This window comes from Zootoca vivipara, chromosome 7 (genome assembly GCF_963506605.1).
Source record: "Zootoca vivipara chromosome 7, rZooViv1.1, whole genome shotgun sequence".
Taxonomy (NCBI): Eukaryota; Metazoa; Chordata; class Lepidosauria; order Squamata; family Lacertidae; genus Zootoca; species Zootoca vivipara.
The window spans coordinates 82,333,110-82,477,288 of record NC_083282.1 but is presented as its reverse complement, the minus strand read 5'-3'; the positions used below and the strand labels follow the sequence as shown (position 1 = coordinate 82,477,288).

Genomic DNA, 144,179 nt, shown 5'->3' with positions numbered 1-144,179 from the left:
CCACCCCTTCTCCACATAAGCGCCTGGGGACTCCTATTTCAGTGTATCTGAAGAAGTGTGCATGCACACAAAAGCTCATACCAAAATAAAAACTTAGTTGGTCTTTAAGGTGCTACTGAAGGATTTTTTTCTATTTTGCTTCGACTCAGACCAACACGGCTACCTACCTGTAACTACACTTGGGATTATATAGCCATATCTGAAATTTTATGCATGCCAGTTAATAAATTGACCCTTCTCCACGAAAATAGCTGTTTACTTGGCCGTTTTCCTATGTCATGAAGGCTGAAATTTCAATTCAGTGGAACAGGGTCAAGATACTAACTAAATAAAAAAAGTCCTTCCAGTAGCACCTTAGAGACCAACTACGTTTGTCATAGGTATGAGCTTTCGTGTGCATGCACACTTCTTCAGATACACTGAAACAGAAGTCACCAGGCCCTTATATATAGTGAGAGAGTGGGGTAGGGTATTACTCAGAAGGGTGGTGGGAATGGGTGATTGGCTGATAGGTGTGGTAAACCTGTGGACGACTGTTAACGACTGCAATTGGTCTTACAGGGAAAAGCAAGGGGTGAGATGGCTAAAAATAGCATTATCATGTATAATGAGATAAGAATTCAATGTCTCTATTCAGACCAGGTCTCTCCATGGCATAGCTGCCAAGTTATCCCTTTTTTAAAGGGATTTTCCCTTATGCTGAATAGGCTTCCTCGCGAGAAAAGGGAAAACTTGGCAGCTATGCTCCATGGTTTTAATTTTTTTAATAAGTTGCAATTTAGCAACTTCTCTTTCCAGTCTATTTCTGAAATTCTTTTGTAATAAGACACACACTTTGAGATCTTGCATGAAATTTCAGATATAGCTATATAATCCTTAGTGTAGTAGGATAAGACCTTTGGCGCAGGCATTTTTTTTAAAAAAAAGTTTTTTATGAGCCGCCCTAGCGCTGCAACCTTCCAACAGCTTGACCTCACCCCCAAAGGTGCCCTCCATTGTCTCTCCAGACAGACGGATTCCAGCAACTGCTTCATACTGAACTAAAAGGACAAGGGGGAAGCAAAGTGGGTGCAGAGCTTGTTTGGATGATCCTTGCAAGACCTAGATTAACTTGCCACGCGGTGCAAGCCAGGCCATTGCCAACTGCAATGCTTGAGGGACATCCTGATAACACCTAGTGGTAACAAAAGCAAGCATTGGTTGAAAAATCCTCGCTCATGGTTTTGGCAGGCTTGAGTTTCTTTCTCAAGGGCAGAATCGCCTCTCCATCTCTCTGCCTGGCCTCGGGAATGTGGGAGGCCTCGGTCTGGCTAACACAATGTTCCAAACGTGAAGAAGATACAAGATTTGTTGCTCCGTGCAGCTAGCAGCACTGGCCATCTCCAGGAGTCGCCCTGCACCCCAATCAAACACATCAATCCCCTAACACAACGGAAAACCGTTTCCCCAGGCAACCTGCCCCCTGATCTGCCAGGACTGAATTTTAGTGAGGGGAACTGAGGTTGAGTGAATGAATCAGGAGACAGAAATTTTCGATGCAAATGTGGAATAAAATTAAGAAAGAGATCGCATCTCTGGGCTGGAGCTCATTTCTTCAGCAATTGGCTTAAAATCCTTTTTATTTTCTGTTTATTCCCCTATAAGGCTAAGATTTCCCTATTTTGGTTTTAAATATTTCCCTTCTACTTTTACCCAAGCTAGTTTTCAGTTTGGATCATTCTGGATCCCACGCACTGGATCCTGGATTCCTCTTTCCCAACATCTCCCCCTGAGCGCACGGGGGCCCTTTCCACAGATCTCTGCTTGGACAGGTAGCTATAATTGACCCTCCTCCTTAATCTTCAAGTTAAACTGATATGAGGCTGGAAATTTAGTCAGCTTTCAACAAGTTTGAGCCGGTGAAAGTAAAAAGAGGAAGGACTCTACATGCTCATACTGATATTTTCCATTTATATAATGTTCTTACATTCCATTTCTATGTTACGGTACTTTAATTCATATATTTCAGCTATTGCTGGATTCGTATGCTGGGTTTGTATTGTTTTTATCATTTCTCTGCTTTGATTTAATTATAACCTTTCCAAATTATTTTTCCTGTGACACCTTTTTTCTGAGCAAGCTCAGTAAAACCAGATTTAATAAACTGTTTCCCCTCAGCTAAGCAGAAATTACTGTTATCCTCCAAGTATAGTCTTGTCACTTTTATGCAGGTTATTTGGTCAAATGTCATGTTGATGTGCCTGAAATCATGTTTACTTGAACAAATCTTCTCTATCTTTACCTTGGGTTGTTCTATGTATAAACTTGCTCAGACATCGTCATGCTAGAACAGGCTTCCTCAACCTTGGCCCTCCAGATGTTTTGAGACTACAATTCCCATCATCCCTGTCCACTGGTCCTGCTAGCTAAGGATCATGGGAGTTGTAGGCCAAAAACATCTGGAGGGCCGAGGTTGAGAAAGCCCTCCCCTTTGCATTCCTTGCAGTTAGTTGCTGCAGCAGACATAAAGATGCATAGCAAATAACCCCCAAAATTGTTGACCCGATTTTTCAATTGACTTGCCTAAGATCCAGGACAAAGCTTCACCTTTCAGAAATCCCCCCCCCCCCCGAACATCAATTCCACCTTTGAAATCCTGCTAATGTCCTGGAAAATCCGGACATATGGCAGCCCTAGCATAGCATGATGTAGGGCAGGCATGTCAAACCTGCGGCCCTCCAGATGTTTTGGACTGCAATTCCCATCTTCCCCAACCACTGGTCCTGCTAGCTAGGGATCATGGGAGTTGTAGGCCAAAACATCTGGAGGGCCGCAGGTTTGACATGCCTGATGTAGGGTATCATCACATGGGGAGGACTTGCTAACAGTGGGCGATTCCAGGCTGCCGCTGTTTGCAGGGGGGTGGGTCCCGACCACATCCTGGCAAATTCAGATTGTGCAATTAAAGTTGATTTGATCTTTTGGGGGTAAGGAAAGTGATGGGGAAATGCCCTGGAAAGTGTGGGGTGACAGTTGCATCCTCCCTGCAAAAAAGATCAGGATAAATGCTTAATAATACAGGTGGAGGAGAAATTCGATTCAGTTCAGATCCTACAGTAAACGAGCCTATGTTGCCCTTTCCAAAAACAGGTTGAGAACTGAAAAACAGCCATCCTTTGAAATTCACACTTCTCTAAATTTTGCCATGTGTACAAGTATTGTGTACAAAAATGCACTTACCACTGGGCAAAAGATTCCTGTATTGCAGGGGGCTGGGCTAGATGACACTTGTGGTCCCTTCCAACTCTATGATTCCATGATTCTGTTTGTGTGAGACCAGTGATTGTAGTGGTGAATTTTGAAGTGCAGGCGTTCACCCTGTCAGCTCCCAAGGACAGTTTAAAAAAGAAGGCAGCTCTGTTGATCCAGTACATGCACACACTGTCTACAATGACTTGCTCATCAGGTACAGGTAGGTAGCCTTGTTCGTCTGACGCCTTGCTTTTTCCTGCAAGACCAATTGCAGTTGTTAACAGTCGTTAACAGTCATCAACAGGTTTACCACTCCTATCAGCCAATCACCCATTCCCATCACCCCTCCCCACCCTCTGACTATACATAAGGGTGTGGTGACTTCTGTTTCAGTGTATCTGAAGAAGTGTGCATGCACACAAAAGCTCATACCTACGGTATGACAAACTTAGTTGGTCTCTAAGGTGCTACTGGAAGGATTTTTTTATTTTTGCTCATCAGGGTTGTACAATGGGGTGTCTTTCCCCCAATCCTATCTGGAAAAACACCAGGGATCAAAACTTCGCAACTTCTATATGCAAAATTGATCCTCTACCACTGAGCTACAGCCCTTCGCCATAACGTCCACATTGCATAAAGCTGTCCAAACTTATTCTGCCCAAACTTAATGGGAAAGTGAACATTTGGTGTTAAAAACACAAAACACACACGCACGCTGCCCCCTTTCTCCTCGCCATCCCACCCGCATGCTCCTCGTAAAGCCTTTGGAATGCCGAAATCTGTCAAACAATGCCTGGTGCCAGGTTTTTTTAACAAGACACTCTCTTGATGCCCGGTGCCAAACACCCTCTTTAAACAATGCTGAATGAAGGATAGCAACTTCTCCTGTTGTGGTCGCACTGTTGTTCGCAGGCCATATATAGGCAAAAGGTAGGGAATCCCCTGGGCTGGGAGGAGAGAGCTTGCAGGACAGCAAGCGTGCGTGGCAGGCTCCCCCCCCACACACACACAGAGCATGCATGGATATGTGAGCACTCACGCGCTTGCCTCCTAATTGCTTCCATCCCCTCCTGTACACACACACACACACACACACACACACACACACACACACACATGGCAAAGGGACTTGTGAGAAGCTGACCCCAGCTGATCCTCTGCTGAGAGAGACCAGGGGGCCTGGGCCAAAGGAACCCAAATCCCCTTGGTAGCAGGAGCTGCAAACACACCAACATCCTCTTTTTCCAGGGACGGGGCATCCAACTGCAGGAGCTAACAATAGTCCCGGGAACAGCCAAATAAGGGCCTTTAATGCCTTGGCTTAATGTCAGGAGAAAAAGAAAGCATCATCACAGCCTGAATTGTGCAAAGCTTTCGTGGAGCAGTTGCTGTTTGACAAGAGACACACACACAGAGAGAATCCATTTGTGAGCCAGACTCACAGTTCCAGCGCAGAACTTTCAAGGAGTAGCAAAAAAAAAAAAAAAAAGGCTCCTTCTATTTCAGTGGCCCCTTGTGCCTGGGCTTCCCCAGTTCTTCTGTGGCTTCTCCTTCCTTTTAGAGATCCTTGAAAAGCTCCCTTCTTCCAGAGTCTGCTGCCTCTTCGGTTGTCTTATGCCAGGACTTCTCCAAGTAAAAAAACCAAAAACTCCTGTGATTTCTCCTTCCCCTTAAAAACCCCTGCTAACCTTGCTTTTTCCAGAGTCCCTTTCTTTAACTCTTTGCTTTCCTGACCACGCAGTTACCCTGCCCCTGATGTTTTGGTGGCAAGGCTGGCATAGGTAATCATTTGCACCCGAGATTTGTAGTAGGAGCACAAAACACAACAGAATCAGCTTCTCTCTGTCTGCCTACAAGGAAATGTCTATTTTTCTAGAAAAGGAGGTCCCAGAACGTACCATTCACACCTCCCTTGTTCTCTTATAATGGCAATGGCGCCCACCCGAGAGGTGCCGGAATTGAGTTCCAGTGAGTTGTGGCTGAAAAAACGTCCTGACTATATGGATGCTTCACTCCCCCTCCCTTTTTTGGGGGGGGTTTACATACACATCATTTGGGTGCCGGGTTCCCCTACTTACTCCAGGGCTGGTGAACCTCTGCCCCTCCAGATGTTGCTGAACTACAATTCCTACCTATACTCTTTGGCCATTGGCCATGCTGGTTGGGGTCGATGGGAGTTGTAGTTCAGCAACATCTGGAGAGCCAAAGGTTCCCCACCCCTGAATTAAAACCAGTCTATGGGTAGTAATCAAGTAAGTTTTACTTAGAGTAGGCCTATTGACACTAATGGAATTGTAGAGTTGGAAGGGACCCCGAGGGTCATCTAGCCCAACCCCCTGCAATGCAGGATTAGTTTGCTCAATGTGGGGCTCAACTCAATGACCCTGAGATTACGAGTCTCATGGTTTTCCAAGTGAACACATTTCCTGCAAGCAGGAGCTGCAATGACTTAGTCACAGGACAGGTCACCAGGAGGTCAGTTCCAAGTTTGATCCCATCTCTTGCTCACTGAAAACCAGAACAAATTGGTACATTTGCTAAGGCCATGCTTCAGCTGATTCCTTTTTTCTTTCTTTGAATCTTGGGAAGAGGCCACTTCTTTTCAAAAAGCGTTGCTTCTCCATGAATGCCTAAAATAGGTTTTTAGCCTAACATTTGTTAGCAGAGATGTTTGGGCTTTGCTCTGTAACTTGAGCGGTGATGTATTAGTTCATGACACTGGATTAGTCACGATACGGGGAAGGAGCCACCAGTTAATATTCTGGGGTGCGGGTGCGGATCCAGTAAAAGTCTAGGCAATTCTTTTACTGCCATTTCAATTGGTTCATTGGGAGCTAGATGTTGAAGCCATGATCCAGCACCATTTCCACAATGCTGCAATAGTCCTGCAGAGCATATTCAAGGGCATGGGCAGGTGTGAGGAACATTTGGCCCTCCAGGTACATGGGAATCTGGGATGGAAATGATGTGCATGCAGGGCTCATAAAGTGGGGAGGAGGCAGTGAAGCATTAATAATTTGGTATCTCCATATATGTGGACAGAGATAAGCTGGTTCTCTTGTGTTTTCTGCATCGAGTACGATCTGGTTGAGAAATGTTGGGTGCAGATTACCTAAATCAGCCTTTGGGCCCCTTCAGATATCCTTTTTATTATGCCCTGATGAAGAGTTGTGTTGCTGGTCAGGGCCGGCCCACTCATGAGGCAAGGTGGGCGACTGCCTCAGGTGGCAAAATCCACAGGGGCAGAAGATCCAACCTCCAAGGAATACATCGCTCATGGCTGCTGCCGGAGAAGTGGCAACAGAACACTCCTTAGAGGCTGGATCTGCCACCGTTGTATAAATAAGAGATGCTGCTGGTCTCCTCCACAAGGGTGTTGTTCCCAATATAGATCTTCACTCACCTTTTCTTCCCTGGCAAGGGAAGAGGCACAATTTTGTGGTTCGCCTCAAGGGGCAAGGGGAGAGCCACCATTTTGTGGTTTGACTCAGGTGCCAAAATGTCTTAGGCTGGCCGTGTTCATGATTATATCAGGCCAGTTCTATATATTTAACAACAACAACAACAACAACAACTTATAATTTCAACAACAACAACAACAACAACAACAACAACAACAACAACTTATAATTGATACACCGCCCATCTGTCTGGGTTTCCCCAGCTGCTCTGGGCAGCTTCCAACTAAATACTGTATTAAAAATACAATAAAGCATCAAACATTAAAAACTTCCCTATACAGGGCTGAAATCCTGATTTCAATACTGTTGGTGCTTGCAAAGGTTTCATGGAAGATACGCTGCTTCATTGCCAATCAGTGCATGCCCTCTACCGGTATCCTGTAACCTGCTGTATCACAAAAGCTCTGTTTATTTTGTCGTCTCATTTTGGTTGCCCCTACAGAGAGCAATAATGCAATTACATTGAGGAATGAACATAGAATCACTAAGAAAGTGAATGCAGTGTGGACAGTCCAGTCCAGTATAAATCCACCACTAACACACTATTGTTCCAGATTCAAGTAGGTAGCTGTGTTGGTCTGACACAGTCAAAATAAATAAATAAATTGTCCAGTAGCATCTTAGAGACCAACTAAGTATGTTCTGGGTTTAAGCTTTCGTGTGCATGCACACTTCTTCAGATACGCTGAAACAGAAGTCACCAGACCCTTATAGGGGAGGGTGGGGTGAGGTTTTTCTCAGTAGGGTAGTAGGAGATGGGTGATTGACTCAATGGGTATGGTAAATCAATCACCCATCTCCTACTACCCTACTGAGAAAAACCCCACCCCACCCTCCCACAATATATAAGGGTCTGGTGACTTCTGTTTCAGCGTATCTAAAGAAGTGTGCATGCACACAAAAGCTTATACCCAGAACATACTTAGTTGGTCTCTAAGGTGCTACTGGACAATTTCTTTTATTTATTTACACTATTGCTCCATCAGTGACATATTGCAGGATACAACTGCATCTCCCCAATAAAAAAAACAACCCAGTCTGGAGGGGTGCTCCCCAACCCAGTTCTGATGATTAGGGTTTTGGGGCGTTATAGCCCCAAAACATGTGGAAGGCACCAGATTGAGGAAAGCTGACCCAGAGCCTTCGAAATTCTTGGCTTGCATTTTCCTCAACAGCTCTGTTTCGCTTGTGATTGATTGCGCAACAGCAGCCTCCCGAAACCTAGTACATGCAAATAGCTCTCTTAACGTCTCCTCTGGCCCTGTTAACAAATGGCCGGGAGAAGCAAGCAACCGCCTGCCCACCTGGTCACAGGGAACAAAGCAGGCGGGAGCAGGAAAATAAATAGCAACCAACCCTGTAGGCTTTGTGGTGGATTTGCCAAGGAACAAGCGGGCTGGGGAAGACAATGAAAATAGCACCTGCCGTGAACGCTGGGTGAACAAAGACAGCCAGGGATTGTTTGCACAGCTACCAACATCCAGGCAGGGCGGCCAGAAAAGGCGGGATAGCTGTAGACAGAGAGCGCCAGGCCCTGCAGCTCTGCTGTCTGGTGTCATTTATGAAACAAGGGCAAGATTGGGGTCTAGGGGCACATTCATGCTCACATTTGCCCCCGGTCTACCATAGTATCATCACCTGCAGCTCACGCATTAAAATGTGCCACATCCTGTATCTCCTGTTTTCCTCTCTGCTGTCTTTATTCTGAGGAGGAAATGCATGGTTATGCCTTGCTTAAGCAATGGGGAACCTCAGGCTCTAGGGCAAAAAGCAGCTTTCCTATCTAGTGATTTTCACCAGGCCAAACACATTCTTGAACCACAACTCTCACCTGATTTGCAGTCCCTGTCAAGTTCCGCTAGGGCAGGCACGTCCAGCAGGTAGATCGTGATCTACCTGCAGATCACTGGACGTCTGTGGTAGATCACCGGTAGATCACCGCCTCCCCCCAAAGAAGCTCAACAAGTTTGGTTCCCCTAGAAAAAGCTCAACATTTTTGTCCTGCCCCCCCAAAAAAAACCGGGGCTTCCCTCCTCCCTAAAAAGAGCTCAACAAAACGGGCCTTCCCCTTTCCTTAAAAAAGTTCAACAACTTTGACCTGAACCCCCCAAAAGGAGGTAGATCACTGGCAGCCTTTAACTCTGCGGGTAGATCGCCGTCTCTTGGGAGTTGGCCACCCCTGCGCTAGGGAAACTCCTTGGGTAGAGCAGGTTTTGCTGCAATTTCCCCTTTCAAGTGGCCCCAATCCACCTCTCCAGGATCTATTACCAAGAGGTCCGGAAGGTGGCAACATAAGAACAGGCCTTTTCTACAGTGGCTCCGCTGTCTGTGGAATGCTCTCCCCAGGGAGGTTCACCTGGTGCCTTCATTATACACCTGTAGGCACCAGACAAAAACCTTCTTCTTTAACCAGGCCTCTGGCTGATTGACATCCAATGCCCTTTTAAAATGTGTTTGTGGGGATTATTGGGCTGTTCTTGCTTTTATGGTGTGTTTTGTGTTTTTATATCGTGATTTTATGTTGTTTTATGTGCTTAATACAGGATTAGAACTCAAGCTTCTTGGGCTCCTTGATCACTGCAGATGGTGACAGCAGTCACGAAATTAAAAGACGCCTGCTTCTTGGGAGAAAAGCAATGACAAACCTAGACAGCATCTTAAAAAGCAGAGACATCACCTTGCCGACAAAGGTCCGTATAGTTAAAGCTATGGTTTTCCCAGTAGTGATGTATGGAAGTGAGAGCTGGACCATAAAGAAGGCTGATCGCCGAAGAATTGATGCTTTTGAATTATGGTGCTGGAGGAGACTCTTGAGAGTTCCATGGACTGCAAGAAGATCAAACCTATCAATTCTTAAGGAAATCAGCCCTGAGTGCACCCTGGAAGGACAGATTGTGAAGCTGAGGCTCCAATACTTTGGCCACCTCATGAGAAGAGAAGAATCCTCGGAAAAGACCCTGATGTTGGGAAAGATAGAGGGCACTAGGAGAAGGGGACGACAGAGGACGAGATGGTTGGACAGTGTTCTCGAAGCTACGAACATGAGTTTGACCAAACTGCGGGAGGCAGTGCAAGACAGGAGTGCCTGGCGTGCTATGGTCCATGGGGTCACGAAGAGTCGGACACGACTAAACGACTAAACAACAACAGAACTCAAGCACACTTCTTCCTAATAAGCAAGACTGGAAGCAAAATGGAGCACTCATGAGTTTGCATTGTAACATTTTTTTCTACAAGAAGATTATACAATACAGTACATATTTCTGCTGTTATTTTGTAGAAAAATTAATATGTCAAAAGGTGTGAAAGGCTGAGCACACATCATTCTTTTAAAAGTGCATGAAAAAAATCCTGCAAATTGCATTTTGTTAACGGTGCTGGGAATTATAGTTCTGTTGCGGGGGGTTAAACTACAGTTCCCAAGAGTCTTTACACTGAATGAATGTGCCTTAAATGCACACTACGTATACAACCCCCGTCCCACTCCCAGAAGCCTCTGTGTCAGGCATCCCCAAACTGTGGCCCTCCAGATGTTTTGGCCTACAACTCCCATCATCCCTAGCTAACTGGACCAGTGGTCGGGGAAGATGGGAATTGTAGTCCAAAACATCTGGAGGGCCGAAGTTTGGGGATGCGTGCTCTATGTGGTGGTGACAACCAAAATATTTGAACTGGCCTTAAAACTGGGCATTTGGAAATATGCAACACTTTGCAAAAACTGGCCTCATCCAAGTGCAGTTAAAACTGCTGCAGCTACTCGCCGTACACTAGAGGCAACCGTTTCCAGCTGGCCGCTGATAAATTGCTCAATTCCCATTAAAGAAATGTTGACTCTGCTTCTGGGTAAATATGCTGATTGTTTCTTGACTATAAATGTCAAACGAATAGCAAACATGAAAGGGGAGGAGGGGGGAAACCACTCGACTGAGGCGGGTTATTGTAGGGGAGGCAAGCTGAGGCATGCCCACAATAGAGAGGGCTGGTGCCCCATTTGTCTCCACAAACAGTGGAGAAATAAACATGCCAGTTTCGCTGGGAAATGAACCAGCAGCGTAGATAACAAACACTTAAAAAAACGCCCCCCCCAAACCCATGGTGACATGCAGGGTGATGGATGTCTGGCATGAGATCGGGAAACTGCCGACTGATTTAACATTGGTCAGAATCGGTTCTTGTGCAGAAGGAGTTGTTTGTTGTACATTCCAACATCTGGAAATGCAGAAGGCGTAAGATACCATTGTAGGACAGGGATGAGGAGAACCTGTGGCCCTCCAGATGTTGTTGGCCAAAGGTCAGGGCAAACGGGAGTTGGAGAGCTTCAAGATGTCCATTTCCTGTTGCTGGCCCTGGTTGTGGTCCAAAACATCTGGAAAGCACCCGGTTGGGGAAGGCTGCCTTAGAAAGCACAGACTACTCTGTCTTGGGGCAGAGGCAACGTTAAAACCATAACTAAATCATTAACAAAATTGGTATGTCTATAGATATATGGTATTCCCACTCCCCCATGTTTACTCCATTTGCCTCTGCCTTTTCTCTTTCTGTTTTGCTGCTCCCCTCCACCTCTTGATCAGTTGGTTTTAGAAAACAGCAGGGGGGGGGAGACGTCCTTCACCAAAGACATCCATCCAGCTGTTTGGCTCTGCATGCAAAACAGGGAGCTGCTCTTGTTGCTAAGGAGCTGACAATAGTCCAAAAACTCACAAGGCACTGGCCATTGTGGCTACACAAACTCCCTAGGGCCAGGCCATCAAAGCAAGGATCTAAATATAGAGAGGGAAATATTTATTTCTTCCGTCAGTTGAAAAGAAGCAATGCCTGTTATGAAAAGTGGATGGATCTTCCTTTCTGTTCGGTGGGGCAATGTCGTAAAATTGTCAGGAGACTTTGGTTCCTTTGGGAGTTGTCTCGGCCTCTGCTTGAGCTGCGGAGGCTGTTACGTGAGGCTGGTTTCTCTTCAGGGCTGCCTCCAAGTTTTGTGAGTCCCAGGAAGTCTTTTGGTCCTCTTCCTGCCATTGTAGGAGCCTGTACTTTTTTTAAAAAAAAATTAAAATAAGGTTCTTTGTACAATATTATAAATGCCCCAAACCCCAATGGCCAGTTTTGGAGGCTGGCATAAAATTAAAACCATCAAAGCCAAGTTATTGGAGTGAACAGATGTTTACTGAAATCTTTCAGTTTTTGGATTAAACTCTTGCTGATGCTGGAAGAGAAGACACCCACCTTGCCTGAAGGAGCAAGTGTGTCCCCCCCCCCCCCATTGGACAGCCAGCTGCTGTCCCAAACCTTTCATCTCCCCTCCCCATACTCCCACAAGCAGCATTTAATAGCTGAATGCACTCTGCTGTGTTAGGCCACATGCACAAGCCACAAAAGCATTGTGCAATCCCAACATACCTGCCAAGTTCCTTCTTGAAAAATAAGGGACCGGACCGGAAGTAGCAGACCGGACGTAGCACTGCCGCCATTTTTGAACTGGGCGGAGCATGCTCAGAAGTGACTTTTGATGCTGCTTTGCCCAGTTCCAAAATGGCCGCCGCACAAGAAGTCGCACTGCAGCCATTTTGGAACTGGACAGAGCAGCATCAAAAGTCGCTTCTGAGCATGCTCCGCCCAGTTCCAAAATGGCCGCCGCGCCAGAATATACCGGGGGAAAACAAAAAAATCTGTTTTTTCGGCTGGGAGCAGCTGGAAAAATGGGGGTTTCCCGGGGAATACGGGAGACTTGGCAGCTATGAATGAGCCTTTGCACCGACCCTTGAGGCCTGCAGAGAGTGGGAATTTGAGCAAGGAGTTTTCGGAGGGAACGACTGTAGTGGAGTTTTGTGGGTTTTTGGTTTTTGAAATGGTTTTTTGAGGGTTTGCAAGAGTTTAAAAGGTGTTTGCAGGCTTTTCCAATCGTGTTCCCAATATACTCAATTTCACTTAAACATGCAGTGCCGTGGAACATAACCCTCACGTAAATGGGGAGTTGCCTGTATTTGAAAGCGAAAATACTCTTCCTACAAGCTTGGCCCAATCCTTGAGGCTGCTGGTGGTGGCAAGTAACATGCAGTTTCAAAACTTCCTCTTCCCCTTTATGTAGCTTCAGAATCTGTACCAAAAATATATATTTAAAAAGAGCAGGGCTGGGAGGAAGGGAGAGACCCCAATATAAATTGTTTAAACTTTCTGAAAATGATCGTCTTTCTCCCTCTCTGGCAGGCATCCACGTAACTAGGGACAGGCGGCGTTTCAAAATAGAACAATTAAACCAAGAATGCTTTGGATTGCTGAAGCGCTCTATTATTTTCCACAGCAAGAGCTCCAGAGAATGAGCCCAGGGCTGTGACTGTACCACCCATCCTGTGGGAGAATGTACAACACTGAGTATTCTTCACAAGCCAGTCTGGCACATAGGGCATGTAAGGGATGTGCTCACCAGCGCCTCCTCCTTGCTCATGGGCAGTGACCGGTGGCCAGTGTGACTGTCGATGCTACTATGATGGCCTTGAAGTCGCCGTTGCTTTGCTAAAGCTCAGAGGCTTGTTGGTAGGACAAATCTGAAGCCATTTGCAAATACTACAGAAATGGCAAGGAGAAGATGCTCCTCGGATGTCAGGGACGCTGGCTGGAGTCTGATGAGAGGGCACTAGGAGAAAGGTGGTTGGTGGACTGGCTTGGAAGAAGGGATCAGGTATCTGAGGGAGCCTGTCAGTCAGCCAGGAGACGAGAACCAGAGGCTGGAGAAGCTGAGAGATTAGAGAGTGAAGAACAGGTGCAGGGAGGAGAAAGAGATAGCTTAGGTTGGCGTAGAGCAGTGTTTCTCAACCAGTGTGCCTCCAGATGTTTTGGGACTACAACTCCCATCATTCCTGACCACTGGTCTTGCTAGCTAGGGATGATGGGAGTTGTAGTCCCAAAACATCTGGAGGCACACTGGTTGAGAAACACTGGTGTAGAGCAGGCATAGGCAACCTTGGCTCTCCAGATGTTTTGGAACTGCAACTCCCATGGTCCCTAGCTAACAGGGCCAGTGGTCAGGGATCATGGGAGTTGTAGTTCCAAAACATCTGGAGAGCCAAGGTTGCCTATGCCTGGTGTAGAGTCAAGGACTTCCACATATCCTCCTCCTGCCCCGCTGTCTCTCTAGATGAGAAGAGGATTGAAGCAGGAGGAGCAGAAGCAGGTTACATGCAGGTGGAGTCTCCATCTGCTTATATGTAGCTCAGATTGGCAGTGGCATAGCAAGGTCAGGTGGTACCTGGTGCAGGAAATTTCTTGCACACACACACACACACACACACACACACACACACACACACACACCCCACACACATTGAAATCTAGTTGGACTCCCAAGAGACTGCAATCTACTCACAGTATAAAAAGACTGCCTGTGATCTACCATTAGGGGAGGGTTGGCCCAAGTTGTTGAGCTTTTTTGGGATTCCAGGGTTTGGGTCCAGAGTTCCCTCCACCCTTCGCTTGTTTTCTCGCCTGCCTCCTTCATGTCCTCTCCCTGCATGCCTCCTCCAGCAACCCGGGAACGTGGGGGTGTCAAAACAAAGGGGGAAGGAAGGGGGTAATCTGTACCCCAGACGTATCACGGTAGGTGGGAGTGGCAGGCGGCGGGCCGAATGTCACCTGCCTCGGAGATGACACCCGGGGTGCACCACCCCCACCTTGCTCCGCCCCTGCAGATAGGGGAGGTACATAAGCCGGGGTGGGGAGTGGGGCTTCTCAGTTGTGGCAACCGCCTCATTGGCTGTACACCTAGGAGCAGCTGAGAGACATGGGAGTGGTGAACCTACCTTTTCCTAACTTGTAAGTGCACTTTGTACAATAAAGAGTTTATTCCTCACTCTGGACATCCCTTGCCCGGCAGCTCTGTGACCCCACATTCCACAAAGACCTGGGCTGTATCTCAGGCGTACAGTGCCTGCAAAAAGGTCCCACGGTTCAATCCCTGATATCTCCAGGAATATTCCCTCCCTGAAAACTCCGTAGAGCTGCTGTCAGCCAGTGTAGAAAATACTGAGCTAGATGGATCAAAGGCCTGACTCTGTATAAGCGTCCTATGTTCCTAAACTAACCTGGTCAGCAAGTGGAATCTCACTTTGACATTGACAGTGGGCCCAGACCCTCCACTTTGGCAGAGGACTGCAAGCAGACTAGTTTACAGCTCTCAGGGGAAATGGGAGCTTCCCAGTCCCTCAGTTCTGAGCCACCTAAGGCAGCTACTTCACTCTGCCCTACAGGAGGGCCAGCCCTGCAATTCGGCATCAGGCGTGATGTTGAAGCAGAAACAGCTGCCGCATGGAGTGGCTTGAAGTGCTCCCCAATCCACTTAGGGTTTATCTATGCAGTGCATATGCATATTGGCAATCTCCCAAATCTCTGAAGGCCAGAAGTTCTGTCTGGTGAGACATGGCTCAAGGTCAAAACACTAGGGCGCAATGAAAACATAGTTGCTCATCTGTCGCGCTTACTGGGGACAAGTTCTCTTGTAACAATTACAAAAAGAGACAGCCATGAATATGCATAAACAGATAATGAAAACCGGGAGATGGGCACATAAGACAAAGCAGGGCTAGAACAGCACAGCTCTTCACAATGCAAAAAGTTGCCATCTACACAGAATGATGGAGGAATAGGCAAGAAATTGCACACGGTTTGCAGAAATGTATATTCAGCCAACAAGCAAAGTAGCTACCATCCAGGAGGAGCACAGAGAAGGGTTGGTGGCTTTTGCTCCTTTGTTTTGGGGTGCTTTGGGTGCCCCCAAACACCTATGAAACCCTTCCCCACCCAATTCAGCCAGAAGTTCTCTTTGGGGAAATTTGGACCAGCGCTAAATTTGTGCACACCAACTGCTGTAAAGGGGAGGAACTAAAAACATGTCAGATATTAAAAAGGAAACTGATCATCCTTGATCGTTTCATTGGCTATTACAATGCTGCTCAGCATGTAAGAAGACATAAGGAGGAAGATAAAAATAAATAAATGTGCCCTTGGGTTCTTCAGTGGCCCCTCCCTGGCTGGCTGATCCCTGGCTGTGTTGTGAACTGGTTGGCCACTGTCAGAACAGGATGCTGGACTAGATGGGCCGCTGGCCTGATCCTGCACGGTTCTTCTTACAATCTTTCGTTGTGAGACAACTAAGCAGCCTTGGCGATTTTTGAAAGAGGTCCGTCCATGTGCAGAGCGCATGCCGAGATGGAAAATGCGAAGCGTCACCCTTTGGCTTGCTGTGTGGTAGGGAGCGCTTTCAGAGGAAAGGAGAGCAAGAGGAGAAAGAGGAAGAGATTCCCGATGCCATGAATCTAAACTCGGAAGCAAAGCCAAAGGAATGAATAAAAGCTGTTTTCCTCCCTTTATCCACATATGGCCGTTTGACTCTAAAAACAAGATGCTTATCTGTCAAAGGGGAAGTAGAGGTTAGTGCATTAAAATCGGCTTAAATGGGAAGTAGCAAACCCTTGTGCGTCACGAGTTTTTCTGTAACCTGAAAATAACGACAGGTTTGTTATCCTCCCGTATTCATACAGGCAAACTTCAGCTTCCAAACCAGTTTCAGGTATAAGTGACTCCATGTAAATCAACCATAGCATCACAGAATCGTAGAGCTGGGAGAGACCCGAGGCTCATCTAGTCCAACCCCCTGCAATGCAGGAATCTCAACACATGGTCTCCCATCCGATTTGAAACCATACTGGACCCTGCTTAGCTTTGCAAATGCACGTAGCAGTTTTATTGCTGAACCACTAAGAATTGCAGCAACCAGAGGAGGAATGACTGCTGGGAGGAGCGCAGAGAGAAAGAATGCCATGGTACAACTGGACTGTTTCATCTGCTGCACATGCAATAAAACCTCTCTCTCTCTCTCTCTCTCTCTCTCTCTCTCTCTCTCTCTCTCTCTCTCTCTCTCTCTCTCTCTCTTGTATCAGACTCTACAGCCACCAACAGTTTCACTTCACCCCTAAAGGTGCACTGCTTCCCGAGCAGACGAATGCCAGCCCAACTAAGAATGGCACTCAGAAAGTTGGCCTAGAAATATTTTAGCATAAAGAAACAAGCATGGCTACCAAGGCACCAATGATGGTAGTGAAATCCCAGGAAAGTGCATGGCTGGCAGAGTTGATATAATTGTTCCAACTGCATTGGGTTGGTCTAGATCAGTGTTTCCCAACCTTGTGCCTCCAGATGTTTTGGGACTACAACTCCCATCATCCCTAGCTAGCAAGACCAGTGGTCAGGAATGATGGGAATTGTAGTCTGAAAACATCTGGAGGCACAAGGTTGGGAAACACTGGTCTAGATGACCCATTGGGCCCCTTTAAACTCCACAAGTCTGTGATTCTGTGGTGCAGTTCCAGGAGCCAACCAAAGCCACTGAGATGTCCAACGCAACCAAGTTCACCCTCCTCCTATTCTCTGCCTTTGGTGAAAGATAGCCTGCCAGGGCACCTGAGGTTGGCTGCTTCTGAGGCCCAGAGCTGAGGCCTAGCTGAAATGGTTCCAGAAAACTCATCAGCCTCCAGAAATAGCAGGGCTTGCTCAAGCACCTCGTGCTCCATCCATCTTGCTCAGAGATGAAGAACCTGCTGCGCTCATCTGCCATCAGATCAAAGCCAACAGCTCCATGCTGAGGAAAGCCCTGCCACGTACAGCAGGTGCAGACAATGGAGAGGCGCCATTTGCCAGGACTTTGAGTTCCCCAGCACCATTTCCAGATGCCTTTCAGCTTCTCATTCCCCTTGCAGATAACAAATTTGTAACCTTGCCCAAGTCCATCTTTATCCTTTTTTCCCCAGGCTCTTGCAACCCGGTCCCGGCTTACTATCAGCACAGGAAAGAGAAAACCAGGAGTTTGTTGCTGTTTCTTTAAATTTCTCATTTTAGCCCCCTCACAAGTATGCACAATGACAGAAAGCATAAAAGTTAGACTGACTTTTCTCTCCTTTTTTAATCATCGAAAAGAAACGAGGAAAGAAAAGAGATGTCTTTTCTGAAGAACTGGGTGCAGTGGGTTTGCAATGGGTGACAGAAACAGAAAGCTTTTCTGCAATGTCACCTGCCTCCCAGTACCGATACTGATTGATGCCCACTCCAACCTGGAGCCATTCCTGGTCTGGACAAAACAAGGGAAGTGGTGTGGTTTGCACAGCATGGTAAGCCAGAAAATGGCTTACCATGAGCACATAAATATTTTGGCTTCTGCAGAGGAGATTGCAATCGCTTTACTTCTCTCTGGTTTTTCACGCGAGTCTCTCCTCCCTTTACCACAACTTGTAATCACGGGACAAAACTTGTCATAAGATAAAACTTAGTTGTTATGCTGACGAAAGAACCCAGTGCCCACGATCTCCTCCTTGGGAGCCAGCATATCCATTTGGTTTAGTGCATCATTCTGTTGAGGTCAGGGATTTGCAAAAGACGTCAGAAAAAATGGCTGTGCTTGGTAAATGGGAACCTGTTAGAGAATATTGGAGTTTTAGTGGATTGCTATAAAATACCGGTAGTGCTTCCTTCTTCAGTGGTCTTTTTATAAAGCACCATTTGGAAGTTTGCTACGGTAGTATGCGAACTTGCTTAATATGGGCTGCTGTCCACATATCTGTGTACCTAGGAATAAAGCCCATTGATTACAAATGATTAAAAAAAAAGGAGTCACACTTCTGAGTAAGCATGCAGAAACTTGCACTGTTGATTATTCAGCTCAAAATTATTTAATAGGTGGGCAGCCCTGGAAACAAATACTTTTTTAAAAAGGAAAGAAAGTTGCCCGACTGCTCTCGAGGCAGAATAGTGTATATGGGCGTTAACGTCCGGCAGGCTCCTGAGTTATATCAAAATGTGCACACCTCTAGTGCTGGGTTGTTTTTTGTATCCTGGGGATTTTATCTGCTTCCCCAAAATACATCTCAAAGCAACATGCATACCTGCAGAACAGGTTAGACCATTGATCATGGGTTGAAACGCCACCATAAGGTATGTACAGCCAACATGGAGTGCCTCTCTGGACAACAAGAGCTCATCACATCACAGAGTCAAGCCATTCTGTGGTTTAAGAATGCAGGTGCGGCATTGCATGGGCGACGGCTCCCATCAGAAATTGATTGTGACAGGCAAGGACTGGGGTCACTGGACTATAACTATCTATGTCCCCAGGGAAGCTCCCCTAGCCCCATCACTTTTTTAAAAAAAGAAATGGGCACTTTGTAAGAAGAACTTCACTGGCTTTGATCTCTGTCGTTGGATTATATTGGAGGTTCTTGCCTTTCGACTGATTGCTTCTATATTTTTTGCTGCTGCTTTTTTTTAAATAAAAAAACTTCGTTTATTTGTTTTACAGTGATGTTCTGACAGTTGCAATTTTGTTGTTTTGATTATTATGGACTGGATGCAGAGGAAGTTAGTTAATTCCAGCAGGACTAAAAAGCACAAGTAAATTCCTCTGTGTCCACCCCCCCGGCAAAATTATTATTCTTAGTCACTGTGGTTCCCTTTGAACAAAAGCAGGATAGGAGAATGTCAAAATAAAGAAATAAAACACATGTGCAGAAGCGTTTGTTTAGAATCATAGAATTGTTGAGTTGGGAGGGACCACGCAGGTCATCTAGTCCAACCCCTTGCAATGCAGGACTCTTTTGCCCAACGTGGGGCTTGAACCCAAGACCCTGGGATTAGGAGCCTCATGTGTTACTGACTGCACAGCAGGGAAGGGAGTCATGTGACTATCTGTACTCCAGTCTGAAGTGGTACCAGTGGTCCAATGGTACAATGTATGATGGGCACTTTGTCCCTAGAGCCTCACCAGCCGTTTTGCAATTCATTTATTTATAAAAGCATTTATGTACCAAATCAGTGGCGAACAGCAACTCAATACACATTCAAGAGGAATACAGAGCAATCATGCAAATGACTGGCCGCTCAAGGGACGCTTTAGACAACTGCAGAGGCCTCTCGGGATTAAGAGAGTCTTCAAGAAAAGATTGACATTCAGAAGCATGCATGCCTGCTGAATCTCAGCTGGAAGAGTGCTCCACAGAACAGGACTGGAAACAGTAGGTAGACGCCTGACTCCCAGTGGAGGCAGATTGTGCTTCTGTAACATGGGGGACGCCACCTCCTAGGTCACTTCTGGGGAATCTGTTTATTGAGCATTCATTCTATTGCAGGGAGCCTAGACAATGTGGCTTCAAGCATATGCATTTCTCAGTCACTTTCCTTATCACAAAGTGTCCCATCTTTTGTGGAAGATTTAACTGTGGAACCTGAACCCACAGGTATGTGACTGAACCCCACCCAAAAGCAGTGACAGTCTGGAAGCACCCCTAGCTTCTAAAAGCACCTGGCTGTGCACAGCTTAAGGAAAACCTAACAGGACAGCCTTAAGCACGTCTACACAAAAGTAAATCTATTAGTCTTCAGTTACAGGTAGGTAGCCGTGTTGGTCTGAGTTGAAGCAAAATAAAAAAATTCCTTCAGTAGTTATTATTTTGGTGTGAGCTTTCATGTGCATGCACACTTCTTCAGATACACTTGAAACAGAAGAGTCAGGCCCTTATGTATATACAGAGGGTGGTGTGGGGGTGGGAATGGGTGATGGGCTGATGGGAGTAGATGGCTGTTAACGACTGCTGATGACTGCAATTGGTCCTGCAGGGGGAAAGCAAGGGCTGAGGCGCTAAAGAAAGCTTGATCATGCATAATGAGATAAGAATCCAATGTCTTTGTTCATCCCAGGTGGCTCCATGGTTTTAAGCTTTTAAGCTTTTTCTGCAACATCATCTGGCTGGATGCCACTGTCATCCTAGTGTTGATGGCCACATAAGGGCTGCATGTGAGAGAGTGGGCAGGGGGCAGTGGGGGAAAGTGTGTTTTGGCTGAAGCTGGAGACACAGAGGCTTTCCTTGCTCTGTGCTGGACCTGAAACTGTGGCTTTGGTGCTTCCACGAAATCCCAATAGGGAGGCAAGATCTACTGTAGTGTTGATGCCCTGAGTCCCTCCATCCTGTGCTCAGATTGTATAAAACCACATATCCTAAAAACACCACAGTCTCCATTGACCTTCATTCCAAGGAAACAAACCCTGGGTAAGGGCTGGAACCCCTGTGGTCTCTCACTGCTCCAGGATTGGGTGCTCACAACAGGAAGTGTCCTGTAAACAGTATGCCATAGAATGAAGGTAAACTTCATTCATTACCAAAGGTAAACGAACTGTGAAAAAGCCTCTATGAATTGAAAATGGAGGTGCTATATGTACTTCCCCTTGTTTATTTGCTTTGTGTAACAAGGATTTTTTAAAAAAATAAAAACTACTTTTTTAAAAAAAACAACAGTTAGTGTATTGTACATAATTGCAGCCTGTATAACTTTGGGTTGTGATCTTTGCGCTATTTACAGCTGAGTGCAAATGGAAATGTTCAAGTGCAGCTTTCAATACAGAAAGATAGGGGCTTTGGAAAATTCCATATCCCCTTGCATTGAATATTCTTTTAAACACCCCCCACCCCCACCCCACTTTGCTTGGAGTCATGCCACCCTGGGCCACCATTGTCTATCATGGATGTCAAATGATCAATACTTCCAAGGCTGGTGTACAGTTATTGCAGTGGAGCATGGTGTCCTTTTTATTACATCGGCCTTGCAGCTTAGTCACCTGAGACAAGAAACACCGTTAGAAGCGAAAGGAATAAAAATAGCAGGGCTCAGGAAAGGGCTGCCTGTGACAAAACGCAATCTCCAAATGAAGGGGGGAGGGGGACATTGTAGGAAGTGACAGGACTTAAGTTGCTACTCTTGACCCCAGGACCATTTTAAAATACCATGTATATTACAACTTTTCTCTTGGTTGTCCTTGCAACACCACCACCACCAACAACAACACAGTTAATGGAGAGTAAGCGAATGACTGCAAGAGCTTGGGGCAAATGAAACAACCAGGGTATAACTCACGGGAAAGCGAAGACTACACAACCCCCTTTGAGCAGAATGAATGGCTCCCATTCTCAAAGTTGCCAGTGGCAAATTGTTGCGATGTTCCTGTGAGTTGGGATACTGTTCCCTGTTTTACAGAATGGATGTGAAGACTGAGAGACAGGCAGAACCTGAGGGGTGGGTGGGTGTTTTTTTTAAAAAAGGAATGAGAGATTTTGGCCAGTTCTCTGACTTAGGTCAATGACTAACAGGCCCCAATATTGTGGAGGAGGACATCCAGGCAAAGCTCCCTGGTTAAGTATTCTCTCAAATAACAGCATTTGGCATTGACCAAAGCTCAACAAATCCATCCCAGATCTTTTGAGATGTGGGAAGATAGGGCCATTTCATACATTGTGTGGGAGTGAAGAACCTTTGGCCTTTGATCATGTGCAGAGAACCTGTGACCTTCCAGATGTTGTAGGACTACAACTCCCATCATCCCTCACTGTTGGCCATGCTAGCTGGGGCTGATGTAAGCTGGAGTCCAGCAATCTATGGCATGCCACAGGCTCCCTACTCCTGAAATAGAGGATAATCTGGCTTTGCTACTTAATTGCGCCCTCAACAAAGAGCTAAAGCCACTCCTGGGAAGTTCATGTATGTGTCTGCAGATACAAAGGTCACATTAATAATAGTAATAATAATAATAATGATGATGTTTTTATTCATACCCCACCCATCTGTCTGGGATTCCAGCACATATAAAAGCATAACAAGACGTGAAACATAAAAAACTTCCCAATACAGGGCTGCCTTCAGATGTCTTCTAAAAGCTGTGTGTGTAGTTCTTTATCTCCTTGACATCTGACGGGAGGGTGTTCCACAGGGAGGGCGCCACTGCTGAGAAGGCCCTCTGCCTGGTTCCCCGTAACTTCACTTCTCACAGTTAGGGAACCACCAGAAGACCCTCGGAGCTGGACCTCAATGTCCAGGGCTGAACATTCGGAGAGTTGGTGCAGTATAGCATCTAGGAGACTGAACTGCAAATCAAAAAGTCCCCAGTTCATTTCTCTCTCTGTGCCATGAATGCACTGGGAGGTAGACCTAAGCAAGGCACTGTCACTCAGTTCCATCTGCAGTATAGCAGGTAAGCAGGCGCGCAACAAGGGAGGGACATAGGGGGCGGGCCGCCCCTAGCTCCATACTAGCTCCACTCACATGGGGGCAGCACGCAGGGGCAGCGCCCCCGCCCCCTGGCCCGCCCCTCGCCTCCTCCGCCCGAGCAGGGGGGGAAAGAGCGTGCTATGGAGCAGGTTGCTGGGTGGCGGCACCAGCAAACCGCTTCGTGGTGTGCTCTGCTTCAGAGCGCGCCGCCCGCCCGTACGGACTGCGCATGTGCGGACATGCACAGTCTGCCCTGGTACGCATGCTGCGAAGCGACGCCCCGCCCCCAGGGGGTGCCACCCCGGGCAGCCAAGCGGCACCGTTCGCCACTGCAGGTAAGTATACTGACTTACCTCCAGATGTTGTTGGACTCCATCAGATCCAGGTGGCCTGGCCAGTGATCCGTGATTCCTCCCCACACCCGCCTTATGGGATTACAACTAGATAATATGTGTGAAGCACTTTGAACACTTGAAAGTGCTACACATTTATAATTATTATCCATTATTATTATTATTATTCATGCTTTACATTTTTAGGTGCACACCTAAAACAACGCAAGTGTACTCCACAGTTAAATGGGCACAACAAAACAAGGCCCTAGTTATTAACTGCAGCTGCCTGAAAGCAAAATTGACTGTGAGACAAATTGACTGCTTCAACTTCACTGGCAACAGAAAGGTTAAATATTGTGTTGCCTGCCTACAAGCAAGCTGGCTGTGGCCTTTCAGAGAAGAGAGGCTGGATTCTTTCCTTCTGCATTCTTCTCAGTTGGCATCCAGCATCTTCTGCTTAACTGATGTGACGGGACAAATCTTGCACAATTCACCCTAGCAAACAGAAAACACGGTTGCTAAGAGAGTGTCAATATGGGCATACATAAAACAGAGGAAAGCAGGAGCGGTTTTTGCCTTTTGGAAAAACTTTTTTCTTTTATTTTCTTCAAATGCCTCTTCTTTCAGTCTTTGTTTTTGCTTCCCTCGCTGCACCCTCTGGGACCGGCTCGCTCTCTTTTCCAAATGCTTTTGTCCTGCTCCTGTGAAAGTAGCCAAATGGCATTAGGCAGTAGCCCAGAGTTCCTAGTTTCCTTTTTGCAGGTGCCAGTTTTGGTAGACCTTGGACTGCTGGGACCAAAACATTCCTCTGCATTCTGCAACATTAGTCTGGCGGTCTGGCGAGTTCAGGACGCAAAATCCTAAGCACACTTCATTGGGTGCAAGTCCACCAGGAGCTGTAGCTCAGGAGTAGAGCATCTGCTTTGCATGCAGAAGGTCCCGGGTTCAAATCCCCCCCCATCCTCAGGTATGGCTAGGGAATGTCCTTTACCTGAAACCTTGGAAAGCCACAGCTAGTCAGTGTAGACCAGCAGTTCCCAAACTTTTTGAGTCACGGAGCACTTTTCAGGAGAGAAATTGGTCATGTAGCACTATCATTGCCCTTATGCCAAAGGCATATTTTTATTTATTTTTATTTCCAATCTCTTCACAAAGCAGTTTGGGAACCACTGGTATAGGCTAGAGGGACCAATGATCTCACTTGGATATTTAGGAGCTTGTTACGTTGCATAAACTCCAATATTTTGGGAGAATAAAAGAGATACAAAGATACATTGCCACCAGGAGTGGAGACCCAATGGCCTTCTCGCCACTGCCACTGCCCCTTTCTCAGGACCAACACCTTACCAGGTCCCCTCCAAATTTGAGGGGTGCCTTTGCGAGCCCTTTCCTCTATCACGGGCTCGTGGGTGGGCTTACCTGGAGACAATGGCAGGTGGAAGTGGGTGCAGGAGCAGAAGCAACAGTGGTACCTCGGTTTATGGTGGTACCTCGGTTTATGAACAAAATTGGTTCCAGAAGTCTGTTCATAAACTGAAGCGTTCATAAACTGAAGCGAACTTTCCCATTGAAAGTAATGGAAAGTGAATTTAATCCGTTCCAGATGGGTCCGCAGTGTTCGTAAACCAAAAATTCGTAAACAGAGGTGTTTGTAAACCAAGGTTCCACTGTACTCCAAGCAGCACTGGGTGGCTGGATGTAGCTGCCATTTTTATTTCCCACAATGCCCTAGAATCATGCTACCTCTCAGCAAAAAAATAAAATGGCAGTGAGCGGCAGCCTGGTGAAAATATGGTGTGAGCTAGGAAGGCGTTAAGCTGTACGCCCTGCTGTACTTTCCCTCCAAGGCTCTCCACTTTTAAAAGCTTTCCCATCAGACATAGCATGTATTCAGCCCTCATAAACAGCGTCCGGGTGGAAATCACAGGAAGATCCGGATGTATGTCAGCCCAGGTCAGAAGTGTAGATTTTGGTGGATTTCATTAAAAATAGCGTTCTCTCTCGCGCTCGCGCTCTCTCTGATTTTGCAGGAAAAGCTCAACATTTGTGTCTGGATTTTCACTTTTTGAAATATGGTAACCCTACCTTACCAACGTGGGATGCGGGTGGCGCTGTGGGTTAAACCACAGAGCCTAGGGCTTGCCGATCAGAAGGTCGGCGGTTCGAATCCCCATGATGGGGTGAGCTCCCGTTGCTCGGTCCCAGCTCCTGCCAACCTAGTAGTTTGAAAGCACGTCAAAGTGCAAGTAGATAAATAGGTACTGCTACAGCGGGAAGGTAAACGGCGTTTCCGTGTGCTGCTCTGGTTCGCCAGAAGCGGCTTTGTCATGCTGGCCACATGACCTGGAAGCTATACGCCAGCTCTCTCGGCCAATAACACGAGATGAACGCCACAACCCCACAGGAAGAAGGAAGATTCCGCAAGCACCATGATGGCCTACATTTGTTGCACTATTTGATTCAGCAGTGGCTGGAGATGGGCTGAAATGTGTCCCATTAAAACATGCCAAACTTTTATCCATTGGTAGTTTGAGCTGCCAGGAAAGGTCAGCGTAAACGAAGGCAACATTCTTCTCAGAGTCAAGACACTCTTGCTTGACAGCTAAGGTCTGCTCTATATGTGCCTTGCCAGGGAATTGTTGCCATCTTTAGTAGCCCGGAAAATTTTTAAGGACCAAGGTGCTATTCTTAGCCTTATCTCACTAGGGTTGCAAACAAGCGCTGCTACACATCCATTTCATCAACCCCCCTTGAGAAGTAATGGGGGAAAGTGCTATTAAGATTGCACCATGGCTATTGCCTTTTTATCTCTAACAGATAGCAAGTTGCTATTCACAAATGCCGAACCACTAGAAGTTGCCAGGCCTTTTTTGGAAGTGAACACGCCAAGCTATCATACTAAATTGGTCCATGGATGCACCTAGCTCAGGGTTGTCTACGCTAGCAGAAGCTCTCCAGGGGTTTAGATTAGTGCAGCCTTGTGTCCTACTTTGGAGAGGACAGTTCTCTATTTGAAGGGGTTTCAGAGAGTGGCCCTTTCTTTGAAGGAAAGTTCTTGATGCGAATTTCAGTCCAAGTCCAGTTCAAGAACCCTAAGAGGGGGGGGGAGTGCTTTAAAGGTGCACAATGGTTAGCACCTGCACACAGGGGTGCCAACTTGAATAAAATATGGGGGGGGAAGCAGGTAAACCCCACCCTCCAAAATTGATTACACAGCCACGTTCAGCCAGTGGGCAGGGAGAGAGGCAAAGGCTCTTGCAGGGTGTTTTTTTTCCTGAGCCAAGGACTTGTTGGTGAGGTGAACAGGGAATCTTAAACCAGAGAGTTTTTAAAAAACCCAAAAGCTTCACATTAGAAAACAGAAAACAGCAGTGGATAGATTTGAAGACAATACCAAGCAGGCTCCCTTGTCATTTATCCACCTGGAAAAGGTTTTTGGAAAAATATGTCTTCAAAGTGCAGATAGTCATCATATGCTGTATCTCAATGGGCCCTCCAAGTGTCCCTATTTCCCAGGGACATCCCTGATTTAGAGAAGCCATCCCGGTTTCTAATTTGATCCCTGTGTTTTCTTTGGGGGCGGGGCGGGGGTTATTGGGTTGTTGTTTTTTATTTTGATTATGTATTTTGGCATTTTACATTTTGATTTCATTCTGTGATATAAATTCAAATAATAATAATAGATTCAAATGCACCCCTCAAATCTTTTATTGGTGGCGGACAAAGGGACATTGGCAACCTAGGAGTTTGTTCCTATGTCTGGACTGAGCAAGCACACAACTCGCCTGCTCACAGTCTTCCCAGCTAGGGTGAGATATATTTCTATTTAAATCACAGCAATTGTTTCTGAATTTGCACCTTCAACATTTAAAATAGCACCATGTAAATTTTATGCAAACGTGTCCACTTTCGCCCTCTTTAAAGTATGCATATCCCCTTTTGGGAGTGGGGGAAGGGGAGGGGATGGATGTGTGTGGCCACAGTTGTCCAGACAGGGTTCTGTCTCATCCTTACCTGGAGATAGAACCTGTGACCTTCCACATGCAAAGCAGACGTCATACTACTGAGCGGTCAACGCGCCGTCTGCCTTTTCCTCCATTGGTGGAGACAGGCGGAAGAAACCATCAGCTGCTACTCTTGCACCTACCTGTTGAGGGTCATGCAAGAGAGCAGTGCTTTCTCAGCTGCATTCAGATAATAGATTTGGGACATACAGATTCCTGAGAGGTGGCAAAAGGAGAGGAACCATTCATTTCAGCTAGAATCAGAGAAATCAAAGCTCTTTCTACGCAGACTATAAGTAGGTGTTCCAGGAATTTCCTGGTTATGCTACAAGCCTGGAGGATGGCATAAGCCTGTTGTATTGTATTTTACACAATACACAATGGCACATTTTTGACTTGGGCGAAAACAGCCGGAGGGTGATCCTAGCAGATAAAAATAAGTACAGGGCAGAGGACTGGGCAGACGTACACACAAATGCACAGTTGCTTTTAATGAGTTAAAGAAGAAGATGTAGAGAGATCCTATAATAGACCACCTGTAGCACCTGGAGCTTGGGCCTCGGATTTCCTGATACTACAGCTGACATGTACCCCCAAAACATCCCCAGCCCCATAGAACTGTGGATGTAGCCTATCTTGATTTCAGGAGGCCTTTGACAAGTTGGCCCATGATATTCTTGTAAAGAAGCTGGTAAAATGCGGGCTAGACAATGCTACCATTCAGTGGATTTGTAACTGGCTTACTGACCGAACCCAAAGAGTGCTCATCAATGGCTCCTCCTCATCCTGGAGAGTAGTGACTAGTGGGGTGCCACAGGGTTCTGTCTTGGGCCCAGTCTTATTCAACATCTTTATCAATGACTTGGATGATGGGCTTGAGGGCATCCTGAGCAAGTTTGCAGATGACACCAAATTGTGAGGGGTGGCTAATACCCCAGAGGACAGGATCACACTTCAAAATGACCTTAACAGATTAGACAACTGGGGCCAAAGCAAACAAGATGAATTTTAACAAGGAGAAATGTAAGGTACTACACTTGGGCAAAAAAAAAAATGAAAGGCACAAATACAGGATGGGTGACACCTGGCTTGAGAGCAGTAAATGTGAAAAGGATCTAGGAGACTTGGTAGACCACAAACTTGACATGAGTCAGCAGTGTGATGCCGCAGCTAAAAAAGCCAATGCAATTCTGGGCTGCATCAATAGGAGTATAGCATCTAGATCTAGGGAAGTAATAGTACCACTGTATTCTGCTCTGGTCAGACCTCACCTGGAGTACTGTGTCCAGCTCTGGGCACCACAGTTCAAGAAGGATACCGACAAGCAGGAACGTGTCCAGAAGAGGGCAACCAAAATGGTCAAAGGCCTGGAAACAATGCCTTATGAGGAGCTTAGGGAGCTAGGTATGTTTAGCCTGGAGAAGAGAAGGTTAAGGGGTGATATGATAGCCATGTTCAAATATATGAAAGGATGTCATATGGAGGAGGTAGAAAGATTGTTTTCTGCTGCTCCAGAGAAGCGGACACGGAGCAATGGATTCAAACTTCAAGAAAGAAGATTCCACCTAAACATTAGGAAGAACTTCCTGACAGTAAGAGCTGTTTGGCAGTGGAATTTGCTACCAAGGAGTGTGGTGGAGTCTCCTTCTTTGGAGGTCTTTAAGCAGAGGCTTGACGGGCATATGTCAAGAATGCTTTGATGGTGTTTCCTTCTTGGCAGGGGGTTGGACTGGATGGCCCTTGTGGTCTCTTCCAACTCTATGATTCTATGAACCCTGGCTTGACTGAGCAAAGGGCAGGGCAACAAAGGGCAGGGCAATTCTTTGGGGGGGGACAAAACACAAATCACTTTTAGAAAAAAAGAAAAAATACAAAGGCAAAAATTGCAGTGCGCCTCCAGTTTTAATTCAGAAAAGGCACCATATCAAAAGTTTGGGAAATATTACCCTGTGTGCTAGCCCTATGTAGCAACAGAGCCCATGCTTATTATCACTGCCACCCTGTCAGCTCCTGGCTTCTGAGATTAGGAAGCTGCTTCTTATCATTCTGGCAACTTGAGAGCTGCAGCCTGGCATCCTCCGTTCACTAAAAGCGACAGAGGAGCATGGAAGAAAAGCAGCTGTGATCTTTTTAAGGCCGATGTAGATTTTCTTTCCACTGCCCCTCTTTGGCTCTCTGCAGAAACGGCCTCTTTCTCATTTTCTATTGCTGGATGCACTAAGCCAGTTTAGATGATTTATTTCTTATTTTGTCTATTGAAATAATTCTTATCCCACTACTGTATTCAGTCAACCAAAAGGCAGGGGGTGGGGGTGGGGGGTCAGTGCCAAGACACTTCTTGTTCTCAGGTTTACAATCTAAAAGACAGAGAACAAAAGGAAAAGGGATCTGGAGGAAGGAGGGGGGAAAGCAAACTCAGGAACAGAGGTCTTGTAATGACCAGCTGGAATGCGAATATTTCAAGGAGAGGAGGCAAACGTTGAGTTGCGGCTCCTTCTGCTGAGTGGGTGGAGAGGCCCTAGGGTCCCACTTCTATCCCTCTCCTATAGGCTGATGGAATGGCTGATGCAGATTAATGCAGAAGTTGGCTCCCTAGCTAACCAGGAAGGAGGAGGACTGGGTGCCAGGGAGGTGGGCATGGTGCAAACGCACCAGCAACAGTACCCGATTGGTGCCGCCGGCATGTCTCTGCTATGCTGACTTCCCAGCTACCTTGCCCCTCTCAATAAACAAAAATGAACCACCTTACTAGGAAGCCAGTGCAAGCAGCTCTGCCGCAACAGAGGTGCCACATCTGGATTAATGGGGAAAGTGCAAATCTTTATCATCATATTAAAGCCCCAATAGCAACAAGTGGTGAATCCGAACACTCAGAAGAGCACACTGCCAGCTCACTGTGACGTTGCTGCATTTTTGGCATCCCAACTTTTTGATTGAGGTCTCTTTCTTATATATACTCTGACAGACCTGATTTCTGCAAAGACAGTCAGAAATATATATATATATATATATATATATATATATATATGTACGCCAATTTCCAACAGCAGAAAAAAATGCTATCAGAAATGCTAAATGTGCCATAGAAGATGAATAATATCATGGGTTGTGGACTATAGGAAACTGAAATATGAATCTTCTAAGTGATATAGGATTGGTTAATTGCTTGTAAATGTTATACTGAATTTTTTAAAGTTATCGATAGGAGACTACCTTGAAAATGGCATTTATTCTAGCGGAAACGTGGTACAGAAATGTTGCTTTCTAATAATCATTACTGTTTTTTTAAAAAAGGACCTCTGTAATTGAATGATAATTTTATACATACATACTTTATAAAAAGGATCCTTTAAAAATTATTTCATTGCAACCAATGCTCACATTTGTGGGTTTCCCCCCTTCATTTATTAAACAAAGGGAGCCATCTACTCTTGTTGCAGCATTTGATCAGGAGCAGCTCAATACAACCAGCTGGGCACTGAGGGGGTGAGATAACAGCAGAAAGCATTCTATCGCAGGGAACAGAAACTTTTCCAGGAAAACGATCTGCTTGGGCACACGTGATCCCTCCCCCTTCCTTCACAACGAGACAGTCACTTAGGCATCAGTTGATTTTGTTATTCAAACTATTTCAGTAGCTAGGGTTGTGTTGTGTGTGTTTTTTTTATGCAGTAGTGGAAGCTTTGCAGCAAGCTATTCACTTGGCTGGCAGAATTGTGCAGGGCACAAAGAGAGAGAGAGAGATATGACTTTGTTAGCATTTTCTGTTTACCAATGCAATGAATGTTAGCATAAGTTTTTCAAACCAAAGAAAAAGTATGTACGAGAATCTGCCTATTGGATTTGTATCTCACCCTGCCTCAGGAATTGCCCAGAGAGAAATACACTGGCTGATTCCCTCCGCCCGCCCCCCCGCCCCCAATTTATCCTCACAACATTCCTAAGATTTGTCTGAGAGAGAGTGGCTGGCTCAAGGTCATCCAGTAAGTGGGGATTTGAACCCTGGTCTCCCTTGTTTAAGCACTCTAACCCAGTGACAGCTAAAATGGCGGCCTAAGATGTTGCTACAACTCTCATCAGCCACAGCAATCGTAGTCAGGGATTATGGGAGCTGTGTCAGGAAGGTTTTGGGCACCACATGGCAGGGCAGAGTCTCAAACAAAGATGCGCTCTCCCAAGCCCACATTCGCCGCATGTTCACACTCCTGTCTCAGCAACTTCTATGCTGGCTTGGTCATCTCCACAGAATGGGAAATGGCAGGATCCCCAAGGACATGCGCTTTGAGGATCTGGCTTCAGGCCCCATGCCAATTGGCAGACCCACTGTGTTACAAAGATGTCTGCAAATGAGACATGAAGGCTGGCAACATCAAACCTGCCATGAGAGAATCCCTCGCAGATGACCGCAGAGCCTGGAGACGGTCAGGTTGTGTATGACCAGAGGAGGAATGACTGCTGGGAGGAGCGCAGACAGAAGAAACGTCATGGTGCACCTGAAGCAGCGAAACTGTACACCTTCATCTGCTCAGGGCAGTCTTGAGCAGGTCGGGCGCCCTGGCGCTGAGGGGTGGGGATCGCTCCGGCACCCCCGCCCTCGCAGGGCGCAGCATGGCTTCGCCACGCAGCGCCCTGCCTACCGGCCCGGCGCCCTAACACCCCGCACCACCAGGACTCTACCTAGAGCCGGCCCTGCATCTGCTCCAGCTGCAATGAAACAGGTCTCTCCCATATTGCTATCTACAGCCACAGCAGGCGCTGTAACTCTCCAACGGTTTGACTTCAACCTCGAAGGTGCACTCTTCCATTGTCTCCCAAGACAGACGGATGCCACCCATGGGAGCTGTAGTCAAATAATATCTGCAGAGTACATTGGCTAACCCTGTTCCAGGGTGGATCTACACACACGGGGGAAACCACTATAAATAAATCAGAAATTAAATCATTATAACAAAAGGGAAAAAAACGCTATGGAAAATTGCAAAGAATTTTTTTTTGCTCTCCAGCACCATCTGGTGTTGCATATTTCTAATGCATTCAAAACGCTGTTCTTTGACTAATGTTGCCGAGTCCCCAAACTAGCTCATGCACCACAACAAACCGTGCATCAGCACATGACTGGTGATTACTGGCTTGTGGTAACTTGGAGGTGGGCTTTTCCACTGGTGGCCTCAGGGTTGTAAGTGACCTCCCGGCTGCAATACAGGTGGCCATCAGTATTATCGTGTTTCTCCGAAAATGAGACACCGTCTTATATTTATTTTTCCTCAAAAAACACACACTATGTCTTATTTTCAGGGTATGGCTTATATTCCTTGAATGCTTTAAAATCCTGCTACGGCTTATTTTATGGCTACGTCTTATTTTCAGAGAAACAGGTGATAAACTACAACTGTTGTCTATTTTTCATTTTCCTCTTTCAGTTGTGGGAAGTTATAAGGGATGAGCATGGAATCAACACCACAGGAAACTATCAAGGCAACTTACCTCTGCAGCAGAAAAGAATTAAGGTCTATTTCAATCAAGCCTGTTGGAAGTACATGGGGTTGTTGGTAATTGGGTGGGGAAATTAGATTACAAGAGCCATAGCAGAGGATGCAAATAGAAAAGGCCTTGTCATCTTCCATTGCCATGAAGTCTCTGAATCGTTTATATGGATTTTTGGCTGCACTTCAGGGTTAGTTCTCAGATATGAGAAACAATCATATTAGAAATAAGTTGCAAAAGCGTTTAGGACTATAACCCTACCCTCACTCCCCCCCCCTTTTAAACAAACTTTATTAAATCTGATATAGGCTTAGATACATAAATATGATAATTACATAAAACAGCAGAATGCATAATACAATAAATGAATTGTTTTTCTTGCCACATGTGGCTATTAAAGGCGTAGAGAGCCAGGGAGGCCAACAGGATTTACTGGGTCTGTTACACTGTGTGTGGATTGGGTGTGCTGCCTCACCTTCCCCCTTGCAATCTATTGAGAAGAACTGCTGCTTATCTACATATATTAACTTAACCTAGCCAACTTCATAGGCCTGTTGCAAATATAAAGGGGTGGTGGTGGAGGAGTAAAAATATACTCAAATCCCAGATGGGAGTATCAACATTTGCTTATCAGCGGTGATCAAGTGATTTAATGTCCTTAACAAAGGAGCTGCCTGCTGAGGGCTGAAACATTAGCACTGCCTCCCACTTTTATGGTCTAACTTTCTTCAGAAATGCCCGATTGGCTTTTTTTTTTTTAATGAAGCATACAAAACACTCTGTCCAGCAGGAAATACTGCAGCCACTTCAAGTGTTTGAGCTAGATAAACTCTGTTGAGGGCACCACATCCCTTCCCCTCACCATCCCTTCCTTCGCCTTGCAGCTTATCAGCCATAGCAAACGTTTTAATGACTCGCTCGGTGGCAGCAAACTGTGTCACTGGATAACCTCTCTGACCTCAGACACAGAATACATTAGAAAACATTTGTTGAACAGAAGAGGCAATCTTCCCTAGACTGATTCTTTGGATCCAAATGCTGTTGGTGGAAAAGAGAGGAAATATTGATAATCCATGTTTGATCCTTGATTGGAAACCTTCCCTATCAAGAAAGGTTAAAGAACTCGGCTTTTCTTTAGTCTTTTTGGTTTTTTAAAAAGTGGGCTGCATAACTGAGTTTCCAAGAATTGGCAGGTTGGACAGAAAAGCATTTTTCTCCCTTGTAATATCCGACATGGGTACAGGGTGGCAGTGGGATTCACATAATTGATTGACGGTAGGTTGAGGACAGACAAAAGGAAATGCTTCTTTAGACAATTAGGAATATGGGACTTTGAAATAAGACACGTCTCCCGAGACAGACGGATACGAACAAAAGCCTGTTTTGGTGTGTTTTATGAAATAGCATTTTTATGGGTGAATGTTTATATATGTCAAAGAGATCGTTCATTATTACTTTTTCAGTATTATGTTACTGTGATATTATATGGCATCGTGGTGCTATTTTCGTAGTTGGGTTTAGATATTTAAGCACAGGTTTGTTTGTGGACAATGTGGCTTATAAATAAAATGGCAATGGCAATGATATGAGCTGGAATCCAACAGCATCTGGAAGGAATGGGTTGTCCGGAAAGATGGCAGGACCCAGCAGTCCACAGGCAAACCTTTTCCTGCCAGCTTCACTCATTTTGTTGTGCTCCAGACTGGGACATCTTGATGAAGGGAGAGAGATTGACTGATCCAAGCACCTACTTTAAAAGGCTCCATCGTGGGAAGCCTACCAAGAGTTTGCCATCTTAAGGCAGTGTTGGAGATGCAGTCTCCATGCAGCTGTTGGAAAGAAGTGACTTGGAGACTGACAAACTGCTTCTGAGTAGCTGCTCTCTCTTGCCAAGGCGAGGCAGGCTTCAGATGTTGGGCCTGCTTCTACTCAGGGTGCCCTTTTATTGCCCAATAAGCATTAGCACTGCCTCATTCCTTTCATTCTAACGCCAGCTTACCTGTTTGCCGTGAATGAGCTCTCGACAATTCCATCCGTCAAGAGGTCCCGGGCAAAGCACACTGAGAAACGTACCCCTTGACTGCTCTAGGGTGGTGAAACTCCCTTTCCTCAAGTACTCACCAAAGCCCAACAAAGCAATATATATATATATATATATATATATATATATATATATATATATATATATATATATATATATATAATGGGGTTATGCATACAGACACTTTTCTATTAATACTGTTATAGATTGAGAGGGGAGAACCCCCTATGCCCTAGAAAGTAATAAATGTTAGGATTTTGATTACCATATTTTTCTGTGTATAAGACTAGTTGTTTTTACCCCCCCCCCCAAAAGGCTTAAAATTGGGACTTGTCTAATACACGGGTAGTGCTGAGGTTTTTTTTCTTAATTTGGAGTCCCCCAAAATAGGGGACGTCTTATACATGGGGGCATCTTATACACGGAAAAATGCGGTATGTGGGATGTGAAGGGATAAATACAAGTTGCAGAGAAATTCCTGGGCTAGCCCATGCAAAACGACCTGGCCAAGCTAGGGCCATTAAGAAATGATACAAGGCCATTGAGAGCCATTGGAAATACAATAGAACTGTCCTCCCCCCTTGGCCTGGGATGTGAACAGAGGCTGTGGGTGGGGGTTGGAAGGTTGCCAGGGTAACTGGGTGTGAGGTGACATGGAAAGAGAGTTATGAGCAAGGGTTTCTAGGTAGAAGAAAGGAAAAAAAGACTGGGATCCATCTTGGGCAGGCTGGCTGCAGGCTGGCTGGAAGAGATGCCTCGGGCTGCACTGCTGTGGGGGACAAGCCCCCCTTGAGATGACCATGCTGTAAGATCTGGACTCCTTCCAGATGTTGCTGAACTACAACTTCCATCTGTCCCAGCTACCGTGACTGATGACCAAGGACGATGGGAGCTGTAGTTTAGCAACATCTGCAGGGCCAAAGGTTCTCCAAGCCTGATGTAAAGAGATTTAACACCCACCCACCATACCAAGTCCAGAATCTGAAACTACTGAAGTGAAACCACTGGCGCCTCTCACAAATTAGGAAATGGACCCAGGACTTCAAACGCCCCACAAGAGACACAATCATGCATCCTTCGAGGCAGAGCAATTTTGCCATTATCTCAGCATTTGGGCACTGTGACTCAGGGCACAGCCCATGCCCAGTTTTAGGTCAGATGAAACAGTGTGACTTGGCTTGGGAAGGCAAGGATTTAACCAGACAAAAAGAAACCAGTCATGTCATTAAAAGCCTATTGAGAATGATGGATTAGTGGAAATCCTGTGTGACGAGCCGTTGCTTGAAATAAATAGCTCTGGTTCGGTTGCTTGCCTGTCGTGGATAAAATGAAAAGAGGCGAAATGATTAAGATTGCAAAATGGAGGTGGTTAAGATGCCATCCTCCAGCAGAACTACATGCTTTGTGGAAGGTGAGGGCCCCTTCAACCTTTGATACCCCTGCCATGTGCACTTGAAGAAAAAGATGGCAGTGCAACATGGTGATGTTGGGTTGGTGTTTCCCCACGTCTACAAGAAACACCCAACGAATCAGAACAGGGGACAGGAAAATGCTAACATAATGCCTTCACGAGGGAGATGTGGGGAAAGTTGCAACCAGATGTCTGCCTGTCACTTGCAGCAGCATAGACCTCAGAAGAACACTATCCTCTGTCCATAATTTTTATATCCAAGTATAATCCTCAAATATTACACAACTGTGAGGGTTGAAAGGCAGAAGGGGACTCCGCCAACCTGGAAAGAGCATAGCCAGCTGGCCCAGCTCTAACTCATAGATGTAAGAGCCCTGCTGGAGGAAAGGTCCACGTAAACCAGGACCCTGTTTCTGAATGGCTTCAGAAAGCCCACTAAACAGGCCATGAAAGACAGCAGCTCACCCACATCCCTTGGCCTCTACGGTAGCCAGCTGGACACTGGGAAATTCCATCAGCTCTCACGTTCTTTATAGCCAACTAGTGTCGTTCAGCCTGTTAAATAAACGGGCGCTAGAACATATGTGAGCGCTGCACGGAGCACCGAATCGAGGAGCTGGTCTGCAGAGTCAGCGCCCAGCAACGCCGTGCTGGATTGAGGAGGCGATGCTCCGTGCGGCGTTGCTGGGCGCTGACTCTGCAGACCGGCTCCTCGATCCAGTGCTCTGCGCAGCGCTGATCAGCGCCAACCCGGCAGGCCGCCGGATCAAGGAAGCAGCCTGCCAGGTCGGCGCTGATCAGTGCTGCGTGGAGCACCGGATCGAGGAGCCGGTCTGTACTCAGCGCCCAGCATCGCCACATGGAGCATCGCTTCCTCAATCCAGCACCGCTGACTCTGCAGACCGGCTCCTCGATCTGGTGCTCCCGGGACCTCTCCTTCCTGTCGGCGGCAGGGGGACAGGAACGAAGGAGGAGAAAGCAGCCCTTTCTCCTCCTTCCTTCCTCTCCCCCCGCCGCCGACAGGAAGGAGACATCCCGGGGTTTGGAGAAGTGCTTGCGCAGCGCTTCTCCAAGCCCTGGGACCTGTCCTTGCTGGACGCACACACACACGCTCTCCCCCCCACCAACGCTCAGTCCGGCCGGGAGCGGCAGTTGGCGGCCGCAGGGAAACGGTAGGTGGGGGGGAGCGTGTGTGTGTGTGTGCGTTCAGTCTCTGCGTCCAATCCCTGTGTACGTAGGGCACATGCGCAGTAGCGCGGACACAGGGACTGGACGCAGAGACACAGGGACTTTTATTATATAGGATGGTAGACCACTCTTTTAAAAAATAGATAATGGCTATCCAAAAGCATTATGCTTTAAATACATACACAGTGGTCCCTCGACTTACGAACTTAATCCATTCCGAATGCACATTTGTAGGTCGAAAAGTGCGGAAGTCGAAACGCGGCTTCCCATAGGAAAAAAAATTCGGAAAAATTCATGAGTTGAAAAAACCGCATGTAAAAATTTGTAAGTCGAAAAAACCACATTTAAAGCCGCCAACGGTTTCAGTTTATAGAAAAATTTGTAAGCGTGCGGCCATTTTTCCCGTTCGTAAGTCAAAACCTACGGATGTTGAGTCATTCATAAGTCGAGGGACCACTGTACTTGTTTTAGCAAATGGTTATGAACTTTAACTACCGCAGCTTTTTTTATAATGTTCCCAGGAGGAGGGTATCGTAAGTGCTGCGTTTTGTACTTTTATTATTCCAGCACAGGATAAATAATCTCCATTTCGCAATGAATCGATTACCTCGTAACCTTCCTCCTCTCACTCTGACAATATTATTGGTTATTTATTTATATATTTCATTAAAAAGTTACAGTTCACTAGATTGCTTTAAAAAAAAACCAACAACCTCAAAGCTGTTGACAAAAAGGTAAGTTTACAGACCGTATCCCATACTTTCAGGAACCAGTAATCCAGAGGAGGAAGAGGGTTGACCTTTTTCCCATTTAAAACGTAAGGCTAAACGCCCAGCTGTCGATACATGAACCCTTGTCTCAGTATTCTGATTCTATATGATAGCCCGGCACAGCGGTAACTATAATACAGCAACATTACTTCAGGGTCCAATGGTAGTGTATGAAGTCTTACATTTTCAGTTTCATTTACGACAGAAATCTAACGGATTACGGTATTTTAAATTCGCACATCTGACAAAGTGGGCTTCAGTTCATGAAAGCTTATGCCATAATACATTTGTTCGTCTTTTTAAAAAGTGCCACAAGACTCTCCGTTGTTTTTATTTTAGGGCATGACCAAACGTTGTGCAACACATCTGCCCTAGGAAAGGATTACAGCTCCAACAAGCCCTGAATACATTTTAAGCAGCCGAAGTGGGGCTAGATACCATCGGAACAAGATTTTGCAAAAAAAAAAAACCAAACCCAAAAAACCTTTCCTGAAGTTCATACCAAGAACCTGATGTAGTTACATGCTTCCAAACCCAACACCACGTAGCAAATGACAACTACTTAATTAAACTGCATTCCCGCTTCTGTTGGTTTCTAGATGTAACCCACTCGCCAGCTAAGTTGTATAATTTATTTAAAACCCTCTTAGCTTTCAAGTTAGGTATCACTAATTCAAAGTTTGTACTGAATCTGAGTGCACAGTATTCTGTCAGTAACCTGCTAACCGTGTAGAATCACAGCACTGTAGAGTTGGAAGGGACGTCAAGGGTCATCTAGTCCAACCCCCTGCAATGCAGGAATCTCAGCTAAAGCATCCATGACAGATGGCCCTCTGACCTCTGCTTAACAACCTCCAAGGAAGGAGAGCCTCTCACTGCGGCGATGGGAAAGCTGGGTCTGCCTTTCCTCAGAGCAGATGGCCTGGACCTCACTGATTGGCATGCCCTAGGAGGCTTTCCTTCTGCACAGCAGCCCATTTTGTCTGCCAACCTTGGCCAACCTTGCCACAGCCCACATCCCCCTCTGCTGCAGGGCTTCAAGAGACAATGCGACATTGTTTTAAAAATCAAAATAGTTTATTGCTCTTTTTTTTGTAAAAATGCACTTAACTTACACTGTGTCCTTTGCTTAAATCAGCAGTTTGTACCACTGGGTATAAAAATGTCACGTTTTAAACCCTTTCTTTGTTCAAGTGTGAAACACCTTTTAAAAACTCTGATCCATTCCTGACATTCTCCTAAGCACGGGTGGGCCCACGACCCCATGCTTAGCTTTTTATATAAATACTGTAAAATTTCTCTAGGCTTTGCAGCATTATAAACAAAAGATCTATCAAAGTAGACAATATGTTCAGCATTCTTTTTTTCCCCTTCCTTTTTTTTTGCTTTAAAAAATATACCTAAAACTTTTGAGATAATCTTAAAAGAGTAACAATTACAAGAAGAAGAAGAGAGAAAATTACAGTGCGTTGACTAAAGGAATATCCCATCGTCCTTCGAGCCAATATTCCCTTTTTTTTGCATGTTGAAAGTGATTTAGCGTTACTTAGGAACGTTTTTTCTTCACCTACATACAATAATTTAGTTGAGAATTAAACAAGGCAGATATTACTATTCTTCCACCTGCACTTCACAGCTCCCGTGAATAATAATAATAAAAAAGATCACAATAAATATTAAAATAGGTTCTTCTTTCTTTCTTTCCTCCGTAAGGCATCTTGAATATTACAATGTTTTTAAGAGGAGCCAAAAAGAAAAAGGTTGCATTTTTTCCCCATTATTGTATTCTCCGGGTACCTTCTGTGGCAAGAGCAAATGACCAGCCTGCAGAGTTCAATAGAGTTAAGTAGTGCATAAAAGCAGGGAGTGAGAAAATGATGGGCGGTGGAAGCAGACTGATTTAAGTGTGCCCAAACCTGTAGTTTTCCTCTTTAAGTCGCTTACAGTCCACCTCTGCAACAATTATTTGTCTTCATTTTAAAAAAATGAGAGAGCTTACGAAAGTTCCTTTGTTATGAATGTCTTTTTTTTCTTTTCCTTTCCTTTTGCAAAGCTTGCCTGTAACACTATAAATAGCTTAGGTATTGATATGCATTCTTCCTAAAAAAGTCTTTTAAGAAACTCCGGTTTATTTATTTTGAACTGCTTTCCTCTTTCATCTCACGGATTCGAACCCCGATCCCCACCCCCTCTAAAGAAAAAAAAAATATTTCCACTCCATCATGGGAAGAAAGAAATAGTCCTTCTCCAAAAGGGTGGAGGTGATCTACTGCATACGGTCGGGTTGCAGCTGTGTGGTTGGATACTGCATGAAGGCGGTGGAAGCGGCCACTGCAGGATTGGAGGCGGTGAGAGGTGGCTGGACAGCCCCTGTGTAGCCATATCCCATGAATCCAGCAGCGGGAGAGGCAGCGTACGGATACTGGTCGTAGGCAGCGGTGGCGGTGAATTGCGAGTAGGCCTGGGTCGCCGTTGCGTAGTCTATGTAGGGAGATGTCATCGACTGTACGGGGGTCGGGATGACCACGCTGGGCTGGACGATGGCTTGAGGGTAGATGAAGTGGTGTGCGAGCCTGTGAGGTTAAAGACAGACAGAATACACAGTCAAGATTCTTCACGCAGGAGAGCAGCGAATAGTTGGGAGCGGGAGAGCCAAGCCATCACTGGGCTACAAGAACCAGAAAACGGATAGAGAGAAGGACCAGTGAAATAAAAAGCAAAGCAAAAAACAACAACCCCAGAAGGTTTAAACCAGCAGACAGACAACAGAGGCCCATGGGATGGTTTAGGCTTCCAACCAGCTTCTTCCAAGACAACGCCATACCATTCCGTCTCGTCTCCAAAACAGCCAGTCAACATTCAGTGCCCACTGAGCATGCTCAATCCTCAACAGGCTGTTTTGGGAGTAGAGTTTTGTTTTTCTAAAAGTGCATTTTGTGGGTTTGTATTTGAGTTTCCTGAAGCCTGCTGATCACCTCCTATCTTGATCTATTTTGACCACATCAGGATCCACACTCAGAAAGTTAATGATTAGTCTGTACACACAATAGCATGCAACAATTCATCTAGCCCAGCACTGCATTTTAACCACCAGCCAGCTACCGGTAGATGGCTCCTGGATGTTCACAAAATGGTGATGAATAGCGACAGCCACCTCCACCTAGCACTTTCGATCAAGGGGCTTTTCTTCTTTAAGTTCTCAAAGTTCTTCACCGAGCTCAAGGTAGTCATCTGAACTAGCCAGACGTTTAACTGAGAATCAATCACAGTCAGTCTATCATTTGAAATACTTTAGAGCTGTCTTGCCCCAAAATGGCAACTAGACATTCTGTTTTGGCAACTGCAACCTTGATTTTGGTAGCCGTTTGGCACCTGGGTTTGATATCTAAGTTTCTAACACTTGAAGTATCAACGTAAGATTTAGCAGTGGGATTCCAGCACTTTTCAGGTTGGCGCCACTGCCATTATTGAGGGAGAAAAATAGCACTGATATCATTTATGGTGTGTGTGTGTGTGTGTGTGTGTGTGTGTGTGTGTGTGTGTGTGTGTCAGATTTTAGTTGATTGTACTGCACATCACCTTCAGACTTAGTCAATAATCAATCAATCAATAATCCTTCCAGCACTCCCACTCAGACTGCAGAGCATGTCTAGTTTTTGCTTAGTCAAGGCTTTTCACAAGAAGCCAGTGACTTGCTGAAGTTGGGCTTAATGATATACAATATCTTTATTGAATAAAAATTCTTTAAAGAACTCGAAGCTGTAGCTTCTGGTCAAGATTTCCACGAAACAAGTGTTATTGTCAAAACAGAGTCCTCTGTCCACCTCAGCCATGCCTGTGAGGCAATTTCATTACGGCTCTCCTCATCACTGCATCTCCTAGGTACTGGCCAGTTGCTTCCAGCTATAATTAGAGTAAAGGCCTTTTCAGGTTTTGTTTAACATTCCAGCCTGTTGTCACTGACTCCATGTTTAAACCTGTATTGCCACAACACTGAGGGCTCCTCTCTTTTTCTGGCAGCGATTATGAGGCATTTGTTGTAAAAACACAAGGCGCTTGCACTCTTTACTCTTCCCCCTTCCTCTCCCACACCCTATTCAGATTTCCTTGAAGTTGCCATGCAAACAAACTCCCCCATTTCCTTAACAGGCTGAGACTTGTGCTGGTTTCGGCAGAAAATTAACTTATCTGGGACCCTGAATGAATGAATGAAAGAAAGAAAGAAAGTATCTGCTGACACGAGTTAACTGCTTTGCGTTCCCATCAGTACTCCTCATTCAGGGGAGGAATTTTTTTCTAAAAATTTCTTTAGCAAAAAAAGAAGAAGATTGCCACTAAAACGTTTTGCTGGAGTTGGAAACGTGCTCTGTTTGATGCAAGTAGTCCCGGGAGGGCAGCTCCCCCCCCTCAAATCAAGTAAATCAATAAAAATACTTAAATGAGGTTCTAACCCCCCCACACACATAAATCCTGGCTACGCCCATGGCTTATGGTCTTATTTTTGATGGCCTAAGCCAGGCATCCCCAAACTTTGGCCCTCTAGATGTTTTGGACTACAATTCCCATCTTCCCTGACCACTGGTCCTGTTAGCTAGGGATCATGGGAGTTGTAGGCCAAAACATCTGGAGGGCCGCAGTTTGGGGGTGCCTGGACTAAGCCTTCCACAATGACTTAGTCAGGGTTGAACATTTGGTTCAAATTCATTGGTTAGTCTAATCTACTAAAAGAGTTTCCAATCCATTAAAAAAAGGGTGTCCCTGATTAAACTGGACGGCATGCTAAACATCATCAATACACAATCTGAACCATAAGGAGGTATTATGTACGCTACAAAATGCACCACAATGTACATTAATCAATAAAATTAAAACCTTCAGAAAGCCAAAGCTTCAAAATATGTTAAAGTCTATCTAAATTAGCAGCAGGTGAGCTTCGAAATTAGCCAGGCACCAGGCGCATTTTGCAACTGACTATCGGCCACTTGCGACCAAGTGAAGATGTGCAGGCGCCAGGATAGCACCCGATGTCTCCCCACCATTGGGAGGTGCATGCCTGGGGATCCCTGGATATGGACCGTTTTCGCACACTAGCAACACATCCCATAGGCACCCACAGGATCTGACTTGGCAATGACACTCGGACAAGGGCTTCCAATATGAGTGATTTTTAAAAATGGTTCTTAGAAAAGCCATGGGTAGCTGCTGGCCCCACAATGGAATAAACATTTCCCCCTTTCTCTCAGACAGGGAAATGCCTCTTCTTAGATGGGACCTGTTCCAACAGATGCAATATCTAAAAGCATAAAAAAAACAAAGAAAGCAGGCTTATTTCTTTGAAAAGTAGTGTTGCTACTGTATACAGTGGTACTTCTACTTACGAATTTAATGAGTTCCGAACGCACATTCGTAAGTCGAAAAAAATTGTAAGTCGAGTCCCATAGGAATGCATTGGGAGAAAAAATTCGTAAGTCGAAGCAACCCTATCTAAAAATTCCTAAGTAGAAAAAATCCTATCTAAACCGCATCCAAGATGGCGGACGGAGCTCCATTGATAAGTAGAAACATTCGTAAGTAGAGTTATTCGTAAGTAGAGGTACCACTGTACATATTAAAAACACATATGGATTAACCAGCAAATACTTTTTTAAGCTGGGTAACTGTTCTTCCACCAAGACATACTGGGCTCCACAAACTGTATCTTTCCCGATACTTACAATTACGTTATTTATATTTGGAACCTCAGGCCAGTTTAACCCATGTCCTGAGGTGGAATTTAATGTCATCACCTGACAGGCATTTAAATAATTTCCAGCACCAAAACAACCACATCCATTTTCTTGGTAGGTATGCCAATATATATTGTTCCCCATAATTACATTTTTCACAGGGGAAAAAAAAAACTAGGAGCGTTGCAAATTCAATTGAGGAAATCCTGTGCTGATGACATGAGCTTTTTAGTCTTTTGGGGGGGGGACTAGGTTTGGGGCTTCAGTTTTCCTACAGCCAGAATTCACCAAGAAACTGAGGCAATTGCAATTAAAGGGTCAACTTTCATGGCCAAACTTGGCCCTCCAGATGTTTTGGGACTACAATTCCCATCATCCCTGACCATTGGTCCTGTTAGCTAGGGGTGATGGGAGTTGTAGTCCCAAAACATCTGGCGGGCCAAGTTTGGCCATGCCTGCTGTATAGAGTTTATACCCACCCAGACATACACACACACCCTTGGCAGACCATAATGCTTTGCATTCCCAAACACAGCTTGTGCGTGCAAGCAACAGCACCTCACGCTGGGATGGCGAAAGACAACTTCTTAAGCAACCAACCTCCCCACTCAAATTGAAGGGAGTTGAAAAGAAAAGTGAGGGCTGGCTTGGAAGCCATGCAGTGCGTGCGGCATGCCTTACTGCTGCTGTTGTTACTTACTTAATTACTTATACCCCAGCTTTTTCCCTGACAGGACTCAAGGCGGCATTTACATACAGGCAAGCACCCTGTTTACATGCATTCAACATCTGCATCGAGCAGAACCTGGAAGTGACCCAGAAACATCATAAAGACAGGGTGTTTGCTGGGGGGTTTTCCAATGGGTTTCAATTATATGCAATTTCACAGACACGCACGGTGCCTCGGATTGCAACCCCCGTGTGAACGGGGTGGGGGTTGCCTGTACAATAATGAGAACCACTAAAAACATAGAAAAAGAAAACCCCAATACTTACTCAGATAGCCCATTTATAGAAAGATCTTACAACTCTCTTAAGAACGCCCCAATCTTAAAATGCAAAAATTATTTTTAGGTGCTGTAACTGCAGATGGAGGGGATTGGGGGGGGGATATCCATCAGACAATTTATTCCCCCCCTCTCTTTTTGTATATAATTCTTATTAAATTTTCTGTTTTACAATTTAAAATACTCATTTTTACATCCTTAAGATGGTTCTATGGTTCATTTTACTTATCATAAATTACTGCATATTTTACATAAAATATTTCATTACTGCATCCATCAAAACTTATTTACACTGTTGAATTTATCTGAATGCTGCCAGCTTTTTCAGCTGTACACAATTATTTCCCATATATTCAATAAATGTTTTCCAGTCTTCTCTAAGACCATTTATCCTGTCTCTTTGCAGGAGGCTACTGGTGAAATAAGACTGGGGAAACTACTCAGTCATTACTGGGGTTTTTTTTTCAGTTCTTGTTTTGCCCAATATAGCGTACATTGAGCTACTTGGGATCAGCCCCATGGACTCAGATGCAGAGGGAACCCTCTAGATCATGGGTCGGCAAACTAAGGCCCGCGGGTAGGATCAGGCCCAATTGCCCTCTGGATCCGGCCAGCGGACGGTCCTGGAATCACCGCTTGGATCGGCGTGATCGTTCGGGCTGTGCCATTTTTTTCGAAATTTTTTTGGGGAGGCACCATTCCCTCCCCCCCACACGCACACACCGCGGAGGCGGCACCTCCTCCCTCCCTCCTCCTGGCTTCTCCCCGCCCTGCGGAGGAAGGAAGCTGGGCTTTGATTGGTGCCAGCCAATCTGAAGCCTCACCGCCCGTGCGCCAGCCTCTCCGTGCATGGCCGAGCTGTGGGCATCATGACGGGCACGTTGTGGGGCTTCGGCTGGAGCTTGATGTGCCTGCTGGCCCCACACCTGGCGCCTGGGAAAGCTGGCCCAGAAAGGAGAGGCGCTGCCACTGGCTCCCAACCGCAGGCAGAGCGGCGGAGGTGGTAGGAAAGCAGGAGGAGGGGCTGGGGGGAGAGAGAAGCCCCACCGCCGCAGGCGTGTGTGCGCGCGCAGTCTGGCCCACCACAAGGTCTGAGGGGCGGTGAACCGCCCCCTCCTAAAAAAGTTTGCTGACCCCTGCTCTAGATCAGCTTTCAAGAACACAGTGCACTCCAGATGTTATGGACTGGATAAGAAGTTGGTAGCTTTGGGAGGGCACCAGGTGATAGCTGATCTAGATCTCTTAACCATCCAACAGCGCTCTCCCCACTTGCAATTCCCGGCAACTCGTATTTGGAAGAATACTGCCTCTGTCAGTGGCAACTGCCGATCCTTTAGAAATCTGTATTTAGAACACCAAACCTAGAGGGATAGGAGAGAAATTATGTTTTGCTACAACTGGGAAGCCAAACACAGATTGGTGCTGCTTAAGACTGACCCTGAAATAGATTTCTGAAATGAGCTGGGCTCAAAATTTCTGTTCATGTTTGGTTCAAACTGAGTCCAAAGATATAATAATAATAATAATAATAATAATAATAATAATAATAATCCAAATTATTTTAATAAAACCATGCCATAAAGTACCCCTTCCTTCTTCTGGCAAGACTTCTTAGATATTCACAATGTAAATAAGAAATAAAATATGATTTGGTCCTAAGATTCATTTACTGAAAACCTTGAAAGGGCAAAAGATAAAATAAAGATTTATGAAAAACAGAAGTAACAGCAATGGATATATTATTAAACACATTAATAGTAATAAAACATCAGGTAGGTTAAGTTTTGATTATCAACCAAAGGAAGCACACACCAAGTACAAAGGGATGAAGTTATCTCCTGGCCTCGTTTTTGCATATCAAAGTTTTTCTTTTTCTAAAACTGAAAGAAGATTTTTTAAACTGTTGTATTTATTTAAAAGGGGGAAGAGAAAGAGGGATAAATGCACCACTGTGCTATTTTTACATGTGCCGGGAATTGTGATAAGATTTAACAACTCAAGTCAAAAACATTTGCTGTTCCGTTTAAACTGTAAGGGAATCCAAAACAAGGCCCAAATAATTTTATCTTAATGCCAGAAGGAAACTTCATCGGAAACGTGATTATAAAAATATCAATCAAGTGATCCTCAAGCTGTCATCACACATCAAATTCACCCTGTGAATGGCAGTTCATGAGCTGCTTTATGGCATTACTGATTAATCACTGGCTGAAACCACAAACACTTGGGAAACACAGCAAAGAGAACTTGGTCAAACCTAAAATGAGACCCACGGACGTTTCTTGCAGAGAGTTGTGTCGGGTGTCGCTTGGGCCCAAGACAGGCGGAGAAGGGATCGCGGCCAGGATCAAGGTGCTATCCTAGCTACGTGGCACGACGCCACAACCAACATTAACGACACACAAGGCAAAACACAGAAAAGGTTATATGCAGATCTACGGGAGGCAAAAGGACAGATATATAAAAGAAAGCAGACTGCATCTGGTCTCAACTCGTGAGCAGTTAATGTTACAGCCACTTCAACCCACGCCTAAAAATGACCCCACTGCGTGAAGCCAAATGCAACTGTGTGCTCTCTTTTTAAGACCCTAGGCTCTGCCAACTAAAGATGGCTACAGTGGACGCTCGGGTTGCGAATGTGATCCATGCGGGAGGCACGTTTGCAACCCGCAGTGTTCGCAACCCACATCTGCACACGCGCGGGTCGCGACTCGGCACTTCTGCCCATGCGCAAAGCACGATTTAGCCGAAACCCAGAAGGAACCTGTTCCGGTGCAACCTGAAAAGACGCAACCAGAAGCGGCTGTAACCTGAGGTATGACTGTATTTTAAAAGTCCTTTGGCTGGCAATTTCCTAGATTTTCAATGCATTTTGTTTAATTATTGCTAACCCTAGATATTGCTTACTGTTGTGACTTATTATGCTAGCATACGGTAGTATTTTTATTACCCTTTTTTTTACTTTCCCCTAATTGGTCAGCTGTCATGGATTGCTTTTTTGGGGGGGCAGGACATAAACTTTTAAAAATAAATAAATAAGCATGAACAGATAGAGGCTGGCTCCAGCGCGCCTCCTGAATGGAGCAGAAGGTGCTTGTTTAAATTCCTAACACCTTCAAGTAGGCCTGAGAGAGAGACTCCCTGCCTGAAATGTTGGACAGCCTATTTAGGTGAACACCACATGACAGTTAACGTGGTAAGAATTTACTTCCACAACACCTGTTTGTTGCCCAGGTGACGGTGCAGCTTTTAAATAAAACACGGAACCAAGTGCATTACAGCAAACTTCAGCAGATCTGGATTTTATTGCAGACTATCGCAATAGGACAGAGCTCAACTTAACGAAGTTGTTCTAGCCGAACTGCCGCTTAAGAAGGTCTGCTGCCACAAGGCTAGTTACAGGTAGGTAGCCGTGTTGGTCTGAGTCGAAGCAAAATAAAAAAATTCCTTCAGTAGCACCTTAAAGACCAACTAAGTTTTTATTTTGGTATGAGCTTTCGTGTGCATGCACACTTCTTCAGATACCTGAAGAAGTGTGCATGCACACGAAAGCTCATACCAAAATATAAACTTAGTTGGTCTTTAAGGTGCTCATACCAAAATATAAACTTAGTTGGTCTTTAAGGTGCTACTGAAGGAATTTTTTTATTTTGCTGCCACAAGGGTTTTATAGGCACAGCACACATAAAACACCTGAACATTCTTAAAGTATAAACATCCTTCTACGTACATTAAGAAAGGTTACAGGTTATGAGAAGTAAAACATTCATTGGCTCCATACCGGCAACTTCACCCCCACAATTTCACCTTGGGGCGCCCCTAACTGCTCAGGCCATTTGGGTCTCAAATGTCCTACCTACTTTGTCACTGTTTCCTTAGTGATCAGCCCATTGACAGGGTTGTTGACATTTCTGTCCCTATCTGTTCCTTGGAACCTCAAGAAGATGCTGGAGTTCGTCCTGTTGCTAACTCAAATCAAACAATGCAAAATATCCCGGGCGACAATTTGTGCCACTTTCAGGGTCAGATAGGGAAGGAATACACACACACACACACCCTGGGTGTCTAATTCTCACACCAGTTATGACATCTACATCCGCTTATAGTCAATCCCACCTCAAGCAATGAGACATTCAAAGTATGTCCACAAACAACAGGATTATCTAGGTGTACTTTACACAGGTGAACATGGACCTTCCAAGTACACAGGAATGCCTCCCAAAGACAGAAGGAAAACTGAACATAAACACGACACAAATATTTATATATGCTTCTCCCTGCTATGAACCACAAAGAATCAATACAGTACTACCTGCACTTAACCTCAGTGGGCATGCATGGACAAGGCAAGATGGCCGTTCTGTATCGCTGCAGGTTGCGTATTTTCGGGTTAAGTGCTCGGCGGACCCGGAAGTGTGCTTCATGCATGCGCTAAAGCGCTGCTCGGGTTGAGTACTTTTCGGGGTGTGAACAGCACCCCAGAACGGATTGTGTACTCAACCCGAGGTACCACTGTACAGGATAACAGAACCAAAGGTGGCCTGTTTGGTACAAACACTCTTTATTCTGTTCACCCAATCCTGTATGCTCCAGTGACCTAAAATGGCTAGTATGGACCATCAAACCAGCAAGCCCGAATGGACACTTCCCACCGCGCAAGGAAACTCAAAACTAGTTCCTCCATCAGGATCTTCCTAGGCTCCAAGGTCTCATTCCTCACTCGCCCCACTTTGCACCCTCTCTAGAAATGTATATACCACTTACTCAAATTAAACACCTGCAAGCAGTTTACAGCAAAGGCAGTAGAATAGGTTGTGGTGTGTGCTTGGTTGTGGAATTTGTGTATGGTGCCCACAACAGTTTACCCGGTTTGCAAATGTACCCACAGGTCCAATTTTTTTTTGGGGGGGGAGGCTGCCCTAAGCACTAGAACTCCCCCAACAGCTCCAACAGCAACACAGATTGTTAGGGTACACGTAATACACGCAACTTTTATTTCTTCATTTTTTTAAACCATAGCTTCCTAACAACAGCAGGAAAGTGTAAAAGAGGTGATAATGCAAAGCAGGAAGACAACAACCCCCTATCTTAGCTGGAAGAAGAAGAACAAAGAGAGACCTTTTGCAACTCAAGCTAAGCAGATACAGAGCCTTGTTGCTAGATCTGATCTGGCCACTGCCACAACCAGCAACCCCACAAAGCTGGGAAAAACAAAAATATTTATGGGCAAGTGCACAAAAACAAGTTGTCAGGCAAAAGAGCTCAAGATACGATCTCCCTGTGTGGTTGGTGGGTGGGTGGGGGAGGGAGGGAATTTACATGAGGACAACAGAGAAATCTTTTCAGCCTCTGCATCTGCCAAGCTGTAGAAAGAAAGAAAGAAAATTACAGTCTCTTTCACACAAAACAAGTATAAGGCATTAGAAGGAAAACCTGCTTTTGCTTCTACAGATTGGAAGAACAGGGCGTGCTTAGCTATGAATCTGTTGACTAAGCCAATCCGTAAAGTTCCAATGCCCCAGGTCCGGGATTCCAATGACGGAAAACTTTTTGTGTCCGGATTTTTACTTCTTGAAACATGGCAACCCTAATATAGCAGAGGGACGCGGGTGGCGCCGTGGTCTAAACCACTGAGCCTAGGGCTTGGCGATCGGAAGGTCGGCGGTTCGAATCCCCGCGACGGGGTGAGCTCCCGTTGCTCAGTCCCAGCTCCTGCCAACCTAGCAGTTCGAAAGCACAAAGTGCAAGTAGATAAATAGGTGTCGCTCCGGTGGGAAGGTAAACGACGTTTCCGTGCGCTGCTCTGGTTCGCCAGAAGCGGCTTAGTCATGCTGGCCACATGACCCGGAAGCTGTCTGTGGAAAAATGCCGGCTCCCTCGGCCTATAGAGCGAGATGAGCGCTGCAACCTCAGAGTCGTTCGCAATTGGACTTAACTGTCAGGGGTCCTTTACCTTTTTTAATATAGCAGAATTGAGGAAGAAGAAGAGTTTGGATTTGATATCCCGCTTTATCACTACCCTAAGGAGTCTCAAAGTGGCTAACATTCTCCTTTCCCTTCCTCCCCCACAACAAACACTCTGTGAGGTGAGTGGGGCTGAGAGACTTCAGAGAAGTGTGACTAGCCCAAGGTCACCCAGCAGCTGCATGTGGAGGAGCGGAGACGTGAACCCGGTTCCCCAGATTACGAGTCTACCGCTCTTAACCACTACACCACACTGGCTTTAAGTGGTCTTTAAACAAAGAAAGGGGTTTCAAACATAGTCCTGGGGTTTTCTACGAGATCATCAGGGTTCCTTTGGTGAAAAAAATCAAATTGCGGCAAAAGAAATCAATAATGGAACCTGCCCTGAAAGATAGCTTGCCCACAACTGCTCTTCCACTGCAATCCAGAATTGCAAAAGAGTGTAAAGTGAGCTCTAGGAGACGCTCGGAAGGTCCATATGGGTCTTGCGTGTTTCTGTCCAAGATCATAATGTTCCTTTTATGCTGCATTACCTGTTGCATTATGGAACTCTGGCTTTTTGATCAACACGCATCCATGTCATGCTAAATTCTAAACAGCAGGAAAGAACCATATGCCAAGACACTGCCCCCCCCCAAATGCATCACATTTAATTACACTGCAAAACTCCTGTGGTTTTCTGAGTTAACGAAGTTGCAAATGGTTCCCCACCCCTTGGAAACACAGAAATTAGTGCTGAATTTCCACTAGGGTCCCCTGGTTTTTCAGAAGCTACTCTTAATACTGTGTGAAAGATCACAAGGGGGGGGGGCATAAAAAGAAAATATTAGGTGGAAAAAATGGAATAAGGTGCTGCAGCCATTTTCACATACTTTTGTGGGTTGTGTTTCACAAAAGGCAAGCGGGGGCGCGGGTGTGGGGCAGATTGGAGTCACGGTGCCAGGGGGCAGGGAGGTGGGGCTGTTTCAATTCTTTGCCATTGCAGCAGCTAAATCTGTTCACTATTGTTTTCCACAAAAACACTTCAAGGAGGGAGGAAAGAGAAATGAAGATTTAGGTTTTCTTTCACTTTTCATGTCAGCAGGGCTGAACTAAATAACTGATCACAAGGGTTACCACCAGCACAATGCAACTTTCCCTCTCTCCTACCATCCCCAAATCTGCCCCAGAGGGTTGAGGAACAAATTTGGGGGGGCACATGGGAGAAAGGTTTCATTGCCCAAGGAGAAATCCTTACAACATACAGCATCTCTAAGTTTCAAAAGCTACTCTATTTGTCATTTTAAGGCAAGGAGGAAACTAACATCAGCTTGAAACCCAGACGAACCCTCTAAGCAGGGGATGGTGGGAGAAAACTCCCCATTGCTAGAGAGGGACTATTGCTCATCCGTATGGTAATGCTTTACTTGTGTTAACTTCCCAGGTTAGACTACCAGCTAAATGGGCCTTTGGAAACAGGACTGGGGAAGGCCTCTGCCCAAGACCCTAAGGAACGCCTTCCTAGAGAGAACTGGTCTAAACAGAAGCAGCTCACCGGGTGGTATGGAGCTGCTACACTAATTTCCCAGGAGCCAAGTCACTTTTGCTTTCCAGGAGGAAGAGGCAGCTGAGAGGTCAGCCCAGTGCAAACTCACCAGCAGAGCCAATGCAGGACTCCTGCCAGTGCATTAGCACTGTGTCAACCTCCCCTGTTCTTCTTCCTCCTAATAAGCAACAGCAACCCACCTGCCGCAAAGTTTGCGTAGTGGCTCTTTCCTGCCCAGTCAGCGGCTTGTGGGTCTAAATGAGCCACCAGTTCCAATTCAATAGGACACAGCTTCATGTGTTTCTTTCCAAACTACTGTAACACTTAAGTACAAACCAGGAACCCCTGCACATCTGCAAAGCAGGGCAGAGGATAGTCACCCCACATGAAACAAGTGTCCACCCTATGTACAACACACACGACATTCTTCTGCAGCCACGCGCTGGAGGGGATGACCAGAAGTGCTGGGCAAGGTAATCCATCGGAACTTTGCAATTCCCCAGGACACAGATTGCTCTAGTCCTTAAATCCAATTGCTAGCTGCTAAATACATATAAAATTGAGCACAGACAAACATCCTGCCCTACCAAGTCTTGACCTCCTCTTAAAAGTCATGTGAAACAGCTTGAAGCTCACGCTGTTCAGATTGTCAATGAAAGAGTTTCTTTCTAGCTAGGAACCTGGCTGCTGCTTTCCACTTCTTTTCTATCAAAGGAACAGGAGCTACATTCCACCTTGCAAATTACTGCAAATGCATCCATGGAAACAGGAACGCTGTACAGGAACATTTACACTGCAATATAGGTTCCAATTTGAGTCCTTACTTTACATAGTGCTCAGGATAATGAAGCGGCCGGCCTTAAATCGCCTGAAACTCATTTTCATAGGATTCTGTCGCTATTAATGGCCCATGGTTCCTCCTCACCACTGCAAGCATCCTTCAGAAGGATATTCCGCAGTGAAGAAAAACTGCTAGTAAGGAACAAACAATATCCCTTTTAAGTATCCTGGCCTTCTTCCTCTGACCTCTAAGTATGCATCAGGTTCCTTCCATCTTATGCTGAGCTAAGTCAACAGACCTAATGACCTTTTTCTTCTTCTTCTTCACAGAGAAGCAGCTTAAATTACCAGTTTCACCTTACTTGCAGTTCTTTCCTGCAATGTCCTGAATATTGCAGCTGAACTCTGAATCTGGCCCAGAAACTAAATGCCTGCATGACTGAAAGAAAGAAAAAACCCCTGAATGCAGCAACAAGTCTTAATTCAGGTTTGTTTTCTTCAACTAGCTCCCTGCCCTCTCCACCATGTGAGCATTGTCATACAATGAGGATTCCCCACCAAGCCTGAATTGTATCAGCTCCAATGACCAAGGCTGATGCTGATGAAGCAAAATGCTAAAACCCCAAGCGTTAACACGTTGGGGAGCCACAAAAGGTAGAAACAGAGTTCTGTTTGTTTGATTTAAGCTAGGAATCGAAGGAAGATTGCTTAGATTTCCTCCCACGACACTGGGAGCCTGGTTAAGGCACAGAAATATCAAGGACGAGGTATACCATCTTGGCTGTGAGTCCAGGAAGACCTGTTCCCTGCCTTACAGGCATTTTTCGTAGAATCATAGAGTTGGAAGGGACCCAAGGGTCATCTAGTCCGACGCCCTGCAATGCAGGAATCTCAGCCAAAGCATCCATGACAGATGGCCATCCAACCTCTGCTTAAAAACCTCCAGGGAAGGAGCTACTACGGGAGAACAGGGCCCTGGCTGACTCCAGCTACAAAACCTGAGGCTGCTGAAAAGATTCTTGGGCTGGGATATTGTTTTTGGGAGGTTTTGCTGGGGTGTTGCCATTATTGATATTAATTTTTGCATCTTTTTAAAAGATCTTAATATGATTTATGGTTCACTTATTGTTCATGACAACTTTCGCTACGTTTGCCATTGTTCACTGTATTTCTTTATACCTGTATCAGTGTCCTAAAGGAGCCCTGCAGCATCCTTTTAATCCTCTCAACAGCCCTACGGCTAAGGCTGCAAGAGAGTGAAACGCTCTTGGTGAGGTTGCCTGGTAGCCTTCTGCAACCTGGTGCCCTCCAGATGTTTTGGATTATCAGCCCACCAACCCCAGCCAACACAGTTTGGAATGGCTCCCTGGAAACACTGGGAGGGCACCAGACTGGAGAAGGATTTTTTTGTAGCCAGGCTCTCTCTATAGAACATGTTGCCTCCAGTTGGGAATTTAAACCCTGGTTTCTCAATCTCAGCTCAAAAGTCCTACCTACAACACCACTCTATGACTCCCAGCCAAACGTCTCCATATGCAGGGATTTTGAGGGGAGATGTATCCGTGTTACATTTGGTACTAATATAAAGAGACTCAGAAAGTACAAGCTGAACCATTACCATGCTGGTTGCGAAGAGCCAATACGTGCCTAAATTTGCACTTTCCACCACAAAAAGCTATATGTAAGGGGAAGAGAATATAGGAATCCTCCTCCCCTCATCCGGAGCAGCTCCTCCACTAGCAGCAAGGCCAGCGAGGATGGGGAGGAGTCCAGTGAGGAAGGGGGAAGAGAGGTCCAGGGCTCTGGCAACACAAAAGAGCCCCTGCTACACATGAGGAAGAGAGAGAGGGGGAAAGGGGGGAGAAGGAAAACATGGAGCGTAGACCCTTTTTTTCCCCGGTTCCGGAATTACGCAGGAGAAGGAGGGGAAGGAGATTTGCCGTCCCGAGACTCTTATGCTGGAAGAAGTCTAGGGGCGGTCCATTGCCGGATTCTGCATCGGACTAAGCAGACATGTTCTACATACCAGTTTCACTGTAAATAGACTGCACTAAATAAAACTGTTTAAAGACAAGAATGCGGAGCATCGTTACTCTAGAGAAGTCGCAACAACCCCCTGACACTATAGAAAGGAATCTGTTCCCGCTCCATGAAGTTCCTCCTTCCAGGAGAAGCTTTGCTCAGAGAACGGGGGAAGAGAAATAAGGACACTGTTACAGGCCTTATGGTGAATGGGTAGCCAAGTGATCCTCTACAGAGAGGTGGTGGCTCAACTGACTGGTCCAGATGTTTACTACAGAATCTGATGTGGTAAGGGAAGGGAATACCCAAGCACCCTAAATCACACTTGACTTGCAGCATGGACATGTGGAAAGCTGTATAATATGTGTATCATAGGATTCTTCCCCCTCAAATGGGTGGGGCAGGAAAAGACACATGGTTCAGTTCCCCACATACATGGGCACCTACCTACAGTGTTAGAAATTAGCCAGGCGCCAGGCGCATTTAGCTACTGGCATTTAGCTATAGTTGCAACAACAACAACAACAATTTATTATTTATACCCCACCCATCTGGCTGGGCTTCCCCAGCCACTCTGGGCGGCTTCCAACAGAAATATTAAAATACACTAATTTCTCAAAGATTAAAAGCTTCCCTAAACAGGGCTGCCTTCAGATGTCCTCTAAAAGTCTGGGAGTTGTTTTTTCTTTTTGACATCTGATGGGAGGGCGTTCCACAGGGCAGGTGCCACTACCGAGAATGTGGAGATTTCCCGGTGCCAGGTTGGCGACTAACCATTTAAAAACTTCTGCCTTAGTCCATAGTTAATACTATTTCCATTTCCACTGTGTATGTTTGTCTTTGCATACTGGGACAAGCAAATTGTTGTAAGGGCAAGCTACAGTCAAGCTATGTAGCTGAGATCGTAGAATCATAGAATCGTAGCACTGTAAGGGATCTCGATGGTCATACAGTTCAACCCCCTGGTGAATAGACATTCCGTTGTGGCTACCGTAACCTAGGTTTAAGGTGCCATCTGGTGCCTAGCTTATATACCTAAGTTCCTAACACTGTCTACATAAGACCCACCCGCTCAAAGAATATCTGGCAAGAATCTGAAACAGACCAGCATCTACCACATGTCCAGGAAGTACCCTGCAGGTAACAGCACCCATTTAGGAACTCTCCCTGTTAGCATTAAACCACACCAACAACCAGACCTCTCAACAGCTTGAAATTGCGGCATGAAAAACCCTTTTAAAGATTCGGCAGCTTTACGTGTCTCATTGCAAGACACCCCTGCCCACTCTAGGAGAAAAGTCACTCTGTTGTTCCAGAGTCAGGCTACGTTGGATTCCTTTTAACCAGAGCGGTCAGAATTTGAACCTGGGACCTTTCCTGCTTGCGTAGCAGGTGCCTTGCCACAGAGCTAGGCCCTTTCCCCAACTTTTTTTTTTTTTTTGCAATCTCTTTTCCCGACTATAGGCAGAGAGCGAGAGAAATTTCACATCTGCTGCACTTCAAAGAGAGAACCTCTAGTTCTCGTGAGACCTGCAATAAAAATTTCAACACTGCTAACTGCAGGGTCTGTTGTCTGTGGTTACCGCAACAACATTTCCCTCACCACCCCCAGGAACGCCTTCTGAAGTAATAAATGAATTGCCAGGAGCCTTTCTGCCAGGGAAGGAGAGGAATCCAGAGAGTTGCTCTGGTCAAAACCTTTCCCGTGAAGCCCTAAAACCAGTCTGCGTACACATCATGCATTTAAAGCACACTCACCCACTCAGAATCATTGGGACTCCAATCTACCCCTCAGATCTATGATTCCAAGAACTTTCAACAAGTACAGCTCTCCGGATATTAATTATTTTTTAATGTACGAGGTGGAATTTAGTGTCACACTATTACAAACATTCCGTCTGCACAAGCAATGCAGTTCAACAGAAAGAGCAATCGCCAGCTCTCCTCCCCCTGCTGTATGCTGTTCTGGATCCGTCTCCCCCCCCCCCGAATTCCTCCTTGAGCTACGATGGGGGTAAAAAGGGGAGAAGGGGGAAAGCCCCATACCGCAGGTGGAAGTCCTTGCACAGGGCTTCTGCACTCCTGCTTATGGTGTGTACACGGCCCAAGAACTTGACATGTTGGATACTGATCCACAAAAGAGATTTTAAGCCCTATTGTTTCATTTGCAATGGATCCTGCCCCCCCCCGGCCCTCTTTGCCTCCACACACAATGAAGTCGGAGGATGTAGGGCACAGCTTGTAACAGATCAACAGATCAAGTTTCAATCACTCCTAGCAAATATCAGGGGCCAGAAACACTACCCTTTTAGTTCTTCATTCCAAAGGCGACTGAAGCCTTGGGTGCTCAAGGAATGCTGGATCCAGCCCTGAAACTTTATTTGCCTATTGTTCCAGCAGGACAATAATAGAGGCAGCTGCCAAACATGTGTTGCCCAGGAGAACTCCCAACGCTCTGCTTGGGAGCAAGGCTACAGTGCTAGCCAAGATCACTCGGGCAAACATCTCTCCGTCTTGCCAGCCTGCATCTCCCACGATTGAATCACTGCTGGAGCAGAATGCAGCGAAATTCTTGTTTAGTGATGCTTACAAACAAGATATATGCATGCATATCTCTCTCCCTGCTTCCCTGCCTCTCTTGGCCTCCCAGTTCTCGTCTCTTGGCAACCAACAAATAATTTCTAACATTCATTGCCATATATACACCGCATGCAACCCCAATGGTTTCTCGGCTGACAAAACCCAATGCCCAAGAACTAGAACAGTGACTGCTTAGATTGCAAGGCACACATGAAGAGTTCCATATTCCATAGTGCATGAAGACAAGGCACACAAGAGTTGGAAAAAGCTTCCACCCACCCACTAGCTTTTCCACATGCATAGCTGAAGCTAAATGTGCACAGATGTCCCCACATTTGGCACAGATACGAGGAAATCTGGTCCATCTAGTCTAGCCTTCTGTTTCCAAGTGAAGGCATCCAGAAGCTCACATGGTAGGCATAAAGACAACAACCATCCCATGTCTGTGCCTAGCATAAGGCATTCCAAGGTATACTGCTCCTGTATATGGAGGTCTGATTGAACTGTCAGGATGAATGTAGACTGTAGACCTCTTCACTTATAGGCACTGAGTACAGAGAACCCAACTACAAGCACCGCACATGTTGTACACAGACATGTGCAATGGTGGCAAGGGTCAGTTTCTAGCCTCCTGGTTTGATAGTCAACTAGGAGGTATTAAGACTACTTTGACGTACGTTTCCTCCTCTTATTATGCTAGCTGTCACAGGGGTGTTGATGGGCTACTTCAGAGTAACGACGCCACACCGCTCTGCATTTTATCTTTTATTTTGTGCTGCGTATTTACAGTGCTAAAGGCAGTGCTATTTACAGAGACACATCTTAACCGCTTGAGTCAGAACCTCTGAATGGCGTTTGGCGCGTCTTTCTCCAACATAACAACTTGGGGAGACCCAGCCTCTTCCCCCGACGCTTCCTGCGCAATTCCGGAGTTGGGGGGATCGGTCTACCCCCCTTGCTTTCCCCTTCCTGTCCCACCTGGGACGCTGGCTCCGCTACCTTGCCTGAGCCTCGGACACCACTTCCTGCTTCCCCACTTGAGTCGGAACTCTTGCTGCTTTCCCCCGTGCTCGGGGATGGGCTGGACCTCAAGATGGGAGGGACTTCGCGATATCCCTTGTCCCTCACACTAGCCTTTCTATAATTCATTCTGGCTATACCCATCCATTGCTGCCCCGTGTTTTTGGACCACAACCTACGTCATCCCCAGCTAACACGGCCATTGGTCAGAGAAAAGAAATGCAGCCCACTGACTTCCGAGGAGCTATGGTTGGGTCCGAGCTCTCCGAACTGGCACAGAGCCATTTCTCTTTTCCACGGAGCACCTCGCAGACGGTGGGAAGCTCCTCCTTATTTTAGTGCAGATTTACACAACTGCAAAATTCAGTATTTGGATAGTGTGGTGGGGAAGCTGCGCAGAGTCTACTTCTCAGATCAGTTCTGCAAATGCACATCTAGGCCATCTGTACTTAACTGCAGTCAGGAAATGCTTCAGCAGCAGAGCTGCAGAAAACGCCACGCTGAATTCAACAGGGTTCATGCTATCACCATCCTCAATGGGGACAACAACCCCCTCCCCGAACCGAGCCTTAAAGGAAAAGAAGAAACCCACACGCTACCCAGTGCTCTTTTTCCCCTGAGCTATTAAGAACAGGAAAAAAATATTCCGTATTTGAAGGCAGCGCCCTACACTTGTGCACCCAAAAGGGGCATTTGAATGTGAAAAAAGCAATTTGTTTCAACAACACACACAGAGGTGGTGAAGTCGCTATTGTGACAACACGACCTCTCACACCAATAAATCTTTAACATCAATGCAGTTGGCATAACCTAGAGCAGGAAGGCTTCCCGGTGGGGGTGGGGAGGTTTGGAAAAAAGCATAAAAAATTGCAGAGGACAGGAAAAAAAGATTAAATATTAATTATTCTTGGCAAAGGAAAAAAAGATAATGCGTTGCCTCATAAATCCAGAAGCCTTCCCAAGGTTGCGCGCGCACACACACACACACACACACACAGAGCACCCAACATGCACTTTCTAAAAAACACAGTGCAGAAAAAAGAAAAAAGGAATAAGGGATGGCATCAATCATTAAACAGTTAAATGAAGGTAGTATGACAGTTGCTATTGTTCTCTAGCAGCACACTTGTCTTTTCCAGAGCAGCTGCCAGATCCTATTAGATGCATAAAAAGAGGATGTTCAGGACCGGGGAGGAATGGGATATGCTATTGAAAACAGCAGACAATGGCTTACTTCTGTAGGCTCCTCAAGCCCCGTATAACATCTGTCCAGAATCAATTTCTGACCTAATGTTCCTTTCATTGACTATTAAGACTTTGCAGCTTGTCTTCTGGGCCAGGATTGTCACACAGAGCACAAAGCAACGAGGCAACGACATGCAGCAAATTCAAATTAATGCTATGCAAAAATAAAAACCCACCAAAAAAGAGAGCCTTTACTTAGGTCGTACGAAGTTTATCCAGCATGAGAGCAGTCACAAACCCAGAAATGCCACGCTCCTGCACAGCCCCCATTCATTTCAGCAGAGCCTGTGCAGGAGAACTTCCCAGTGCAATGTATCCCATGGGGGAATTAAAGATTGGAGAAACGGACTATGGAACGGCTTCCGACCATAGCTGCCAAGTTTTCCCTTTTCTCGCGAGGAAGCCTATTCAGCATAAGGGAAAATCCCTTTAAAAAAGGGATAACTTGGCAGCTATGCTTCCGACTCTTTGGATAGGACAAAGGGACTGAAGAAATGGGATACAGTGGTATCTTGGTACTCGAACGGCTTGGCTCCTGAACAAATCGGCTCCTGAACACCACAAACCCAGAAGTAAGTGTTCCTGTTTGTGGATGTTTTTCGGAAGCCGAACACCCAACGTGGCTTCCGCTTGAGTGCAGAAAGCTCCTGCAGCCAATCGGAAGCTGCGCCTTGATTTTCAAACGGTTTCGGGGTGATCCAAACACAAAGATTAAAAAGCTTTGCTGTAGATTTCCAGCAGGTTTTGCTGCAACATAGGAGTTTATTTCCCTTCTTCAAGACCAGTTGCTGTTTTACCTTTAAACTGCTAATGAATTTTTTAAAAAAGCAACAGAATTCCACTTACCCATAAGGTCTCTGGATGAGAGCTGGATGTAGCTGCTGCACCCCTAAGGTGAAACCTAGAAAAATGTTTGCAAAATGCAATATTAGATCTGGGTGTGCAACGTTATCACGTATTCAGAAGTGCAGCTTGTGCCTAGGCCTGCTTACTCAGAGCTAAGTGCAACTGTCTGCGGCGAGATTTACAGTTTAGCTTCGTGCATCGCAGCTATCTTAATCCTTACTCTTTAGTACAAACAATTTTTGTGTTTACTTTCTCTATGACAACATATCTGACAAATTCTGGAGAGTAGTCTTGTGAAGTCTGTTGCAGCGAGCAGTTTTGTGGCACCTTTAAGGCTAACAAAAACAGCATAAGCTTTTGTGCAGTTCTAGAAACATTATCCTGTCCTCAGGCCTCTCTCTAACTCTGCTCTGAATTGCTACCAACAGTTGGTGACTTAACTTGAACTGGGCAAGGCTTCTCTTGTATTGTATATTACCATATTTCAGAGTGTGTGTTTTAGCCCAGTGTTTCCCAACCTTTTCCCGACCGTGGCCATCTTCCGACACTGTTTCCTTCCTGTGGCCCCCTTGGAATATCCTGGGGGGGGGGGCAGGGGGGCCATATGGCCCCTGGTTGGAAAACACTGTTTTAGCCAACACTAGGTGAATAGAGAAGGAATTGGGCAGGATGTTGTTGTTGTTGTTATGTTTAGCCTTGACATTAAAACTAGTTGTGCTTCCAGACCTCAACACTTCAGCCACTCCCATGTGCAGCTACTTCATATAGCACAAGTAATAGTTTGCAGTTACATGTAAACTAGCAAACTATGGTTTGCATGTCTCTCAAAACCATGATTACAAACTACAGTTTGGGCATGTTTTGCAAGGCAAGTACAAACCGGTTTGCTGGTTTGGATTCTAACTGCAGGCTATGTTTGTACTACACAGGAAGCAACTTACTGAATTGGAGTGGACGAAAGGAGAGAAGGAGAACAAGGTTCATTCACTGCCTCAAGTTATGTCAAACTATGGTTTGGTATTATTCTTGAACCAGATGACTGCAATATATTCTATTAGCTATTTTAATAAACTTCTAAAAAATGTGTCATGTCAACTTCCCACTCCCCACCACCACCATCACAGGATGTTTGTGTAACTACACAAGCAAGTTTCCCACTATTTAATTTTCCCAGTTTACAATATGCTATTAATATATCACCCACACTCTGCTACATTCTATTAATTCCAAGTCTCAAACCTGTCTCTTTTCTAGACAGCTAGTCCCCAACTTGACTCATGTTTGTGCTCAAAGCTCCAGTTTTTCATTCATGAAAGCATCTACAATTTATTTTGACATTCATTAACGGGTGCCCTCCTTACTTCGACCCACTGTCATCTTCCCTTTTTTGATTCCTTGGAGGTAAAATGCTTCCACCTCCCTTTCACGGCATCCTTTTCTGAGTTGGTCTAATTCTGCCTTCCCCCTAGACTGCTGTCAACCTTTTCCCTTGGTCTCAGACGTTTGCCTCTGCTTCAATCTGTAACCATTCTCTAACACACGCAAAGTTTACTGCAGTTGTGAACAGTCGGCTGCAGTTTATATACAATCTCAAGCCAACTATACTAATCCTTGGGCAAAGTTCCCCAGTTTTCTTTTCTTTGCACAAATCCCCATCTTCCCCTTCTTTGCTTCCAGCACATCTATTCTCCAGTGAATGCTCAGAAACTCAAGACATATATACATTATCATGTTTCAGATAATTTGTCTGTTTTTTCTTTCTTTGAATCTGCAAGGCTCTTGGGTCACAACATCAAATGGCTATATTGCACGGCCTATAGTTTCTGGAGCTGACAAAAAGAACACAAATGAAGCCTGTCCTTAAAAGCATGCAGAACTTTCCAAAGGAGAGCAATAAGAAGAGCAGAAGCAACTATGATGGCTCAAGTGAGCCAGCAAGCTACAGAAAGACACCTATGATTTTTCTTGAATTACATTTTTTCAACAAAAAAACCCCCACACCCCCAACCTCTGTTTACTGTAAGCTTCGAGCTAAACACAGATTTTCTAAAGATTTGCCATTGTTGTTGTTTAGTCGTTTTGTCATGTCCAACTCTTCATGACCCCATGGACCAGAGCATGCCAGGCACTCCTGTCTTCCACTGCCTCCTGCAGTTTGGTCAGACTCATGTTGGTAGCTTTCAGAACACTGTCCAACCATCTCGTCCTCTGCCGTCCCCTTCTCTTTGTGCCCTCCATCTTTCCCAACATCAGGGTCTTTTCCAGGGAGTCTTCTCTTCTCATGAGGTGGCCAAAGTATTGGAGCCTCAGCTTCAGGATCTGTCCTTCCAGTGAGCACTCAGGGCTGGTTTCCTTCAGAATGGATAGGTTTGATCTTCTTGCAGTCCATGGGACTCTCAAGAGTCTCCTCCAGCACCATAATTCAAAAGCATCAATTCTTCGGCGATCAGCCTTCTTTATGGTCCAGCTCTCACTTCCATACATCACTACTGGGAAAACCATGGCTTTAACTATACGGACCTTTGTCGGCAAGGTGATGTCTCTGCTTTTTAAGATGCTGTCTAGGTTTCTCATTGCTTTTCTCCCAAGAAGCAGGCGTCTTTTAATTTCATGACTGCTGTCACCATCTGCAGTGATCATGGAGCCCAAGAAAGTAAAATCTCTCACTGCCTCCATTTCTTCCCCTTCTATTTGCCAGGAGGTGATGGGACCAGTGGCCGTAGTCTTCGTTTTTTTGATGTTGAGCTTCAGACCATATTTTGTGCTCTCCTCTTTCACCCTCATTAAAAGGTTCTTTAATTCCTCCTCACTTTGCCATATAATGATTTGTATATAATGGCTCAATTTGGATGTCACAGAGGCCAATCACCTGGTCTGACAACCAGAGTACAGGGGCAACTTGGTTTACCTACGTTTTGGATTACAACCTGTTTTGGATAAGAAATGGACCTCCAGAACGGATTATGGTTGTAAACCAAGGTACCACTGTACTCTGCATGTTTAAGCATACCATATGCTCCTTATATACCAATTTCATCCCCCACTTTCTTTTTTAGAAAGTGTATCTCCACCCCCATCGTTCTACTGGACTGAGGTCCAGCGCTGAAGGCCTTCTGGTGGTTCCATTACAGGGAACCAGGTAGAGGGCCTTCTTAGTAGTGGCACCTGCCCTGTGGAACGCCCTCCCAGCAGATGTCAAAGAGAACAACAACTACCAGACTTTTAGAAGACATCTGAAGGCAGCCCTGTTTAGGGAAGCTTTTAATGTTTGATGGACTACTGTATTTTAATATTTTGTTGGAAGCTGCCCAGAGTGGCTGGGGAAACCAAGCCAGATGGGCGGGGGTATAAATAATAAATTATTATTTCGCCTCAGCCACAGTTTGCCAGATGTGGACATCATGGTAAACTAGGGTTAGAACAAACCAGAAAAGGGAAATGCATACACAAGAAAGGGGGGGGGGCTGCACATGTCACTTGACCACGACTGTACAAAAAACACAGGGTCCCTGTTCCTTGGGAACTGGAGCCTGCATAGTTGCAGGGTCTCTCTGCTCCAGCTCCTACAGCACTTGCCAAGAGATTGTCAGTGACATTGAAAACTCCATTCTTGGCAGCAGAAGCAAATCACACTCAGCATGCAGAGTTTATTTGGATGGTGGAATGAGCTTCCTGGGTGCAGAAAACACACAGCTTTATTTTTATTGTCCCGTTCAAACCCAGAAATATATTGAGCCATTTTAGGGGGAGAGTGGGAGAGAGGGGGGCAGTTAGTCTCACCAGTTTGAATACTCCTTGGTTTTGCTCCCAGGTAGGCAAGGTTCACGTTTGCTTTCCGGCCGTCAATGATGGGGTTGGGATCCTTGCAAGCCCTTTCGGCTGCAGATCTGTCAGCCATGGTCACCTGGAACGAAGAAGCAGACAAACTGCGTTTGTAAGAGACCTGGAACACCACCAAGTGGGTGTTTTATCTCTCCTCCTTTCTAGCGAGCACTTCCACACAACAAAGTTAAGAACTCTCCTTGAATCTCACTTGAAAAGCTGTTAAGAGGGGATAATCCATTATGTGGCTCTGGAGGGAGGAAGCCTAATCATCTCCACCTATATCCCCCTTTTGTTTCCTGTTTTGACATCACAAGTAAAAAAGAGCAGGCAGGCTGAATATCAAGCAGCCAAGCAGACAAGCAGAGGCGGAGGCAGGCGAAGAAGATGCTGTTTTAAGATTCAAGATCCCTTGAACTCTGGTACACTCACGGAGGCAGCTTTATGGCCGAAGTACCTTCAGAACGTGATTTACAGTGGAAAAGCCAGCAGTAGATGGAAGTATCCCAAAGGAAAAAAGCACTCAAGGGACAGTACCATAAACTGCAAGCAGATAAGTTCAGAGTAGCTACTATTTTTGTTTCCTTTTTTAAAAAAACAACAACACATCGTCGCCGCCGCCTCCCCCCCCCCAATCCTTTTGGCACTGGAAGGGAACACCAGGTGGTAGCTTTTCCTTTTCTTCTCACAAACAAAGCAAACAGAAACCCAAGCAGCGCAGCCCCACCTAACCAGCAGCAAGAACAGCACAGAAATGAACAGCTTCCCCTTTTTGAAAGTGTGGAATTGCATTACTGAAGCTTGAGAAGGCAGGAGACACTCCTGTCTGTACACTGTTATCAAGTCTGCAGGGTTTATTTCGATACACGACAAAACTGCTAAACGCAAAGTTGTCTCCAGGGGGAAATTAACATGCTTCGTCTATGTAGACCGTGCAAGTTCTATTTTAAAGACTCCAGCTAAATGTGACATTCCTACATAACTGGAAATCATTGTCATGGTTGGGATGCAACAATAAACTCTGGCTTAGTGTTGCATGAAAGAGCTCCCCACACCAAACTCTCGACTGCAGGTACTGAGATCAGAAGCTTTTTGCTTCCATTTTCAACTGCAATTTAACATTAGGCACAACCTCGTAAACTGTGGTTAGTCCTAACTGTGGCTTATTGCAACAAGTCAACTTCATAAACCATATCTGAATCTGGCTTGTTACAATAAACCATAGCTAAGACTGGCCACAGTTGTCTCGGCTTTGGCATAATGCTATGAATACACCGCATAAAATCATTCCTGGGGTGCAGAAGTTCAATTGACTTTTTATTCTAATGCTAAAAATGCAAAGCGGCTGGGAGGTGGTGGTGAAAATGTCCTGCTGAGAGCTTCACAGAGGCATCTTGAAGATGCCCAACAATGAAGTGCAAGGCCAATTATTGGTTAGAGAAAGTTTCCTGTTGCTTCCAACAAGAACTGAGTCTTTCTGAAGAATTCCCTTTAAGTAGAAATTTAAGAACCTGGGAAAGGAAACGGTAGAGATCCTAGGCACAATCCTTGGCTTCTCTAGGTAAGACTACGAAAGCATCTGCTGAAGAACATGCGAGAACAGGTACCAGCCTGTGTAGAATGGGCAAGAGGGATCAACTAGGAGCTTCCCATGTCTCTAATGCAAGATGAGCTCTCAAAGCAGCCCATCAGATTCCTCTAGGAAGCTCACAGGCAGGACTGCAGGGCAACTGCACTTTCCACCGCAACTAGCATTCAGAGCCATCCCACCTCTGATCCTGGAGATAGCAGAGGTAAAAGGTGAAGGACCCCTGGGAAGTTAAATCCAGTCAAAGGCAACTATGGGGTGCAGCGCTCATCTTGCTTTCAGGCTGAGGGAGAAGGCATTTGTCCACAGACAGCTTTCCGGGTCATGTGGCCAGCATGACGAAACCACTTCAACAGGACACAGTGACGGAAGCCTTAGCGCACAGAAACGCCATTGACCTTCCCGTCACAGTGGTATCTATTTATCTACTTGCACTGGCGTGCTTTAGAACTGCTAGGTGGGCAGAAGCTGGGACAGAGCAACAGGAGCTCACCCCGTCGAGCAGATTCGAACCACTGACCTTCCGATCGGCAAAAGAGGCTCAATGGTTTAGGAACATGGGTGGTGCTGTGGAGATAGCGTACAGCCACCATGACTGGTACTTCTTCATACCTCCATGAATTTGTCTAATTTTAAAGCTATCCCTGCATTTTGTGGCAGCAGCAAGTTAAGGAACTTAAGCGGTGCCTGCAACAAAATACTGCAGCACAAAGTGCTCCTCATCAGTACTAGTCAGCCATGTCTTTTTCCACACCCACCCACCCAATAAATGCTCAGTCCTTGTTGAGCTGTTCTAGAGAGGCTACTCCTCCTCCACCCACCCTGAAAAATGTGTGTATGCACATTTAAATTATCTTTTTTGCACTTCTGCAAACCTCTGGATTCTCTGCAACTTGCCAACACCTTGTCTGTGCATGTTGCTGTTTTGGCTGTGTGAATTCGGAGAACTGAGTTCGCTATTCACCTCTCCCAGCTCCTGCACTCAGCATGCAATCCCTTCAAAAGTCTGAAAGGCAGAGAGAAGATGCAATTTCCTCCATCTCCTCACCCAGCAACTGACTTTGAAAAACTGTGGGAAGACATCCATATGAAATGCAAAAAGGAGCCCATGTGATACTCCCACAGCATGAACAGTGTGGGAGCATTTGGAAGAGGGGGAGGGGAACGTGATAGGGTAATATTCCCACCCCGATTTTTGTGAACTGGGAACAAAACAACAAGGATCAAAGGCAGTGGGGCAGCAGTACACTGGGATACAAAACCATTTCCCCCACGCACAGAGCTGAGTACCGTTCAGTATTGCAGTTCTATACCGATTAGAGGTCACAAAGTCAGAAAGCAGCAGGAAGTAACGCAACCTCCTCTGCTCACGCAATACCCCCTGCAACTGTTAAGCCTGATTCCTTTTCCAAGAGACACCCTCCCCTTTCGGACCCGCAAAGCATTTCTGCCACTCTGCTGCAAATTCCCTACAGATCAGGACCACCGTAGAACCACTGGAACGGATTCCTTGATGGGATAAAATTTCGGAGGTCACCCCACTCCCCGCTCAGTATGAAAGGATGAGGGAGACAACACAAGACACACACACACACACACACACACTGCTTCAAGGAAGAGATGCTGTAATGTTCATGCGACCCACAACCCCATTTCCCCAGAAACACACTGAGCAGATAATCTAATCCCAAGCAGAGTCTCCACTTCCCAGCTACAGGCCTCTCCAAGGAGTCTCCTTTCCTTTACCAAATGTTGTTTTTACTATTATTGTTAACGGTGACATATCCCACAAGAACACGCAAATTCCAATTAAGCAGAACACTTCACTTCAATACAATACAATACAAAGAGCTCTCCAGACCCTTTGGAACCTAGATTTCAGCTCGTGTCCATCTCTTCCCCTAGGAGTAACTACCCACTTTCTGCTCCCTCTACCTACATAGCACCCCAACTCTAAGCTACAAGACTCCCAAACCAACTTTGGAACAAAGTCCCTCTAGATGTGGCTCCTCCAGTTTCATAAGCCAGAAGAGGCAGTTGCAGGCCTGTGGGCTCCCTGCCTGAGCCATCAAATTGCACCCCACCTCCTTAACCCCCACCCCCACCTCATATTTCCTTGCAAGTTTATATAACAGAGGGGCATCAAACTCAAGAGTCTGGAAACAAAGCCTGATGTGGAATGGTTGAAGGAGCTGGGTATTTTTAGCCTGAGACTAAGCGGAGATGCAATAGCCATCTTCAAACATTGAAAGGGCTGTCACATAGGGAATAGGGAACAAGCTTGTTTCCTCCTTCTCTGGAGGGTAGGACCCAAACCGATGGATTCAAGTTACAAGAAAGGAGATTGTAACTAAACATCGGGAAGAACTTTCTGACAAAGAGCTGTTTGATAGTGGAATGGACCCCCTCAGAGGTTGTGGACTCTCCTTCCTTGGAAGATTTTAAGCAGAGGGTGGGTGGCCATCTGTCATGCTTTAGTTGAGATTCCTACATTGCAGGGGCTGAACTAGATGACCCTCAGGGCCCCTTTAGCTCTACAATTCGATTAGTATCTCATTCAATATAGACTGGTTATGGCTCAAAGGGATCACCAAGTTCGAGAAAGAGGGAGTTAAAAATACTGTACGGTTTCCCCAAGGCCTGTCTCCCCTTTCAGCCGTTGAAATTTTAACCTTTCAACGCAGGCTTAAGGCAGAAAAGGGAAGACTCCTATTGCAGGTGAGCGCCCCGACGTGTCGCCTACTCAGAATTCATTGGCAAGGCCTGCAAGAGGCGAGCTAGCGAGGAGGTCCTTTGGCCAGGTGCCCCGACGCCAGGTGACGAGAACAGACCCCCCCCTCCCAGCCCTTCCCGAAAAGCGACCCCCCGCCCCCCAAATCCGCACTTACGAAGCCATATCCCCGGGATTTTCCCGTCTGCCGGTCCGTGATGACGACGGCTTCCTCGATGTCGCCGAACACCTCGAAGTACTTCCTCAGCGAGGAGTCCGTGGTGTGGTAGGGCAGCCCCCCGACGAAGATCTTCGTGAAGGTAGTGTCCTTCTGCACCGTGTGCATGGCGCCGGAGCAGCCCCGACGGCGATGGCCGCAGCTGCTACTTGGAGAGCAGGAGAAGGGCGACGAGGACGAGGAGGGCGGCGGAGAGTGGGAGAGGCTGGAATAAGCATCCAAGAGGAGGAAAGGGCGAGACGAGGCGCGAGGAAAGACGTCCAGGGTGGAAGGAAGGAGATGTCCTACTCTGCCTGGGTCACCGCGCGACCCAGCGAGCGGTCCACGGGCGAGGAGGAGCAGGAGGAGGAAGGAGGAGAAGACCGGGGGAGCCCGCTCCCCCGAGCAACAGCGACTCAGCGATCACAGTAGCGGCAGCAGCTCCGCGCCCCATGCAGCAGCTCCAGCGGCAAAAGCAACCGCAGCATCGACGGCAGGGGGCAATGAGAGCGCTCCGCCTTTCCAAAGCGCTTCCAGCCCCCCGCCCCGTCGAGCAGCAGCAGCACGACCTCTCGCCTGGAGCCGCGGAGCGTTGAAAGTGTTCCCCAGCGCTCGCGCGCCTTTGTACCCATCCTTCCCTCTCCGCCCCTTCCAAGGCCGGGCTCCAGCCACGCCTCCCCGCCGCCGGGTCGGGAAAAACATCGAGCCTGGCCGGCCGCAGAGGCCCCTGGGCTTCGTAGTTCTTCGCCGCCGACGCCTCGTCCGTTGGGGCGGCGCAAAACGAGGACGGCGACGCGGACTTTCGAGGCGCTTCGAAGCCTGATCGTGCAATTCAGTGGGGTCTGGGAATAAGTCGCGCGGAGCTCGTTGGCGAGGCTTACTTCTGAGTAGACGTGTACTGTGCAGGATTGCATTGCGCGTGGTAGCAAGACCTGTCTCTCGGCAGAAGCGTCCGTGGACTACCGGCGCCTGAGCCTATTTCTTCTTAGATGAATGAAGTCCTATGGAGAATATTCCTTTTTGATTTTAAAAACTTAAATTCCACCTTCACATTCGCGCGCACACTCACAAAATTCTTAAGCCGTCTTTTAATACATACATTTTTTTTTTAAAAAAAAAGTACTAAAGGTCTTTAGCGCCAAAGTAGCCCCCAAATTCCTGTACAGTATGGCATTCCATTATGGATTGGTGCAGTTAACCAATCGTTGGAACACATCCAATTCAGGGGCTTCCAGTTGACCACGCCATCTTGCTCAGACGGGGGTCCGCTCAGCGGAGCGGACCTCGGCGCTTCAGAGGTGGAGGGAATCGTTCCAGCGAAGCGAAACCTCCTTAAAAGCCCCAAATCGAGCTTTTTGGGGACGGATTTTGCCTGGCGGCGCCAAAAGCAGGCTCTCTCCTCCCCGGATCGGCTTTGTTTAAGCCCCCGAGAGCGAGGAGGTGAACCGCGGCGGACAGGCTGACACTGCTGCTCTGAGAGCGCGAAGCTGCGAGTCTGGGAAGTGGAGGTGGCCAATTCTTCCAAGAACATTCAGCAAATGAATAGACTGTGAGTAATTTGGATTCTTTGGAATGTAAATTAAGGCAACAATTTGGACCTGGGAGAGAGGGGAAAAGAGGAAGCCACCCCCCCCCTACGGTAACATAAGAGGCAGTAAACAGAAACCCGAAGCCGTAAACAGAAGATTTTAACTTAAAAGGATTCCTCAAAGGCATCAAAGAGAATCTCCCCTAAATGCAGGGTAAAAGGGGAGAGAGACTGTGGTTGTGAATGCCCTGCAGAAAGAGGTTAAGACTAAGAAAGACCTTTCTTTTCCTCGGGAGCCGGCAGCCCAGACAACCCAGTGAGCTGATCAGGATTTATAGTTAAATTTTATTTCTATCTTTATCTCTGGACTTTTTGGAAATTCTTTTTTGGTCTATATGCTTTTGAAATGTGAGTTCGAACTTTATTTTTAAGAATGCAGCCAGCTTGTTAAAATGGAGTCGAGAAAATAGACTGCGATCATATTCCACCCCATGTGACAAGTTTTGACCTTGACAGGACTGAACTATGTCAACAAAAAGGTACCCGCCTGAGTTTCAGCGGACTGTTTTGACCTTAATGTGGGAAGCAAGAATAGAACTATGTCAAGAGGAGACACAACGGCAAGAGTTACAGCAACAATTCCAGATGGTGATGGCAGAATATGATTTCTTAGAAGATGAAGCTTTTGAAACTGAAGAAGACGAATGTGAGAATGACAATGATGGTGATTGTGATTTGGAAGGAAAAGATGAAGATGAGGACTGTGATGATTTAACACAAAATGAAGCCCACCACGAAAAAAATGATGATTTTACTCTACAAAAAGTTGGATGGAGTGCCTCCCCTTCGAGGGGGGCACGATTGGATTTACTGGAACTCCAGAATGACCACAGGGAAGAAGGAAAAATTAAGCAGAGAAGAGAAGAAGCTCAGGGGTCTGATATGGAGGCCTGGATGGCAAAAGACTGTAAACAGGGGGTGGGGTGAAGGGAAAGTGAAGTTGTGATTGTAAGGATGGGTTAATAGGATTATAACTGGACTGCTGACTATGGAACTTGCTGGATTGGTGGGGTGGAGCCGGTACTCGGGGGGTGTAAGGTTAGTTTGGGAATAGTTATAGGTTTAAAAAGTGAATTGATTCTGGAAAAAGGTGAAAATATGGAGGCCTATAGAGGGGGTAAAAATTAGGCACGGGAAGAAAAAATGGGAGTTTGATTTTTCAGTGATTGGACATTAGGCGAAAATGATAATAGTTAGTTTAAAAGTGGTATAAGATATAAAGGTGTATGTTATAAAATATGAACTATGAAACTGTTGAAGATGATAAATAAGGGAGGAAAACCGGGGAAGGGGGGAGGGTCGGGAAGCCCACAAAATATGGTTTAACAATTATGAATTTAACAATTATGATGAATTTTTTTTTGTTTTTGTCTTTTTTCCTTTTTGTCTTTTTTTTCTTCTCTTTTTTCTCTTTTTCTCTTTTTGTATTTTCTCTTTTTTTTGGTATGACAGTAGATGGTTGGATGGATGAACTCCTGCGTACTGCCCTGGTTTACTGGAGCTCCCTGGTGGCAGGGGGGGGGCTTCGGGGGCAGGGGAGGGGGAGGAGGACAGAAACCCAATCACAAAATGGACCACTTCTGACTGTTCACCTGCGTGGGATACTTCTGTGGCAGGGGAGGACCCATGGAGGGGGGTGGGAAGAAGGTGGAAAAGGTGTTTATGTATGTACCATCTTTTGTAATTTGTAAAATCAATAAAAATTATGTTTTTTTAAAAAAAGGAACACATCCAATTCAAATTTCTGTGCAAAATCCTGTGGCTGCCAAATTGTGTGCCATTTGCAGCCATGTGTCTGGAAACTGGACAAAGGCTGCTGGAAACCAAAATGTGGCTCACCACTATAAAATTCTGGCTCTGCCTACATTTCATGTCTGATCTGTCATCATCATGGCTAGCTTGCACTGAGAGCGAAATCAACCTGTGGCCTATCACTCGAGTCGCTGTTTATGCTCCCACAATTAGCATTCCAGAAAATCAAGTGCAGAATCCTAGAGACTGAATTCCAAAACCCTTTGCAGAATACAGGAGATGCAAACAAAAAGCAGTAATTCAAAGATTATACAGTGGTAACTCAGAAGTTGAACAGAATCCGTTCTGGAAGTCCATTCGACTTCCAAAACGTTTGGAAACCAGAACACTCGCTTCCGGGTTTGCGGCGTTTGGGAGGCAAATGTTCGACTCGCAAGGCGTTCAGGATCTAAGGTACGACTGTATTGCCAGAAGGTGAACATAAGCCTGTCAAAATTAAGCCCAACGTAATAAACGCACCTGAATTAAATTCTCAAAGGCCATTGAAACGGAACACGTTTTGCCTAGAGGCTAAATTGAGTGTGAGATACCTGTGGCCCTTCAGTTGTTGCTAGGCTACAACCATCCCTGGCTGGGGTTGATGGGAGTTGGAGTCCAACATCTGAAAAGCATCACTACTATATTTGGCTAAGCCTGGTCTAAGATACATCAAAGAAGGGGCCAGGTAAGTCAACTTGTGGAAGAGCATCCCAGCTGATGTGCAACCACAGAAAAGGCTGTTTTCTTTTGTAGCCACTTGCCCACTAGCTGTCAAGAGAACGGAGAACTGATCTGGCCAGGTAACCAACTACCGTATGTGTATGTTACACCAAACACACCAAACGTGTAGTTTCTCATGACAAGCGCATCAGCGCACCTCTCCCCTCCCATGCTTCTGCTGGATTTGTAGAATACAAGTTTCATCTACTTGTTACTTAACCACTAAATTCAACACTTAGGTTATGCGATAGCTGAATGATATCTCCATGTTGAGAAGCAGTGTACCAGCGCAACACCACTTTCTGGGAAACCAACAGCAGAAGAGGGTTGTTGTCTTCATGCTCTGTTTGTAAGATTCCCAAGAAGCATTTGGTTAGCCACTGGTAATTTGTGGGAGCAAATTCCATAGTTTAACAATGTGCTGTGTGAATAAGTTCTTCTTCTTCTTCTTCTTCTTCTTCTTCTTCTTCTTCTTCTTCTTCTTCTTCTTCTTCTTCTTCTTCTTCTTCTTCTTCTTCTTCTTCTTCTGTCTTTCTTGAATTTTCCAACATTCAGCACATAGCTGTCAAGTTTTCCCTTTTCTCGCGAGGAAGCCTATTCAGCATAAGGAAATTTCCCTTAAAAAAAGGGAGAACTTGACAGCTATGAATCACCATCATCGGATGGTCCTGGGTATTGGGTGCCTTGGCAGAAAGTTGGGATATATAGTAAATATTATGAGAGAGGGAGGAAAACACTTTATTCACTTTCTCAACTCCATACACCATCTTCTACACCTCTGTAATGCCCCCTTGCAGCTATCCCTCCCCCCAGAATATAAGACTAATGTTGTTAGTTTTCCAGCTCCTTGTTCATTTTGGTTGCCTATTTCTGAACTTTTTCCAGATCTAAAATATTCTTTCCCTAACGATCCGTAACATGGAGTTCATCCCTTTTCACAGCTTCCGCACAAGTGGATCCCTATCTTCATTGAGCTATCCAAAATGATCCCAAGGTTTTGTTCCTGGCCCATCATCTCCAGTTCAGATGCCTTGATAGTAGCCTTTATGTGAAACTAAGTGTATTTTTGTTTTGTTAGCTTGCTTGTTTTTGCGCCAACATGCATCACTTCTACAGCTGAACCGAATTGGCTAGCTAATATTTAGGAGCCTGTGGTGAGGGACTTTTGTCAAAGGCTTCTTGAAACTCAGTCCTGATAACTGGGCATGGGCATGAGACACAGCCTGCATTTGCTGGTAGATTTACCCATCCCAAACAGTGGCTTTTGCAGGGAGCTAGCACTACCCGCTTCAAGCCTGCCGGTTCTGCTTCCCACTGAAACTACATCCCCCAGCAGGCACTGCGGGAGCCTCTTCCTCCTCCCCTCCCCACCCCGGAGAATATTGCCGCTCGTTGCAAATGGACGGTCGATTTGCATAGAGGCGGCAGAAAGGAGCGCTGGATTTGACTAAGAAATGCAAGTTTGCAAAGCAAATCTTTGTGCCGAGAAGCCCGCCAGAGAAAGCCGCCTAACAGCGCGCGCGCCTGTTTTTTTAAATGTTGAACTTTGCAGGAATCCCAATTGCAAATAATTGCAATTTGCAGCTGCTGGCGAGCGCTGGCATTTGGAGAAGGTCGTCGGGAGGGGAGCCTCCGTCCCTCCTTGGTTATGATGCGTTTGGTGACCGCAGATGTTTACGAAGCTGCGCCTTTGGAAAGAGGAAGAAAAGAGCGAACCCTTAAAAAATCATGCACATAGGAACCGGCTCCTAGGAAGCCCCCACAAAAAAATTAGTTGCTCTCTGTGGGCGATACTATTTTATTACTATTGAATCTGTATGCCACCCTTGATCCGAAGATCATGGTGATTCACAACATAAAAATAAAAAATGGAAACAGAAAATATGTAACAAAACAAACAAAAACAAATCAATAAGCCCCTTCCACAAACACATTTACAAGGTAATAATAGATAATCAGCCAAAGGCCTGATTATAGAGGAATGTTGTTGCCTGGTGCCTAAAGATGCGCATGAAGGCGCCAGCCCGGGGGAAGGGTCTCAGATGATGATCTCAGGGTCGGGGGTCAGCTTATATGGGAAGAGGCTGTCCTTGAGGTATTGCGGTCTTGAGCTTTTTGAGGCTTTCTAGGTCAAAAGGGACCCAGGTGGTGCTGTGGTTAAACCACTGAGCCTAGGGCTTGCTGATCAGAAGGTCGGCGGTTCGAATCCCTGTGACGGGGTGAGCGCCCGTTGCTTGGTCCCAGCTCCTGCCAACCTAGCAGTTCGAAAGCACGTCAAAATGCAAGTAGAGAAATAGGAACCGCTACAGCGGGAAGGTAAACGGCGTTTCCATGTGCTGCTCTGGTTTGCCAGAAGCGGCTTTGTCATGCTGGCCACATGACCTGGAAGCTATACGCCGGCTCCCTCGGCCAATAATGCGAGATGAGCGTGCAACCCCAGAGTCGGTCACGACTGGACATAATGGTCAGGGGTCCCTTTACCTAGGTCAAAAGCAGCACTTTGAATTGGGCCCAGAAACGAATCAGTGGCTAGTGCAGTTGTGCCAGGATCAGTCTTGCCCCGATGAGCAACCTGGCCACTGAATTCTGTGCCAGCTAAAGTTTCCAACTCGTCTTCAGAGGCAACCCTATGTACAATGCATTGCAGTAACCTAACCTAGAGGTTACCAGAGCATAGACAACAGTAGTTAGGGGTGCAGCTAGGCCACCAGCCAAAGCTGGTGGAAGGCCCTCCGTGTTACTGAGGCCACCTGAGCCTCAAGTGACAGGCAAAGCATCCAAAATTACCCACAAGCTGTATACCTGCTCCTTCAGAGGGAGGCAACCTAAGCTAGATGGACCAAAATAAGGCCCCGTCTGGCGAGAAAACAACAACCCATGAATCCTGGGAGCTGTAGTTTAAGGGTTCTGAAAGCTGTTGGGAAACTCTTTCCCCTTCAAAGAGCTACAATTCCAAGAATTGCCTGGAAAGAAGGATTGATTGTGAGGTTATTCTGTGAGGGGAATTGGGGCCTCCTACTCTCAGTGCCCCTCCCTCATCCACTAGTTACAGGTACTGTAGGTAGCCGTGTTGGTCTGAGTCAAAGCAAAATAAAAAAATTCCTTCAGTAGCACCTTAAAGACCAACTAAGTTTTTATTTTGGTATGAGCTTTCGTGTGCATGTGTGCATGCACACGAAAGCTCATACCAAAATAAAAACTTAGTTGGTCTTTAAGGTGCTACTGAAGGAATTTTTTTATTTTCCCTCATCCACTGTTAGTGTAGATCAGGCATCCCCAAACTTCGGCCCTCCAGATGTTTTGGACTACAATTCCCATCATCCCCCTGACCACTGGTCCTCTTAGCTAGGGATGATGGGAGTTGTAGGCCAAAACATCTGGAGGGCCGCAGTTTGGGGATGCCTGATGTAGATCATGCCAAAAAATAGGGTAGCCAGACATATCCCCCTCTGCTTGGACTGTTTTGCTGCCTGAGGCAAAGACAATATGGTCTCCCCACCACCATGACTGCCTGCGTATCCAAAACCCTGCCAGTTTGGCAACTGAATTTTACACCACCTTCCACCTTGCAGTCGGCTGCCTTAAGCCTTGCAGGGAAGACCGCATGGCATAGAGTTGTGTTCGGCAAAGCCTCATTACTGCTCTGCACCTCTCAGCATCCACCGCCAGAGGTGGCTGCCACAATCTGCTTAATGGTAGGACCAGCCCAAAACATTTTTATTTTATTTTTTTTGCTTGCTACCTGAACCTATAGTGGGGTGCCTGCATTCCATGGACTAAAACCCCAATTCCAGGGCAGGTATTAAGCTCTCAAGTTGACAGGCTGGGGATAGAAAAGGCATCTCTTTTGGACTGTGGCTTGTAGACTGTAGCCTCCATCCGCTCTCCGAAAGCTTGTACAGTACTGTGGGAATAGTTAGGCTTGTTGGCTTTGCTAATGCCAGATCTGGATGCTTGCCACCCTTCTAGGCTGTGAAGCATCCTGGGAGGAGATGCCCTAAATCCTTTTTCGTTTGTAGCAGTGATCATGCTGTATCCAAAGGTCTCTTCCTTTGTCTCTGCATTTTCCGATTACCCTGAACGCACTGTGGCCTTTTAGATCTCAGCGCTGCAGCTATAAATAATGAGCCTCTTTTTTAAACACAAACACGCACACACATTGTGTTTAGTGAATTATGAGAGCAGAAAAAGTTCAAAATCTTGTCTTTGCTCAGCCATGCTTCTTCTGAATAACCTTTTATGAATATCTGGGGACGGACACACACACATTGTGTGTGTGTGTGTGTGTGTGTGTGTGTGTGTGTGTGTATGGAAATGTAACTGATTATACTCATTGTGTTATACTATATCTCTCCTTTTTGTACTTTGATTCTATGACTTAGAACAAAATATTTAACAGGTCTAACCCTATATGTAACCTTTAGAAGACATCTGAAGGCATCCCTGTATAGGGAAGCTTTTTAATGTTTAATGCTTTAGAATGTTTTTATATACAAGGTACCTTTGTTCTCAAGCTTAATTCGTTCTGGGAGTCCTTTCGACTCCCAAAACTGTTCGAAAACCAAGGCACGGCCTCCGATTGGCTGCAGGAGCTTCCTGCACTCAAGCAGAAGCCAGGTCGGATGTTCGGTTTCCGAAAAACATTTGCGAACTGGAACACTTACTTCTGGGCTTGCGGCATTCAGGAGCGGATTTGTTCAGAAGCCAAGCCGTTCGAGTACCAAGGTACCACTGTAAGTTGGAAGCCACCTAGAGTGCCTGGGGCAACCTAGTCAGATGGGTGGGGTACAAATAAAAATTGTTGTTGTTGTTGGTGGTGTTATTGTTATATTCCCATGCTTCACTTTGCTGCATGCTGTGTGTTTTGACACCTCTTCTGGGACTCTCTCTACCAGATAGTATTCTGCCCAATTGTTTAGATCTAGGGACACGGAGATTTCTTTTACTTAATAACCAGTCGCAAACTCTGAGACACTTCCAATAATCTCCATACAGAAATGTGTATGCCTTGCCTTCAAGTTTTATTGACCCGAGGACGCTCAAAGGGTATTCAACGAAACGGGAGAGGTTGCCATTTGCTCCTTTCAGGAGCCCGTCCCCTCTGAAAGGCACCTTTAGCTGGCAATGGTGGGTGGTGTTGCATCGAGACCTCCCCTCCCCCTGTCTGCCAGGAGAGGGGGATTGTGGGAGAAGGGTTCGTGGTGGCCCAGGCTGGCGCCACCGTTGCCTCCTGCCAGCTTCTCATAGTCCGGATTCGGCTGCATGGACCTCTGCTGGTGCTTCCTCTCCCAGATGCTCTTGCGCTGCTTGTGGGTGTTGCTGCCCCCCTGCCCTGCTGGTCCCTGGCTGGAACTGCCCCTGCTGTGGCTGAGAGACACCCTGCTGGCGAGAACGTCCTTTCTGGAGATGCCTTGGGATGTGGAAAATGGGTGGTTGGGCTGGTCGGGGTTGTGCTCCGGGCTGGGCAGCGGAGGGCTGACCAGGTAAACATACACTTCGGCCTGCTGCGCCGCGGGCAAGCGCTGCTGCCACTCTGGCCCGAGGCGGTGCCGCGGCCCTCTTGGGGAATGCGGGTAGGGGTACTCCTCGCCGTTGAGGTGGGTCCTGGACGCCGCATCCGAAGCCAGGGCAGAGTACACCACCCGCCTAGGGCCCGGCAAGATGGGGCTGGGGATGAAATTTGTCTCGCTGGACTGGGGGTTGAAGTGCTCGTGAGGGGGTTCTGGGGAGCGGGGAGCAGGCTCCTCGGTGTTCATGCCCACCGAGTGCTGCAGGAACCTCTGCCCATGGGCACCCTCCCTGGTGACGTCCGAGCTGTGGTGCTTGTCGCCGGTGGCTCTTTGGTGGTTCCGCGTGTGGGCCCCGCAGCGGGCCAAGCTGCTCGCGGCCTCGGTGGCGCGCTGCGGGGGGCTGAAGTTGAAACGCACCCAGGAGGCAACAGAGCCGGCGGGGCACGCCGGCTGGGGGGTTTCGGTGTCTGAGGGGTGGGAGCTGCACGGGCTGCTCTGTCGGCGTTGCGGTCTCCTGTACCAACTGGCCTTCTTGTCATCTGTGTCGTGGTGGCTGGACCACTCGCCAGAGTAGTAGGCCTTGCTCTTGCGGCCGCCCTGCGAGCAGCACGCTTTGGGCTCCTGCAGGCTGCTCATCTTCACTGTGACTTTGACGGGCTCCACGATGCAGCGGAAGCGCATGCTGGAGAGCTTCTTGCGGCTTCTGAGCAGCAGTGACTCCTTCCACAGTCTCTTGCTGCTGGAGAGGACCTTCATGGTCTTCAGAAGTTGGCTGCCTGAGGTAAAGAGAGGCGGGGAAGTGTGAGGGTGGTTAGAACACTTGGGAGCATCAATGGGAGGAAAAGGAGGCTGCTTCCCTGGTCATTGCTTTAAAGTGCCTGTGTTTCTCAAAGTTGCGTCCTCGGTTGTTATTGGACTACGGTACAACTCCCATCATCCCTAACTAGCAGGTCTGGGATGATGGGAGTTGTAGTCCAACAACAGCTGGGGACCCAAGGTTGAGAAACACTGCATGGGTGAGGGGCATCTGGCTGAGGGACCTAACCTAGCCCTCCAAACGGCTCTGTCTGGCCCTTGGGACTCTAACCAGCCATGCCTCCCCTCCCTAGGTCACAACCTGCACCAGCCCTGCTTTGCACTCTCCTAAGTATGTGTCCTTGAACTCTGATAATGCTTCTTTTTTTCTGCCTGGATGGAGTATGTGTGAGATTGTGTGTAAATACTAGTCTAAAGAGTAATATTCACATTTCCGCTTTTGCTATGCGGCTCCCAGAAAGTTTACCAGAATGGAAAGTGGACTTCAGGCTGTAAAAGTGGGCCTCACCCCCAATTTAAACTTTGTAAGTTAATTTACGGAATCCCAGATCAAGCAAAGCCTGGTTCGCTTTCCTGAGCAGGCTGTTTGGTGAAACTAGCAGAGAAATGATAATGGAATAGGGGGAAGGGTCCCAAGGAGAGGGATGGGGAAGTCTCAGAAGTGAAGAGAATTTAAGAGCCCAGTTCCCAGGACTCTTTGAGTGAAGCCATGGTAGTATACAACCATGATAACTTTGTGTCAGGGACTAGCTGGCTGACAAGGAGTGGTGGGAGGCAACAGTTGGGGAACCCCCTAGGGAAGCCTCATAGGAGGAAGCCTCAGAGGCCAGGGAGTGGTGGTGAGAGACTGAGCACAGGTCAAAGGAAGAAGGAGGGAGGAGAGGTTGGATGCTGAGGAAGCAACAGGCTTTAGTGAGCAAGAGGAGCCAGGTGCAGAAAGCAGTTCAGGCTCAGAAGATGAAGCAGAGGAGGAGGGAAAGGAGGCTGCAGAAGCATCCCAGGAGTTTGCTGGTCATACTGTATTAAGATCCTCTCCCCCCTTGTCTCCAAGGGCAGGGAGGGCTATGCATGTTGCAGAACAAATGTCATAGATTCCCTCACCATCCCCGCCCCATATAATTTGAAGCTGCTTGGAAAACATCCAGCAGGGCAGGAGACTGAGAGGGAAACAGCAGGCAAAGACCTTCAGTCCTGGCAGCTGTTTCATAGGGGCCAGCCCTGTTTGTAGGGATTGCTGCCTTGTATATTGTTTCCTTGAATAAAGAGTTAACTTCTCTGCTCGTCTCTTGAGTGTTGACCTGCATCTGAACCAGACCTAACACTTTGTAGGGGAGGAAAGGGCAGGCTCCGGATTGAAGAGCACCCATGGCAATACGTCCTCTGGTGGGCCACCCCCTTGACCGTCCCCACCCTGCTGCCAAAGTCATGGGCTAACCTGATGATATTGGAAGGTAAGCTGTAAGCAGGCACCTGAGCTTTCCCAAAAAGCTTTCATTGGGATAACTGCAGGGAATTTCAAGTGGCTGCTTGCTGACCCAGCCACCCTGCTAGGGGTTCAGTGTCAGCAGGGCTTGCCAGAGTGTTGCTGAAGAAGGGCCTGAGTGCAGATCTACACAAGGGTAGTCAACACAGATGATAGGGACTACGATGCCCATCAGCCAGGATGCCCAATAGGAATGATGGGAGTTGTAGTCCGTAATGTTTTGGGGTGGGGAGAACCACACTAGCTATCCCTGTGTGATGAGACATTTCTTTATTTAGTCTCTTTCAGTCGTGCTAGCTAACAAATTATTAGCAAATTTATTTAGCCCTCTTTCAGTCGTGCTAGCTAACAAATTATTAGCAATTGAGTCTTAGCTAACAGACTCCAACTTTTTAAGCATCTCAGAGTAATAAAAGTTTGGGGATGTGCCTTTGCTTGTTGATGTATGTTGTTCTCATTTGAATGAAAAAATCTTTTGAACCTAGTTTTGTTTAAGTTCTTGAATATTCCATTATAGCCAGTTACGTATGTGTATATCTTAACTGTGTTCGTAACGAAGGTTTGTGCTGTAATCTTGTATCAGAGTAATAAAACTGCACATTTACAGGTATCTCCTTTCTCTTTCCAGTTCTCTCTCTCTCTCTCTCTCTCTCTCTCTCTCTCTCTCTCTCTCTCTCTCTCTCTCTCTCTCTCTCTCTCTCTCACACACACACACACACACACACACACACATTTATTTGCCCAAAACACTGGGTTGTTTGGTATTGTGGGGAGGTTTGAGCAGCCAAAGATACTCAAGATTTTCCCACTTTCGACTTGCTTCCTTGACTATTAGTTCCCCACCCCCTTGACATTTCTAGCTGTGGGGGTACCAGCAGATACTTTTCCAGTTTCAACACCGTGATTTCCGTGGCCTGAGAGAAACAAAAGAGCTGGAAAACAGGACAGGAGCATAATCCTAAGAACTTGAGGGACCAAAAGGAAACGGGATATCATCCTCATCATCACACACCTCTTTCTCATCTAAAACGTACCTTTCTTGAAGCAAGAGTCATGTATTTTCCTCATTAACGGAGAGATGCTAATCCAGCCCTGCAGGGAAGTAAAAGGCAAATGTCAATGTACTTGCTCAGCAGCCACTGAGGGCACAGGGTGGGAAACCCAAGTGGTCCCTCTTTGCAAACCTTTCGTTGAAGTTAAACCTTGGTGCTTCCAACAGCACGCTCAATTACAAGGACACCCGTAACACCCTCCATCTTTGGCCCAGAGCTTACCAAAGAAATCAGTCTGACGGCATATTCCAGTAAAGCGAGAAGTCCCAGCACAATCAGGATGGTGGCTAGCAGCTTCTGGTGTGTCTCTCCAAAAGGGAGGCAGCTGTAGACTTTGTCCCCTGGCACAGCCATAGCTGGAAGGCGGGGGGAAACCGGTAGCTGGAAGTCAGTGCAGCATCTTTCCACTCATCTCCCCCTTGCCCTGTTCCCTCTGCCGCAGCCAGAGCAAGCAGCAGCAGCAGCCGTGGTGGGTGGTGGAGGGTGCTCAGAGGGTTGCTAGAGCCAGTGTGTTAGCAGCACAGGCCTTTGTGACAAGAGTCCTGTGTCATGCATTGCTCAAATGTGTGACTCAGGTGAGGATTGTCTTGGATGGACCAATCAGGAGAGTTGCTTTTGAGGGTCACTGCAGGCAGGCAGGCCGGCCCTGGTCTGTGAAATGGCCCCTCTGTGGAGCCGCCTGCCACTGCAGCTCATGCAAATTCTTTACCTAAATGTCCAAAGGGTCTCACAGTACAAACAGCAATTACATGTGGATATTGTACAATTTTCAGTCCATTATATATAAAAGCCAACTATCAATCTAGCTCAGTCGATAGAATGTGCGACTCTTCATCACAGAATTGTGGGTTCGAGCTCTACACTGGGCAAAAGATTTCCTGCACTGCAGGGCATTGTATTAGATGGTCCTTGGGGTCCCAATTCTACGAAACACAGCGATGGATACCCGTTGGTTAAAATATAATGTGTGTCGTCACCCTGAGTGTGGCCAATTGCAGTCAGAACTAGTAAGCTCAACTCTTAAGAGGTCAAGACCATAGAGTTTTCTCAGACTTAACTACTGGCAAGTCACGTCCCCCCATCTTGGAAGGAAGCAAAACTTCCTTTTTTCATTCTCTCCCATCATGTGAAGTTGACCAGGCAACATGCCTGGGCTTGACCCCTTCAAGCCCAGGCCTCATGCTCTGAAGTATTTTTCTGTATTTGGTATCCCAGGAAGTTTCTGCATCTGTTCCTCTTGCTGAATCTGACCAATAAAGAATCTGACCGTTGTAGTTTGTAAGTAAAGCATTTAAACTTACTAATGGTGTGGTCTGTTCATTGCGAGAGGGGTAGAGGCGGGCGGGGGGCAGTGTGGTGGTGGCTGTAAGTGGACCAAACAGGATACTGTATTAAACGGGGTCTAACAGCCTATATTCCTAACACTTCACTGTTGCACATTTTATTATTTTTAAACTCAGCTGGGGCTCCGTTACTGGAGAGTGTGTTTAATTCAGGGCTTTGGATCTAGGTATACAGCCAAGTCTTCTATTAATTACTCCACATGGGTGATCTATATTTTCCCACCACACTGTGCTCATTGGAGGAAGACGGGGAATTGCAAGGGTTGGGGATCAAACCTGTGATTTTCTACATGAGGCAGACGTGCATCAGTCCCCATAAATATGGTGTTTTGTACATTACACAAAGGCCAACTGATGTTTGCCCGTGAAGTGTCTTTATCATGTATTTCGTGCTTTTATATTGCATTTTTACTTTGTGAACTACCTTGAGGTTTGCGAATGAAGGGCGCTCTACAAATTTAATAAACAAATGCATGCTCAAGAGTCAGTGCAAACCAACAATCACTCCTGATGTGCCCTTGCACGATACATTTGTTGGCAAACATGTCTCTCTTGCATTCCATTTTCCATTTTTTAGTTACACTTTAAAGATCTCAGGTGCCTGATGAAAGAAAAGGGAATTTGCAAAGTGGCTTTTCCGTGCACAGAATGTCATAAGGGCAAGTGTGTTCAATGCGGATTGTGCATGTTCCAAAATTTCTGATCTGCACCATCATGTCTGCCACCTCATTTGTTTAAGTCAGACAAAAGATGCAACAGCCGGCATTGTTGGCTTCCTAAAGGGAGCACATTTTCTCCTACTGACTGATTAATTACTCGGTGAATGCATTCAGCTTGAAGAGACACTTTAATTATTCAGGGGCTGCATGGATGTTAATGTAGTGTGTGTGTGTTTCTTTTGAGTCTGCCGGATCTTGTCACGTGAAGCCAAGCCCCTAGCTTTTGTGTATGCAAGGAAATGTTTCTGAAAGCTGCCTTCCTGGACCAGGTACCAGGCGAAAGTAATGCAATAGCTCTAGAGAGGGAGGGCTTCGCTTATTCTTCCACTGCTTTTTGGGAACATTGAAAGGAACAGCTGGTATGGGCATAAAACCCTCCTACCGTATGATGGGTAAAAAAGTGCATTGACTCTGTTCGTCCTGGAGAAGCAGGCATGGGGGGAGATGACATACTTTATGGTGGAGAGATAAGATTTCCCTTCCAGATTTACTTATTTATGGTGTATAAATAATGGGTGAGTAGGCACAGCTGTTTTCATATAGCTTGCGTTCTCAACAAATTACAGGGATCCTCCCTTAGAAATATATTTTCCCCCACTGGGACTGGTGGGGTGGAAAGCATGGAGACCAACAGTATTGTCATTGCCATCATTATTATCAACAATAAAACTAAAAAAATTGTATACAGCCCTTCATCTGTAGACCTCAGGGCAGTTCCCAGCAGCAGAAAAATGCAAGATTAAAAACTCAGAATACATAATGAAGACAAGAACAAAAGCAAAGCAAACCAACATTAATAATAATTTTATTATTATACCCCGCCCATCTGACTGGGCTGCCTCAGCCAATCTAGGCAGCTTCCAGCGTATATAAAAACATAATAAAACATTAAACTTTAGAAACTTCCCTATACAGGGCCTCCTTCAGATGTCTTTTAAGGGTTGTAGAGTTACTTATCTCCTTGACATCTGATGGGTGGGAGTGCCACGATTGAGAAGGCCCAATAACCAGCCCTCCCCCAGTAGCCAATGACAGGCAGGGGCAAGTGTTTTTGCCCCTATGCTCATCGCTGCTGAGTTCTGTAAAGACAACACTTGAGATTGAGGAGGAGCGTGCCATACAAATTTAACTACGCAACAAATATAACTGTCATCTCCATTGTCTTTTAGTAGACGTTATTCTGTCTCCTTTGAAGCAGAGCTTGCTATCCTGGTTGGTACCTGTGTTGGATTTGAAATGGGTTATAAAATGTTTTCATTGCTTTATACGTAATTGTTGAAAACTTGCTTTTATACATGCAATTGTTTTATATACATTTTTTTTATTGTGTTGCTTTTGGCTTTGAGATGCTCATCAGAAGCAATTCATTTGTAAATGAAATAACTAACCTATGTATCCTGTTGCGATTACTGAAGGCACCCCCTCATGACGCTGTTTTTTTTTATATGGTGGGGTGCAAAGAGAGTACAGAGGTCCCTTCCACCAACAGGGAGGGCATGTGTCCTACCTTACAAAGGGCAGTCCTCTATTTGAAGGGCTATCTGGTCCAAGTCCAGATTTAAACATACCGAACCCTAAGGAAATTCTGTATCATCAACAGCCGCAGGCTCTCCTGCTGCGGTGTAGTTTTTATATTGATGGGAATTGTTTCTAAATTTGCATCTATACAGATACACTAATACATGCAAATTTTATGTAAATCTCTCTTTTGGTGATGCCTACAAGGCCAGCCTGTTCACCCAAGTCCAGACTTCATCACCTTTTGGAAGTGTGGCAAGACCCACCTGCTTAGGAAGGTGGGAGGGATTGAATTGATTTTGTTTTCTTGGTGCCATTTTTCTTTTTCGTTTTGATTTTCTTCTTTCCATATGCATCCAGGGTTTGGTTTTAAAAAAATAAAATTTTGTATATAGTGAATGCTGTATGGCCATCCCTTATATAGCCAAAATAACACCATTCGAGCATGAGGAGGAGGTAAAAGCAGGCTGTGGGGAAATCCCAAGTTTTTTTCTGAAGTGCAACAAACACCATCTCCCTTTAAAAAATAGGGCCATGGGAAGTAGGGTGGGTGGGTGTGGGAACTGCAAACAGACTAGGGAGGACTGAGCATGCTCAGCAGTCGTGGAATGCTAGCTGGCTGCTTGGGTGGGTGGAGAGGTGGGAAAGCAGTATATAAATATCCAAAACAAACAAATAAAAATGGTGGTGGAATGGAATGGAGTATCCTGAAAGAGGATTGGGACCATAAATAGGAGCACTGCAAGTCCCACTTGTAAATATATATTGCTCTTTGAATACATCAACCTATTTTTTAGCAGAGAGAGAAAGGAATACTTATAATAGCTGCTGAAGGAGTTGGGAGCTAATCCTGGAACACAATGGGGAAGCACTTGACGCAATTGCAGCAGGCACCTATAATTATCAGGAAAATAAAAATAAGGCATCTGACTTCAGAGGGCGCTTGTTGTTTCCTGGTGTCAATAAAGCCCATAGTCATGGAAGTCTGTGTGGTCTTCTTTTTTTCTTGTTTCATTTTTTCTTTTATTAGCACCTGGCAGAATGTACTGAGCCCTCCAGAGGCATCGACTCAGTAAGTTTCAACGGATACAAATGCTGCCATCTTCTGGCCCAAATAAAGGTTTACAACTGCCAATGTAAAGTCATATGCCAAGTGCAAGATGCAGCTTTTAAGCATCCTGTTGATGGGAAAACCCACTGGCACCCAAAGAAGTTGGTTCCATTGTGAAACAGCACTTACCTTTCAAGAAATTCTCATCCATCTGACAAAGTGGGCTTTGACCCATAATAGGATTTATGCCACAACAGGCTTATTAATCTTTTGAGGTCCCTCCTGGATTCTTTGCTCTTACAGGGTAGGAGCGGCTTTTTCCTTTCTCCACAGCATATCGAAAGCTAAGCCAGAGGGCAGTCTGGCATTGTGACTGTTCTGATCTCACTTGTCCTTTTTTTGCAGGCTTTGGGGCTCAATCCACATAGCCACCAGATGGATACGGGGAGCGAACGGGCAATTGCTACTGCCAGGAGGACAAGATGAGCCCATTCAGGAAGAATGCTTGCTGAGGATTAAGACCCACACAAAACTAAGAGGGCCAACAATGTATTAAAAAATAAACTTTAAATAGCTTAACAGTGCAATCTTATGTCCACTCCAAAGTAAGCCACATTGAGTTCAATGGGTCTTATTCCCAGGTAAATGAACATAGGATTGCAGCCCAAAAGTCTCTTTTATGCAATATTTAAAGATAACAAGAATCCAAACTGGTATTTGTGCACATCTTAAGATTATGTATCTATAAATACTAGATCAATTATCCTGTAACTTTTCCAGCAAGCAATTCACTGGATTCCAATATATTGTCTTATAATATTTGGCAAACACATTTGGGCAATGATATAACGTGCCGTAATTTTTTGTCTTTAGAAGAAAGGTGGAGTGTAATTTCATTAAATTCTCTAAGAGGAGATAAATTGGTAAAGAGTTCAATGCAATGCACTCTCTTCTCTCCACACAACCACTGGGGGAGAAAGCACATAATTAACATAAGATAGCCATCTTGCACATTTTATTTTGCTATAAATTCAAGTGACATGACAGACTGCTTTTTCTAGCAGATATAGTCTTAAACCAATAACCCAGGGAGCGCAGTTATTCCTAGTTGCATATCATATTTACACCACAGGTTATATTTATACAAGAAAGTCACATAAATTCAAGTTTTACTGCTTGTGACCAGTCCTGTGATACATTTCTCTTTGTCATCAAGATTACAATGTGTGGCATATTACATGGGGTGGTGTGTGTGTGTGTGTGTGTGTGCGTGTGTGTGCTGGTGGCCAGATTTTTTTAAAAAAAATTAATGAAGGTTGTTACTTCTCTTCAATGGAAGTCATCTTTTGTCTACTTTCAATCTGGATTAAGACTGGATTCTTACAATGTCAAAAGATTGAGAGTACTCATTTGGAGTGCAAGATCATTGGAAAATGTGTTTCGAGCATTAATGTGGTAGTATATGATCTTAAAGCTGCAATAAATCTATCAATAAATCTATCTATCATCTATCTATCTATCTATCTATCTAACTCTAATGTAGTAGTGGAAAAAACTTTTCGAAAGGTCTCAAAATCAGGTCTGATTCACACCAATAGCTGAAGAGCTGGTAAAACTGCAGTGGACTGTTTCATTTCAGACTGAGAGCACATGGCTGAACATATCTTCATAGCTGCCAAGTCTCCCGTATTCCCCAGGAAACCCCCATTTTTCCAGCCATTTCCAGCTGAAAAAACTGATTTTTTTTTGTTTCCCCCCGGTTTATTCTGGCGCGGTGGCCATTTTGGAACTGGGCGGAGCATGCTCAGAAGCGACAGTTCCAAAATGGTTGCAGCGCGACTTCCGGTGTGCTACTTCTGGTCCGATCCCTTATTTTTCCGGCAGGAACTTGGCAGGTATGCATATCTTCATGAAAGAATAGAAAAATCAAGCACATAAAAAAAAGCATATCAGAGATAAGGCTGGATTCTGATGCACAAAACATATTATGATGATTAAGGGAAGGGAATTTTGTTATGATCCACTATCTACAATCTGTTGTGGTACAGTCCACTTACCACCTCATGAAACCCTTGTAGATCACATAAATGCATTAGTGGTAGAGGACCTCAGTTAACCCTTGGACAGCGCAGGAATATTACCACTGGTCCAACTGTACACCACCCACTTAAATGTGGCTAGCCACAGAAGGCCTTTGAACACCCAGCCCAGATTAACTAGGAATACCATTTTGAATGAAAGAGCAAGGAAGCATGAACAAAATTATTTCCCCCTTTCTCCTTGCAATAAGCCAATTTATGGTGAGAAGCAAGGCCTGAATGATGAAAGGAAGGGAACGCCAGAGGCTTTCCCTCAGGCATAAACTAAACCAATACACATTAGAAAAAGCTAGGATTCGGCTTCGGTGTCTTTTGTCATGGCCGGTTCTTATTGTGACTGGCGTAGAGGGTGGTCGCACACAGCAGACCTTAAGGCAGAGCAGTGAAGATGCAGGAATGTATTGCTACAGAAAATGGATCTTTTTGGCCAAGGGAGGGGTAGGGGAAGAGGGAGACACCAGGGGTGGCAAGCCTCCAAGGATTCTGCAAGTAGGGAGCCTTCTTCAGATTAACTAACTTGCTGAGGAAGAACTGCTTTCTTACAGCATCCCCCCACCCTTCATGCAGGGTGCTTGCTGGAGCCATTGATCCTCACCATCATATTAAAAGTTCATTATGCAATACAGATGTTTCTACATGCACATTGCAGGGGAACAGCAGTAGTCTTGGGCAGACCATTGTTCATCTCTTTAACATACATGTACTGTATTTACATCGCACATTTTTCCCATCAAGAAACTCAAGGTGACGCACTTGAAGTTCTCAAGCAGTCTCCTATCCATGCAGGCACTGACCAGAACGGGACCATCATGCACCCTCAGACTATGTCAGGAACAAGGATGCTTTTACACCTTTACTGATCATGGAAGGAAGTCCCTTGCTAAGCCTTCAGTGAACTTTTCAAGGTGCCCTGGAAATTACAGAACTAGGGAAATGAACTGGAGACTGCTTTGTTCTTGGCAAGGATGGAGAAGGCAGGTGATACAATTTTGCACCTGTTGTTCAGCTATGTGAACCTTTGGGTACACATTTTTAAGCTACAGGTGCTTGTCTGCCTGTTAATGTTCTATAACTCAGTTTAAAACACCTGCTAGTAGTATCATGTGCCAATACTGTGCAATCCTATGCAAGTTTACTAAAAATAAATAAAAAATACGCCCTTGGTGTAAGTGGGTAGAAATGTTGACATAGGTCAACCCATAGGAGGAGAGTTTAAGGAAAACCAGGGGTAGTTCCCACAGAACAAAAACATAGATAAAAAGGTTTAGGAGGAGAAGAAGAAGAAAAAACAGCAGTATAGTTTAAGCATTTTGGTTGCTACAGGTAAGATGACACAAGGAAGAAGCCCAACTGGCAAGCAAGGCTAGCTAACTTCTGGGTAGAGAGACACCTTCCTCAGTTGAAATTCCTGTGGTACCTTCAAAACAAAAACAAAAAAGAACAAGAGGACTCGTAAGGGTGCTTTATTTATAAAACTCAACTCCAGCCCTTCAAAGACCTTAAATTAGAAACAGAATAGGGAGGCACCCAAGAGGCTAATTCATTCAACCTTGTTCCACAAAACACTCAAGGAGCATGACAGCCCTGAAGAGTTGTGTATGGATAAGATTGCTATTGAAACACTGGAAGGGAGACAGCAGGGGAGAGAACATTTTACAGCATAAATCCTAGCACAAAGGCGAACAATAATGTTGGGTTTTTTTTTTTAAAAGGAAGCACTAACAAGCCTGTAGGGCTTAGAAATAACTTCGCAGACAGACTGAGCCACACCATGCTGCTAATTCAAGCACTTCGGTTTAACAGAATGGCAAAAGGGGCTGGCACTTCCTACTTTCCCTTACTCACTTTCCTTCCCTGCTTCTGGCTATCCCAGGGATGCTACATGAATTTATTATTTGCTGCATTTAGAGCCTTAACAACTTAATACATATAAGTTTCATAAAATACATTTCATTTATTTTATACAATAAATAAATCTAGACAGCCACAGGCTAATCTTCCCTACTGTATAGGGACTGGCTCCTATATGCTTGATTCTTTAGGATAATTCTTATTTTAGTGGTTTTTGTGCTGTGATTGGGGAAATTCTACAGCTCTTTTTGAAGCTAGTTCCTTAAGATGCACAACGGAGACCAGCTTTCTTGAAATATAGCTTCGACATTTCAAATGATATTCTCCCTGAAATCTGGAGTTCCATGGGAATGACAGGAGTATTGATTGATATGGGGGGCAATGTTGACGTTCAATAGGCCTGGGCAGTGTCCCGCATGAACTCAGCATGCACTGCAGAATAAATTCCAGAATCTTTTACTTACAGCAAGGTGGAGATGTTGCTAAATAGCTGAGAACTAGTAGCTGCGCTCAGAAATTTGGTTGGGGACAACATGGAAATATCATAAATAAGCAATGTATTCTGTACCCATTTGCTAAAACAAAAATGCTATAATTTTTTTAAAAAACAGAAATATAGACCCTTCAATGTAGCTTAAGAACCTTATTTAGTTATAAATCAAGCTTTCAGTGATAACTATTTTTATGTGAAATATCTGATGTGCAAATGGGAAACTTGATTTAAAACTTCAATTTAGATCAGTCCACTCCTCGTTTATCACGTTCATCTCAAAATAACTATGAAGGCTACAGGAAGAGTCCACTCTCATTTTCTGCCTCATCCACAAAGCCGAGACACTTCTCTTCAGAAAGCTACATCAGCTAATGCACAAAATGCTCTAACAGCATGCATAAAAAGGCAATCAAACTCTGCTTAACTCTGGTCTTGCCCTCAAAGTGTTCTCCTCACACACAAAGCACAGAAACATAATGCAAGTGATATTCCCTGCAGGTGCATCAAAAGGTAAACAGAATATACAGATTCCTGAATGAGCGCATTTCTGAAGGAATGTGCTCATATAATCAACTAAAACTCATACGAAAATAGCAGCCTGCTACCTTGTTATAAAGGTCTTAGGGGAACCAAGTTTATCATTTCAGCTCTATAGGGTTCCTACGCTATACTCATAACTTGCTCCCAAGGATATAAACAAAGAGGGTGGTTAAAAAAGAAAAGAAAAAAGAAGATCTGGATCTGTTCCAAGTTCCCCTTTTGGTATGGATTTGCAGAGTGGTTGTAAATAAGTTGCTTTATCAGGCACAGACCTGGGTTTCACATACACAAAAAGGAAGTAAAGGACTGATTCGCATCTGAATATCAATATAAATCACCACGAGAAAACAGCAACCATCTCACCAAATGTAGTCAGGCTAGCAAATAAGCATGATGCTTAAAACTGCACAATACAACCATAATGCTAAGCCTTCTTGCAAAAGCGAGCCAGAATTAGAGTAAAAACCAGTTTGCTCTTGAAACTTCACCAGCCATTTTGGAAGGAACATCAATACTGCATGTGTCGATTGTGGGGTTTCACTAAATTGCCACGCCACTCACTAAAAAAAGGGAAATATATACTGTACTATGCTCAATTTACTACACAGATAAGCAGGCGGTAGCTCAAGTGAAGCCAGGGATTATTTGCTCTGCACAGGTCACACACGTAACACACACCATTGTTACCTGCTAGACTTCTGACCTCCACAAGATTTAACTGCAAAATGAAAGAGGTTGTTTTCATAATCAGAAAGAATAAGTGTTAAGTCTGCAATAGTCCGTTTGCAGTTCAGCAGCACACGGACGCTAAAAAAACAAAACAAACACCCAGCCCTAACAAAGAAGGCATGAATTGCTAGTGGCTAAAGTTAACTGTACATGACAACTAGAAGCAGCACGAGGGGAGCTTGCCTTGAGGAAAAGACTGAGCTGATAGCCAAAGCAATGAATTTGGCACTGGAAGCTTATAATTCTGTATCTGTTTCACCTCTTGAGAAGTTCGATGCTATCTTATTTACTGGTTATTCAAAGTACTGTAGTTGCATCCAAAGTACTGGGTGTATACCACACTGCCATTGTAAATACATATGCAACATGCATCTCCAAGGCCTTCAGAGCAGACAATTCTGGGCTGGTTATACAAAATATAATCTTGTCGTATGGATGCCGGTTCCCCAGGACTTTCACATACAGAATTGGCAGACACGTGATACATGGCCCTATAGGAAACCATGCCAGTATTTGAAGAGGCCCGTGTTGAGGTTAAGAACCTTTTAAGCAAGGTATTGGTCGAATAGTTTTCATGCATCCTTGTGTTTTGTGGAAAGTGGCCCTTTTGATCAGCGATTCCAAAGAACCTATTTTTTGTTCTTGAATTCAGGCTATCTGTACCATAATGGAACCATCGTAGCTCACGCGTAGAGCATGTGCTTTAAGGTCCCAGGTTCAACTCAACTGGCATCTCCATTTAAAAGGATCTCTGGTAGCAGGAGTCAGAAAAGACATTAATTTGTGTACAATACAAAACAAGAGACTGGTTGAGATTCCATGAAATCATTTAATAAGAGTAGTTTTAAATATTTTGCCTCTGATCCCTCAGTTCACCAGCACTAATAACTGAAGTACTTACATAAGGCTTTGTTCAAATTCAAAACAGTTTTATTTAAATCATAGCAAGTTTTACAACATATGTGCTTACAGAAAAAAATTCTGCCAGAAGCTTATTTGTATACAAATTCTGCCCCCCCCCTTCTTCCTTTCATTATAAAACGGAAATCAGCATCAAGCTTTTTGTAAGAAAATCCTTTGACGTTTTGAACAGCAGATTCCCCAATGTGAATAAGCCTGGACTAGATGCACATTATATAAGCCTCTGTACCATTTCTACTTAGTTGTATTCCGATGAGGTTTACCCGCCTAACACTATGCAATATTAGTGGAGTTAGGAATGCTTTCTCTACTTGAGGCAACACTTGGAAATAAGCTGCATCTGCAGCTCTTTTAAGACACAGATTAGGGTACAGAAGTGGTCCTATTATGTGGCACATGTATATGAAACTGTTCTTTTAGTTATGATAAGGCCCTTTCTTTTTCTTGCTACTGCAGACACGGGCAGAGTGCAATGCAGAGACATTGTATTGTTCGTCTGATATCTTGCATCCAATGACCAGGCAAGAGTTCACGGAATCACAGGCACAACAGTATTTCTACATGACACGGAGTCCCTGGGTCTGTAGCCACCTTCTCAACTGTTGAATGTTAATGTGCCATAAGAGAGGGCTTGTGCTATGCAACTCTAGCCCCCTAGTGAGTCGCCCACATCTCAAAAGCACAACCCAGGCACAGTCTGCAGCAAAATCAGAACTGAATTATTCCTAGAATGCATCAAAACTTAAATTTGGGTTTATTCTGGAATTTTTTTTGCCTTCAGTACATAGCCCACTTACATGAGTAGAAAAATATGTCTAAGACCAAAAACCAGGTACACATTGGCAGCAGATTAATATTTAATTTACAATTCTATGAAAAAGAAAACCTCAGAAGAATCTAAAATCACAAAAACTTACTTTCCCTAACTCTCATTAGCCCCAATTCTCAATCCAGTAAGAAAAAAAAGGTTTGCCGAGAATTATTGCAAAGCACATATTTTTCTGTAGTATTCATAAAATATTGGCAAGTACTTAGGATGCAACAACTGTTTCTTGGTCCAGTGCAGGTATTTTGCAACTATTAAGAAAACTGGCAAGTCTTCATGCAAATGTCAGGCATTCCTGGGCAGCATGGAACACACTAGTCAAAGGGTACTTTTCCAGCCCATAAGAATGTACTTTGGTATTTGTCACAGAGACCCCTGCTAAGGGTTACCAATCCAAGACAGACAACTGGAAAGAGATCAATGGGGCAAGGGGGGGCACGTGGCAAGAAAGCAGTGCTACAAGGATGGTCTGAATTATACTCACTACTTCTTATTTCTGGGTTTTAACTCTTCGGCAGCATTGCGCAGAAATATATAGTTCTTCTTTTGCGGATTATAGAATTCATGCCCCTGCAAAAATGGTTAAATACAGTTGTATTACACAGTGGTAGCAAATTAAACCTAAACCAAGTACCGTATATGCTGGCGTATAAGGCGACTGGGCGTATAAGACGACCCCTTACTTTTCAAGTTAAAATATAGAATTTGGGATGTACTCCAGCCCTTTTTTGGCGGGGAGGGGAGGGGAGGCTGTCTTCTCCAGCACTCAAGTCTGCAGCCGGGGAAATGGTGGTTTGTTTGTTTGTTTGCTTGCTTGCTTAGTTATTGAGAGGGGGAAAGAAGCCAGAGAGAGGAGAGATAGAGAAGCAGAGACATCGATCAAAAGGAGGGAGAGGGAGAGGGAGGCAGAGACATCGAGCAAAAGGGGGGGGAAAGAAACCATAGAGAGGATAGCGATAGAGGGGCAGAGACATCGGAGGCTCACACAGCCAGCGAAAGACGCTGAGCAGCAGTGAAAGAGAGAGCGGAGAGAGAGAGAGACGGAGAGATCCCTTTGCTTTGCGCTGACAAAAAGAGAAGAGGCAGCAGCTTGACACCAATGAAATACACAAAACTGTATCTCTGCGCTGATCCAGGTCACAAAGCCATGAGGGAGCCATTCTCCCTGGCGGGGAGCAGCCCCCTCCCGAGCGCGCTTCTTTGCGTTCATATGGTCACTGCATACAGTGGGGATGCGGCCGTTTTTGAGCTCCCCCCACCGTATGCGGTGACTGCAGATTCTTGGACGCGGCGTATAAGACGGGCCCCCAACTTTTGAAAAAAATTTCCTGGGTTCAAAAACCGTCTAATACGCCAGTATATACGGTATCTTATTTAACATCTTACAAGTAAGTGGGGCTCTGGCTGCATTTGGATATTGTGCCACGATACTAGATGTGTTTCCTTCTCTTTCTAGATATTTCAGTTTAACTGAGATGCCAAATTTCTCCAATGACATATATTAAAAGATGCTCTCTTTACGTTTCAGCCAACTCACCTTTGACCAATCGTAACTAGATGCATATGCAAATATATTGCCGTTGTGGTTGAAGGAGCAAGCAGATATTGGCTGGTCCAGCTGTTCTGAGGTTTTTAGCTTTGTCCGTGCATCTTTATCCCAAAAGCTGAATCTGCCATCAGATCCTACGGTTGCAAGGGTGCCGTGGGCAGGATGAAAGGCGATCCCATTAACCTTCAAAGTAATCATTTAAAATTTAATTTAAGCGTTTTCACGCCACTCTTTGGAAAACATTTCGAGTGACTTACACGGTATTAGTTTGCGCTCTCTGGCTTATAACCTAAGAGACATGATAGCGAAAGAGGGACGAGGAAGGAAGAGGAAAATATTCACATTCAAACACCAGTTCCAAAAGTGAACAAAAGTCTTATACGGATCAGTTTGAAAGTTAACAGCTGAACCAACACACTTCGGAGAGGAGGCAAATGATCCTGGTCTCCCACCACAGGCAATGGAGAGGCTGGGCTTCTCATCTCTCTCTTTTGAGTTAATGCAAAACAAAATACACAGTAGATAAATGTATTTTTAAAAAAGTCATTGCAAGCTTTGTTTAGTCGTTTCAGACCAAAACAACAAAGTTCATTCATGTAAAAAAAAAAGTCTATTATTGACAGTTTCCAATATTTCCCGAAAATACTTTATCACCCTTCCCCCACCTCCTAGTTTTATACCACTGAAGCAGGCCTGACACCACAACTAGCTCTGCTTACAAAGGCAATGGTCACAGGGAAGGACTGGAGGAGGAAAGGAGATGAACTGTTGTTCTTCGGTCCTTCCTCACCTACCCCCCTAGACTAAGGACAAGGTGGGGTCTGACGTGCAACTTTAAGTTTTCCCCTACGTAAACAAAAGGTGTGTGTGTCATTAGATCTTATGGTAGAAAATCAAGATATACACTCAAGGGATATTCTTGGCCTGGTAATCCAAGTATTTTGGGGGGGAGAAGGGGGTTTTACCCCTCTAAAATGTTTCCCAAACTGGGTCCCATTTGCTTTGTCCTAGTTAAAATCAATGGAATCTGCAGCTCTAAGTCCCAGTTACTAAACATGCTAAAGCGGAACGAAACGTTAGGAGAGAATATTGGAAACTGGCTATTATATAGACCATCTGTCCCAAGGGCATGGGGAAATGTCATTTTCTTCACTCAAGAACGTATTTTACTGGAATAAAAAAAAAATGGATTGAAAACGTAGCAGGCCAAAATTCTTCAGCGACTCATATTCTGATTGTTACAGATGTCAGTTTTCTGCCTTTAGACAGAGGCAAAATTTCTCTTTAGGGACAAAATGTCAAAGAACGAAGACTCCAGATTTGACATCATATCTATACTTGGTCTGGATAACTTTCAGCAGCCCTGGAGGATCCTTACTGCATGTCGTGCGAAATACTTACAGCATAGATATCCTGAGGTGCAGATGTGTTTGTGCCATTGGAACGATGACATTTGAAGGTGAAGTTGTCTTTGGCACTGGAAGGAGGGGGGAAAGCATTTAAGTTTGTCATTTCACATTGCACGCAACAGATTGCCTACTTCTACAAGCCCATGTTCCGTGCAAGCCTAAGTGGTCAGTTTGCAGCCCATTTCAAGATACTTACGGATTTGGTGGGTTAATGTAATGAATGGCTACTCTTCCTTCGATGCTTCCAAGGGCAAACCCTGTTGGCTTGTTCACTTTGTCTTTAAAGATAGCAACACAGCGATGCTAAATGGGGGATAGAGGTTGCGTTTTATGGCACCATCTTATACATGTCTACTCCAAAGCAAATCCCACTAAGGTGAATAGGACTTATTCCCACATTAGTGTATATAGGATTGCATCTTCAGTCGGCTATCAAACAAGCCTAAAGTGTTAGCAGGGACAATGCAACATGAAAGCTACTGAATAGTTAAGAGCATGCAGAGCATTTACTTATTAAAGATTTTGCCAAGGAATTGTGTGTGATTCAAATCCCAATGGGAAGAACAGGTCCAAATATTCAAGGGCCTTTGGGAAGTAGTTATTTCTCAGACGTCAATTTCTGGCTGCACTCAGAGGATGAGGGCCAAGTTTCAAGTAACTCACTTTGGGTTTCTCAAACGGTAGCCCACCATGCCATAAGACAAACCTTTTCAGAAACTGAAGAAATTTTCAAAGTGATTTGCATTATGGCATGGAGGTCTGTGTGCCAAAGAAAAGAGCGTTTTACAATTCCATATGTGTAAGCTCAAGTTCTCTTAAACACTTGGAATAGCGTTTTTGAATTCTAGATTATCAAATTTAAATTCATTGCAATAAGATATATGCTGGCAAAGTCATTTTTGGGGGTACTTCTAATAAGCTATTCTTTCAACCAGTTTTGATTCTTATCCCTCTCAAAAGAACAGCTAAGAATAAAATTTAAGATACCAGTAGTGATAATGGCAGAGTTATTTATGTAAACAAATTATAGAATTTGGCCCATGATGCTAAAAATAAATAAAAACCTATCACATAAATAGAACTCCTAGAAATACTATTTTTAAAAGTATTGATTTAGGCACAACTTAAAGAAGGCCAACTTCCTATAAATCAAGACAAGTTAACTCAAGTTTAATTATTTACCTGATGCTTAAGTGGAGAGTCTATTCTTCGAAATTCAGAAGGCTGATTCTCTAACTGATAAACTATCAAGCCTCTCTCTGCAGTAGCTACAACAGCCATGGGGTATACCTGAAACAAGATAAAGTAAAAAGTAGAAAATAAAACTTTTAAATTATCATCTGAATCAAAATTTACATAAAGTCAAAACGAACAGCAAAAGCACTTGCCTAAAATGATAACAGCAACACTTAATACAAACTCAGCATATTAGTTACTGTGGTAGAAAGACAGCTAAACAAATGGCAAACGACAGCATGTTTTCATGCAAACACACGCCAAAAGATCTCTTACTTACTACATCAGCACAGTAGCACCGCTCAGGCAACTGCAGGGTCATCATTGGTGTGGGTGATCGTGTATCCCAGAACTAAAAAAAATGAAAAACATCAACAATCCCACATGTAAGGTATTATATGGGCTACCTTAGCAAAACAAGACTATGCTGTCTCCATGACCTTAATTAAGACTGGTTCTGGAAAGCCTGTGCTTTTACACACTGAAGTCATATTAAAAATAGATACTACTATATAAACAAGCACTGTATAGCTGGCTAAAGACTTTGGGCATTTCACATGCATTCTTTATCATTCTCAGAGCAACCTTGAACAAACTAGGGCACCAAAGGAGTAGAGCAAGTGGACCCTTTTAACAATCCTTTGTTGAGGGAGCTCATGGCCTCACACGGATTACAACCAGGAGCTTCCAGTTCATACCTCACACCCTCAAGCATAAATGTTAAGCACAATTATTTAGAATAAAGGCCCACTGAATGCAGCAGGGCTTGCTTCTAAGTAAACATGCATACGATTGTACTGCATACAATAATGCTACAAACAAAACAAAACAAAACACAGAACCCACAATTTTCTCCATAATACATGCTTCGTAAAATCTGCTGCAAACATTTTCAATTATGTAGAGCAGCATTAATGCAATCAAAATATCCACATCTTACCTTCAGAGTTTTATCCCAGCTTCCAGTCATCACACAGCTATAATTTGGTGCTTTAATCCAATGGACAGTCTTTACAGGAGCTTCATGCTAAAGGACAAGAAGGTTTTAAAAGATGTCTAGAATAAGGCTCATTCATGCATTTTAGGTTGGGTGTAGACATAAATGGAATGAAGACCGCTGCTTTTTCTTCTTTTGCAAAGCAAGCCTGGTTTCGCCTTGTACCTTCTCTTTTGATGGACATAGTTAGCAATGCAAAGCAAACACTAATCACATTAGCGTTCTTGCACTCCCCCCCCCATTTCATACAGGCATGGGAGGATAGAGCAAAGTTCTGCCTTTTGCAAAACCTAGGGCATATGAAGGGTACTGCAGAGCTTTTCTCTCCTATCTTCTTACAAGCTCTGTTTGAAGCATCTATGGAGAAAATTGATAGGTGAACCTGGAGTGTACTAAGAATTAAATATATACCTGTTTCCATGGGAAATAGGTTGTGAAGGTTTGACCCACTTTTTAGTTTAGCCTGCCCACTACTAGAATGCAACCCCTGACAGCTTTCTATTAAGGTAATGCAGACCATGCGTAAGAAAGCTTCCCCATTCTGATGAAGATGGATTAAAATTCTTGACATTTATCTGAATAGCACTTCTATTCAGTTTTTCTATAAAAGACTATGGGGAAAAATCATACCTGTGCAATTTGTATTGCCTGGTTGCTGTTGAGATCCCACATTTTGGCAGTTTTATCACAAGATGCTGTAAACACTTTACTCCCATCCTATATAATGACAAGAGAAGGTGTGGGTGGGAAATATAAATTCCATTGTATTTTATCTGTTTCTAAAATTCATTTCCGAGTGTGACAGCATATCAAGGGCAGAGATCTCCTGATATTGTAGAAAATAACATTATAATTTTCAGGACAGGATCATGCCATTTAGTGGATGCAGGTTATTCTAAAGAGGTTCTTCCACCCAACTCTTCCATCCTTCTCCACTGAAGAAACTATATAGTTATTCTAAAGAGGTTCTTCCACCCAATTCTTCCATCCTTCTCCACTGAAGAAACTATATTTCCCAAAGAAACATTACAGATCTTTAAGAATACTTCTTGTGCAATAAAAGGACGTACGTCACTCCAGCAAACGTCTAGCACAGGTCCTGTGTGCATTTGTTGTGCTTTTGGAATTGTCTGCCCATTATCCTGGACTTCCCAACAACGAACCTGAAGTAAAGAGACAGAATAATTTTAAAGTAAGATTCATTTGTACACCACTCTTATTGTACAGCTGTTCACATTGTTTGCCCTTAAAACAACCCTGAATTCTTGTGACTTTCCCCATTTTACATCAAAACAATGGAGGTAGTGAGATTGCAGCCATCTGGTGAACCCTTTCCTTAGGTTTTTATTTAAGGTCTTTGATTTCCACCTTAGCCACTGGGCTGCAATGGTTCTCAATATTACCCTAAATATTATTGGGGTTTTTCCAGGTGTTTTGAAAACACTAGGCCAAAGAACCTCCTGATGAACTGACGCTGCTTTATGAATGCATCAATAAATTTGTTGCTTTTAAGGTGCCACAGGACTTTTATTTTTGCAACAATAGATGCAAACCTAATCCTATGAATGCTTACTCCCAGGAGTAAGTACCACTGTTCAAAGAAGTCTATTAAGTATGAATAAGATTGCAGTATAGCATGACTATTATTTTAGAATTTGCCTGCTAAAACAACTTCATTCTCAACAGATGAACCAACAGATGCAGGAGACCTTGAGGCTGTGATGCAATATCCACTTACTTGGAAGTAAGACCCAGTGAACGCCATGGGACTTACTTCTGAGCAGACATGTATAACATTGTACTATTAGAAAAGAGTGAACAATTAATGCACACACAGATGTTATGTCAACAGCCCTGTGTTAAGAGAAATGCAAACTATGATACTACTACCTCTATTTTTCATCAAATTGTTAATGTTTTTAACGATTAAAATCTTTTGGAATGTTTTATGGGAAGTGATTCATGTATAAAAGAAATCATCATTAGTCTCTATTCCAATAATAGGAGATGCTCCTTGTTAACAGGAGGCAACCAATTTTTTTAAAAAACAACATTTAAATTGTTAATGTTTTTTTAGTCTGTCAGTATATTGCAACAGACTTGTCTCAGAGAGTGGTACACAAATGCTTTAAACATTAAGATTATCACATTATGTCTGCACGAAGCAGCTGCCCATATTCAGTACAAATTGTGCAGGCAAAGTGCATGGCCTCAATACCTACTTTCATTTGTTACTTACATCATTTGCCCATGATCCTGCAATAAGGAAATTCCCCGGCAATGTTGGTGGGCTGAAAGCTAAACAGCCTATGCTGTCATCAGGTGGTGAAGTAACTTCAATATCCTGGAACAGAAATCAAAGTTAGACATGTCTCCAGGCAGATATATTACTTATAAGAGAATATCATCACACTGCCCCCACTGGAAAATTTATTTCCAATTTATTTCACTCGTAATCCCATGTGCTATCTTGAACATGAAGTCTTCAACTCAAAGTAGCAATTCTCAACAGGTATTCAGTTAACAGGCAAATACCCATATATGTACATCCATCAATTAAACTTAACCTCTTCCAACTGAACAAGCTAGCTTACAGGCTTGCTGTTAAAATCCTATTCCTCTTATATATAAAGCAACATATATAACCACAGGGGTGTGTGCAAAGGGGGCTGCAGAACACGAGAGGAGAGGAGGCATGGAAAAGTGGGTGGTCTATATGCAAGGGAGAGTTGAGAAAAGGAGGACGGAAGACAAATCTGAGTGAATATGAAAACGGTGGGCACAAGGCAGGGTTGCAAAAAAGGAGGGACAGGTGGCATGGTAATGGGAGTTATGAAAAGGCTGCAGAATAATGACTTCATAACTGGATGGAAAGGGGGAAAGGGTGCTTAGTAGGTGCAATGTGTAGGAGGAGGAAGATGCAGGAGGTTACCATGGGAGTGGTCTCTATGATGGGAAGAGTTTGCACAAAAAAGGGAGGTGGCATGGATATGGGGGTCACCTAAAGGTGAAAACAAAGAGATGCAAAGTGGGGCTATATACCTTCATAGGGTTGTGATTATCTGTGGCTGTGCTGCCAAACATGCTGGTACCTCCAGTTCCAAACCCTGATGTTGACCCAAACAAACTCATCTTGCCCCTGTAAAAATAATTGAAAATAATTTAAATAGAAGTATTTTCTATGCGGACTATGCAACAATAATCATACTTACAATATGACCATTTATTTATTATTTACAAAAATTTATGCCCTAAATCACACAAATACAGTGGCATAGAAGCAAATCTGAAGGACTACCTTCTTTCACATGACTTATCTGAGATTCTCCCTCCAGACCCATCATCTAAAGTTAGGCAGGTGGTGACTGGGGAGAAGACCTTCTACAGTCAAACCTTGGTTCCCGAATGGCTCTGCTCTCAAATGTTTCGGCTCCTGAACGCCGAAAACCCAGAAGCTGAACGTCCGATGCAGCTTCCACTTGAGTGCAGAAAGCTCTTGCAACCAATCGGGAAGCTGTGCATCGGTTGTCAAACGTTTTGGAAGCTGGATGGGCTTCCAAAGTGGATTACGTTCGACAACCAAGGTTTGACTGTATCCTTCCTGAGGATTATATAGTAGTTGTTGACATGGCTTTTGCTGGATTTTACTGGTGACATATCGTTTTATGTAGTGTTTTATTGTGTTTTAATTTTGTATACTTTACACTGCCCTGTGAGCCTTGCAGTGAAGGGTGGTCTATAAATAAACGCCACTGAATTAAGTGGGATTTACACAACCATACGCATGCTTACTGAAAAGCAGGTCCCACTTTATTCAATGAGGTGTTACTCATTCTTTAAGTAAATGTGTTTAAGATTGAATCCTTCATTCAATATTCAGATAACACCCTCCAGAAAGAAGAACTATCACAATGTAAGTGGGGGTGCACTTTGTTCTCTACCTTAATGCTGGTTCGTATTGTGGAAAATTCAAAGTTTTACTTAGCACAAGCAGTGTAAAACGGTGCATCTCCAGGGAAAGCATATGGATACTCTGCACATATTCCCAACTGTTACTAAAAAGGGTAATGAAGCATTCATGCTTTCACTGCTGTACATTGTACAAGACACATCCCTGTAGCAATTATAAAGATCTCTGTTTCAAGGTGACATCCCAAAAGTGTAGGGTGTACCGGTATCTCCCCACCCCCACCCCCAGGCATGCTGCGCCTTGGGCAACTGCATAGTTTTTTTTCTCCAGAGTGTTACAACAACCCTGGGCGGCAGGGGACACTGCTGGTACCCCCACAGGACCGTTAGCTAAGGTTGAGGCTAATAGAATCAGTGAGCCGTGGAGTAGGAGGGGACCCCAAGGATCATCTAGTCCAATGCCCTGCAATGCAGGAACCTCAACTAAAGCACCCATGACAGGCGGCCATCCACCTGCCCTTTTCTCTGCCTGTCTTCCTTTCTCTTTTTGCCTGAGGGGAGCACTGAATTGCCTTGAAGAATAAATAAAGTCCTGCTCCGACAGCACGTGCGGCGGAAGTCCTTCCCTACAAGCGGCTCTACTGCGCTGCTTGAAAGGGCGGGCTACCAGCCCTATCCCTCCCCCCCCCAATGCCCGGAGGGCACCATCGCTGGGGAAGGACCCCCATGACGCGGCCAAGCAAGGGAAGGGCCGCGGCTGAAGGGGAACGAGCGGGCGCGGAGAAAACCGGGAGAGGGAGCCGGGGAGAGAAGCGCGAGGTGCCACGGCTCCAGCGGGAGGGCCTGGCGAGCCACGCGGCCGGCCCCGAACGCCACACGCGGGCTTGGCCAGGCGCAGGGAAGGGGAGCGTACCTCAGGCGGGCCGGGGCCGACCGTCCTCCTTCCCCACGCGACTCTCTCCTCCTTCTCCAAGGGACACCCCGGAGCCGCGGCAACAGAACGCAGGCCCCTCCGCGCTGCGCATGCGTCACCGTAGAACTGAACTCGTAGGCGCCGGCGTCAGTTCACGGGTTAAAGGAGGGCGTGGCCTCTGGCGGGGGCTCACGTGCTTTACCCGGTTGGTCCTTTCCCTTGCAGGCTCTGTCTGTTCGCAGGAGCTGCTGCTTTTAGGTTATTGCAAAGTGGTTTCCGATACTCGTGCGGTTCCCCGATTAGGCTATTACTTCAATTTAGCCAAAGGTAACAATTTTGGCTAAGGAGCGGGAAATCTGGATTAAAAAAATTATTATTATTACTTGTGAGGTGTTGGGAAGTTTGTTCAACGACGAATCTGGATGCATCTTAATTTTGCATTTTACCTGCTTTTGAGGGGGGGGTTAACAAGTGGCCAGCCAGCCAGGTGTAATGGAATGGTAAATTTTGAAGTGCAGGAGCTCGTCGTGACGCCCCCTATAGGCACGTCTCCAAGGAGAGTTCGGTTCCTTGTCCTCAAGAGCCGTCCAAAAGAGCAGACAGCTAGCTGTGTTTGTTACCATTCGCGTGCGCACCCCAAACGGCAGCAGTACATAGCATAATAACCATTTTACTATATCAGCAATATTATATATCGCTTCCTGGGGAGGAAACTGCAAAACTCAGTGATCTTCACTTCTAACAACTCCACTGAACTTAGCGATGCTTTCTTCTGACTATATTGGTTCAACTTGAAAAACATATTTAATAAAGAACTTCCTCCAGCTGAAATGCAATCTTTAGCATTTAATTAGAAAGCAAACAATTTTGTAGAGAAGTGTTACCATTTAAACAAGTGTAAAGTAGGAAGCCCATCAAAACTAAAGAAATACTCTGTATGATTATTTTCCTCATTCTGTGACTTCCTCTATGCCAGTTACAGGTAGGTAGCCGTGTTGGTCTGACGTAGTCGAAACAAAATAAAAAAAATTCTTAAGTAGCACCTTAAAGACCAACTAAGTTTTTATTTTGGTATGAGCTTTCGTGTGCATGCACACTTCTTCAGATACACTGAATTAGAAGTCCTAATTCTAATTCAGTGTATCTGAAGAAGTGTGCATGCACACGAAAGCTCATACCAAAATAAAAACTTAGTTGGTCTTTAAGGTGCTACTGAAGGAATTTTTTTTAATTTTGTTTCCTCTATGCCAGTCTTCCCAAACCTTGTTTTGTTTAGTCGTTTAGTCATGTACGACTCTTTGTGACCCCATGGACAGAGCACGCCAGGCACTCCTGTCTTCCACTGCCTCCCGCAGTTTGGTCAGACTCATGTTGGTGGCTTCGAGAACACTGTTCAACCATCTCATCCTCTGTCGTCCCCTTCTCCTTGTGCCCTCAATCTTTCCCAACACCAGGGTCTTTTCCAGGGAGTCTTCTCTTCTCGTGAGGTGGCCAAAGTATTGGAGCCTCAGCTTCAGGATCTGTCCTTCCAGTGAGCACTCAGGGTTGATTTCCTTCAGAATGGATAGGTTTGATCTTCTTGCAGTCCATGGGACTCTCAAGAGTCTCCTCCAGCACCATAATTCAAAAGCATCAATTCTTTAAGGTCCAGCTCTCACTTCCATACATCACTACTGGGAAAACCATAGCTTTAACTATACGGACCTTTGTTGGCAAGGTGATGTCTCTGCTTTTTAAGATGCTGTCTAGGTTTGTCATTGCTTTTCTTCCAAGAAGCAGGCGTCTTTTAATTTCGTGATTGCTGTCACCATCTGCAGTGATCATGGAACCCAAGAAAATAAAATCTCACTGCCTCCATTTCTTCCCCTTCTATTTTCCAGGAGGTGATGTGCATAGCTGCCAAGTTTTCCCTTTTCTCGCGAGGAAGCCTATTCAGCATAAGGGAAAATCCCTTTAAAAAAGGGATAACTTGGCAGCTATGGTGATGTGGCCAGTGGCCATGATCTTAGGTTTTTTTTTTTTATGTTGAGCTTCAGACCATATTTTGCACTCTCCTCTTTCACCCTCATTAAAAGGTTCTTTAATTCCTCCTCACTTTCTGCCATCAAAGTTGTGTCATCAGCATATCTGAGGTTGTTGATATTTCTTCCGGCAATCTTAATTCCGGCTTGGGATTCAAACCTAGCTAACTCCAAATGTCTTGGACTAACGGCTCCCTTTAGTCCCAGCAAGCACAAATGTTACTGCAGCACAGTTGGACATTAGGGAATGCTGCTCTGGGCTTCTATGTCGACCACACTTAAAAGCCTCATAGTCACCTCATTCATGCATGCCAAAGCAAGGAAGATCCATCAACTACTCTGGTGTTCCTACTCTGAAATGTTCTGGCACTGCACTCTCATGCACTGACCAACCCACTTCAATATTACTACAAGTGCCTGTGAAATATTGAATGTTTGCATATGTTTCAATTTTTCTAGGAATTTTATAAAGATGAGGAATAATCATTTTATAGTTTTTTATCTTGTGGTTAACTTGCAATTGTCTGTAAGCTGTAATAAAATAATGAATATAAGATACATCATATCTTACAGTATTTGCAACAATAGTTTGCATTAAAAATAGCAGTTTTGTATCTTGAATTATGAGAAATTAATCAAGGTTTTAAATTAAATGTTAGAACATATCCTCTGCCTTTCTGTAAGAATCACTTTTTATTTTTAACAATTTGCAATTGGTATATTTTGGTGGCACTGCAGAATAATGTGGATTCATGGAAGGAAATTATCACTCTTTCCAATAAAAAAAAAATCAAAGACAAAAACAAATGCACCCCAAACTAAAAAAAAAAACCTGCAGCTTTTCAATTAGGATTGCATGAAACATTTTTACAGTGATGCATGAAATGTTTTAACAGTTGACTGAAAATTCATATCCATCCACCAAACTGTAATTTATTTGGCAAATACACTCTGGAAAGATAATCGGATGAAAAATATGTCAATGCTTGAATTTCGGCCTTCATTTTGCATGTTGCCATAATATCCAGCTGTAAAGGAAAGCATTGGAAATTAAACTTCTATTGAAATTGATATGATGCATATATTACACTTAGTAACTGTGCCACATCAGAAACAAAGAGTTTTGTTCCAGTTTCAAGTTATTTCGTAGTATAAAAACAAACCTTTATTGTACAAGAGCAGCTTTTGGCCACAATTGAATATGTACTGTGTAAGTGTACTGAAGCTATTGATTTTGATTGACTTAAGGATGCTTAGGTTTGTGTTGGATTATGGTCTTGATCTCTTTTTACTTGTAGAAATTACCTTTTTTTACGTTATGCATGGCAGTTTACAGCTCAATCTACCAGCTGCTGCTGCTGCAGTACAATCAAAAGCTTGCACTGCAACAAATAAAGCAGCTTACCGTACTACTGTATATGAATCAAGGTAGTCAGATATACTAAGGTCTGTAATGTGGTCTTTTCTTGTTCCCTGTTTGTATTTTATTTGGTGGTATAATAATAAAATGTCTTTCATTACAATTACAGTGTTTGCTGTTTGTCAGTGGGAGGACAGTTGGGCAACGTGCTTAATAAATCATGCATTTGTTAGTGAACTGTATTTTTATATGGCTTTGGCTCACAGGCACATATGACTTCAGTGTAGTTGTGGTAGCTGAACTCCAAGCTCACAAAAAGCCATGGATAGGCTTTACAAATATGCAGCATGTTTATTGTCCCTTTTATAAGGCCTAAATACTGATTTAAATACCAAGGATTTATTCTACCTATATAAGCCTGAAAGGCCTTTAAAGGACTAGTTATTGGCTATTGGTGAGAAAATAACTAATAACTTAAAAGTGATAAAAGGATAAGCATGACTGGACAAATGCTATGCAATACAGTAGCTGTTTATTCAATATACAAATGAACGTGGTCTTAAAGATAAACTGTGATGGATAAACCAACTTTTGTGCTGTCACCAAGACATTTTATGTTTGACATTTGGATAATTTGTATGGATTAATAAAAACTGTAATCCAATCTATACCTGTTATCTGTTAGTCTGCTTTTATTTTCCATTATCTTAGCATTTACATTAATACACTCACTCCTGTCTCAATAGTGCATCATCTAGAGGCAAAGCCGTGGTGGGTTGTATCAGTTGGTAGATTACACAAAGCTAGTTAGCAGAAAACATGAACTTTGATTCAAAAGTGTTCTTCTAATAGTTGAAAGCCGTTGCACAGTAATTTCCAATTGCCTGACAGCCAGCTGGCTGTGGTGCGCTTGGGAAATGTACAAGGGATTTTGATAGGTGAGTGAGATAACACACCTGTCAATAATCTGATGTCATGACAGTTTATGATCGACATATGGGATGTCCCACCCACCTGTCAAATTTGGCCTGTTGGGGTAAAGCCAATCTGGCCTACTGAACCGGGAAAGGTTCCCCACCCCTATGCTAGCTGTTACACATGAGTTTGTGGAATAGATTTCTCTTTCCAGTTGCTTGAATCCAAGCAATAATTTGGAATCCTAGTTCTGATTTGAGTTTGGTGGTTGATTGTATACCATGGCTTCCTCATTCAAGCACCATGCTATTAAACTGTTGTTTGGCATGATGTATGATTTTTTCTCCTACTCTACAGAGAAAGAATATATTACCTCAGTTAGAATCACATAATTCTATTCTAATTAAGGTAACATATTCTTTCTGTGTAAAGTAATAGGGGAAATGAGTTTGTTCAGGAAGCTAAAAAAATAGTAAAAAAATGTCTGTACATACTTCTTTTTTCCATGTTGATTGATAAGCAATATAAGGTCTTGTATTCAAACTGTCCAATTTACTTTGATCTTGTTTAGTCAATGGAATCAATGCAGTCTTGGGTATACTCAGTCTGAAAGGCAGATAGGTGAATCTGACTAGTGTATCTTTATTTTTCACACTTGTATAAAAATATTTTTTCCATAAATCACTACACACTGAAATAAAAGGGGTGGGGCACTGATTGAAAAACCCTCCCTCTTACCCTGTAGCTGTCCATGTGTACCGTGTTTCTCATATTATAAGACACGTCTTATATTTATTTTTTCCTCAAAAAAACACACTATGGCTTATTTTCAAGGGATGTTTTATTTTTTTCCTCCTCCTCCTGCCGCGGCCGGCATTGCTGCTGCGCCTATCACTATGTCTTATTTTCGGGGTATGGCTTATATTCCTTGAATGCTTAGAATCCTGCTATGGCTTATTTTATGGGTATGTCTTAAAATATGAGAAACAGGGTATTTTATACAAAATAATCCAACAGAAGTTTTCCAGTTTTGTGGGATTTAAAGTAAATGTGTTGTTGTTATTGTTGTTTAAGAATTTTTATTGCAAAGTAAATACATAGTACCAAGCCATACATAAAGAATGATATAAAGAAAAAGAAAAAAAGAAAAGAAAAAATGTGAAGAAAAGTAGACAGTAAAAGAATAAAGAAAAGTATATTTCAATATAATAAACACTATTTTACAAAATCCCCTTCATGGATCAATGCCTTGTCGTGGCGAAGGGGCTTGAATAACTCAGAGAAGCTATGAGCTATGCCATGCAGGGCCACCCAAGATGGACAGGTCATAGTGGAGAGTTTTGACTAAACGTGATCCACCTGGAGAAGGAACTGGCAAGCCACTCCAGTATCCCTGCCAAGAAAACTCCATGGACAAAGACAACAGGCATATAAAAGTTATGACGCTGGAAGATGAGCCCCTCAGGTCGGAAGGCGTCCAACATGCTACTGAGGAAGAACGGAGGACAAGTTCAAGTAGATTCAGAGCTGATGAAGCGGCTGGGCCAAAGCCGAAAGGACACTCAGTTGCGGATATGCCTGGAAGTGAAAGGAAAGTCCGATGCTGTAAAGAAAAATATTGCATAGGAACCTGGAATGTAAGAACCATGAGTGGAGGTAAGCTGGATGTGGTCAAAAATGAGATGACAAGAATAAATATCGACATCCTGGGCATCAGTGAACTAAAATGGAAGGGAATGGGCGAATTCAGTTCGGGTGACTATCATATCTACTACTGTGGGCAAGAATCCTGTAGCAGAAATGGAGTGGCCCTCATAGTCAACAAAAGAGTGGCAAAAGCTGTAATGGGATGCAATCTCAAAAATGACAGAATGATCTCGATACGAATCCAAGGCAGACCTTTTAACATCACAGTAATCCAAGTTTATGCACCAACTACCGGTGCTGAAGAAAGTGAAATTGACCAATTCTATGAAGACCTACAACAACTTCTAGAAATGACACCAAAGAAGGATGTTCTTCTCATTACAGGGGATTGGAATGCTAAAGTAGGGAATCAAGAGATAAAAGGAACAACTGGCAAGTTTGGCCTTGGAGTTCAAAATGAAGCAGGGCAAAGGCTAATAGAGTTCTGTCAAGAGAACAAGCTGGTCATCACAAACACTCTCTTCCAACAACACAAGAGACGACTCTACACATGGATATCACCAAATGGGCAGCATCGAAATCAGATTGATTATATTCTCTGCAGCCAAAGATGGAGAAGCTCTATACAGTCAGCGAAAACAAGACCTGGAGCTGACTGTAACTCAGATCATCAGCTTCTTATAGCAAAATTCCAGCTTAAACTGAAGAAAGTAGGAAAAACCACTGGGCCAGTAAGATACAATCTGAATCAAATCCCTTATGAATACACAGTGGAAGTGAGGAACAGGTTTAAGGATTTAGATTTGGTGGACAGAGTGCCTGAAGAACTATGGATGGAGGCTCGTAACATTATACAGGAGGCAGCAACGAAAACCATCCCAAGGAAAAGGAAATGCAAGAAAGCAAAATGGCTATCCAACGAGGCCTTACAAATAGCGGAGGAGAGGAGGCAAGCAAAATGCAAGGGAGATAGGGAAAGATACAGGAAACTGAATGCAGATTTCCAAAAAACAGCAAGGAGAGACAAGAGGGTCTTCTTAAATGAGCAATGCAAAGAAATAGAGGAAAACAATAGAATGGGGAAAACCAGAGATCTGTTCAAGAAAATTGGAGATATGAAAGGAACATTTCGTACAAAGATTACCATAATCAAGGACAAAAGTGGTAAGGACCTAACAGAAGCAGAAGACATCAAGAAGAGGTGGCAAGAATACACAGAGGAATTATACCAGAAAGATATGGAGGTCTCATACACCCCAGGTAGTGTGGTTGCTGACCTTGAGCCAGACATCTTGGAGAGTGAAGTCAAATGGGCCTTAGAAAGCATTGCTAATAACAAGGCCAGTGGAAGTGATGATATTCCAGCTGAACTATTTAAAATTTTAAAAGATGATGCTGTTAAGGTGCTACACCCAATATGCCAGCAAGTTTGGAAAACTCAGCAATGGCCAGAGGATTGGAGAAGATCAGTCTACATCCCAATTCCAAAGAAGGGCAGTGCCAAAGAATGCTCCAACTACCGCACAATTGCGCTCATTTCACACGCTAGCAAGGTTATGCTTAAAATTCTACAAGGCAGGCTTAGGCAGTATGTGGACCGAGAACTCCCAGAAGTGCAAGCTGGATTTCGAAAGGGCAGAGGAACCAGAGACCAAATAGCAAACATGCGCTGGATTATGGAGAAAGCTAGAGAGTTCCAGAAAAACGTCTACTTCTGCTTCATTGACTATGCAAAAGCCTTTGACTGTGTCGACCACAGCAAACTATGGCAAGTTCTTAAAGAAATGGGAGTGCCTGATCACCTCATCTGTCTCCTGAGAAATCTCTATGTGGGACAAGAAGCTACAGTTAGAACTGGATATGGAACAACTGATTGGTTCAAAATTGGGAAAGGAGTACAACAAGGTTGTATATTGTCTCCCTGCTTATTTAACTTATATGCAGAATTCATCATGCGAAAGGCTGGACTAGATGAATCCCAAGCCGGAATTAAGATTGCCGGAAGAAATATCAACAACCTCAGATATGCAGATGACACAACCTTGATGGCAGAAAGCGAGGAGGAATTAAAGAACCTTTTAATGAGGGTGAAAGAGGAGAGCGCAAAATATGGTCTGAAGCTCAACATCAAAAAAACCAAGATTATGGCCACTGGTCCCATCACCTCCTGGCAAATAGAAGGGGAAGAAATGGAGGCAGTGAGAGATTTTACTTTCTTGGGCTCCTTGATCACTGCAGATGGTGACAGCAGTCACGAAATTAAAAGACGCCTGCTTCTTGGGAGAAAAGCAATGACAAACCTAGACAGCATCTTAAAAAGCAGAGACATCACTTTGCCAACAAAGGTCCGTATAGTTAAAGCTATGGTTTTCCCAGTAGTGATGTATGGAAGTGAGAGCTGGACCATAAAGAAGGCTGATCGCCGAAGAATTGATGCTTTTGAATTATGGTGTTGGAGGAGACTCTTGAGAGTCCCATGGACTGCTAGAAGATCAAACCTATCCATTCTTAAGAAAATCAGCCCTGAGTGCTCCCTGGAAGGACAGATTGTGAAGCTGAGGCTCCAATACTTTGGCCACCTCATGAGAAGAGAAGAATCCTTGGAAAAGACCCTGATGTTGGGAAAGATTGAGGGCACTAGGAGAAGGGGACGACAGAGGACAAGATGGTTGGACAGTGTTCTCGAAGCTACGAACATGAGTTTGACCAAACTGCGGGAGGCAGTGCAAGACAGGAGTGCCTGGCGTGCTATGGTCCATGGGGTCACGAAGAGTCGGACACGACTAAACGACTAAACAACAACAACATTTTACAAAATAATAATAGTAATAGACTTCCATCATCACTCTCACAACACTTCCTTTCACATTTCATATTTTATCTGTATTTCAGTATTCTTTTCATCTTTAATATACAGGGATAGATATGTATATATATGTTTCCCCTTTTCCATTCACGAGGTTATTCTAGACACAGCCAAATTTTTACATTAGAATCTTGTCTTTCTAAATAATCATTCAAGCACTTCCATTCCTTCTTGACTCTATTCATTGGCTTTAGTCTTAACAAATTCGTCAATTTGGCCAGTTCCAAATATTCATGTAATTTACATAACCATTCCTCTTTGGTCGGTACCTGGTTACCCTGACAGTACTTAGCCACCAGGATTCTCACCACAGATTTCGCGTAGAGGAAGAATTTAGTATTTTCTCTAGAAATATCACTAATATTCCCAAAAGGTATGTTCCCTAGTCTTTTCCTATGTGAAGTTCTTAGTAACTTTTATTATTTTTTCATGGATCATGTCCCAAAACTTTCTGATCTCTGGACATGTCCACCACATATGGTAGAAGGTTCCAATCTGTATTGTTTTTGGTTTCATTTTTGTGAAAGAATGGGGGAAATTAAAGTTCTTAGAAAAGTAACTAACCGGTCAAAATCAGATGGAAGAAGTCCAAGCCATCTTATAGCAGGAACCGTGAGGCGATGGGCTTCAAATGACATAGACTGAAATGTGGGGGGGGGGACATTTGTTTTCTCAATTCTTATGACAGTACTCTCCACTTACCTGTCTGTAGCTCATTGCAAATATCTAGATAAGCTTTATTTATTCTTGTGAATGAAGCATCCCATACTTTTTTGATTTTTATGTGTTTCATGAAGTTCTATTTTGTTATTGGGGTTATATGGTTAAAATTAAATAAAAATACTTTTTTTAAAAAAAGAAAAATGTCAGCTTGGAAGTTTATCTGACAAAAGATATTGGTGGTAGTGGGATAGATAATGGGAAAAATAAAAGCCTCTTTCTATTGAGATAACTGGTTTTAGATGAGCTTCAATCCTTCTATTAAAAAACCCCATCAGAATCCTGTTTTCTAGTCACATCTATCCAGGATGAGGAATCTCCATCTAAATGTTCACAACCCATGCTCATTTTGGTAGAGATGCAGGTATACTATTTTATAGGTTTAGGGACCCTCCTAATCCTAAACCCTAGAAATTAATAAATGGTAGGATTTTAATTATTTGGGATGTGAAGGGAGAAATACAAACTGCAGAAGAATTCCTGGGCTAGCCTATGCAAAAAGAAAAAAGACCTAGCTAAGTCAAGGGTATTAAGAAACAATACAGGGCCATTGAGGGCCATTGGCAATGTAAGAGAACTGTCCTTCTGTCCTGAGGTGTGAACAGAGACTGAGGGTTGGAGGGTTGCTAGGGTAACTGGGTATGAGGTGACAGTAAAAGAGTATTTTTAGCAAGGTATGTTGGGAACAAGAAGGGATAACAAAAAGGGAAATCCATGTTGGGCAGGCTGGCTGAAGGCATCCTACCCCCTCCAGATCCTGGCACTGATTGCTGTGGATCTATTCTCCATAAACTACAGTCATACCTTGACATCCGAACGACGCGACTTCCAAAGGTTTCGACTTCCGAAGTTGACAACCCCGGAAGTCTTTTCGCCGTGCGCGCGGTCCGTGCATGCGCAGAAGCACAAAATCGCACTTCGCACATGCACAGAATGGGCGCTTCGACAAATGAAGACTTCGACTTATGAAGACTTTCCACGGAACGGATCGTCTTCGTAAGTCGAGGTACCACTGTAAGCCCCTCAGGACCCTTTCCTTCTATGCACTTGGCTGCATTCAAAAGCCCACTTACCTGGGAGTAAGTCTCACTGAATTCAGTAGAACCTACTTCTAAGTTGACATGGCTAGGCTTACACAGTAAACCCAATTCAACTTTAGTTTACTAGGCAGGATTAGTCTAGGGCAGCCCTTCCACTGGAGAAGCAATGAAGACTCACATTGCCTTTATGCTCCAGGGGAAAGTGCCATCCCAAGATTAAGGGCCCTACAGGAGCCTCATGAGAATGAGATACTGTATAACCCACTCTGCACCTTTTTTTTTTACTTCTAGGATGTATTTTTGGAGATAGAGTGAACAGAACTATACAAAATACTCTAAATGTGGTTACAACATAAATTTGTATCAGAACTTTACAACTTTACTATACAGTTTCATTTTCAGTTCTTTCTTTTGTAATTCCTAGCATGGGTGTCATCCTTTTCCCAGCTGCTACACACTGAGTTGACATTTTCCATCAACTGCAGTCCCAAAAGATATGATTTTGGTTCAGAAACAATATAGACCAAAATAAGACATAACGTATTAGTCCTGCTTAAATAAACCAGCAATAGTTTTCACATATCACATTTTAGCTGGAAATGGTGCAACAGAATTTTGAATTTAAAGTTGTAAAAAACTTACCACAGAACCATACTTGTAGATACACATTATTTCAATACCTAATATAAAGATGATATGAAATGAAAATTGAGTTATACCTACTGGGGGGCAGATTTGGTTCATAGAACATTGCCCCATTGCACTTTTGGTTGGGGCAATAGCATTAGTCCACTGGTGGAGCACTTCTGGGCTGGGCAGAAATATATCTCCACTTTATCTAAACTCCCCTCCCCAGCATGTTGGATAATATTTTGGATTGAGCCACCATTGGTGTTTTGAATACATGGTTGCATTTTTTGAAAGGTAAAAATAAATCACTGTATGATTTAGCAATGTATCTTAACTGTAAATCTTTGTATATCAAAATAGTGCTATGAATTATTAATAGATACGTTGCCTTCCCAGTTTTTTCAGTAGGGCAGAGTTCCTAACTCTGTTTTTGCAGAAATCATGCAAATGTCTGGTAGGGGGCACTTGGAAGGCTGCCAACTCTGCCTGCTTCTGCATTTATGTTCACTTTTGTTTTCAGAAGAAAGCTGGGGAGGGATGATGGGTTGCTGGGTGGGAAAATGTTAAGTATCTCATTCCAATTTTCTCCTGCAAGTGTTCCCAGCATCACTTTACAAGGGAGCCATGAGACTGAGAGAACTGTTTCTATCATAAAGTCTCATTCTGCTCTTAGACTACTCTATCTTTATAAATAATATGGTGAGGAGGACTATCTTCATTCCCATTTCTCACACTTACCATGTGGATCACCATCCATGAGAGCAAAGATAGGCACATGGCATGTATCCCATAACTTTCTGACTAGAAGCCTCGTGTTGACATCCGGCACACCTTTTCCCTAAGGAAATAATGCCTAACTAGAGTTTATATAATTATCAATGTTTTGAATATATATTGAGAAATCATTGCACTACCAATCAAATACGGTAAGTTCCAGAGTTACAAAATGTTAGCTACATACCGTAATTATTATGCATGGGGACATTTTACTGCAGAAGTTGTCATCCAGCAGTCTCTGAAAAGTTGCATCTTTTTCAACAATTAGAATAAATTTTGCTTCTGTGATCAAATCTATAAAATTAAGGCCACAAATATTGATAGGATTCCATTGTGCCATACAATTAAGTGCTGAATACTGTAGTAAATAACTTAGTATCATTTTACTAAGTAATATTACTTAGTAATATTTTAAAGAGAAAAAGAAGTACAAATTTTATATTGGTCTTTGTCTCTCTTTAGAAGAAAAACCCTCCCCCAGTCTACAGATAGATGTTTTCCTTAAAGGATACTTCTCATTCCTTCTACATTAGATGGTACAGCTACCTAAAACAACAAAAGGCAAAGTACCAAAAATAAAGATATGCAATTTAATAATTTAATAAACAGAAACAGGAATAAATCACCTAAAGGCCTTAACTGTTAATTTCCAATATAGTTTTCTACATTAATAATTGATTGCTTTATAGACTCCATGTGTATTGATGAATACTGCACGTGCAGAAACAACCTTATTGACCTTTGGACTCATTTTTGGTTTTGTCCACTCAATCTACCAGTCCATCTTCATATGCAGGGGAAATCCCTACCTCACTGAGTGTTTGAGACCCATCAACTACCATCACCTGGTTTAGCTGGTTAGTTGATGCGATTCCTGGGGTGTGGGCACTGCTGCATTATGACAGCTTCCAGGAGCCACAGGTGAGATCTGACTGCAGGGTGGGAGCAAAGGTGGACAAACTGCTCCAGAAGGAGCACAATGTCTCCCCCATCAGAAGTACTACCCCACCCTTAACACCCCATATTGCATTTATATCCCACTGGCGCTGTGGTCTAAACCACAGAGCCTAGGGCTTGCCGATCGAAGGTCGGCGGTTCGAATCCCCGCGACGGGGTGAGCTGCCATTGCTTGGTCCCTGCTCCTGCCCACCTAGCAGTTTGAAAGAACGTCAAGTGCAAGTAGATAAATAGGTACTGCTCTGGCGGGAAGGTAAACGGCGTTTCCATGCACTGCTCTGGTTTCGCCAGAAGCGGCTTAGTCATGCTGGCCACGACCTGGAAGCTGTACGCTGGCTCCGTCAGCCAGTAAAGCGAGATGAGTGCCGCAACACCAGAGTCGACCGCAACTGGACCTAACAGTCAGGGGTCCCTTTACCTTTATTCTTCTCCAAAGAGTTCAAGGTAGTGAGCATGGTTCTCCCCCTTCTCATGTAATTCCCCAAACATCCCTGTGAGGTAGGTTAGACTGAGGGAAGACAGTGACTAGCCCAAGGTCACCCAGCAAGCTTTGTAGCCAACTGGGAGTTCAAACCCTAGTCTCCCAGGTACCATGTTTGACACTCTAACCATGAAATCAATGTGCCCAAAACACACTACCCAAACAATAACTTTCTTTTATGCTGAAATTTGCATATGGTCACTAGAAAGAGCAAACGTTAAACATCCTGATGACAGATGTTTACAGACACTTTAAACTGCTGTATTTTCCATTTGTTTTATTGCCTTTCAGCTATTATTCAACTCAAGTGAGATATGAGTTCCAGAGTTATGGGGAAAGTTGTTAACATTTCATATCTCATATTGGAATTTGACTCAATATGGCAAACATATGGAGAAAGAACCAGGGAAGGAGATGGGGGAGGGGAGAAATTGGCACAGATACCTATATACTGTAAGCTGAAGTGTGTGGCCTTACTGTTTAACCATTATATCATTGCAGGTGTTCAAGATAGAACATCTGGACATACTAAAATATAAGGAAAGCCTGAGAAATATTAATCTTGAAGGAACCTTATATTTAGTCCTAGAAAAGGAAATGTGTCTTACATGCTCACATAGTTATTTTTTCTCCATTGGAATGAATGGGCCAGATTGTGTGCACTAGGGAACTGAATGCATGTGGTTCTCTGAGTGAGAAGCTTGTTTTTAAGTAATGTATTCCCTCATATCTTGCACTACTTAACTTATTAAAGCATCTCCATTGTGTATGGCTGGGTGGATCCATGGTGTGGCCAATGCATCTTTGTGGGAGGAAGTGGTCCTGGCCTTCTTGAATAATAGAATCATAGAGTTGGAAGAGACCACAAGGGCCATTCAGTCCAACCCCCTGCCAAGCAGGAAACAAGACAGTGATTGAACTGCTTCTGAAAAAGCCCACTCTAGATGAACTGGGTTGTTTGTTTGTTATTTAATGTTTTTGTGAATGAAAAAAATTATATATGGTTTGTTGTCGATATGTATTGTTAAATATTTTTTTTAATGTTTCATTAATACAGTGGTACCTTGGTTGTCAAACTTAATCCGTTCCAGGAGTCTGTTTGACTCCCGGAACCATTTGAAAACCAAGGTGCGGCTTCCAATTGGCTGCAAGAGCTTCCTGCACTCAATCGGAAGCCACAGAGGACGTTTGGCTTCCGAAAAACGTTCGCAAACTGGAACACTCACTTCCAGGTTAGGGGCGTTCAGGAACTGATTTGTTCAGGAGCCAAGGCATTCAACAACCAAGGTACCATTGTAGAAGTGTTGAGATTTTATATGTTTACTATTAACACATTGCAACATCTTTGAATATTTTATGGATTTAGACAGACATTCTGTTACGGTTCTAAGAGAAGCAATAGCTAAGGAACAATTGGTTTTAACTCCTTTTCTTACATTTTCTTACATTCCTTCAACATTTCCTTACATTGCTTCACCATTTTCTTAGACAGTGTTGGTTAAGTTGTAGTCAAACATTAATTGCAAACTAAAATATGGATACTATATTAGGACTCCTGAGAAAGAATAGGAGTTCCCCAACTCTTGAGGAAAGGTTATAATATACAAAATGCATTGAGCAATCATTTATCTTTTGCAAATATTTGAAATCACCTCCTTCTTTAGTTGCCCAGCTGCAAAACCTCAATTGCATATTTATTTATATAATATGTAAATTAATTAACCAAAACTATTTCCTTCCAACTCTACAAATTCTATGATTCTATTATTCTAAGGAATTAGTAATACATACTGTTGTACTGCAGCTACAATTCACTTTTGTACCATCTTCTTCAACATAACTTAGATTACCAGCAATGCAACCTTTGCTGGTAGACAGCTGTGGAAAAGAAATTGGAAATTAGCTTGTCAGTTTTTTGGGTCAATCTGATTTTGGAAATATGTTGCTTACTGTAGAACTCCATTCACTTTCCAAGTCCCTTTTGACAACTGGTTTCCCAAAATCCTGCCATCTCACTTAAAGGGCTCACTACAACACAAAGTGGGAAGAGAAAGGTTTCTTCTGCCCATTGTTGCAGTGGCGCACTCACTGTCTGTTTTCTGACACCGAAGCAGCCCCTGCAGTTTTTTCAAGGGCTATTGCAATGTCAACATGTTTAAGCATAGAAAGGAAAGTATGGCAAGGGGGGGGGGTGAGTAGAGGGAGACCACCCTGTCTTCTTGGCAGGCTACAGGAGTGCTGCCACCAGACAGAGGGAAATACCTTACTTTCCTCTTCTGTAAGTCTTGCAGCTACTACAGCCTGGTGAGAATGGTAGGTAGAACAGGTTGGGGATTAAAATGAAAGCTGGAGAAAAATTTAGAAGCTGTAATACCATCTCAAATGTGAGGTGAGTCTTACAGGCCTATGAAACTTGTATTTCTGAGCCCATAAGTAAATGTTTTGTTGTCATCCTTAATGGTTACAGTGTACCACAGAAATAAAGAATAATGTTGCATACTGTAGAAATAAATAAAAGTAATGCTTATACAATTCAGAACACAGATGTGAAATAAAAATAGTTTCGTAAAGACATTATAATTTTTTGTTAGCTATGACTTCTGTGATTAGATGATTGAACAAGTAACTCTTGAATCACTAAACCTAGGAATAATTACAGAGCAGACATTGTCAAATATTCAAAGAATGCTGATGTCATGGTGTGTTTGCTTCAGAGAAGTTAAATAGTTCAATGAGAAAGCAATGAAAGTTGCAAAAGAGAAAAGTAAATAAGAATAAATGAAGCTACTGCAAACTCTGTTCCTTATAAATATCTGGGATGTTCACAATCTGAGGCCTTGAGCTGTCAGAAATATGTGTACTGTGTTAGATATATAGGACATGTATAATGATATGGATATTATAGAAGTATTTAAAATCAAAATTGCTGACTGTGCTTAGAGTCAGAACTGCCTGTCCAAAACAGTGTACGTAAGCAGCAAGAACCTTGCAACTATGTTCTTTAACAGGAGATTAATAGTTGGCCAGATAAGAGGAGGAAAACATATTGGAATGTAATGGTAAGGAGTTAGCACAAACAAGAATTGTCAAGGACAAGTTTGGGAGGGAAAGGTAACAGAATATGCAAGCCAAAACCTGCTGAAAAGGAATGATTGAGGATGGCATCTTAATAAGATAACGGGAGTTTCAAAGTGGAAAACAACTCCAAATATGGTGTGTCCAATTGGAAGGCCAGGTAGAGTATCCACAAGCTGTTCACACATTGCTTTAGCCAATAATGTTGCATAAATGATACGGGCAAGAGGATTTCATGTATTTACCTGATAGAAGATGAGTATACAGTATAAGAAGAGCCTGAGAGCATGTACTGTTGTCAAACCTTGCTTGTGGCAATAGCCTCGTGGCTGACCATTCAGCGCTGTCTTAATGATTAATAATTATCTGTTGTGACTACCTTGTGTACCTGACTCCTCTTTCCTTAGAGGCTTTCGGCAGTCTACTTCAAGGAAGGAGCCCTAAGAATTTTCCTAGCGGAGCTGAGACACTAATTGGTGAGGTATTAAGCATTTTTTTATTGTAGCAATGTACCAAGCTTTTTTATTTCTCTCCTTATTGGCATCTTCAGCTAGAAATAGTAAGTGCAATAACTTTCTTGGCCTATTTGCCTTCTACAGCTTCAAATGATAATACTGTAATTTGCTGTACTTTTCCAAATGTGATACATTTTTGCAGACCATGTAATAAAACTTTTTTGATACTTAACAATATGTAGACTCCTTCTTGGGATCTTGAGCATACAGGAAATGTCATTGGTAATGTCATCCACCACTCTTTGGTTACCAAAATGTGCTGTATCAGTGTAAAATATGTCTCTGTCAAGATACAAAATATTGTCATTCAAATAATAATAGTACCATAAAATATTGATGTTACATAGGGAATACAGTATAGTCTAAGTACTTAAATATCATGCATATTATCATGTCTTCTACCACCTGCCTCCCTAAACTGATACCACCCCAACAACCATAGCCTTGGCCCGAACAAGTACTTTCTGTGTATAAGACGCCCCCATGTATAAGACAAGCCCAATTTTTCTGAACCCAAAATTAAGAAAACAATATTTTAAGAGCAGAGCATGACCCACCAGCGCCGGGGGGTCTAAGCAGGGAGAGGGGGACATCCTTTGCTCCACCCACCCTGCGAAAAGGGATCGGGCTACTGAACTGCCTCAGGGCTGCCTTGCCAGTCGCCCATGAGGTGGGCTCTTTCTGGCCAAGCTGAAAGCAGCCACCTCGGGGGGTTCAGCAGCTGCAAGTCAGCTGCACTTTTTGCAGTTGCACGAATCTGGCACTACAACAGGGGGGAGCTGGTGGGGAGGCGCACTGGGGAGGTGCTGGTGGCCTGGGCACAGAGTCCCCACTATGACCGACCTGTGGATCGGGACAACAAGGTGCTCCTCCTCCAGCTCCCTCCCTGGGGGGAAAGTGCCAGGCAAAAACATTCATCCTCTCCCACACCTTTGGCTAATGAAACAATCTTTGTCATTTTAAACTGTGTGTGGCAGGGTGGGGGGAGGTATTGTTTTTGTTTATGACTATGTTATGCATTTTTATGTTTTTATATTGTAAACTGCCATGTGATCCTCGAATGAAGGGTGGTCTAGACATTTAATAAATAAATAAAATAAGTAACCCTGAGATCAGATTCTCCTTCTTCAGGAAATGAGATCTAAGACTTAAGTGCGAAGAAGAACTGGATGCAGGGCCAATCTAAAGCACATCCACAAGATGAGCCTATGCTAACTGTGCCACTTTAACCCAAAGATGTTGTATTGCTGTCCTCTGACTCAGAGGACTCCATTCCAGAAGTTCCAATACAACCAGAGGCTCCCCTGCTCTGTCAACACACTGGTGTGAGCCAAGCCCCTTTAACTGAAGAGGCACTTTTCAGGAAAGGTGGAGTTTACAACTGAAACAAAACTTGTGCTCTATAAGACCCTGTCTATGGTTGATTGTTGCTGAAGCAACAGCTGAGTGCTGCTCACTAAAAACATTCAACCTGAGCTCAGTGCTTGCATCATAACACTATTTTACCTATACATAGTGTGCCAAATCTATTATATCACATTTTTAATTTTAAATGGTTATTTCAATTTTGCAGTTACATACAAAGTTATTACCTTTTTGTTGCATAAATGTTTGTCTGTACCATCTTGTAGATAATAGATAATATTTTAAGAAATAGAGCTGAAATATAAAATAACAGCTAGTAAATTTTACCAGCCATCTGAGTGTTTCTGAATAAAGATTGGTGTACTCTTAGCTGAATTTTAAAATGTATTATACCATTCTGTGTATATATACTAATCAATGAAGTTTCTGCAAGATTAGAAAAATGTACTTTGCTGTAATTACAAGTATCCTTTTTTTCAAATCCAAATCTTGAGGGTGAACAGGACTTCTGTAGTCCAATACTGTATTCCACTCTGTTCAATGCCTGAAGTATGATCCCTACTATGATGTAAACTTTCTGTACCAAGCTTTGATGTGTAGTAGAAAAAAAATGTTCAAACATTTTTCAAATCTTTCCTTTAATCAGTTACCCTGAGTCCAATATAGTTTTAGTCCTAGTATGGTGTTCATCTTACAGCTAGCCTTGCTTGTCAAGGAACAAAAGGCAGTACACTTTAAGGCTCCTGGTTGTTTCCCTGCAGTTGTGCCTTTACCTGCCCCACATCAGATCTCACAGTCAGGTGTGGGCCAGGTGGGTATAGTTTGGAGAAAATGGCCTTTTGTGCCAAACTAAGTCCCCTGCTGAGCCTAATTGGCCCAAAGTTAGTTTGAGCAAAGGACATGCAGTATAGTTTTACAGTAAAGGAAAGGTGTTTTAGTTGAATATTATATTGGTGTCAATACTGTTCCAACACATTACAAAAAGGGATATCTGAAAGAAGAATCTGTTGGGATTGTTGGACATATGTGCTGAGGATGCTCAGTCAAGTGGTTAAGTTCACCGCATAAAACCCATTTAACAGAGTTATCTTTACTAGGCCAAAACCAACATACACTACTATACATAAACACACTATTTACAGATGTTACAAGCAGTCTTCTCTCACTGATTCCAGAGAGGGATCTTTGCTTCAAAGTTTTTGCTGTGTTGGAGTCCCCTAAGTGGCACTGAAGGGCCTGCTGATTCAAATGTGCTCCCAATTGCTGACCCCAATACAGAGAAAGTCGCTTTAGCATCATTGACTGATTGATAATATTGAAACTGCAGATAGATAGATGATAGATAGATGTAAAGTCATGTTTTTTGTACTTCAGAATATTACATTAAAATAAAATAAATTGGTATATTGCTCAGTTTCTTAAACTTACCAAATTTTGGTGCTGATTTGGGACAGTCACTTCTTATTTTCCTTGTGGTACAATTACCAGTAGATGTCATCTGCAAACCTACAGAATCTGTAAACCTGTGGATGTGTAAACCAGTTCAGCTGTATGTTACACTTCAGAATTGGTGTTATCATGTAAAGTTTAACACAAAAGAGGGTTGCTTCATGAATGCAGATATGCAAAAGTCAAATGCTATCTCAAAGGAAGATGGATTTGGAATTTAGAAAATGGTTTGTCTCTCTGTTTATCATTTGTTTTCTATGTGTGTACACCTTCCAAAATGCTGCCCCCAAACTCAGCAAGAGGATTTATAGGGTGGTGTGGCACACTTTCTTGCTGTTTGACACTGGGTGCCATTTGAATAAAAATGGTGAACCCAAACTTGACTTCGGTGTGTCTTTCCCATATTTTGTCCATAGATTCAGCTTGCTTCTGAATATATTGACACCAAGCTTGGCATGAAAGTTCCTGAGGTAAGGATGGGCAGGATCTACATTGACATTTTGGTGCCAGGGGCCATTTTGAATCAGGGTATCTTTGTTGATGTTTAGATGCCAGGTATCACTTTGAATCAAATTAGTGGACTAAAATGTGACTTTGAAGTAACTTCACCTGTTTTTGGTGTCATAAGTCAAAAACCACAAAATTCAATAATCCATTTAAAAATCACAATATAGTTTGGTTTCTAAAAATTCCCATGCACTCCCTGCTTGTAATTATATAAATGCACTGTGCATGGTTAAATTAAACCGACATATTGTCAGATCTAGGTAAGGAATTAGAATAAAATCTAGAGTCATGGGCATGTAAACTGCCCTGAGATCCTAGGAGGAGGAACAGCATATAAATGTGACTAATAAATCATTTATTTCAACATAATGTACTTGAGATTTGGTCACAATGTATATTTGTCATCCTGGATATTGTACTATATTTACTAAATATGGTGTGCCATGGTATGTGTTTACCATTAACGAATAACATTCATAATTAACATATTGTTGATAGGTATAATCACAATGAAATTTGGAGTGGTATTATTAGGGAAAGGTTATATTGGTTTCATTGCGCAAATGTGACATGACTGCATTTTCACTTTTTAAATGCACTGCTTTTTATGTCCTTAAGGTGGCAGAAGACACTGCACTGTAAAGTTACAGAAAAGCCTATGATCCAGAAAAAAACTGACTTTTCTCTGCAGACTATTTCCATTCTTATCTTGCTCTACCCCTAGAAAAATAGCTAAAGGTCAGCTATCATCTAAATAAAGAGGTAGGATGTACATAGGTCATATCTGAAGGTATTTCCATACAAAACATAGATCTAATTTTAGACCAGTTGCACACAATCTAATCTCATGGTTTAAATTAGCATACAAAAAGTCCAAATGGGCTACATCTGAGACAAGTCATATTTCGAATATGCTTTCTTTACAATCATATCTGCAATTTCAGTTGTGGAATGTTGTGATTAAGTAACACAATTATTACATAGGAAGTTATTTGGGTTTGCTGTGCAAGGTTCTGAAGCAAAACCTGTTGGGGGGAGTCAAACCTTGGAGCCTTCTGCATACAGTGCATGTTTGCTATTAAATAACTAATCACAGTACAACACATTTAAGTCAGCTGCAAGTTAATTTCCCAAGTGTCTCAATGCAATATACGTAAAACTTGAGATGAATTGGTCTAGAACTGTTGCTGTTTGGGATATCCTTGTAAACCAGCTATAAATATGTAATTAGCTATTCAAAAACATCACTAACAGATCCTGATTCCATTGATTTGATTGCATTTATATTCCAACTTGCCTCCAAGGAGCTCAAGGTGATAAACATGGTGCTCCTCCTCCTCATTTAATTCCCACAACAAACTTATGAGGTAGGTTACACTGAAAGGCAGTGTGGCCCAAAGTGACCCAGTGAGCCTCATGGCTGAGTGGGGAATTGAACCCTGGTCTCCCAGATCATAGTCCAACACAGACTACATCACACTGTGTAGTGTAGCATCATTGTTCAATAGAAGCCCATGATTTTCCTATTACTTTGTAGTTTATGAGATACCACATATGGTATATTGGCAGTTCCTTTTTCTCTTTCTTATGTCTGTGGGCTGTATTTATGAATGGTTCTGCAGTCGTGGCTGCTTGAAATTTGGTATTGTTAATAGCCATGTCAGTCCAGCACTCTTTAATAATAATAATAATAATAATAATTTATTTATTTAAACCCAGCCACTCTGGGTGGCTTCCAACCGAATATTAAAACAGTACAGCATTAAACAGTAAAAAATTCCCTAAACAGGGCTGCCTTCAGTTGTCTTCTAAATGTAAAATAGTTACTTATTGCCTTGACATCTGCTGGGAGGGCGTTCCACAGGACGGGTGCCACTACCGAGAAGGCCCTCTGTCTGGTTCCCTGTAACCTCACTTCTCGCAATGAGGGAACCACCAGAAGGCCCTTGGTGCTGGATCTCAGTGTCCGGGCTGAATGGTGGGGGTGGAGACACTCCTTCAGGTATACAGGACCGAGGCCGTTTAATTAATTACTTCTATCAATTATTTCTATCAAAATTAATTTACTTCTATCAATTCCTCAACTGTCTAGGGTTCATAGCAGGGGGTTTAGGCACGAGTGGTGTGCACACAGTGGGTGCTAAAGCTAAACCATGTGAGGTGCCTTCTCAAAGTTAGGCTCTGGGTTTGGGGAAGGAGACAGAGTCATAGAGTCTCTTATCCATCTTTGGGAACGCAGCACAAGAGCTTGGGTGTGTGTCAAATTTTGACCTTGCACAGGATGCCATATTACCCAAGCCCTCTGAGAGGTATAGAAAGTTAATTTATTCATTGTTCATCGTCTGCTAAGATTATAATGTACTACTTCAAAACTTGTATTATCATCCACAGTTGGGACCTGTTCTTGGGACTTTTAAAAAAACTGTGTAGCAGTTGTGATTTTCACTGAAACCATGGTGACCTTTAGTCAGATTGTCAGTTCATGCACTGACTAAAAACCACACACAGCAGATTGTAAGAATAAGTGTACAATTTTGTTAATGGTTTTTTTTCTGGAAAACATTGTAGCATGGCATAGGGCTTCATAAAACATGAAGAAGCAATAATAAAAGTTGTTAATGTTTTTGTGTTTGTTTGATGCCAGTACACCACCTTAATACGTGGTGTGATTAAGATGATAGTATATAATGTTATAAACAAACAAACAAACAACTTTTGTTACACACACACACACGGTAAAATATACCTACTGTATATTTCCCCAATTAGATCTGTTATTTAATATGAGAACGGGTGCTTCATTTCTGGATAGACTTGCGATAACATCTTCAATAACATTTTCAATTGCTCTAAGAACATCAGTGCTGAAACAAGTTATGACATAGAATTAAAGACTGCATGTATACCAGTTCCAAAGTCTACAATAAAATGTTGACATGCATAACTGCCTTAAGTATCTGTTAGATTTATGAAGCTGCAAGAAACATTTTACTGTCCTTTTTTTTTGCTTCAGTACCCTTAGAAATCTTAATTTGCTATTTCATGTGTGTATACTTCAAGCATTAGAAAGTATACTGCCTACCGCTTCTCTTGATATTTTTTTCAACCAGCCAAACATTTGGATCAACTGGTTTAAAACTATGATTAATGTTTTAAATCAAATGATGTAATATTAACTTTGGCTAGGGTTTGACTTAACATGTTTTCAAATGCTGTAAACTTCAAAAAATGTTCAATGGTATAATATAAGTACTTCCTCTCTACCATAGCACATTAACCTTTTGATCTGACACTTTGAATGAGTGCCTGTGGTTTTTAATTATATGTAGGTTTTGGCAGGATAACAACATTGTGTGTGTGGCGGGGGGAGATAAAGTGTGCAATGAACTGAACTAAGAACAGTAGTACTGTAATATTGTTCCCTATATAGCAAAATAGCAGATTGTGTGGAACCTCCTATAAACAAAAGGACATTTTTGCTTAATTTTATCAGCTCCCTTGCTCTCCAAGCTGTGTATGTTATACAGAGCTGCCATTTCATAGATGCTGAGATCTGGGGGAACCCCCCCCCAAAAAAACACCCTACTTTAGGCACTCAAAATAACTTCCTTTAGCTCAGTGATTTATTTATTTTTTTACTTGAAAGTACACACCCATTACATATCACAAACCACTTTAGAGACTCTCCTCAGTTTCAAAAAATGATTTTTCATGAGAGTGGAGGTGGTGGGGTGGAAGGGAGTTTGGCTGAAGTTGAAAGAACACAAGTCCAAAGTTCCTTTTGGCATACAGAAATACTTGTGTGGTTCTTTGGATCCTGACCATAAACTTCTAACTCTGGATGATCACATTCAGTTGTGGATAAGAATGTGGTCCTTTTCTTAAATGGGAGCACATTGATGATATATATCACAGTGAACTTCAGACACTCATAATATGCTTCCTCTCTATTAAGGAAGTACAGTATTAAGTGCTTTTTGAAGATGATTGTATATTACTCATAATCTTACAAAGGAGGAAACTGGAAATGTTTTTGTTGTGTTAGAAAACTAGCATTTATCAAAATAAGAAGGAAGGGATTGATATAGGCCCCCACAATCCTCAGCTTTTAGATATCTTCTCTCTAAAAAATGGTTAATGTGTCAGGTTGAAAAGTTTCAGAATAAGATTATTTGATGGTTCGATTTATTCAACAGACAAGGGTCATCAGCACTTCTCATTTGCTATGTTTCCTACTGGTACTTTTTATTATTGCATTATTATTTATTTAGGACATTTATGCACCATTCCAGTGGTTTATTTGCAATCAATTAAAATAAGGCATCCCTGCAAGCAGATTGAAAATCTTAAACACAGAACACAAAAGGAAAGAGGGAAGAAGAAGAAGAAGAAGAAGAAGAAACAAATTCATGCACCAATTCTTAAAGTTAAATAGTGATTCTTGTTCCAGATGGAACTTGGTAACTTTTTACCCAATTAATTATGATTCCTTCAGTTTCTGCAGTTGCTGCAATGATCTTTTATGACCCATGTGCATTGAATTTTATCATAGTTCTGTATAAGGCAGATAATTTAGCTGGATAGGTTTCTGTTTCATCTTTAAAAATGTGTGGGTAAGTGAGCAGTGCCAAATGGTAGATCCAGGTTTCACATTCAGGCTTATTGTCTGCTGTTTGGGGCCAACATAAGTTGAGAGTACTTTAAAGGAGAAAGAGAAGGATTTGAATGGCATGCTCATTGGAACAAATCACATATGTTCTTTCTTTAATTTTAGCTCCCACTTCTTAAAGATGAAGTAACCTTTAAGAAGAAAAAGATACATTACTGGCCAAACATGCCAACTTAAAAAGCTCTCAGCATTAATTACAGAGAAATCTAAGCTGGGAACAGCAAGGCACTGCAGATGTATCACATGAGGATAAAGCCTGTCAGCTCATTTCCAACAAGTCACAGCATGAGCATTATTTTTTTCTTTCTTTTTTCTTTTGGCAGCACGAATAGAAATGCACTTAAATCATTATTTCACAACAGGAATAAAACAAACAAACCAAGTTACAGATTTAATCCTATAGCGTGTGTGTTAAGTGAACGGTATGCACGTAGATTAGAATTATTTTAAATTAAATTTGCAAAACCATATGTTGCTTAAGACAAAGATATTAAAGTGCCAAATTTCTTATGCTAAATATATCCATTGCATTAGTATGATAAATGCATACAGCATCAGAAGCACACTATTTTTCCTTTGTGTGTGTGTGTGTGTGTGTGTGTGTGTGGATCTGGTTATTATAACGTATCCTGCAATTGACTTTTGGGTGAACCCCCCTCCCCCCAAGAAGAGTATTCTACTAAATATGTATAGGTTCAGAGCCTTAAAAAAATCAGTCTGTGATTCCAGGTTGTTTACACAGATCATGTGTGGCTCTTGAACAGTTCCACAGTTGTGGACTCCCCTGTGAGGGAAGGTTACAATTTACGGGTTTTTTAGTTTAGAAATAAGGCAGGTAAGGAAGGGGGAGTTCAAGCTATGTAAAATTATGCATGGTGCGGGAAAAGTGGATAAAAAAGATGTTTCTTGCTATGCAGGACAGACAAAAGGAAGTACTGGTTTAATACAGCACAGTTAAACCTTCAAATATGCTTCTACAAGATTATGGCCACCAGCTTAGATTGTTGTATTTCATTAATCAATCAGTCAATCAATCAATTAAATATTATTATTGTAAACTTATTTGCAATATGAGCTTGTTATGTTACCTATCTTGAGGAGGCTTCCTCAGGGAAGGATATATTTGTGGGCTAGAAAGACCAATATTTACCAATTAATTTGTTTAGAAAATGGATATCCTGCTTTTCAATGGAATGATCTTCCAGGTGGTTTGAAACAAATTGGATTTAATACTCAAACAGGCAACACAAAACACAGCAGCTCTCTGTCTTTTACCAGTGGGCAGGGCTTACTTTCAACTTTGTAATGCCAAATATCCAAAGCAACTTCATATTCTCAGAATATAACAGTTTAGAAGCAGTTCTGTGGTAATAATGTTGTCTTTTATTCATTTTACGCCTCTCAATGGGGTAGGTACTGCCACTGGGACTAAGCTGAAGAGTCAAGCATTCATTATTGCAATGAACTTTTGAGGGAAAGATCCTCCACCACTCTAATATCTCCCAACTATTGGAGCTAGAAAAGAGGAAGCATTAAGTGTATAAAAATGCAAATGGTTAAGTCCAACATGTTTCAGTTACAACCTTCTTTGGGATCACAGGACTGCAAAACAAAAACATGTTTGCTCTCCAAATACTTTGTTGCAAAACAGCATACAAGTACTACTGTACAGATAAACTGCAGTTTCCGTACAGTAAAGCTACTGTAGTTCCATGCTAGTAGCTGGGGTACAGTTTCACCACAGAATGAGCTAAGTAGATGCCCCTCATTTCAGAGCATGAGTTTCATTTTAGGTGATGACAGATCAGAAATCTCTTTCCCAATCCTTTGTGAAATGGCCATCCAATGGATGTCTCCCACATTGATGGAGTGAACTGTTTGCATACGTAAGCACCAGGTTACTGTTTTACCAGTATCTGCTCTGTGAGCTGTTTTGAGGGAGGAACGAGTGAACCTGGGCAACAACACTAGCTACCTTCTTTCCCTTTTGTTTAATGTGGTGTAGTTTTTACAGAGAAAGAGAGAGGTGGTGGTTGCTGCCTCTGTGGTGCTCGCAGTGGAAGCAGCTTTCCATCTTGCCTGACTATGAGTCTTTACCTAGAGATCTCACAGCTCTGGCTGGCCACAAAGGGGCCATGCCTGCTTCCAAGTGTTACACCAGCTGCTTCCCTGAGTGAAAGTCGGTGTTTGTCCAGTAAGGTGAACAAGGACCAGTTCGTCTCTCCAGGGAAGGTCATGGCTAAAGATGGAGCGAAGGCACTAAATGGAAGGCTAGGAAAAGAGGGGGGCGGGGGTGGAATCTGAGAGGAAGCTATTCGTCGCTCGTCTCTATCTACTGATCCTTTTTCCGTGGCGTTCCTGAAGAGGAGAGGCTCGCGCGCAAAACCAACGGTCTTTCCCGCCCTCTCCTATATATTTTGGCGCGCGGGGAGGGGGAGGAGGTAACGCGCGCACCTGTCCAGCAAAGACGGTTTTGCGTCAGTCTTCAGCAGGACTGAGCCAGACAACCAATCAAATTAGGAGATATAGGCGGGCTCTCCGCTCTCTCCCTCTCATACACACACCGAGTTGAGGGGAGGGATGAAGATCTGAGGGAGGTTATGAGAGGAAAAGTTGCCACGAGGATGCTTTTTTAAAAACCACCACCACCACAACAACAACTGGGGAGGAAATAAAGCTTCGAGAGAATTCCTGAAGGAAAGCTGCCACGAGGACCCAGCTTTTAAAATAAAAACAAACAGATAAAAGATACTAGGTTTGCTAGTTGTTGCGCTAAATGATTTGCTGAGGAAACGCTTTGACTGGATGGCAACAAACTTCACTGTTTCGTTGTTTGTTTTTGTTTTGAAAACGGTCTCCCATCTGCCTCCGCCACAGATAAACAGAAAGTCAACTCCAGGGACGACTTGTTAAACAGATTTGTATTAGTGTTTAGAAAAAAATACAAACAGGGCAAAGGAGGGAGAGAGGTGATTATTACTAGCTGCACAATCCTAATAGGAAACCCTGCTGAATTCCTTGGGGCTTTTTCCCAGTTTAGGGCAGCCCAAGAAGGCACCTATTGTGGAAAACTTGAGATGAAAGCAGTGGTTTTTTTTCCCTTTAAAAATGTTTATGGGTACTCTCATTTTGACTCAAGAAAATCACCATTTTATAGTTCAAATCGGGGGAAAGAAATACAGTAAATGGACAAAAGTACAAAGATTCACAAAATGTTTATGTTTATGCGTACCCCTGCGTGCCCCCAGGAAAAAACCCACTGGATTAAAGTATTATATAGTATAAAGATGGTGGTGCTCCTCGAAATTTGCCGCATATATTTCCCGTCCCTCTGTCTGTGTATAAATGCCAACTGAAGCATCCGATGAAGTGAAAACTACTCCACAAAAGCCCACATGCTAAACTGGGTAAAAGCGTTGCCCCTGCCCTATATCGTTTGCAATCCTGACATCCTTCTGCTCTTTGTGAGGACTAGGCTACCATTATTTTCAGAGGGATAACCATATAGAATTGTAGCGTTGGAAGGGACCCATCTGTTGGTGCAAAAGCAAGATTCTTCTGGCACCTGCAATACTTAATACATATTGTTGTGGCATAAGCTTACTTATTCTACCACTGGTCCCAGTTTTCCTGCAACTGAGAACATCCCAGTTGTCGAATGTTAAATTGTGATAAGAAAAAAGCCAATATGTCAAGGGGTGCAGAAAATGTTAATGCTGCGATCCTAAGCACACTTACCTATGTGAGGCATATGAGCCTCTGTCTTTAAAGTGGATAAATACAGGGGAAAGTAAAGGGCCAATCTTCACAATGGGAAACTCCCAAATCATGACCACATAGTATTTAGCAAAATATGGTGAATCTAGCCTAGGACCCAAGAGGTGTATGCACATGGCTCGAATACCATGGGTTAGTATAAATTCTAATTTTGTTGTATAGTAAATCACTAGAGCTAACAATGTCTAGAAGCTTTATGATAAAGATATTTTCCTATTTTCTTGTTGTTATCCCTGTCTACAAAATCTTTGGTTACAGGTAGGTAGCCGTGTTGGTCTGGATCGAAGTAAAATAAAAAAATTCCTTCAGTAGCACCTTAAAGACCAACTAAGTTTTTATTTTGGTATGAGCTTTCGTGTGCATGCACACTTCTTCAGGTATCTGAAGAAGTGTGCATGCACACGAAAGCTCATACCAAAATAAAAACTTAGTTGGTCTTTAAGGTGCTACTGAAGGAATTTTTTTATTTTACAAAATCTTTGTGAAGGAGAGCTTCAAAAAAAGTAACCACAAAGGCAAACAATCCTACCCACAAGAATTTTGGGTGCTATGTTTTGAACATTTGTGTTCAAGAGCAGACTTTATGCCATGATTTCCAATACAAAATTAGAAAGTTGTTACAGAATTTAGTTGATACTCACCATGTGGCATAATAATTGCTCACATTAAAAACTTTGCTAGTGTTTGCAATTGCCAGCAGCAGTTGCTGTGAAGCAATGCCAGAAAGCATTGCTATGGTCCATGGGGTCACGAAGAGTCGGACACGACTAAATGACTAAACAACAACAACAATGCCACAAAAGCTTATCTGTATAGTGCTGAAGTTCACTTGGGTAGAAGTAGGGCAGAACGGCATTGAGGTCAAGGTGACTAGCCAAAGGTTACCTGGTGAGCTTCATGTCTTGAGTCCTGATTTTAACCCTAGTCTCCCAGGACATACCGATAATCTAACACCAGTGGCAGATTTTGGTGTCTCAAATTTCATTGGTGCCCAGTACAATACCAAAATTTGGTGTCCCTCTGCCTCTCACCTTCCATTCAACATCATACAGTAGATGTGGTGCCCCCCTGCAGCACCCTTGAGGCTCCGTGCCCAGTGCAGCCAAACCAGTCATGCTACCCTAAATCTGCCTCTGCTGCCACCTGCAAAACCTGCTATTTATTTATTTATTTTTGTAAATGCTGTGAACCAATTTAGAGTGGGTTCCTGAGTTCCTTTCACAAAAATTATAATGATAGATAGAAATTTGGGACAGCATTGGATCCATGCCACAGGATTGTCAGCAATTTGCCACAATTTGCCATGAAGGGGCAGAATAATTTCCTGTTGAATTCTACCTTTGGGTCTATATACCATGGACATAAAGTTCACAACATTGCTTTCACCAATTAGCCTCAACTGAATTATATGGGATTTGAGATTTAGCCCACCATGACAGTGGTAACACAAATATAAGCTTTTCATTTTAGTAAAGCCTCAGGCTCCAACATGAAAGAAACTGGTGCAATTATCAAAGAAACAACAAAAGAAGAGGGAATCAACAAATCCTTTTAAATAACACACCTTTTTTTGCCTTCAGGTATATTGAGATCAAACGGAAAATACTTATGCAAACCCCCATAGCTCTTTTTAAGAACTCCATATCAAGCATCTGTGTTTCAAGGTTTATTTGATACACAGGCTGACAAGTATATGTCAGGACTTTAAATAACAGTTGCAAATGAAATTGTGCACTATATTAAGATATTTTAAAGACTCCTTTTATTTCAATGCAGCATCAAATATCCACTGCAATTAGGCTTGACTCCAAAATTGAATATAATTTCCTACATTACTCTTATTGAAAGAAATAATGATAATTTAGTATTTAAATTGCCCTTCTAGATAAACTCAAGTATTAGAATGTTCTCAGTGAAATGGTCACCATTTGGCAAGTTCCCAACATTAGTCAATTAAAGGTAGGTTGTGCTCATAAGTATTATCATTTAAATAAAAATACAAAACACATGTGGATAGCCCACCAATGTTGTATCAGATGAAATGCCTCAGTGTACAAACAAATTTATCATCTTCATCTTCTGTGCTAATTATTTAATGTTCTAAAGACAAGTGGTTACTTCCACATGCAGCGTGTGATGCAGTGAATTACACACATCAAGAAATTAAACTACTGTATGCTCATAATGATTTCATAATCCTTAAAAAAGTAACTTTTTACTCCACATTATATTGGTTCAATAGTTACAAAACATTCAGATTTATTATATCCATAATTATGGGTTTGGTTTTTTACAAAGAATCTTATTGGATAATACATATTGTCTCATATTAGACAATGTCACTTATTTCCCTTCCTCTAACAGGAACAGGTTATTTTCCTACTAAGAAACTCTCTAGAATAAATTATAGCAATTTGGTAACATATAGGAATCCAGTTGCTTTTGTTAGTAGAATGAATGAATCAATTTATATCAGTCACTGACCAGAGTGTTAATAGAAATAGGAAGTAGTTGAAAGACAATATAATTGGCAACAAGAATTTTCTGGATCTGTTATTGTATCACTTCTCAGTTTCTCATGGCTGTGAGAAAACGTTGAAGAAAAATGTATCCCATGCACCAGCAGATTTGACTATGAACAAGAGCTGAGTATGGGAACCAGACCTATCACCTGCTGCTTACATGGAAAGATGTTGATCTTTTTTAATGAACAGGGCCTCTAGTATAGAAATAGGAGATGAAAAGTCATTCACAGCAAAGATCATAAAGAGGGCATATCCTTTCTGATTTGACATGCCTTGCTTAAAGAATAAAATCCAATACGTTTTTAGCTTACATAACGTTTGAATGAGAAACACCTGCAGGTAATTTAGTATCATGGCAGCCAGGCCAGTACAATAGAGGGATTTTATTTTCTGACCATTGTTCTTTGTTTTGACTCTTTCAGCCACATATCCTTTATTTAGTGAGAAGGAAGCTTATGGCTAATCTCTGTCACAATACCTTTGGAATCTAACATTGAAGATATTTATACTTTTTCTAGCATGATAGGAGAGTGTAACACCAAGCAACTATCATAAAGTGTTCATCACACTTATATAATTGCAAAGTTGTTTTATGGGTTTTAAGGCTTGTATCTTTTGTATTTCATTTTAACTTTATTATCATACACTGCTTCAGTTCTTCTGAGTGAATGTTATATGTGAATGATGTGGTTTTAGGAAAGAACTGATATTTTTATTTGTTATGTTTAGTATTTATTTCATGTGCATATTTTTGAACTCTGAAAACAAATATTAAAAACCACCAGTGGGCGCACTCACACATGCTGTGCACATTGTGTGATTTATCTTCATCTAGTAATATATAACTTCAAACTGTATGTGTGAAATGACTCCATTTAAAATAATTGGCTTGCATTCAAAGCTCCCCCATCCCTTCACAGAGTGGATTATGGGAGACAAATTTTCATAGACTAGGGGGAACTTTTTTTGATAATATATAGCAGAGGTGGCCAACTCTGAAGAGACTAAAGTTGTTAAGCTTTTTTTAGGGAGGAGGAAAGCCCGTTTTCAGGGGTTCAGGTCAGAGTTGTTGAGCTTTTCTGAGGCGGGAGGAAAGCCCTGTTTGGGGGGGGGGGTGAAGGGCTAAAATGTTGAGCATTTTTTAGGATAGCCAAAGTTGTTGAGCTTCTTTGGGGGGAGCCAGTGATCTACCACAGATGTCCAGTGATCTGCCAGTAGATCACGATCTACCTGTTGGACGTGCCTGATATATAGGAAAAGAAGAAATGTAGTATGTGATGCTATCAGACCAACACCACTTCACTGGCTGCTCCATTTGGAAGGTGAATGAAACATTTATAGAATCATAGAGGGACCGTGAAGACTGTGATGCTGTCATGTGATGTGTAACTACCGGTATGTGGCTGCTGCTGACCTAAAAACATTTGGTTCAGTTGCAGCCACATAGACATGACCACTACAATTAGTTAGGATCTCAAATGCTGGCATTCTTTTATGCTTTGCTAGGGAACATAATTCCTTGGCTCTTGTGCCATGCGATTAAGAAAACATTACATAACACTGTTGGGGGTTCACTGCACCAAGGAGAAAATTTTATTCTAAGGGATTAATTTTGTTCCAAGTTGACTTTGTCTTGACACCCACAGCACTCTCAGTGCTGCAAATTGGCAATACTGATTTCTTAAATTTTAATGCTATTTTGAAGGGAGGGGGGGACTCATTTGGCTATTGGGTACACAACACAATTAAACCCACCTTAAATCACCCTGAAGCTACTATAACCCATGATGGGGTGGAGCAGGAAGAGTTGCTTGTGTTATGTGAATACCTATATTTTCCGCCACCACAGCTAATGGGATAGGCAATTTAAGAAAGGAAAATACCGGTAGCACTTGGAAAGGAGCTAATCCCTCCCAAAGTGCCAGTCCGAATCAGCACAAATGGCTGCTTTTTAATAATAATAATAAAAGAACAGAACCTCTTGGGAGATGACAGATGATATGTAATTTGCCCCTAAGGTTATATAGTCTAAGCAAATTTAGAAATATGTATCAGTGAGGTGCCTTTCAGTGTGCAGTCTACCAAAATCTAGTCTCAACAACAAAGAACCTTCAGGAACTTGTATTTTGTGTTTGAAACTGTTATCATGCTTTTCATTCTCTCTCTCTCTCTCTCTCTTTTTAAAAATATATATTTTATTTTCAAAAAGAAAACATTTTTTTAAACACACACACGTACACAGAGACATGTACACTTATTTCCACAAAACCATATTCATATCAACACAGTACAGAATTTCTAAACCCCCGGACTTCCTCCCACCCCTCCCCTGGCTTCCAGAATTCTTCCTCTTTTAATTGCCTCTAATTACTTTATCTAACTTTGTTATACTCCATTTTTACCCTTTGTTGATTTAAATTACAAATGTTATGTGAATCCTGCTAATGTTTTAAAACTATTACAGTGTTCTTTAATGTATTCAATAAAGTTTTACCATTCTCTACTAAACTTATTGTCCTCTTAGTGCCTGATCTTCCTGATTAATGGTGCCAACTCCGCATATTCTATCATCTTCAGTATCCATTCTTCTTTCGATGGGGCTCTTTCCTCTTTCCATCCCTGGGCGTATAATATTCTTGCTGCTGTCATCGCATATAAAACCAATACTTTTTTATCCTTCAGTATTTCTTCTCCTGCTAAACCTAATAAAAATGCCTCTGGTTTTTAAATGAAAGTTATTTTGAACATTTTTTTTCAGTTCATTGTAAATCATTTCCCAGAAGGCCTTAGCTATTTTACATGTCCACCACATATGGTAGAATGTACCCTCCTTAACTTTACACTTCCAACATAGGTTGGTTATGTTCTTATACATTTTTGCAAGTCTTGTAGGAGTCAGATACCATCTATACATCATGTTCATAATGTTTTCTTTTAATGAACAACAACCAGTAAATTTTAGGTCTTTATTCCATAACTTTTCCCATGAGTCTAGTTACAGGTAGGTAGCCATGTTGGTCTGAGTCGAAGCAAAATAAAAAAAATCCTTCAGTAGCACCTTAAAGACCAACTAAGTTTTTATTTTGGTATGAGCTTTCGTGTGCATGCACCAGTGTATCTGAAGAAGTGTGCATTCACTTAAATCCCTGCGAAGTTATGGAATTTGGACTGAAAGCAGCACCCTATTCAGATTGGCGAGAGACCATTGTGACGTCACAATAGAGGGATACTTTTAACTTTTGTTTCCTGGCTGGAGGCTTTGAAGCTACTGTGGTGACTGGAACTGATACTTAACTTTCGTTTTTCAAGTTGGGAAATACAAGTTTCACCATTCCCTGTTTCTTAAACCCTGCTGCAGCCTCTAATATGGAGAGATGCCAACAAATAATACAACATCTGATTTTTATGAGATGATAGTTTAGATTAAATTAGATAATTGCTAATGTTAATATGTGAGGAATTTATAGTAAAGGATAGAATTTAAAGAATATTTTAAGCTATGATTTATGAAAACTGCTAAAGATGATTTAAAATGAAAATCAGAAGGGGGGACCCTTTCTTTGTTGTTAGTTGTATTGTGCATTGTCTTTTGTTTTATTATGTGTGTTATTATAAAATGAATTAAAAAAATTCAGAAAAAAGAGAAAAGAAATAGGGCTAGGGATGTGGTGATAACTCCACCCTACTGTTACCAAGCTGGGATTTGGGACTCAGCTATATTAGTCAAATTACAACGTTTTAAACGTTATAACACCCGTGACACCAGATGGCGATGTAGAGCTAAAACCGCAACTCAATATTTTCCATTGTGAGCTTTACAGTGGGTTTTTCAAGAGCATTTTCAGAGCATTTTTTTTTATAGCTGTGTAGATCTAGCCTTGGATTGTCCTGCAAAAAAGATAGCCAGTGTAACAAGCACATTGGAAGATCAGACAAATATGCTGTGAAGTCCTTCAAATGTCTCTTGAGATAAAAGCTTTTCAAGCCAATCGTCTTAAAAACACAAGAGGGTGTTTGGTGGGCCTCTTTGAGCAGGGAATTCCATGTATGCATCCTAACATCAAAAGGGGGCCTGCTTCATGTCACTATATTTCTAACCTCACTAGGCCAGCAAGCCCTCAGCAGGGAAGGCCTCAGAAGGGATTTTCTTCTCTTTATCTGTCTTCTACTGTGGTACTTTTTAAGAATTGCACCGGAATATGAAAGGGAGTAGAGCATGTGCTTCAGGCTCTAACAAATCTGCTTGTGGTCTCCTGCCTTTGGTACTTCTGAGGAAATGAATGCATGTTACTAGCTAGCTAACTAACTAACTAACTAACTAACCAAATAACGTATCCGAATGTATCTGAAGAAGTGTGCATTCACACAAAAGCTTATACCCAGAACAAACTTAGTTGGTCTCTAAGGTGCTACTGGACAATTTTTTATATATTTCAACTGAAATATTTATATATTTCAGACCAACAGCTACCTACCTGTAACTAACTAACTAACTAACTAACTAACTAACTAACTAACTAACTAACTAACTAACTACTCATCTTATTTCTTGTCTAAGTAGGCCAATAAAACCTAAGTAGGGCGTCAACATACAGAGAAGGGCTCATATGGGGGTGGGTGGGTGGGAAGCAAGTATTGTATTCTCTTCAACTGCTTTCTATCCTAAAATGTGGTACTAAAAAATTAAACAATTATGTGGGCTACCCACTGTTAATCAACACAGTGTTAAGTAAAGCAATGTATTGCATTGAAATCTCAGCTAGTGTACCGCAAATTAGCTTATTTTTCCCTATAAGGAAAGCCTGCACAGTAGTTGCATTATATCTGTCTCCAGTTAGAAATATGATCTCTTGTTCTTTTCCAGTTTTTTCCATGTTAACACAATCTTACAAAATATAAGATTACTCCAAGGACCCCCAAAAATAGTCTAAAAATTTAAGATGCAGCCTGCTTACAATTACACGTCTATCAAACCACTGAAATGAAGGGTGTGGTGCCTTTAACATTTATGCAGTTAGAACTCTGGAATACAGGCGTCTCCACACTTTTGCATGTTTGACTCGTGTGTGTGACCATGTGTGACACCAGGAAATAAAAAAATTTATGTAAACTGCAAAAGGACACAAAAAGTGCAAAAATTGCCCCAAAAGAGTAGGAAAAGTGCAAAAATTATACCAAAAGAATGGGGAAATGACTACCGTAGCAAGCCCAAGAGCCTTTGCAACTGCAATCTCAGAAAGCTTTGTGCTGACATTTGAGTTCTGTGGAGAGTTGGAGTTTGAGAAAGGAGATTTGGAGGGAGCAATTGTGATGGAGTTTGGTAGATTTTTGGCAGAGTTTGGCTTTTTAGATGGTGTTTCCCACTACAGTGGTACCTCGGGTTATAAACGCTTCAGGTTACAAACGCTTCAGGTTACAGACTCTGCTAACCCAGAAATAGTACCTCGGGTTAAGAACTTTGCTTCAGGATGAGAACAGAAATTGTGCGGCGGCGGCGCAACAGCAGCGGGAGGCCCCATTAGCTAAAGTGGTGCCTCAAGTTAAGAATAGTTTCAGGTTAGGAACGGACCTCCAGAACGAATTAAGTTCTTAACCAGAGGTACCACTGTATACACAAGTTCACGTATATGTGCAGTACCTGGGAACATAATCCCTGTGTATGTGGGGATAAGGGGATGCGGGTGGCACTGTGGGTTAAACCACTGAGCCTAGGGCTTGCCAATCAGAAGGTTGGCGGTTCGAATCCCTGTGACAGGGTGAGCTCCTGTTGCCCGGTCCCAGCTTCTGCCAACGTAGCAGTTCGAAAGCAAGTCAAAGTGCAAGTAGATAAATAGGTACCACTACAGCGGGAAGGTAAACGGTGTTTCCATGTGCTGCTCTGGTTTGCCAGAAGCGGCTTTGTCATGCTGGCCACATGACCTGGAAGCTGTACGCCGGCTCCCTCGGCCAATAACGCAAGATGAGCGCGCAACCCCAGAGTCGGTCATGACTGGACCTAATGGTCAGGGGTTCCTTTACCTATGTGGGGATAAAAGGAAAATGGGCAAAAACATTATTGCCAAAGATCCTTGATTTTATTTTGCTCATCATGAAATGCAGTGGAAGGACTCCTGTCAACCTGTTATGGACCTCCATATTTTTTGTTTCTCTTATTTTGCTTAATAAGTATTTTAAATACTTCCTTGCCCTCCCCCCGCCATCCAGTCTTAAAAGTTAGGGGAAGTTACATTTCCATTTTTTCAGGACTCTTTCCTATGTATGTGTAGGTCATTCTTTTCTTCAGGCTCAGAACAAGCCCAAATGAATCGGATTGATGTCATCACTGTAAATCACATGCTGTATTTGGGTATGCAGGAAAGCATGACTTATTGCTTTGTGGTTGGCCAATGGGAACTGTGAATGATCTAAGTTGAATTCTGCTTCCAAATAGCATTTCAGTTCTTGAATTATTAACTGTTCTGTCAGTGAAACTGCAAAAAGAATGATATGAAGACAAATAACTGAAGTATTGAGCTCTTCCTTACTGCAGTGAGCTCAAAACACCTTTGAAATCGTGAAATAGACACATTGTGTGTGAATTTGCCAGGTTGTGTTGGGAGAAAATGGTTACCTGATGTATTAAAAGTTGTCTTTCTGTTATAAGCTACATTTATTAAATACAATAACTACACAAGGTTTGTTTAGGACCTACGGTAGATAAACTGTATTTGTGACAGATGCACTGAAAAAGTAACCATGAGGTCAAAACATACTTCTCACAGTTCACGTGAGGCCTGGGTACCCGTTTAAGGAAAAGTTCATTCAGTAACTTTGACTTTAGTTTGAAATTATCTTCTTTGAATCCCAACCATGCCCAACTGAAACAAACCCATTCAGAATGTTCAAAAAACCCTCTAGTTACTCCACCACACATTAAGCCAGAATTATACTTCCTTTTTGCTTATGATGCCATTCTTCGCTCAATCCCTAACAAGTTGGGTGGCGTCCTAGCCCTTTTATTTTCGATCTTCATCCTACTTATTATGCCAATAACCCATTTATCAAAACAACGCACCTACTGCTATTGCCCACTATCCCAAATACTATTTTGACTTTTAATCTCAAACATAATCATGTTAACATGAATTGGGGACCAACCTATAGAACATCCATTCATTATTAAGTCAATTAGCTTCAACACTATACTTCACAATCCTTCTTTTCCTTCTGCCTATAGCCGCTATAATCGAAAACAAACTACTTAAATGATAACCAGCCTTAGTAGCTTAAATAACCTAAAGCACAGGCCCTGTAAGCCAGAACTGAGAACACACTATCCTAGGACATCAAAAGAGAAGGCAAGGCCGCAACCCCTCATTCTGAATGGGTTTGTTTCAGTTGGGCATGGTTAGGATTCAAAGAAGATCCTGAAGCTGAGGCTCCAATATTTTGGCCAACTCATGAGAAGAGAAGACTCCCTGGAAAAGACCCCGATGCTGGGAAAGATGGAGGGCACAAGAGGAAGGGGACGACAGAGGACAAGATGGTTGGACAGTGTTCTCGAAGCTACCAACATGAGTTTGACCATACTGCGGGAGGCAGTGGAAGAAAGGAGTGCCTGGCGTGCTCTGGTCCATGGGGTCACGAAGAGTCGGACACGACTAAACAACAACAGGATTCAAAGAAGATAATTTCAAACTAAAGTCAAAGTTACTGAATTAACTTTTCCTTAAGCGGGTATTCCAGCATTCTAATTCAACAGTCACACCAGAAGCTGCTTTTTTCTGAGAGTTCATTGGTCTACCTAGTTCAGTATTTGTCTACATTGACTGGCGGAAGCTCTCCAGGGCAATTCCAGATGGGTGTGTATTGTGACATCAGCACCCCTCAGGCATGCAAGTTCCTAAGCAGCAATATTCTCATAAAAATGCTGGCTTGTGTTTCCCTTCCTCTTCATTTAAATTGGAGTTACCTTTCTGGGAGAAATCTGGGTTTGTTTTGGTTTTTGTTTAACAACCTGTCACCAACTACACAGTTAAAATATTAAGTTGCATCTTGGAGCACCCTTAGAGACAGGAATACCTAGAACACTTGAAAAGGTACATATGCTTTACCAGAGTACGCTGTACTTGAGTACGTAATGAGGTCATCAGACACCATGGACGCTGTGAATTGTGTCCAGTTAAGTCATACTCAGAGAATTAGCTGAAACCTTAGTGTTGCCTGCTAGCAAGTCCTAGATACTATGTTGGGTTGCTGTTTTGTTGTTCATAAATACAACTATTGAAGTTCTCCTGACTCCTGCTGTTTCCTGGTATTATGCCAGACCCTTTGCAAGGTTTAATCACACAGTAAATATCCTTCCCAAATACTAAAGTTCATTACAGTCATACCTCGGGGTAAGTATGCTTCAGGTTGCGTACTTTCTGGTTAAGTACTCCGCGGACTTCCGGGTTCCACCCCGCACACATGCACAGAACGATCTGTGCAGAAGTGTTCTGTGCATTTCACGCATGCGCAGAAGTGCTCTATCAACGCTTCACGCACGCATGTTATCGCTGCTCGGGTTAAGTACTTTTCGGGGTACGAATGGCACCCCGGAACCAATTAAGTACTTAACCCGAGGTACCACTGTAAATGTTAATTTTTTCTACAATACTGTCTTATTTATTTTATAGTACAGTACATTGATTATTGCCTTCATTTTATGGGTCAATGGTCTCGTTAGACAGTAAAATTTGTGTTAAATTGCTGTTTTAGGGGGTGTTTTTCATTGTCTGGAACTGATCAATCCAC

At 43.6% G+C, this 144,179-nt stretch overlaps 4 protein-coding genes across 6 annotated transcripts; all 4 read right to left on the bottom strand.

Moving 5' to 3' along the window:
• Positions 1–39,328: 39,328 nt before the first annotated feature.
• On the bottom strand, positions 39,329–69,467 carry RBM38 (RNA binding motif protein 38). The gene is made up of 4 exons (XM_035123258.2): positions 69,007–69,467; positions 64,489–64,612; positions 60,709–60,763; positions 39,329–40,566 (listed from the first exon to the last, which is right to left on the bottom strand). Exons 1-4 carry the CDS (start codon positions 69,172–69,174, stop codon positions 40,260–40,262), a joined length of 654 nt encoding a protein of 217 aa, XP_034979149.1. The 5' UTR covers positions 69,175–69,467; the 3' UTR covers positions 39,329–40,259.
• Positions 69,468–78,183: 8,716 nt separating this feature from the next.
• On the bottom strand, positions 78,184–85,673 carry LOC118088185 (uncharacterized). The gene is made up of 3 exons (XM_035121481.2): positions 82,228–85,673; positions 81,988–82,045; positions 78,184–79,430 (listed from the first exon to the last, which is right to left on the bottom strand). Exons 1-3 carry the CDS (start codon positions 82,357–82,359, stop codon positions 78,259–78,261), a joined length of 1,362 nt encoding a protein of 453 aa, XP_034977372.1. The 5' UTR covers positions 82,360–85,673; the 3' UTR covers positions 78,184–78,258.
• Positions 85,674–87,636: 1,963 nt separating this feature from the next.
• RAE1 (ribonucleic acid export 1) lies at positions 87,637–104,226 on the bottom strand. Of its 3 annotated transcripts, XM_035123370.2 has the most exons (14): positions 104,109–104,226; positions 102,329–102,425; positions 101,526–101,630; positions 100,357–100,449; positions 99,917–100,003; positions 99,230–99,316; positions 98,570–98,641; positions 98,236–98,343; positions 97,250–97,356; positions 97,046–97,121; positions 95,633–95,827; positions 94,580–94,665; positions 92,307–92,337; positions 87,637–90,152 (listed from the first exon to the last, which is right to left on the bottom strand). In XM_035123370.2, exons 2-13 carry the CDS (start codon positions 102,416–102,418, stop codon positions 92,334–92,336), a joined length of 1,110 nt encoding a protein of 369 aa, XP_034979261.1. In that variant the 5' UTR covers positions 102,419–102,425; positions 104,109–104,226; the 3' UTR covers positions 87,637–90,152; positions 92,307–92,333. The 3 variants fall into 3 exon arrangements, with proteins under 3 accessions (XP_034979261.1, XP_034979263.1, XP_034979262.1); XM_035123372.2 differs by lacking the exon at positions 92,307–92,337 and having other exon boundaries at positions 104,109–104,225; XM_035123371.2 differs by lacking the exons at positions 87,637–90,152; positions 92,307–92,337 and having other exon boundaries at positions 93,257–94,665.
• A 2,811-nt stretch (positions 104,227–107,037) lies between these two features.
• SPO11 (SPO11 initiator of meiotic double strand breaks) lies at positions 107,038–131,486 on the bottom strand. Its single transcript, XM_035122091.2, has 13 exons — positions 131,200–131,486; positions 127,184–127,297; positions 123,906–124,000; positions 122,705–122,771; positions 121,286–121,394; positions 119,314–119,400; positions 116,597–116,630; positions 116,269–116,378; positions 116,046–116,145; positions 115,320–115,357; positions 113,482–113,558; positions 108,899–109,010; positions 107,038–107,157 (listed from the first exon to the last, which is right to left on the bottom strand). Exons 1-13 carry the CDS (start codon positions 131,337–131,339, stop codon positions 107,038–107,040), a joined length of 1,203 nt encoding a protein of 400 aa, XP_034977982.1. The 5' UTR covers positions 131,340–131,486.
• Between the last annotated feature and the right edge of the window lie 12,693 nt (positions 131,487–144,179).

Coding starts and splice junctions, on each gene's coding strand:
- RBM38 (XM_035123258.2), bottom strand. CDS start 69,174: ATGCACACGGTGCAGAAGGACACTACCTTCACGAAGATCTTCGTCGGG. Junction 60,764..64,488: donor ACCAAGGAGTATTCAAACTG/GTGAGACTAACT, acceptor ACATTTTTCTAG/GTTTCACCTTAGGGGTGCAG. Junction 40,567..60,708: donor CTCATCCAGAGACCTTATGG/GTAAGTGGAATT, acceptor TTAACCTCACAG/GCTCGCACACCACTTCATCT.
- LOC118088185 (XM_035121481.2), bottom strand. CDS start 82,359: ATGGCTGTGCCAGGGGACAAAGTCTACAGCTGCCTCCCTTTTGGAGAG. Junction 82,046..82,227: donor CCGTCAGACTGATTTCTTTG/GTAAGCTCTGGG, acceptor ACTTCCCTGCAG/GGCTGGATTAGCATCTCTCC. Junction 79,431..81,987: donor TGACTCTTGCTTCAAGAAAG/GTACGTTTTAGA, acceptor TCTTTACCTCAG/GCAGCCAACTTCTGAAGACC.
- RAE1 (XM_035123370.2), bottom strand. CDS start 102,418: ATGAGTTTGTTTGGGTCAACATCAGGGTTTGGAACTGGAGGTACCAGC. Junction 100,450..101,525: donor CAGGATCATGGGCAAATGAT/GTAAGTAACAAA, acceptor TCTTTACTTCAG/GTTCGTTGTTGGGAAGTCCA. Junction 98,642..99,229: donor GCTGGGATAAAACTCTGAAG/GTAAGATGTGGA, acceptor CATTTTTTTTAG/TTCTGGGATACACGATCACC.
- SPO11 (XM_035122091.2), bottom strand. CDS start 131,339: ATGACCTTCCCTGGAGAGACGAACTGGTCCTTGTTCACCTTACTGGAC. Junction 127,298..131,199: donor CAGAGCTGTGAGATCTCTAG/GTAAAGACTCAT, acceptor AACTTGTTTCAG/CACTGATGTTCTTAGAGCAA. Junction 107,158..108,898: donor AATCAACATGGAAAAAAGAA/GTATGTACAGAC, acceptor TTTCCTTTACAG/CTGGATATTATGGCAACATG.